We start from the raw sequence: 144,179 nt of genomic DNA, 5'->3' as shown, positions 1-144,179 counted from the left end.
ACCCTGTATGCCAGACAACAAAAGAGACACAGATGTATAGAACAGTTTTTTGGACTCTGTGGGAGAGGGCGAGGGTGGGATGATTTGGGAGAATGACACTGAAACATGTATAATATCATATATGAAATGAATAGCCAGTCCAGGTTCGATGCATGATACTGGATACTTGGAGTTCCATTTCACACCAGTAAGAATAGCTGTGATCCAAAAGTCTACAAGCAATAAATGCTGAAGAGGATGGGGAGAAAAGGGAACCCTCTTACACTGTTGGTGGGAATGCAAACTAGTACAGCCACTATGGAGAACAGTGTGGAGATTCCTTAAAAACCTGGAACTAGAACTGCCTTATGACCCAGCAATCCCACTGCTGGGCATACACACCGAGGAAACCAGAATTGAAAGAGACACGTGTACCTCAATGTTCATCACAGCACTGTTTATAATAGCCAGGACATGGAATCAACCTAGATGTCCATCAGCAGATGAATGGATAAGAAAGCTGTGGTACATATACACAATGGAGTATTACTCAGCCATTAAAAGGAATACATTTGAATCAGTTCTAATGAGGTGGATGAAACTGGAGCCGATTATACAGAGTGAAGCAAGCCAGAAAGAAAAACACCAATACAGTATACTAACACATATATGTGATTTTTTTCTATAATTTTTTTTTTTGCTATAAAATTCTGTCTATATTAGCTCAATCATGTTAACTGCATCATTTGAATTCTCTCCTGAGAATCATATTGTCCTTAATCTGGACTGATGAGAAAGGGTGGGGAGGAGAGACAGTGTGGAGATGAAACTGACGGTGATTCTACTAAATGCTTCATATTTCATGCAGTACAGACTTACTCAGGGGCAAAGAGAATTATATATCTTGTTAATAAAACACACAGAAGCAAAAAGCAAACAAATTTTATACATTTCTATTCACTTCATCTGACCATTTCTAAAAGATGCATGTGAAAATCTCTCACTGTGAGTTGCACACTTTTTTTAAAATTAATATAAATTTTTGCTGTACATGCCTTACCTATAGCATATGAGGCAAGAAAATTCATGATTATCATATATTCTTTAGGTAAGCTATTTCTTTCCTTGTTGAGTTTAGTCTCCTAATGAAATCATCAAAGGCATTCCCATTTCTGCTAGGTCTTTTAGACTTCTAGCAGTTCTTTTGATTCTTTTTTAGAAGATCCATCTGTCTGTTTATATCATCCACTTGTTTTTGCCTGTTGCTACTTTCCCCATAAGAGCCTTTATCATGTTAATCATGGTTATTTATTTAGTTTTTATTTATTTATTTACTTTTTTGGCTGTGCTATGTAGCTTGCACAATCTTAGTTCCCTGACGAGGCACTGACTGAACCTGGGCCACAGCAATGAAATCACTGAGTCCTAATCACTGGTCTGCCAGGGGATTCCCTAATCACTGTTATTTTAAGTTTCCTGTTTGAAAATTCAAATACCTGTGCCATATCTGAATCTGGAATGATGCTTGTTTTGTTTCTTCAAATGGTTTTGTCTTATTTTTTAGATTGCCTTGTCATTTTTTCATGAAATCAGAACATATTTTACTGGCTAATGGGAAGTGAGGGGAGAGGCCTTTAGTTCTGAGCTAATCTGGTTAGGATTTGGGCTTTTCTTACTGTTTTCTGTGGTTTGAGTGACAAGGCTTCAGATTCTTCTTGTGTCATATTTTTTTTCCTTCTTGGACTGTAAGTACTTCTCAGAGAGAGAGTCTGTTTGCTTACAGCTGTAATCCACTATTATTATTATTATTAATCATTTTTATTATAAGATATGGGTGAAAGCATGGAGGAGGGCATGGCAACCCACTCCAGTATTCTTGCCTGGAGATTTCCACGCACAGAGGAGCCTGGCAGGCTACAGTCCATGGGGTGGCAAAGAGTCAGATGTGACTGAGCGACTAAGCATAGCACAGCACATGGGTGAGAGAGGGCATTCTGTAAACTTCCGTTAAATCTCTTTCATGGGAACTATATCTCTGACTGTGACCTTCATGAGTGATTTCTCCTGTATAGCTTCTCCTCTTACAAGGACAGGAAGGCTGGGGGTGGTGGAGGTGGGGAGAGGAACATCCTTCCCACACAACCCTGGGACCAGGTCCTGATGAATTCCTTTCCCCTGTGGAGGAGGCTCTTGTTACAGAGAAGCCTTGGGCATCTATCACAAAGCTCACTCTTCCCTCCCGCTGTGAGAGCCACTAAAGGGACCTTTCTTCCAACTCCACTGTGACAGTCAGGGAGGTCCCTGGAGGTGAAGTCCAAGAAGCGTGGTGCTTACTAGGCCCTCAGAACCCAGGAGGGTCTCACTTTTACATTAGTCCACATTCTGTCTCCAATAGTTTGACAAAAGCACCTGTAAGTGTGCCTATCCATTTATAGCTTTGGGGGCTTCCACTCCAGGTGAAAGAAAGTGAAATTGCTACTTGTTCTGTCATGTCCAACTGTTTGCAACCTCATAGACTGTAGTCCACAAAGGCTGTTCTGTCCATGGAAATCTCCAGGCAAGAATCCTAGAGTGGGTTGCTATTTTCTTTTCCAGGGGACCTTCCTAAACCAGGGATCAAACCCCTGTCTCCTGCATTGGCAGCCAGGTTCTTAATCATCTGAGCCTCCAGGAAAGCCTAGTCCAGATCTCAGTTAGGAAGCTCTAGATTTGCCAGTCTTCCCAGAATTTCAGATGGAGCTTTCCACTAGACTCAGTACTCTGAAAGGTTTAAGGAAAATCACTGATTTTCAGTTTGTTCAGCTTTTTCTTGCCTTAAATACAGAAGTTACAACTTCTGGGCTCTTCCCAGCTCTCTGCGTCCAAAACTAGAGTTCCTTAATCTAGGCTCTCATTGTAAGTATACTTGCTTTGGGTCTCACTTACTGCTTTTCATGTTACAGTGCACCTTATTTGATTTATAATTTCTCATTTGTTTAATACACCCTTCAATGTTTTGTTACTGATAGCCTTTTAATGGGACTTTGTTTTTGTCTTATTCCTTCTGAAAGGCACATAGCTGGATTTGTTTTGTTAATCCAAACTAGTGTTTGTCTTTTAATAGGACAACTCAACATATAACTGCTGTACCATCATTGTTGCTTTGTGATGTGAGGATTCTGACCTTGATTTCCCAAATTCACGATTTGTTTTTAGCAGTCTATTTTAATTACCTTTATTAACATTTTCTTAATATACAGAAATCATTTTGTTGCTGTTTTAATTTTTTTTATTTTTGGGGTTCTCTGCTCAATTCTTTGAAGTGTCTTCTTGTATCAGGTTAAAAATTCTTTTTAAAAAATATTTTTTAATGGGGTATGGTTGATTTACAATGCTATGTTAGTTTTAGGTTTACAGCAAAGTGAATCAGTTATACATACATATATCTGTGTATATTTTAAATTTCCTTTTTAACCTTTTCTTTATATATAAATATCATTCTTTTGCTATTTTACATTAAAAATATTATATATAAATATACAGACACACACAGTATTATATATATAAAACAGATAACTAATAAGAACCTACTGTATAGCATAGGGGGGGTTCAACTCAATACTATATATCCATTCTGATTTTAGATTCTTTTCCCACATAGGTTATTACATAGCACTGAGTTGAGTTCCTGTGTTATATAGTAGGCTTTTATTAGTTGTCCATCTTTCATGTATATGCTGCTGCTGCTGCTGCTAAGTCGCTTCAGTCATGTCCAACTCTGGGCAACCCCATAGATGGAAGCCGAAAAGACTCCCTCATCCGTGGGATTCTCCAGGCAAGAACACTGGAGTGGGTTGCCATTTCCTTCTCCAATGCATGAAAGTGAAAAATGAAAGGGAAGTCGCTCAGTCATGTCTGACTCCTAGTGATCCCATGGACTGCAGCCTACCAGGCTCCTCCGTCCATGGGATTTCTCAGGCAAGAGTACTGGAGTGGGTTGCATAGTAGTGTGTATATGTCATGCCCAGTCTCCCAATTTCTTCCTCCCTCCTTCCTCCCTTGGAAACCATAGTTTGTTTTCTACGTCTGTGCCTCTATTTCTCTTTCCTAATTAAGTTCATTTGTAGCATTCTTTTTTGGATTCCACATATAAGTGATAATATATTTTTTCTTTTTTTAAATATAAATTTCTTTATTTTAATTGGAGGTTAATTACAATATTGTATTGGTTTTGCTGTACATCAACATGAATCCACCATGGGTGTACATGTGTTCCCCATCCTGAATCCCCCTCCCTCCTCCTTCCCCATACCATCCCTCTGGGTCATCCCAGTGCACCAGCCCCAAGTATCCTGTATTATGCATCAAACCTGGACTGGTGATTCATTTCATATATGATATTATACATGCTTCAATGCCATTCTTCCAAATCATCCCACCCTCGCCCTCTACCACAGAGTCCAAAAGACTGTTCCATACATCTGTGTCTCTAGAGCTAATCAATGAATATAGTAAAGTGGCCGATTTTTTGAATGGGTCATTATTTTTCTGGAATTGAGCTGCAGGAGTTGCTTGTATATTTTTTAGATTAGTTCTTTGTCAGTTGCTTCATTTGCTATTATTTTCTCCCATTCTGAAGACTGTCTTTTCACCTTACTTATATAAAATACGTAGGAATATTTGTTTTTTTTTCTATCTGCCTGCCTTTGCTTAGTATGACAATCCATGTTGCTACAAATGACATTATTTTGTTGCTGCAAATTCCAGTTGAGCTATTTCAAATTCTGAAAGATGATGCTGTGAAAGTGCTGCACTCAATGTGCCAGCAAATTTGGAAAACTCAGCACTGGCCACAGGAATGGAAAAGGTCAGTTTTCATTCCAACCCCAAAGGAAGGCAATGCCAAAGAATGCTCAAACTACCGCACAATTGCACTCATCTCACACGCTAGTAAAGTAATGCTCAAAATTCTCCAAGCCAGGCTTCAGCAATACGTGAACCGTGAACTTCCAGATGTTCAAGCTGGTTTTAGAAAAGGCAGAGGAACCAGAGATCAAATTGTCAACGTCTGCTGGATCATTGAAAAAGCAAGAGAGTTCCAGAAAAACATCTATTTTTGCTTTATTGACTAAGCCAAAGCCTTTGACTGTGTGGATCACAATAAACTGTGGAAAATTCTGAAAGAGATGGGAATACCAGACCACCTGACCTGCCTCCTGAGAAATCTGTATGCAGGTCAGGAAGCAACAGTTAGAACTGGACATGCAACAACACACTGGTTCCAAATAGGAAAAGGAGTACGTCAAGGCTATATATTGTCAACCTGCTTATTTAACTTCTATGCAGAGTACATCATGAGAAACCCTGGGCTGGAAGAAGCACAGGCTGGAATCAAGATTGCCGGGAGAAATATCAATCACCTCAGATATGCAGATGACACCACCCTAATGGCAGAAACAGAAGAGGAACTAAAAAGCCTGTTGATGAAAGTGAAAGAGGAGAGTGAACAAGTTGGCTTAAAGCTCAACATTCAGAAAACAAAGATCATGGCATCTGGTCCCATCACTTCATGGGAAATAGATGGGGAAACAGTGTCAGCCTTTATTTTGGGGGACTCCAAAATCACTGCAAATGGTGATTTCAGCCATGAAATTAAAAGACACTTACTCCTTGGAAGGAAAGTTATGATCAACCTAGATAGCATATTCAAAAGCAGAAATATTACTTTGCCAACAAAGGTCCGTCTAGTCAAGGCTATGGTTTTTCCAGTGGTCATGTATGGATGTGAGAGTTGGACTGTGAAGAAAGCTGAGCGCCAAATAATTGATGCTTTTGAACTGTGGTGCTGGAGAAGACTCTTGTGAGTCCCTTGGACTGCAAGGAGATCCAACCAGTCCATCTTAAAGGAGACCAGTCCTGGGTGTTCATTGGAAGGACTGATGCTGAAGCTGAAACTCCAGTCCTTTGGCTACCTCATGCGAAGAGTTGACTCATTGGAAAGAACCCTGATGCTGGGAGGGATTGAGGGCAGGAGGAGAAGGGGACGACAGAGAATGAGATGGCTGGATGGCATCACCGACTTGATGGACATGAGTATGAGTGAACTCTGGGAGTTGGTGATGGACAGGGAGGCCTGGCGTGCTGTGATTCATGGGGTCGCAAAGAGTCAGACACGACTGAGCGACTGAACTGAACTGAACTGAATATTTCATTGTATATATGTATCTCACAGCTTCTTTATCCACTCTTCTGCTGATGAAGTGTCAATGTAGTCTATTTTTATTTTCTTTGTTAATTTACAAATATCATTTTGTTGCTGTTTTACAGTTTAAAATATTTTGCTCTCTGCTCATTTTTTGAAGTGTTTTCTTGTATTATTTTAAGAATCCATTTTTATTTCCTTACTTAGTCATGGGGAATGTGTCACCCAGGTGGTGAGAATTTAAAAATGAATCCTATTACCAGTTGGCAACAAGCATGGGCTGGAAAGCTAACCAAAGATCGAGTGACTTTATTTGGATGCTTCCAGGCTTGTCAGCTCTTACAGAGGGAACAGTGAGAGACATTCTTCTCCTGGCTTCCTGGCCCCCTGGCCAGTTCTCCTTAGAGGAATAGGATGGGTAACAGCTTTATGCTTTTCCTAGAACCATGATCATAAAGCAGACAGGGATGTTTCTCCATGAAAACCACAGCTTGGGATGTCATCACCTGTGTCTCCCCAGTGGCCTGTCCTTTCAGACTGCAAAGCCTTGTGATGGATGCTGCTCCTCGCAGGGCCCCTTGGAAAGAGCAGCTTGTAAAAGAAACTGTGTGACCTCCTGCTTCACCCTAAGCTGTAGCCCTTGGCCCAACATCTTAGAACACACACACACTCAGATGACTAGAGGAAATTTTTCTTGTTTTAAATAAGCATTCATTAGCAGCGTAGGGAGCCATCTTTATAGAATCTTTTGCTGGTTGTTAACTTTTTTCCATCTTCTTGAATAAAAAAGTTAGACAAGCAACACTTTCATATATTGCAGTCTGCAAAATTGCAGCATTGTGTGCCTGATGATAACTAAAGAATGCTCAATATTTCATCTTCTATAAGTAAAAGAGTTCCTCACATTTGAATTAACTAAAGTAAAAAACTGTATCTGTATGTATTTGACAAACTTTTCAACTCTTATTTTGCATCTGGCCAAGTGAAATCTCTCAAATCAAGGCTGCCCTATTTATTCACAAAAAAATGTTATCCTGATAAATTGTGAAAATGAAGAGGCCTATTTCTTGAAATACATTTTGTCCTACTTGTCAATGTGGAGAACGTAAAATATATTGCTTCAGAACAACAGAAATAGCATTAAATTTGCTGAGCTTCATTCATATGTTAACATTTGAGCTTTTTCGACCTCCTTAAATCTTGGCACACTTCCTGCTTCCTGGCTTTTCTCATCTTCCAGATCAATTCCCATTTGATTTGGAGACACAAATTTGTTAAAAGCAGCATTTAAGTGTTCATAATGAAATCAGTGGGACTGCGCTAAATGCTTTCTATTATAAATCTGAAATATATTCTTCCACTAGTCAAATAAAGCCTCTTTTGCTTTTAGCTATTCCATCAGTAACACTGTACCTGGTTTGGTATTTGGAGAAGCCATTATTTGTCTTGGTTTTCAAATGGAAACAATTAATTCAATCAACTGCACGTATTTTTTTCTTGCACTTATACCAACCAAATGGAATAAAGGAAGAACTGTTTCTGGATTTTTTTTATTTCTTTGAGTAAACAAACTCAGACAAAACACAAACAAACACACAAACAAAACCCCATAATCTTCCAAGAGGTGTAGACTTATATCTCAAGTATAATATTTATCTGTTTTTGTATGTTTGTCTTTCAAAATACGTATCATTATATTCTAGGTTAGAAAAAAGGCAAATATTTTATCCTTATGAAATTCAAATGTATGATTCATCTGGAAGTTTTCCAAACTCCATGGACAGAGACTTCTATTAAATAGCTAGGAATTCTGACCGTGCTGTGTCATATATATTTCTCCAGGCCTTAGGAAGATAAAATCTTTAGCTCATAAATCTAGTGGAAGGGAGTCCCCAGGCGTGCTCCGCATTCAACCTGTTCTTCCTGTTTGAATACTCCCAGCGCGATCCTGTCTACAGCATGCACATACTCTTATTCTGTGCATCAGGCTTCCAGAAGCTCAGCAAGCGGCTGTGCTCGTGGCAGCCCAGGTGGAACTCCCTTGCGTAACACTGATTTGTGTTAGAACAACTATTTTTACCCAGTGTTTTAAAAAATTGAAGTATAGTTGATTTCTGTTGTTGTATTAGTATCAAGTATACAACAAAGTGATTCAATTATATACATACATGTATATTTTTTTAGATTACTTTCTTTTCTGCCAGTGCCATTTTTATTTATAAAGAAATTTTAGGTGCAAAATTACCTAACAAATATCATTGAAATAGAGCCAGTCAATTGTGGATAGAAATTGGTTGGCAGTCATGTTCTGGACAGAATTTGTTAATGGAGAGATTTACATGAACAAATACCATAAATAATTTCTAAGGTCTGTTTTACTGCTGTGTTAATAAAGTTACCTAAAAGAAATTAATATAGCATAAAACTGAAATAACGGTCTGTTATTTTGGAATCACAATGTTACTTTGAAAGAGATTTACTCTCAGTGCAAACTCATTACAGTGTTTGCTTAATCTGTTTTAAAGACATTCAATAAAATCAATATGTTCTTTTGCTAATCATACATCTTAAATGCAAGTCTGGACTTTTAATCTCACACTTAAAGTTCTTCAGTAGCTCTCATAGTCTTCAGAATAAAGTGAAAATAAACCCTTAGGCACACTGTTCAATGTTCTTTATTACCTGGTTTTACTCTCCTCTTGGCTTCATCCTCATTTTCCATTCCCCCATCATGTTCCCACCATGGTGTAGTTCCGAATAGCTTTGGGGCTCATATTCAATTCATATGCTCATGCACATCCTCTTTAGGAAAAAAATACCTATACTTGAGGAACTTCTATCCTGCTAACTTCCAGTTATTCCACAATGCTCATCTCCTTTGGTAAACACTCATAACTCTCCCAGTCTGTACCGTGCCCTCTGAGAGCTCTGTCTCCCTTACTTTGGATGGATGGCTTCAGTGTTAGTACAATTTCTTACTAGTTTCTATATTTCAGTTGTCCCCACAATGTTTGGCCCAGAGTAGATATTTAGAATATATTTTTATTAAAAAAAATAGAATAAAATTTAGATATGTGTCATTTCATCAGCCTTAATGAGTCATTTTCTTACTAAAAATAAATAACATCTGATGTTATTGTTCTAACCCTCTATCATTTCCACCTTCACCAGCTTTCAATAACTGGATCCTAGGTTTCAATAATTCACAAATAAAGTATAGAAAACAGTTGAATTTATCACAATCGATAAATAAAAAAAGTTGTCAAAATAATAACACAAAAATCTTTATCAAAAGTACAGCTAATTCTTTCATCTTGGGATTAACAGTGTTTACTTGGTACTATCAATTTCAACTAATGACATCTCCTGCTATTGGCACTTGGTGCCTTATATATGAGGTTGAAAAATGTCCAGAAAGTCTCAGAAGAAGGCTTTTAATAAGAATTAGCTTTCTACTAATGTTTTTGGAATCTATCTATATCTGCCTTCTGAGAAATCTGTATGTAGTTCAAGAAACAACAGTTAGAACTGGACATAGAACAACAGACTAGTTTCAAATTGGGAAAGGAGTACATCAATGCTGTATATTGTCACCTTGCTTATTTAACTTATATGCAGAAAACATCATGTGAAACGCTGGGCTTGATGAAGCACAAGCTGGAATCAAGATTGCCGAGATAAATATCAGTAACCTCAGATACACAGATGACACCACCCTTATGGCAGAAAGCGAAGAAGAACTAAAGAGCCTCTTGATGAAAGTGAAAGAGGAGAGTGAAAAAGTTGGCTTAAAGCTCAACATTCAGAAAACGAAGATCATGGCATCTGGTCCCATCACTTCATGGGAAATAGATGGGGAAACAATGGAAACAGTGAGAAACTATATTTTTGGGGGGTGGAGGCTCCAAAATCACTGCAGATGGTGACTGTAGCCATGAAATTAAGACACTTGCTCCTTGGAAGAAAAGCTATGACCAATCCAGGCAGCATATTTAAAAGCAGAGACATTACTTTGCCAACAAAGGTCCATCTAGTCAAAGCCATGGTTTTTCCAGTAGTCATGTATGGATGTGAGAGTTGGACTATAAAGAAAGCTGAGCACTGAAGAGTTGATGCTTCTGAACTGTGGTGTTGGAGAAGACTCTTGAGAGTCCCCTGGACTGCAAGGAGATCCAACCAGGCAATCCTAAAGGAAATCAGTCCTGAATATTCATTGGAAGGACTGATGCTGAAGCTGAAACTCCAATACTTTGACCACCTGATGCAAAAAACTGACTCATTGGAAAAGATCCTGATGCTGGGAAAGATTGAAGGCAGAAGGAGGAGATGGCAGAGGATGAGATGGTTGGATGGCATCACTGACTCAAAAGACATGAGTTTGAGTAAGCTCTGGGAGTTGGTGATAGACAGGGAAGCCTGGAGTGCAGCAGTCCATGGGATCGCAAAGAGTCAGACACGACTGAGCAACTGAACTGATGTGCTGCTAAGTCACATCAGTCATGTCCGACTCTGTGCGACCCCACAGACGGCAGCCCACCAGGCTCCTCTGTCCCTGGGATTCTCTAGGCAAGAAGGCTGGAGTGGGCTGCCATTTCCTAAGTATCAATCTATTTATTACCCAGTCTATCATTTATTCTTACCAATTCTATTTTCCATTCAATTCTGTATTTTGAGTTCCCTTATTTTTGATATTCCATATAGGTAATCTACTATAAATCCTTTACATGAAGCAGAGTATGAAAATGAAAACACTTAGACTTCAAGTGGCTCCAACATATAGGAGAAAGTGAAATTCAATACCTGCCTCCAGTGTTAAAGATACAGTTCATAAAGTTTCTAATGTAAAGAAACTAATCTGTGTGTGTTTTCCTGCTCCTTTTTCTTGTGAGCTGGGTCTTACTCATTGAAGATAACATATTGCAGCCCTAGTTTCTGAAGATTTTTTTTTTCTTTCAAACTCTTTCTTCACTTCCATGAATTCTATTTTCTTATCAGTTTTAACAGTTTTCCTTTCTTTCCTCCTCTAAGTGTAAGCATCCCCTCTTTCCGCAGTCTTCCTCAATGCGTTGGTTGGTATTGTGGCCGCTCTTAACTCTCCATCTTTGACTTTCTCCTAAGTGTTGGTTTGGTGTCTCAATCTCAATGCCCCTGAAACAAAATGCTCTGTATTTCTTCCCACAATTGTACTTCTTGTGTTCCATAACTGTATAAATGCCCCATTGGCCTCTTACTCATCCAAGTTCAAAACCTGTGAGTTGTGAGTTGTCTTTGAGAGCTTTTCACTATCTTACACATTTCAATCGGTTTTTGAGTAGTGTGGATCCTTCTTTTGAAATCTCTCCTCTATGCATTCTGTTCCCCCTATACACTCATATCCCCCTCCTCACTGGCTCCACATAGCTCTTCTCTCATCTGTGTCTCTATTCCTGCCCTGGAAATAACTTCATCTGTACCATTTTTCTAGATTCCACACATAGGCGTTAACATATGTTATTTGTTTTTTTCTTTCTGACTTACTTCACTCTATATGACAGACTCTAGGTCCATCCATGTCTCTACAAATATGACTCTATCTTTCTTTAATATTAAAGTTTATTGTCAATTACTTAGTTTTCAGAAGAAGGTTTTCATTTTGAAGCATTGTTTTATGATGGAGGGTAAAGATGAAAATGAAGGGAAGGGAGAGAAGAAGGCAAGTATTACTGGTCCCTGAACATATGAGAGGGCTGGGATTCAGAGCTGATGAGGGACAGCAGGAGAAAAGGAGAAGAAATGTTTTCTTTTAGCTGAAATGGAAGGAGAAAAGCAAAGTACTTCTCTTCAGTACGTTGTTGAATGAATGCAGAGTGAATGATGACTTCTGCTTTCTTATCTGTTGAAAGTGAATAAGGACAGGGGTGCTGGGGGTTTGAGAATCATGGAGAGTGTATGCAATAACCATGGAAACCAGAACAAACATCGTAAGGCCCATCTGCTATAAATGCCAGTAAAGCTATCCTGAGAAGTAATTGACAGTAATTTTCCACTCAGTTTTGGAGAAAGCAGGTGATGGGCTTCACACAGGATTGGAATTTTGTCCAGGAAAGGTAGCATTGCAGTGCAGGATATTGATAAGAAAGATATTGATAAGAAAGATATTCTTGGAAACTGCCCAACCACAGTTTGCATCACCCTGTCAGCCACTGAAAACCAACCAAATATTCAAGCCAAGAATAACTAGCCTGCCGGGCCTGTCTTGGCCCTCTGCACACTCGGTTCTGTTACCTGCATTCTCTCACGGTCTGTTGTGCACCCTGAAGGTCTGGACATCACCGACCCTGGGAATTTTGTGTCATTGGTGTCTCTCTTATTCTACTTACTGCCAACTTCCTCAATTCCCTTCTTGTTCCCTGTTTGTCTCTCCCATCATTCTCTTCAGATGATTCAAGTGCTCATTCTACAAAGCAAATCCAGTTACATGATTCCCTTCTCTTAAGTCACTTCCCTCTTCATTTCAGCCTATAAAATAAACATCCTTGTTAATGAGGCCCTTCATTGTCTGGTCCATGAACCTGTCCAGCTTCATTTTCTGTCACTGTCTTTCTTGAACTGTGAATCCTTTAGGTTCCAGAAAAATAAAACTCTACGGAAACATCTGCACACTATGTATTGTACATTTATGTTTTGACACACATCTTTCCACTTGTTAGTAATTCCCTTTGGTCAGTCTGGCACAGTGATCTATAAAACCCAACTCAGACAACATTTCAAAGAGAAATGGTAATCTTCCCCATGCCCTATCACTCCCTTCATGGGAGCTATGGGTATCTCATGTATGTCTTTTGTTGTAATGAAAAAACTCTAGTGCTGCCCTGATAGTGCCACTATTCCCTGGTTTTAGCTAATATTCTATTCTGACATGAGACATAAAAAGCATTGAGGTTGTCATACTAATTGAAGAAAGCCAGACAGAGAAAGACAGATAACGTGTGATGTCATTTATATGCAGAATCTAAAAAAATGATATCAACTTATTTACAAAATAGAAATAGATCCACAGACATAGAAAGCAAACTTGTGGTTACCAAAGAGGAAAGTGGGGAGAATGGACAAATCAGGAGATTGGGATTAACAGACATAACTGCTATATATTAAATAGATGAACAAGGGCCTACTGTATAGCACAGGGAACTATACTCAGTATGTTGTGATAACCTATAAGGGAAAAGAGTATGAAAAAATAGATACATATGCATATATAACTGAATCATTTTTCTGTACACCTGAAACTAAGACAACATTGTAAATCAATAATACTTTGATTAACTATATATATAAAGAAAAAAAGCAATGCGTTCACCATTTGTTTAACCTAACAGGAGCCTATTATATTGCTTTTGCACAGAACAGTTTTCTGAATTATATTAATTGGACTCCTAGACTCGTGTATGGAATATTTATAGACATAGCATAAACACATTTTCTGGTCAAACATGTTTTGGGGAAACTAGCTTAACAACATTGGTTAAGCAACGTTGAAATGTTTATTTAAGACAACAAAACGTTTAATCTGCTAGGGTACTTTATAAGTCTTAGAAGACAGGATAGATGAAACTATCCAAGCTTTTATGCGTTAACATTTTCTTTTTTTTTCCCATTAAGCACTCTGAGGGCTGATGTTGTACAACCTGCTTTAGGAAGTGCGAGAGAATTGCATCCAAACATTTTATCCTAACCCACTTTTTCTAACCCAACTTAAAGCTTGGCTTACTTTTCTGTTGCCTTCTCTCTGCCCGCATACCAGCTTCAGAACTAGATCTTCATCTTTGTACCCTCATTCCCTCTGCTAATGCTGCTAACCTAGAACAAATGTCCTTCTCTTCTGCACTAAGACTATACAGAAACTCTATTGATGTCTGAACGACCAGGGAAACCCAAAGTAAGTTTTAAAAATTAAATTAGAGAAGGGGATTCCCTGGTGTTTCAGTGGTTAAGAGTCTGCCTGCCAGTGCAGAGGACACAGCTTTGATCCTGGGTCTAAGAAGATCCCACACGTGTGGGGCAACTAAGCCCATGCGCCAAAGTTACTGAAACCCATCCACCTTAGAGCCCATGCTCTGCAACGAGAGAAGCCACTGCAAGGCCATGCACAGTAGTGAAGAGTAGCCCCCAACTCTGCACAACTAGAGAAAGCCTGTGTACAGCAAGGGAGACACAGGGCAGCCAATAAATAAATAAATAAAAATTTAAAAATTAGGTTAGAGAGATATGTTTAAAATGCACAGCAAGCTTATGTCTAGAATGGTGTATAATAAATGCTAATGAGAGTTATCATTGGAAAAAAAACAGTTTATGTAAATTAGTACATCGGCCATTATTGTTAGGTGATTGAATCTAATAAAACAAACATTCATCTTGATTTCTAAGGGTGGTGTCACAAAAATGAACAGATTCCGATTACTTCTCTGTAACAATTTAAGAAGACTTCTTGCCTAAATATTCATGCTTAGAATATTTAAACCTTTATGGTTGTCTTTCGTTCAAAGTAAATCTTTTCTTTTTTAAAAAAACGTATACACTGCCATGAAACTCCACTCACCATAAAAAACTAAGAAAACATTCCAGCAATATAGCTTTCTATTACCAAAATACTGTCCGTGCCCCCCTTCTTTGGAATAATTTTGGTAACTATGGTTCTAAAGTCCCTGTCTCTAAGAAGAAATGCATGATTCTGAGAAGAAAACAATGTATCCAGAGCATTTAAAATAATCTTTGGAGAAATGGCTCATGAAAATACAAAACAAACAAACAAACAAACAAACAAACAAAAAAGGCACAGAAAGCTTAAGTAGTTATTTAATGATAACATGATGAGCTTAGTTTGCTTCATGAGCCTGATTTTAAATCTCATTTTAAAACCATAATAATTCGATGAAGCTCATGGCTTGCTTTCTATAACTTACTTTTAAATATTTGTACTACCATTATACATTTACTTGCTAATTCTACTAAACAGTTGCTAAGATAGGATCTTTCTAGTCATCATCTCTCACATTAGAGACAAAAATTGTAAGTAGAATTTGCTTGTGGGCAAATAGAAAACCTTTCCAACAAAGACACAGATTTTGAATCCACAATATGCATTTGTGGAACTTCCAGCTAATCTAGCTTGATATTAGAAAACCTAGAGAAATAAATTCTTAATATCATTCATAGATAATACTTCTCCAATATTACTTACCTAGGTCTTAAAAATAAGCAGATAATAAGCACAAATAAATGAACGCTGATATTGGTTGCAAGTTTCTAAAAGAGGTTTCAGGGCTGCTTTTTAAACTGATAAGGCACATCTGGTTACCAGGAGAAGACAGCTGTTGTTATGAACTTTGAAGGTGTGAACTCCTGGCTGAGGGAGAGGAGCCTGACTTCTTCCCAGACCTGCAGCTCTGCTAACAGGCGCATCCCAAACTGGTCAAGAGGCAACTATAACTTTGCTTGCTGCTGCTGCTGCTGCTGCTAAGTCACTTCAGTCGTGTCCAACTCTGCGTGACCCCATAGACAGCAGCCCACGTAACTTTGCTTAGACTTGGTAAAAACTGAAAATGCTTTTGGCGGAGATTCTATTTTCCTGGAAGATGTGCAGACCTGAGTGACTGTTCATCTACCTCTGCCCCAGGAATTATCGTTGTTGTTTCAGAGGAGCATTTGGCTTTGAGCAGTAGGAACACACTGACCCGTCACATGCCAACTACAAGACAGAAGAATGAATAATTCAACACACAGAGAAAAGTCAGGAATGAACAAGAGAGAGTGAGTGGGTGCATGATACGAAAAAAAATCTATGCTTATATATATTTTTAAATAACTGGAAAATTTTAACTATGGGCAGAATTTGGGTGATACTAAGCAATTCTTCATTTTGCTAGGTATGAAAATGACATTGTTGTGACATGTGAAGGTGGCTATGGCTTGCAGAGCAGATTGAAATAATATGACACCTTTAGATTACATTTTAAAAGGCATACAAAAACAAATGTTCAATTACTGATAACTATTTTACATTTGTTATATGGGGGATTGGTGCATTGTTTAAATCCCAGGTCTACATCTTTCTAATAAGACCTTGTCTTTCAAACCATCACTTTATCTACACTAAAACTTCTAGATTGAAAAAATGGCTTCAGTATAAATATGCCCCCTTAGAAAAGGAATGGGTGGATGACAATTTCTTCAAAACACCTATCTGAATGAAAGTGAGTGAAAGTCACTCAGTTGTGTCTGACTCTTTGTGACCCCATAAACTGTCTATGAAATTCTCTAGGCCAGAATACCACAGTGGTTGGCCTTTCCCTACTCCAGGGAATCTTCCCAACCCAGGGATTGAACCCAGGGCTCCCACATTGTAGGCATATTCTTTACCAGCTGAGCCACAAGGGAAGCCCAAGAATACTGGAGTGGGCAGCCTATCCCTTCTCCAGCAGATCTTCCCAACCCAAGAATTGAACCGGGGTCTCCTGCATTGCAGGCAGATTCTTTACCAACTAAGCTATCAGGGAAACCCCTATTTGAATGGAAGAGATTTGGCAAAAATCAGTGATGTTGATATTGTTGATATTTGGACGAGCCTTAGTAACGAGACTGTGTACAAACCCCTGTGTCCTTGTCTTTGGAAAGAAAAGGCTGCCTCAAGAGTTAATGATTATGGACTTCCCTGGTGGTGTAGTGGATAGGGATCTGCCTGTCAATGCAGGGGACGAGTGTTCAATCCCTGGTCTGGAAAGATTCTACATGCCTTGGAACAACTAAGCCCACCAACTACAACTACTGATCCCACATGCCACAATTACTGAAGCCCATGGACGCTAGAACCTGTGCTCCACAAGAGAAACCACAGCAGTAAGAAGTCCACACACTGCAACTATGGAGAGTAGCCTTTGCTCGCCACAACTAGAGAAAATATGCACAGCAAGAAAGACCAGTACAGCCAAAAGTAAATAAATAAATAAATAAGATATTTATAAATAATATATATATCAGTTCAGTTCAGTCGCTCAGTCGTGTCCGACTCTTTGCGACCCCATGAATCGCAGCACGCCAGGCCTCCCTGTCCATCACCAACTCCAGGAGTTCACTCAGACTCATGTCCATCGAGTCAGTGATGCCATCCAGCCATCTCATCCTCTGTCGTCCCTTTTTCCTTCTGCCCCCAATCCCTCGCAGCATCAAAGTCTTTTCCAATGAGTCAACTCTTCGCATGAGGTGGCCAAAGTACTGGAGTTTCAGCTTTAGCATCATTCCTTCCAAAGAAATCCCAGGGCTGATCTCCTTCAGAATGGACTGGTTGGATCTCCTTGCATATAAATTAAATAAATAAATGAAAAAAAAAAACTCCTTTTTTAAAGGAGTTAATGATTAGGAGATGTGAAGACGTAGAAACAAATGACAGCTCTTGGACTGGAGAACTGGTAACAATTTAGACTATAAATCTGCCACACAGAACCCCCAAACTCCCAGTTTCTTTTAAGAAATAGATAATGGTTTCAAGTTATTTTTACAGAAAGCAGATCCCCATCAGCTGAAAACTGATGACCACAAGCACATAGACCCTGGACTAGTTGAAACCAGAGGGTTGATGATGCTTGAAACTTAATGCCAACCAGTCTAATACTGTGCATGATCTGGTCATGTATCCTGCAGCCCCCTCCCTCACCATCCCTAAAACCCCTTCCCTAAAGCTATCGGGAGTTCAGGACTTTTGACCATAAGCTGCCTGATTCCTTGTTGGTACCTGCAATAAACTCTGCACTTTCTACTGGTGTTAGTAGACTGACTTTTCTGTGCATGGGTAAGTGAACCCAAGTTTGGCTCAATAAAGATGACACTAAATAATCCCTAAGTTTACTTGTTTTTTTCCTAAGGTGTGTTCTTAAAGTGCGGTGATAGCATCATGTCACTTACATAGAGGTAAGTAATTCTCTCTCTTTTTTCTCTAAGGACTTAGGATATACAGTATATCTAATTTATCTAAAAATTTCATGGTATGATTTTGGTGGTTTTACACTGAATATTCTGGCAAAACATTAAAATCTGGATAACCATAAACCTCCAAGCACAGATAGTTCCTCTCTATTAGGTTAGGACTGAGGTGGACTGTCAGATATTCAGTGGCCTTTCTGAACTGTTTTCTCAGTTAGATGAAAAATACAATGTTCAAATTCATAAGTAGGAGTTTCTTACTCATATTTCTACTTTTATCTTCTCAAAATTATATCACAGTTAATGGGTTTTGGTTGTATACAAATGTTATTTTGGGTGTCATGAGCTATTATTAAATATACAATTTACAGTCACACAAAAATATTGCCCAGTTTCCAAAATCAGACACAGTTAGGTGCACAGTTCTCTCAATCATTTATTAGGAAAGTGATTAACAGACTTTGGAAAAGTCATATGATGACTCTGGATCTTTATAATTTGTTATAAGAATAGTGAGTTTGTGCTTATTAAGTCCCTTCAGTCATGTCTGACTCTTTGCAATGAACAGTAGCCTGCCAGACTCCTCTGTTCATGGGTTTCTCCAGACAAGAATACTGGAGTGAGTTCCATGCCTTGCTACAGGGGATCTTCCCAACCCATGGATCAAATTCACATCTTTATATCTACTGCATTGGCAGATGGGTTCTTTATCACTAGTTCCAGCTGGAAAGCCCTATAAGAATAGTATTAAATTCATAAAGGTGTAGAGGAGATAATAAACTTGTGCAGCATCTGGAAAACAGTATGCCGTCCATCAAAATGAGAGTTATCATTATTGCTATTATGTGGAACAAAAACAAAAATTAAATGAGAAATGATTCACATGTTAATCTTTAGGACTAATCCAAAGTTGGAGGTAAAGATTCTGAATCTATTACTGGAACAGTCTCTTTACTTCAACTGGCTATGCAGCAGTCAGAATTCTGTACAAACCAGGTCTATGTCTAAAACATAAGCTGCTTTAACACACCTACATGCAACTAGAACTGGAGTTTTAATGTTCTAATAGGACATTAAAGATAACATAATCCTATCTCTTCCCTTTCAATTCTATTATCCCAAAGAAGTAAATTCCCTTTCTGAGCCTCTGGTATTTCATAGAAAATAGGGTGTTAAAATAACTTGCAGTAAGAGTGGAAAGAAATGAAATATAGAAAAAAGAAAAAAGGAAAGAAAAGGTTGGTTAAATAAGAACTGGTGTTTTGAAAAAGATAAACAAAATTAATAAATATGTAGCCAGATTCATCAAGAAAAAAAGAGGACCTAGTAAATAAAATTAAAAAACAAGTTACAAATGATATCACTGAAATGCAATCATAGGGGAATATTATGAACAGTTATATGCCAGTAAATTGGACAACCTAGAAGAAATATATAAATTCCTAAGACTTTTAAGACTGAATCAGAAACAAAGAGAAAGTCTGAACAGACCAGTTCAGTTCAGTTCAGTTCAGTCGCTCAGTCGTGTCTGACTCTTTGCGACCCCATGAATCACAGCACGCCAGGCCTCCCTGTCTATCACCATCTCCTGGAGTTCACTCAGACTCACGTCCATCGAGTTCGTGATGCCATCCAGCCATCTCATCCTGGGTCGTCCCCTTCTCCTCCTGCTCCCAATCTTTCCCAGAATCAGAGTCTTTTCCAACGAGTCAACTCTTCGCATGAAGCGGCCAAAGTACTGGAGTTTCAGCTTTAGCATCATTCCTTCCAAAGAAATCCCAGGGCTGATCTCCTTCCGAATGGACTGGTTGGATCTCCTTGCAGTCCAAGGACCCTCAAGAGTCTTCTCCAACACCACAATTCAAACACATCAATTCTTCAGCACTCAGCCTTCTTCACAGTCCAACTCTCACACCCATACATGACCACAGGAAAAAACATAGCCTTGACTAGACCGACCTTAGTCAGCAAAGTAATGTCTCTGCTTTTGAATATACTATCTAGGTTGATCATAACTTTTCTTCCAAGGAGTAAGCGTCTTTTAATTTCATGGCTGCAGTTACCATCTGCAGTGATTTTGGAGCCCCCCAAAATAAAGTCTGACACTGTTTCCAATGCTTCCCCATCTATTTCCCATGAAGTGATGGGACTGGATGCCATGATCTTCATTTTCTGAATGTTGAGCTTTAAGCCAACTTTTTCACTCTCCTCTTTCACTTTCGTCAAGAGGCTTTTTAGCTCCTCTTCACTTTCTGCCATAAGGGTGGTGTCATCTGCGTATCTGAGGTGATTGATATTTCTCCTGGCAATCTTGATTCCAGCTTGTGTTTCTTCCAGTCCAGCGTTTCTCATGATGTACTCTGCATAGAAGTTAAATAAGCAGGGTGACAATATATAGCCTTGATGTACTCCTTTTCCTATTTGGAACCAGTCTGTTGTTCCATGTCCAGTTCTAACTGTTGCTTCCTGACCTGCATACAGATTTCTCAAGAGGCAGGTTACGTGGTCTGGTATTCTCATCTCTTTCAGAATTGTCCACAGTTTATTGTGATCCACACAGTCAAAGGCTTTGGCATAGTCAATAAAGCAGAAATAGATGTTTTTGTGGAACTCTCTTGCTTTGTCCATGATCCAGCGGATCAATTACCAGTAATGAAATTAAATATGTAATCAAAGAAATTCCAAACAAACAAAATATATGGCTTCACAGGGGAATTCTACCAAACATTTAAAGATGAGTTAAAACCTATCTTTCTCAAAATATTCCAAAAAACTAAAGAGGAAGGAACTCTTCCAAACATATACACAGAGACCGGTATTACCCTGAAACTCAAACCAGGAAAATATACTACAAAAAATAAAATTACAGACAATGTCCCTAATATACATAGATGAAAAATCTTCAACAAAATTCTATTAAACAAAATTCAACCATATACTGAAAGGATGATACATCATGATCAATTAGAATTTATTCCAGGGATGCAAGAATGGATCAATATTCACAAATCAATCAATGAAATAACACCACATTAACATAACAAATAATACAAACTACATGTTTATCTCCATAGATGTAGAAAAGCATTGGATAAAATTCGAAAATCCATTCATAATAAAAACTCTCAATAAAGTTGGTACAAAGGTAACATATCCAAAAATAATTGAAACAATCAATCACAAACTCACATTTAATGTACTCAATAATGAAAAGATGGAAGCTTTTCATCTAAGATCAGGAAGAAGACAAAGATGTCCACTTTCACCACTTCTATTTAACAAAGTATTGGAAGCCCTAGCCACAGCAATCAGAGAAGAAAAAGAAATGAAAAGCATTGACTGTGAAAAGGAAGGAAAAACAACTTACTATTTGCAGATAATATGGTACTATATATGGAAAACCCAAAAGACTCCATTGCAAAACACTTAGAACTAAGAAATGAATTGAGTAAAGTTGCAGTGGATAAAATCAGAATTCAGAAATCTATTGTATTTCTGTACAGTAATAATGAAATAGCAGAAAGAGAAATCAAGAAAACAACTGCATTTGCAGTCAATCAAAAAGAATAAAATATGTAGGAATACCTTCTTTTACTTCCCAGCTGGCAATAGTGGTAAACAGTCTGTCTGCCAACGCAGGAAACAAAAAGATGTGGGCTCAATCACTGCATTGGAAAGACCCCTTGGAGGAGGGCATGGCAACCCACTACATTATTCTTGCCTGGAGAAACTCATCTACTATTATGGACAAGAATTCCTTAAAGACATGGAGTAGCTCTCATAGTCAAGAAGTGTCCAAAATACAGAAATTAAGGCGCAGTCTCAAAAATGACAGAATGATCTCAGTTTTCTTCCAAGGCAAACCATTCAACATCACAGTAATCCAAGTCTATGCCTCAACCACTAATGTTGAAGAAGCTGAAGGCAAATGGTTCTATGAACACCTACAAGACCTTCTAGAACTAACACCAAAAACAGATGTCCTTTTCATCATAGGGGACTGGAATGGAAAAGTAGGAAGTCAAGACATACTGGAGTAACAGGAAAGTTTGGTCTTGGAGTACAAAATGAAGCAGGGCAAAGGCTAACAGGGTTTTGCCAAGAGAACGCACTGGTATAGCGAACATCCTTTTCCAACCACACAAGAGCCAACTCTACACATTGACATCACCAGATGGCCAATAAGGAAATCAGATTAATTATATTCTTTGCAGCCAAAGATGGAGAGCTCTATACAGTCAGCAAAAACAAGATGGGGAGCTAACTGTGGCTCAGATCATGATTTCCTTATTGTAAATTTCAGACTTAAATTGATAAAGTAGGGAAAACCACTAGGCCTTTCAGATATAGCCTAAATAAAATCCTTTATGATTACACAGTGGAAGTGACAAATACATTCAAGGGATTAGATTTGACAGACAGAGTGCTTGAAGAACTGTGAACAGAGGTTTGTAACATTGTACAGGAGGCGGTGACCAAAACCATCCTAAAGAAAAAGAAATGTAACAAGGAAAAATAGTTGTCTGAGGAAGCCCTACAAATAGCTGAGAAAAGCAGAGAGGTGAAAGGTGAAGGAGAAAGGGAAAGATATACTCAACTGAATACATATACTCGAGTTTCAAAGAATAGCAAGGGGAGATAATAAAGCCTTCTTAAGTCAACAATGCACAGAAAGACTAGAGATCTCGTCAAGAAAATTAGAGATACCAATGGAACATTTCATGCAAAGATGGGCACAATAAAGGACAGAAATAGCAGAACCTAACAGAAACATAAGAGATTAAGAAGCGGTGGAAATAAAATGCAGCAGAAGAACTGTACAAAATAAGTCTTTATGACCCAGATAACCATGATGGCATGGTCACTCACCTAGAGCCAGACATCCTGGAGTGTGAAGTCAAGTGGGCCGTAGGAAGCATCACTACAAACAAAGCTAGTGGAGGTGATGGAATTCCAGCTGAGTTATTTCATATCCTAAAAGATGATGTCGTGAAAGTGCTACAATCAATATGGCAGCAAATTTGGAAAACTCAGCAGTGGACACAGGACTGGGAAAGGTTAGTTTTCATTCTAGTCTCAAAGAAGGGCAATGTCAAAGAATGTTCAAACTATAGTACATTTCGCACATTATCAAGGTAATGCTCAAAATCCTTTATGCTAGGCTTCCAGAGTACATGAATCAAGAGCTTCCAGATATACAAGCTAGACTTAGAAAAGACAGAAGAATCAGAGATCAAATTGCCAACATCTGGCAGATTATAGAAAAAGCAAGAGAATTCCAGGAAAAACATCTACTTCTGCTTTATTGACTACTCTAAAGCCTTCGACTGTGTGGATTACAACAAACTGTGGAAAATTCTTAAAGAGATGGGAATACCAGACCACTTTACCTGTCTCCTGTGAAACTTGTATGTAGGACAAGAAGCAACAGTTAGAACCTTACATGGAACAACTGACTGGTTCAAAATTTGGAAAGGGGTAGGGCAAGACTGTATATTGTCATGCTGCTTGTACAACTTATATGCAGAGTCCATGATGTGAAATACCGGCTGGATGAATTAGAAGCAGTAATCAAGATTGCCAGGAAAAATATCAATGATTTCAGATAAGCAGATGAGACCACTCTAATGGCAGAAAGTAAAGAAGAACTAAAGTGCTTCTTGATGAAGGTGAAAGACGAGAGTGAAAAAAAAAACTGGCTTAAAGCTCAACATTCAAAAAACAAAGATCATAGCAACCAGTTCCATCACTTCATGGCAAATGGAAGGGGAACAATTAGAAGAAGTGACACATTTTATTTTCTTGGGCTCCAAAATCACTGCAGATGGTGACTGTAGCCATGAAATTAAAAGACAATTGCTCCTTGAAAGGAAAGATAGACAAACCTAGACAGTGTATTACAAAGCAGAGGTACCTCTTTGATGACAAAGGTCCATATACAAAGCTATAGTTTTTCTGGTAGTCATGTATGGATTTGAGATTTGGACCATAAAGAAGGCTGAGCACTGAAGAATTGATGCTTTTGAACTGTGGTGCTGGAGAAGACTATTGAGAGTCCCTTGGACAGCAAGGAGATCAAAGGATTCAATCCTAAAAGATATCAGTCCTGAAAATTCCTTGAAAGGACTGATGTTGAAGCTGAAGCTCCAATATTTTGGCCACCTGATGTGAAGAGCCAACTCTTGGAAAAGACTCTGATGCTGGGAAAGTTTGAGGGCAGGAGAAGAAGCGGGTGACAGAGGATGAAATGGTTATATAGCATCACTGACTCAATGGACATGAATTTGAGCAAACTCTGGGAGATAGTGAAGGACACGGAGGCCTGGCATGCTGCAGTCCACGGTGTTGCAAAGAGTTAGACATGACTTAGTGACTGAACAACAACAGCAACAAAAATATATTTTCTACCCATAGCAATCTACAGATTCAATGGCATTCCTTTCAAAGTACCCAAGAAATTTTCTTATAACACTAATAACAGTTTCAGTGTTTGTATGAAATCATAAAAGATCCCAAATAGCCAATCTTGTGAAAGAAGAACAAAGTTGGCGGTAGCACACTTCCAAGCTTCAAATAATATTACAAAGCTATAGTAATCAAAACAGTATGGTACTGGCAGGAAAACAGACACATAGACCAATAGAGTAGAACAGAGAACACGGAAATAAAGCCACACATGTATGAGTGAATTAATCTCTGACAAAGGAGACAAGAATACACAATAGGGAACAGACAGTCCTTTGATAATTCGTGTTGGGAAAACTGGACAACTATACGTGAAGGAATGAAACTAGAACATTTTCTCATACTACATACAAAGATAAACTGAAAATGGATTAAAGATGTAAATTTAAGACCTGAAACTATACAATTCTGAGAAGAAAAGGAAACACAGGCAGTATGCTCTTAGCAATATTTTTTGGATCTATCTCCTGTAGCAAAGGTAACAAAAGCAAAAGTAAGTAAATAAGACCTAGTCAAACTAAAAAGCTTTTGCAAAACACAGAAAACCATCAACAAAACAAAAAGGCAGTCTATTGAATGGAAGAAAATATTTGCAAATGGCATGTCCAGTAAGGAATTAACTTCTAAAACATAGAAAGAACTTCCACAACTCAATATCAAAAAACAAGCAACCCAGTCAAAAAATGAGCACAAGACTCAACAATGCATTTTCTAAGGAAGACATACCAATGGCCATCAGACTCAGGAAAAAATGCCCAATGTCACTAATCATCAGGGAAAGGCAAAACAAAACCACAAGCTGTCACCTCACACCTGTCAGAACGGCAGTTATCAAAACACACAAGAACTAAGAAGCGTTGGTGAGGACGTGTAGGAAGGGGATCCTCTGTGTACTGTTGGTGGGGATGTAAATTGGTACAGCCACTATGGAGGGTGCATAAAAATTAAAAAAAAAAAAATAGAACTGATGATACCATATGACCCAGAAATTTTACTTTTGAGTATCTATCTGAAGAAAATTCATAAAAATGCATGCACGTCAATGTTCATAGCAGCATTATTTACAATAGCCAAGATATGAATCAACTTGTGTCCAAGATTGTATGGTTTTATTAATTCTGATCAATTTCAGCATGCTTAAAAAGGTCAGGCTTAGAGAAATATTTTAAGACTGGAGAGGAAGTTAGACGCCAGGAGACCATAAAAATGATAGTCACAGAAACTGTTGTCTGCTTAGGTCTCATAAGGTCATTTGTTGTTTGCTTGTTTTTTGTTGCTAGTGGTAAAAAAATAGACCCTAAAGGATTCCTGCTTGAAAGGTTTTTCCTTTCGAAGTAACGCAGCTGTCCTCCGCGCCCTGTCCCCCACCCACCGCCCCCATCTTCTTTAGCCCCTGGTGAGGACTGCATTCCTCCCCTCAGAGGCCGGAAGGGGACACGCGCGCAGCCGGGACACCTCTGCAGTCCCGCCCGGCCCACCTCTCGCCACGCTCGGGCTGTGCCGCGGGCGCCACAGCGCCCAGACCGCACCGGCGCGGACGCCACGGCGCAGGCTCCTCGGCCGGAGCAGGCGCGTCAGCCCACCGCGGGAACGCGGGGACGGGATCGCGGGGACGCGGACGAGGCCGCTCCCCCCGCGGCCCCCCTCCCGCAGCGGCGCGTCCGGCGCAGCGCGCGTCCTCCCGGGGCTGCGGGAGGGGCGCCTCAGGTAAGTCGGCTCCGGGAGAAGGGGCGGCGCGGGGGTCCAGGGACGCGCACCTCTGCGGCAAGGCCTGGCGGGGGCACCGGGCACTGCGGCGGCGGCGCGGGGAGGAGGGAGAGGAGGCGAGAGCATCCCTGGCGGTGGCGGCGAGCGCATCCCCGCGGGTCAGCGGTGTGGGTGTGCTCGGCTGGAGGGATGCTGGCAGCGGAGGACCAGAGGCGCCGTTGGCGTCCTTTGGTCTGGAGGGGTCCTTCAGTTCCTGTAGCCAGCCCCTTCGGAAGGTGGGGGGTGGATAGAGAGAGACAGGGTGGAATTTCTCCACCCTCAGACCTCCAGGGCCTCTGGGCTCCTGGGCTCCTGGGGCTGAGTGGGCAAAGATGTGGGCACAGTACCTGCGGCCTTGGGCAAAGGTGTCTTCACCAGATGTCCCCCTAGGCTGGGGCGTGGGGGGAGGGGTAGGAAGTCTAGTGTTGCGAGTTGACTGAGGGCAGCTGGGGGCCTGATAAGTCCCCGCTGTCGTGTCTTCAGGAGAAAGACCAGGGAGGAAGCCCTCACTGCTTGCTTAGGGACTGTGAAGAATAAATGTGGGAAAATAAGAGTTCCTAGGAAGAAGATAGGCGGAAAACATGCCACAGGAGAAGCAAAAATATGAGGAGTTGGGAATCAAGTTAATGTTGGGGAACAGGCCGCTCTCTTACTCGGCAGGAAACAAGGAAGGAGAAACAATTTATGGTTTGGGAATGAAGGATGCGGAAGAGATTTAAATATTCCAGTGTTTAGAAGATGCTTTAAGTTTTTATTGTTGTTGTTGCATCAGATGGGCAAGAATGTAATTCTCTTGGAGCATGAAAAATGTTATTAAAATATGGCTAAGAAGATTATTTGGAGGAATCTGACTATAGTTGCTAATTTATTTCTTGCAGTGTTGCCTAGAATTTCTAGAGGCAGAAATCATCTATTGAATGAGAAATGTTAGTACCGTCTGAGTAGAACAGGAGAGCGCTAACTTAAAATATTATGCACCTTCCTTTTTTGGGTAAAAGGTAACTTGCAAATTTAATGTATGTAAAAAAAACCCATGAATTTAGAGGGTGAAACTTTGATACTATTTTTTTCTTTTATTTCTGTCAGTCCTTTAATAATTAGAATTAACTTTTTCCTTGAGAACAATTTATATTGTTTTTGGAAAAATATACAAAAATCAAAGAACAGAAGAAATTAAAAAAATAAAACATAAATTTAAATGTACAAGCACCATCTTAACACCTTGTAAACATCTTTCCAGTTATCTTTCTAAGCATGTATTGATACACTCTGTAATTCAGTATCAATTTATAGTTTTGTGAAACTATATAGTAGAAAATTTTACATACTTACTTTTTATTCCTCATGGTCTTATTTTCTATGAAGCAATTTTTAAACTAACTTTTACTATGAAACCATCACAGAGCGTCACAAAATATAAAGTAACATGCAGTTATTACAGAGATACAATTTACAGAGTTTTTCTTTCAAAGAAGAGAAAGAAGAATAGAAAATTTTACTGAGTATAATGTATTTAGTAAGCTTAAAATATGACAAAGCCTTCCTGTTTGTGCATGTATGGAAGACAGGTGTTTGCCAGGAGCAGTGAGAATGTGATGTACAAGCGCCCTGTCCATGGTAGTAACAGTCATAATCCTTAAAGAGTCATGTAATTGTCATTTGTCTCATGAATGTAAATATCTTCTTGTTCTTTCTTGTAGATCCATCTTCTGAAATTTAAATTTTCAAGATGAAGTTTTTATTGGCAGTGGCCTTTTTTATTTTAATTTCCTTGTGTATTGAAGAAGCCTACTCAAAAGAAAAGTCTTCAAAGAAAGGGAAGGGGAAAACGAAGCAGTACCTATGTCCATCGTATGTCCTTCATGTCTTCTATTCTTATACAGAGAGATGTTATTGCATTTTTATCAAAGTAAAGTGGTTTACTGAAACACGTCATCAGGACTATTCCAATCAGAATATGTACCCATTTGTTTCATAGGTAGAAAGTGACAGAGTGAAGAAGGCTTTAGTGTGTGAAAGCGAGTTCTCAGCTTTCAGACGAAACTAGTAGAGTTTTATCAAGTTTGTTCATGCCCTGGACTTATATAATTTTACACATCTTTTATAAAAGTAGGAAAAAAGTTATTTCTTTCTTACCATGAATTCTTTGGATACTGAGATTATGTGTTTTGAGCAAGTACCAGTTCAAAAAGTTGACTTTTTAAAAACCACTCCTAAAAATGAATATTCATTAAAAAATCAGATACCTGGAACTATAATTTTAAGGTCTATTTAATTCATATTAATGCATGGCAAGAGAGAATTCAGGTAAAAGATTTATATTAGGAAAGTAGGATATTTCTCAGAAAATGTCATTAATTTTGAAGTTACTTGTGAAAAAAAATCTAAGTCCAATTCCCACTCCCTCCCCACTCAGTAAAACACCAGCAAGGTTTTGTGGTTTGGACTCCATTTTGTAAAATAAAGAGTTAATATTATTGGTGAATAATAGTATATATATATATAAATAACCGTCACAAAATATGTGCTTTTAGGTAGTAATGTTACAATGTATGCAGTTATCTGGAATAAGCATTAATTTGCTGATACTGATTATTTTTACGTTAAGATTTCTTAAGTGCCATATTGATCTAGGGTAACGTTATTCCAGCATCATCATTATTTAAATATAGACTGTATAGTTTCATAGATGTTCCATAAAAATTTTTAAGGTACATTTTAGGAAGTGTATTTTTTAAAGAAAATATATTGGAGTTTGTATTCAGGGTGGATGTTTGTATGAATATGTGAGACAGAAGTTCTGGGGCTGGTATGGTGACCCACATAAAGCCTTATTGTGCATAAATCTCTCTGTTAAGCAGTACCTCCTGGTTTACAACTATAACAATTCTGCTTATTCCAGTTTACACAGTCTGATGTCAGGCCGGGTTCTGGGTGTGACAGGATGGCCCCAACTGCCTGGCTGAGTGTGACCTCCTGCCTCTGTCACTCAGCTTCACTGATACAGTTTTTGTGCAACAGCTGGGAGATGAGCGTTTTAGGGAACTGGACATGGTCAGGCCTTACTCTTCCCAAGCAAAAGGACACATTGTCTTGTTTTGGATCTTGTTTATATTAACCTTTTATTTGATAAATCATAGCATATTGACATGAACTGTTGCATTTGTCTTATAGTCCTGGTGATTCGGTTTATGCAGTCAAGTCATCTGTGATCACTGAGGAAGCTGATAGGAATCCTGTCTCCCTGCCCTTCTCCCACCCAGTCCCCCATCAAATGTCATGAACCAGAGTTCTGAATGTGGCAACTGCAAGCCTTATAACTATCACGTATCTTATAAGAGTCTTTTAGAGGGCATCCTGATAGCATAGCTGGTAAAGAATCTGCTTGCAGGAGACCCTGTTTGATTCCTGGGTTGGGAAGATCCCCTGGAGAAGGGAATGGCTACCCACTCCAGTATTCTGTCCTGGAGAATTCCATGGACAGAAGAACCTGGTAGGCTGCAGTCCATGGGGTCGCAAAGAGTTGGACACAACTGAACGACTTTCACACTTACCCTTTCCCACAATTATTCTATTGCCTAGGGCTTCCCTGTTGGCTCAGATGGTAAAGAATTTGCCTGCAGTTCAGGAGACCCAGGTTGGATCCCTGGGTTGGGAAGATCTCTTGGAAAAGGGAATGGCTACCCACTCCAGTATTCTTCCTAGAGAATTCCATGGACAGGGCAGCCTGGTGGGCTACAGTCCCTGGGGTTGCAAAGAGTTGGACAAGACAGAATGATTGAACACACACATATGAACTGACTTGTATATGCTTAGGGTGTCTACCATTAAGACAGATTTTTAAAGTTAAATCTGATAAAGAGTGAAACTCCAAAGGTTCTCTTTGGCACATATTGGTGATCTCTAAGTGGAAGGCCCAGTATATACCTGGTAAGCCCATATCACAGTATTTTAGATATGTTGAGAAATCTATCTCAACCACAGTAGTCAAATTTTGATTATATTACTTACTTTTGTGTAATAATAATGAGACTAAATAAAACTTATTAACAGCAGCCATAGCAAAGCTTCAAATCCAACTTATTAAAAAGTAGATGTATTTTGGAGAGTTAGACTAGTATAATTTTTCTTTGAGCATTTTATAAGGAATTTTGATTTTAAGTGATCACTAAACCTCTGAAGGGAGAAGGCAATGGCACCCCAGTCCAGTACTCTTGCCTAGAAAATCCCATGGATGGGGGAGCCTGGTAGGCCACAGTCCATGAGGTTGCTAAGAGTCAGACACGACTGAGCGACTTCACTTTGACTTTTCACTTTCATGCATTGGAGAAGGAAATGGCAACCCACTCCAGTATCCTTGCCTGGAGAATCCCAGGGACGAGGGAGCCTGGTGGGCTGCTGTCTATGGCGTTGCACAGAGTCGTACACAACTGAATTGACTTAGCAGCAGCAGCAGCAAACCTCTGAAGACTAAGGTTTTTTTCTTTGAACATCCAGATTTGGAATCTCAGTTATAACAATGGGCTGAGAAAGAATATGCAAGTTATTTGTATCTCATATGGTTCAGTTTGCCCATCTTGTGTAACTTGATTAAACATTAATCATCTTGATTAAGAGGAGTATTTGAGATCACAAAACCAAGAAGTCAGGTGGACTACTGTATACTCTTCAATGTGGTGAAATTTGCCCAGTGATATTTTCATTTATTTAAACTATTTTTGGAATAGAGTTGAATAATGGAGTTGGATGGATATACACAGTTAATGTGTTGTGTTCATGTTGCAAACATGAGCAAAAACTTCCCATTTTACTCTTTTAACTTTTCCTTCCAAAGATGAGAAATAAGGGGGAAAATGTTTTTAAATGTAGAAAAAATAAAGAATTTAGGACCCTTCATATTCTAGGTCAGCGTGAAGCTTGAATCTTATGATAAACTTTTCCTGGCTTTTTATTATTTTTTTAACCCACATTGTTTTGAGAATCTTGACACTCACAAATTTATGCCATTATTCATTTTTTATGGTCTGTAATGAAAGCAGCAGTACCAGGTTGACAAACTACCTGATAAATTTGAGTTAAAATTTTTCAGAAATTTAGTTTCTATTAATAAATATAAAATAAACTTAAAGTTAGAAAATATATTTTAGATTAAGTCCTTGGACACTGTTTAGCTTTCTCTTTTACAGGTTGAATTTTACATTGATCTTAATCTTTTGGTCTTATTTCCTATATATTCTGCTTTAGTGGTTGTGTCCAAATCACTGACTGTAACTCCATCCATTCACTATTAACTCCTCAGGCTCTGATTTTGGCTCAGACCTCTCAGCTCAAGCCATACTCATACATCCAACTTTTCTATTAGTACCTAGTTTTCCTGTCTTGATCTTAAAACTCAATTTAAAGTGATAAAAACCAAGTATTGAAACCCTCCCCATCCTTTCCCAAAGTGGTGTTTCCATTTGCATTCTTTTCCATCCAAGCTCAGATCCTGAGGATTACCTGGGACCCTCTCTCTACCTTAGCGTCTCAAATCCAGTCAGTCATCACACAGACTCCAAGGTCAGAGTCTGCACAATGTTAGGAGTGTGTCAGTCACTCCCATCCCTATCACGACCCTGCTTTCTCTCCACCTGTCACCTGTTTTGCCTGTATTAGTTCTTTGTATTAGTCTCTTTTCACTTTATTAGTATCCTTGCTTCTTGTCCTTCATCAATTCCTACCCCACATCAACCCTAGCGTGTATTTTCTTCAATCTACTCAAGTCATTCCAATGCTTAGAGCCCTTTTAGGGATCCCATGGCCTTCTAGAAAAGGTTCTCATATCTTGGCACAGAACTCCTGCTGAACTGGCCTCTGACTCTCCCAGCTCTATCTCTCCATCCAACCCACACCCTTACTCAGGTGTCATATACACTTGATGTTTCAGACCTCTGAAATGTTCTTCCATTTTACCAAAAATGCCAGAGGTTTCCTTCTTTCATTAACTTCTGACTCAGAGCTCTTATTCAAATCCACAGCTGCAAATACTACATTTTCACTGTTGACTTCTATATGTCCAGCCCAGATTTGTCTAGAGAGCACCACACCCACACAACCAACATTTAAATCTGACTGTTGTATAAGGACCTCAAACTCAATTCCACACAAACCTTTCTGTTTGCTCTGGGAGACCTTTCCTAAGCCTAACAATCTGATTTCTATAATCACACTCTGTTCCTTTGTGGTTCCCTAATTGCCTGTCCCGTTTATAAGGCTATCCGATGATATCACCTGTAATTGTCTGCTTTCCCACTAGACTGTAAGCTCCTTGAGGGCAGCATCTTACTGCCTTAGTCACCAGAGATCAACATAATGCCAGGTACTAAATGTACATGGAACAAACATTTGTTTAAAAAATGAATACAAACATCAGATCTTTGAATGACTTATGTCATTGTATCTAGATTTTGTTACAGTGCTGGAAAATAATATATAGATCTCTGTGGAATTTATTTAGACGTAGTCTGAGTACTGGGAAAATTAGTTAACAACTAGGTAGCTAGTACAGCATTTCAACCTGCATGATGTTTCCTGATGAAAGTTTGGCCTCGTCATGTTAAACATCTTTACCAATGGCTAAAATAAGACTGTACAAGGGAAACACTCAAATGAAATAGATGGTGGATACGTGAGATAGAATTAAGATCTAATATGGTCTTGAATGTGCTTCCCTGGTGGCTCAGGGGTTAGAGCGTCTGCCTGCATTGCGGGAGACCTGGGTTCGATCCCTGGGTCAGGAAAATCCCCTGGAGAAGGAAATGGCAACCCCCTCCAGTATCCTTGCCTGGAGAATCCCATGGATGGAGGAGCCTGGTGGGTTACAGTCCACAGGGTCGCAAAGAGTCAGACACGACTGAGCAACTTAACTTTCACTTTCACTTTTCATGGTCTTGAATGGCCAAAGTGAGGGGCTGAATCTAACAAAATTGAAATATAAACTGCACTTTGTTTCAGAAAACATGTGTCCAAGTATATAGAATGGGGAAAGCATAGATTGGCAGAGAGCAAATGGAAAAAATGTTTGATGCTATTAATAGTGTTCAAAAAAAAAATGAAAGTGAAAGTGGCCCTGTTGTGTCTGACTCTTTACGACCCCATGGACTGCAAGGCTCCTGTCTGTGTAATTCTAAGGCCAAAATACTGGAGTGGATAGCTGTTCCCTTCTCCAGGGGATCTTCCTGACTCTGGAATTGAACCAGGATCTCCTGCATTGCAGGCAAATTGTTTCCCTCCTGAGCTACCAGGGAAGCCCTATTTATAATATATTAATATTGTAACCAGTATATTAACAGGTAACCATGATACAGATGAAGCATTATGTAACATAATATAGTATAATAGAGAATAGTATATTAGAATATACATGATACAGATGAGTAACTATATACTTTCTTTCCATATCTTTCTCAGCTGTATATAACTATATTTAGTTACTTAAGAAAGAAAGTAGTGTTAATATTTTACTAATTCTGTGTTAAGCATATTACTTCACTTAAAATAATTCAGTTATTTAGAGCAGGTTTTACAGAGCTTTCTGTACTGTGATAGTTGGTACTTTCAGGGGAGAGAAATAAGAATAGTTGAGGTAATTACCATAATGTCATATTTGGAAGAGCTAAAAGAACTGAGGTATTTGACAGTTGTCTTCAATTTTTTGAAAAATTGTGATTTAGATGAGAAAGTCTTTGCTGCTTGACACCAATAGTTAAAACAAGGACTAATGACTAGAAGACACGAGGAGGGATATTTTTGGCTCCAAATTAGGAAGAATTTTCTGATAGCAGTCTGCCAGATATAATTGCCTAGGCAGGGAGATAGTGGAGTTCCCAGTGACTCCAAGCACTCAGCCATGGGGGATAATGGCTTGGCGGCATATTTTATAGAAAGTTTGGGTGTTGAATAGGTGGTTAGGCCAGATGGCAATATTTATGGACATTTCAGTTTGTGAGATTTTAAAGATTCCTTGATTCTAATATATTGTATATGATAATAGCCTTATGACTATCCAACAGTAGAATGATACAGAATCATCTTTTAAAAATTTTATCTCCATCCAGACTTAAATAGATCAGCTGCTATTTTTGGTGCATTGTCTTGGAAAGCTCTACCATATAAAATAAGCATATCTTGGTCTAATAATAAGAATTTAACAACTTTCAGTGATAGCATTTCTTCTTGAAATTTCATGAGTAATCAGATATTTTTTAGTATCTTTTAAAACCACACAATCTTTTTTTCTGGAATAAGCATGTTAAGCTACTATTAATTTCAAGAAATAGTTATTGACAGATGACAAATATAAATTATCTAATGAATGCCTGCCATAATTGATATGCAGGAGACATAGATTTGTATTTATATCTCTATTGTATATGAAACCAGAACTTTCTAAAATATACTTACAGAATTCTTGCAAAAGCAAAACAAAATAGAACTATCACAACCAAAACCAAAACATAATTTATCATGTTTATTTGTGCTCATGGCAGACATAATAATACTTTTTAATACTGAATTTGGCCAGATCATAACCTTTTGGTACATATTACCTTTTTCTGCATCACTGAGTTAGGGACCCTTCTACTGTTAATGAAGGACTGTTTGAATTTCACCTGCTCATTCACTGATAGGTGTTAACTAATATGCTTGCAAGCTACGTTTGAAATCTCCTTTCTCGGGCTTCCCTGATAGCTCAGTTGATAAAGAATCTGCCTGCAATGCAGGAGACCCTGGTTTGATTCCTGGGTCTGGAAGATCTGCTGGAGAAGGGATAGGCTACCCACTCCAGTTTTGTTGGGTTTCCCTTGCGTCTCAGCTGGTAAAGAATCTGCCTGCAAAAAAAAAAAAAAAAAAGAATCTGCCTGCAGTGCAGGAGACCTGGATTCAATCCCTGAGTTGGAAAGATCCCCTGGAGAAGGGAAAGGCTACTCACTCCAGTATTCTGACCTGGAGAATTCCATGGACTGTATGGTCTATGGGACCGCAAAGAGTCGGACATGACTGAGAGACTTTCACTTCTCCCATTTTGGGCCCATATTTCTATCTTAGGTGTGAAGAAGCTATATAAGAAGCCCTTACTTGATACTTGATGAGGCAATGGCACCCCACTCCAGTACTCTTGCCTGGAAAATCCCATGGACGGAGGAGCCTGGTAGGCTGTAGTCCATGGGGTCCCTAAGAGTCGGACACGACTGAGCGACTTCACTTTCACTTTTCACTTTCATGCATTGGAAGAGGAAATGGAAACCCACTCCAGTGTTCTTGCCTGGAGAATCCCAGGGATGGTGGAGCCTGATGGGCTGCCATCTATGGGGTCGCACAGAGTCGGACACTACTGAAGCGACTTAGCAGCAGCAGCAGCTGTTATTTCTGAGTGTGTGGTCATGTTTGCATGTATTTATCTTCTTAATGATCTTTCTGTCAAACTGTTGGTGCATGCATGCTCAGTCATCTCCTACTCTTTGCAAATCTATGGACTGTAGCCCACGAGGCTCCTCTGTCCCTGGGATTCTCCACGCAAGAATACTGGAGTGGGTTACCATTTCCTCCTCCAGGGGATTTTCTTGACCTAGGGATTCTATCTCCTATGTCTCCTGCATTAGCAGGCAGATTATTTACCACTGAGCCACCTGGGAAGCCCTCTTACTGTTGGCACTCTAGCTTTAAAATCATGGCATAAAGATTTGTGGTTCTCTCTGTGTGTAATGGGAAACAGTATGACTTATTTTTACCAGTTTGTTCACAGTCTGAGAAAGTTGTGTGTATAAATGTGTTTGAGAATTTTTTGTCTCCTTGAGAGAGCTGTCGTACCATTTAATGACAGCATCTGTATACAACAGTTCTGTGTAGTAAGGAGGGTTGGATTACTGTGAATGATTAAAGCCATCATGTGTTTTCTAAATAATGTTAGCCATTTTCTTCCTATTCTGATTTTTTTGCCTACTGTGAAGTAGGACTTCCCTGGTGGCTCAGATGGTAAAGTGTCTGTCTACAATGCAGGAGACCTGGGTTCCATCCCTGGGTTGGGAAGATCCCCTGGAGAAGGAAATGGCAATCCACTCCAGGACTATTGCCTGGAAAATCCCATGGACAGAGGAGCCTGGTAGGCTACAGTCCTTGGGGTCGCAAAGACTGAGCGACTTCACTTCCGCTTTTTATGCATTAATAGTAATTAATTCTATTAATATAATGGGTTGATTTTTCAACTACCTAATGGAAATGTTCAAGATAAATACATTGGCAAGAAAAATGGAATGCTGGAGAGCCTGTACAATGGATGCAATTGAAAATTGCCTATATTATTATCACTATAACAAAGTAGAGCAAATTTTTCATCGATGGGCAGTTATGTATTTTCTTACTAGCCATTGAACAGTTCTAATTTAATGACATGCTATTATTTTGCAGTCAGTTGAATTAATGATCTTCCTTTTACAAATAATTCCCTAGGTTTTAAAATAAGCTTCTTTGTTATTTCAGTTATTTGGGCATGAAGCTTAAATGCAACCTGTTTTCTCTTAAAGTGATCTCCTATATCTGTCCTATTCATTGCATCTGTGCTTACCATCATGTTCAACATATCTGCTACAATAGCTGCATACTTATTTACTGTATTTTTTGTCTGCTCATTATTATTCGCCTTATATATTTTTTCAATTTTCATCTTGTTAATCTTATGTTCAAGACCCACAATGTTGTCTTATTCTTTGATGGATCCAGGGCAGACTCTTCATTATGACTTTGAAAGGCCTCTCTGATTTACACGCAGAACTTTGCATAAAACTACTTTCTTATCTCAGAAAGGCCAGTCTGTCATTATGCCAGTCTGCCACTTATGCTTAGACAGGCTTTTGGTGAGGATGACAGTTCAGTTCAGTTCAGTCACTCAGTCTTGTTGGATTCTTTGCGACCCCGTGCATTACAGCACGCCAGGCTTCCCTGTCCATCATCAACTCCCGGAGTTCACTCAAACTCACGCCCATCGAGTCAGTGATGCCATCCAGCCATCTCATCCTCTGTCGTCCCCTTCTCCTCCTGCCCCCAATCCCTCCCAGCATCAGAGTCTTTTCCAATGAGTCAACTCTTCGCATGAGGTGGCCAGAGTACTAGAGTTTCAGCTTTAGCATCATTCCTTCCAAAGAAATCCCAGGACTGATCTTCTTCAGAATGGACTGGTTGGATCCCCTTGTAGTCCAAGGGATGACAACTTCCTGCTTAATCTATGCGGTCCTTCCAGGCACATCTCAGCTATTACCTTGCTTTATGAAATTAAAGAAATATATATTTTATTTTGGAGTATAGTTAATTAACAATGTTGTGTTAGTTTCAAGTGTACAGCAAAGTGACTTAGATATATGTATGTGTATGTGTTTTATATATATATATAATATTCCTTTTCAGATTATTTTCCCATTTAGATTACTACAGAATATTGAGTATAGTTCTCTGTGCTATACATGAGGTCCTTGTTTATTTTATATATAATAGTATTTGTTAATATCAAACTCCCAATTTATCTCTCCTCCTACCTTTTCCCTGCGTAACCATGTTTGTTTCCTATGTCTATGAGTGAGTTTCTGTTTTGTAAATAAGTTCATCATATTACCTTGCCTAATGAAACTTGTAAAATGATTAGAAATTTCCATTGAGAAAAATATTAATACAAATTAATAGCATGCTGAAGTTGTTAATAAATTGAGTTCTTAGACCTTGATGGAAATACAGTGTTTAGATAGAAAAGAATGTTAATTTCCTGGCAGGTATATCATAACTGGAACCTTGTGTGGAATTCTGGCTGCTGTTGTTTATGAGGGTTGGATTTACATGAGAATTTCTTCCAAGAATCATGATCAGGGTTTGCTGGAACATGAAAGTCTGTGGTTTGATCGATTGTACTCTGAGTTGTTTTCTTTAAGAATAGATGAGGAGTTTGTATTTAGACCTCAAGTTACAGAACCGAGACCAGAGAGAGAAACATAGACGAAGACATTTCAGTTTTATAGTTTAGGATATAACTATCCAAAGAAAAAATGAATTTCCTTGGGTGGTTCTTTGCCACCAGAGTGATCAACATGCTTGACTAGGGACAACACCCAGACCAGGCGTCACTGGGAAGCTTGATTAGACTTTATGAATATAGTATTGTAAAGTAAAATAAAGTAAAAATAAAAATAAAACTAAAATTAAACTTCTTCTTGACCTCTTAGAATCCTTTTTGTTTATCTTGTATGTTTTGACACTTGATTAGATTTAATATTATTACTCTTTATATGATAGCTTTTATTTTCTGACTGAAATGTTTATATTAACTCTAGCTAAATTACGAATACTTGAGATGAGATGTGCACTCTGTCCACTTTCATTATAGTGTATACACTTTAACTTAGTAAGCATAAATGAAGCTCTTATGCAAAGAATTTTGATGTAGGCAGAATATATATATTTAAATATATATATACTTTATGAAAGTGTATGTGTGTATATGAATAGTTTCTCTATATAGTTTCTTATATAGAATATAGATATGAATATGTAGTTTCATATGAAATTATATATATAATTTCATAAATTATATAGTTTCATATTCTGCCTACTTCAGAGTTCTTTGTATTTGAGCTCTGTTTGTATTAATACTTAATCAAATGGAATCAGACAGGTGATGGAGTATATAGAAAAATCATAAGTTAATCATAAATGAATTCAGCAGCTCTCTGGGGCCCTATTTAGAGACCAGCTTGGAACATGTGCCATTTAAATTCCCTCTGTATTTCTGTTTAATCTTGACGGAATAAACACTGTAATTGGAGAGAAGGAGCACTGCTGTATCTCAGAACTGTTGCTGATGGGCTTCATAATTTTCAGTAAGCCATTTAATTTATCTTGGTATCAATTTTCTCATTGCATGGTGAAACAGTTTATCTCAGTAGTCTCCTCATTTCACTTATTTATTCCAGTTCTATCTATTATGATACAATCCTGTTTTATTTATGATTGTTTTGGTACCTTAATATTCAGGGCTATTTTTTTTGTCACAATCTTTTTGTTTTCTGATTTAGAACCAATCAAGCCTAAAAAATGGAAAGAGAATATACAAAATTCTATTTCTTAAGCAAGTTAATTACTAAGGGATATGATTGCAGATTTGACTTAGCAAAATATAGGTATGTAACTGTCTTTCCAAATCAAAGAATGGCATGTGTCCAAGGTGAATAATCAGTGTTCTTAGCTCTATAATTCTTTTTTTAATTTTTTAAATTTTACTTTATTTTACTTTACAATACTGTATTGGTTTTGCCATACATCAACATGAATCCGCCACGGGTGTACACGTGTTCCCAATCCTGAACCCCCCTCCCACCTCCCTCCCCATACCATCTCTCTGGGTCATCCCAGTGCACCAGCCCCAAGCATCCTGTATCCTGCATCGAACCTAGACTGGTGATTCGTTTCTTATATGATATTATACATGTTTCAATGCCATTCTCCCAAATCATCCTACCCTCTCCCTCTCCCACAGAGTCCAAAAGACTGTTCTATACATCTGTGTCTCTTTTGCTGTCTCACATACAGGGTTATCGTGACCATCTTTCTAAATTCCATATATATGTGTTAATATACTGTATTGGTGTTTTTCTTTCTGGCTTACTTCACTCTGTATAATCGGCCCCAGTTTCATCTACCTCATTAGAACTGATTTAAATGTATTCTTTTTAATGGCTGAGTAATGCCAATTAGCTCTATAATTCTTTACAAGTTATAATTATCTAAATGTGGAATTTGACTCACAAACTTATGCCTTGTGTTTGCTTTTTGTTTCTTTTGGAGGTGAATGCTTTCTGTAATGCAGTACAGCGTGCAGTAGCTTTGCAGAAGTTTCCTGTATTTTCACTATGCTACTGCCTGAAAAAGGCACATCACTGCTGTCCTCCTGAGAACAGAGAACTCTTCATAAATGAGTTCTTCTGGCCCCAACATTTTTATGGAAATTTACATGTAGAATTCATAAAGCAAATTATTCAAATTTATGTACATATAAATAGCTCCTCTGAGAAATGATGTAAATAGGAAATTACATTTCTCAGAGCTCTGATTGGAATAATGGCAAAACACTGATTAAATCACTAATAGACTCTGTTAAAGAATGTGAAATATCTGACCTGTATGAGTCCTCCTGTGAGAAGACAGTGGTAGGAATTCATGATGATTCAGGATTCAGGGAAGTTTAGGACTCTGAGCCTGAGAGTAACCAAATAGAATAGGCCCACCTTTAGTGAGTGGATTTGCAGCCTTCTGTGCATCACTGTTCAGCTCTGAGTTACACCATGAACCTTGCGGCTGAGACACCCCCAAGGTCTTATTGCAACATTCTTTGATATCTCCTAGAAGTTCCAAATTTATTTGATTAGAATGTCTATAATATTTTTATTTCATTTTCCAAATGTTGCTTGGAATCTCCGTTGGTTTGTTTTGTGTGTTGATCTCGCCTTTTCTGGGTCTTCATTGCGGGGCCCCCACATTTACTTGGCTCTTAGTGGCTCCATTGTTGTCTTTTCCAACAGTGGTTTCAGTCCTTGATCAACACCCCTTTCAGTCCTTGCCTACAGTGTGAACTTCAGCTTTAAAGGAAAAGAAAAAATAGAAGCCACTGGACAGTTGCTCCCCGAACCCCTCCTTCTTCCCTCCAAAGCTTCCCATGGCATCATCCTTTCTCTTCTTGCCTCCTGACCTGGAGGAAGGGTCTTGGATTCCACCCCCCACGCCTCTGAGACTTCCCCATCACTGCACTCAGCTCTACCATGTGTCATCATCTTCTCTTCTTTGGCTCTTTTTCCCAAGGGCTTAAAAATATGCTGAAGTTTCGCCTACCTGAAAAAGTGTGTAATTTTTTTTTTTAACTTTTAATTTTTGTTTGGGTATAGCCAATTAACAACATCATGATATTTTCAGGTGAAAAGCAAAGGGACTTAATCATACATATACATGTGTCCATTCTCCCCCTAAACTCCCCTCCCGTCCAGACTACCACATAACAGTGAGCAGAGTTCCTTGTGCTATACAGTAGATCCTTATTCACTATCATCCATTTAAAATATTAAAAGTGAGTAGTTTTTATATTCCTGTTTCATCAACTTTGTTTCTTCCCCTAATATTCATTGTCATGCTTCTTAAAGTGACAGCCCACAGCAGCCTCTACTTTCTCAGCTCTGTTGTTCAGTTGCCCAGTCATATCCAACTCTTTGCAACCTCATGGATGGAAGCATGCCAGGCCTCTGTGGCCTCACCGTCTCCCAAAGTTTGCCCAAGTTCATGTCCATTGCATCGGTGATGCCGCCCAGACATGTAATGCTCTGATGCCCTCTTCTCCTCCTGCTCTCAATCTTTCCCAGCATTAGGGACTTTTCCAATCAGTCAGCTCTTTGCATTTGGTGCTCAAAATACTGGAACTTCAGCTTTAGCATCAGTCCTTCCAATGAGTGTCCAGTTAACCCTTAAGATTAACTGGTTTGATCTCCTTGCTGTCCAGGGGACTCATGACTCTTCTCCAGCACCACTTTGGCCTTCTGCCTTCTTTATGATTCAGCTCTCACAGCCGTATGTGACCGCTGGGGAGACTATAGCCTTGACTATATGGTTGGTTCATTGTTGGCAGAGTAAAGTGTCTGCTTTTCAACACACTGTCTAGCTTTGTCACAGCTTTCCTGCCAAGAAGCAATCTTCTTCTGATTTCATGGCTGCAGGCACCATCTGCAATAATTTTAGAACCAAGAAGAGGGAATCTGTCACTGCATCCACCTTTTCTCCTTCTATTTGCCGTGAAGTAATGGGGCCAGGTGCCATAACCGTAGCTTTTTTACTATTTAGTCTTAAGCTAGCTCTTTCACTCTCCTCCTTCATCTTCATCACAAGGCGCTTTTGTTCCTCTTCACCTTCTGGCATTAAAGTGGTATCATCTGCATATCTTGATCTCTTCAGCATCTACTAGGTCTTTACCATTTATGTCCTTTATTGTGCCCATCTTTGGGCAAAATGTTCCCTTGATATTTCCAGTTTTCCTGAAGAGATCTCTAGTCTTTCCCCTTCTGTTGTTTTCTTCTAATTTTATACACCGTTCATTGAAGAAGGCCTTCTTGTCTCTCCATGCTGTTCTTTAGAAATCTGCATTTAGTTGGGCATACCTTTCCCTTTCTCACTTGCTTTTCACTTTCCTTCTTTCTTTAGCTATTTGTAAGGCCTCCTCAGATAACCACTTTGCCTTCTTGCTTTTCTTTTTCTCTGGGATGGTTTTGTTTACTACTTCCCGTACAGTATTACGGAGCTCCATTCATAGTTCTTCAGGCACACTTTCTCCAAGTTCTAATCCCTTGAATCTATTCATTACCTCCACTGCATATTTATAGGGGATTTAACTTAAGTTATATCTGGCTGGCATAGTGATTTTCCCTGCTTTCTTTAGTTTAAGCCTGAATTTTGCTATGAGAAGCTGATGATCTGAGCCACAGTCAGCTCCAGGTCTTGTTTTTGCTAATTGTATACAGCTTTTCCATTTTTGGCTACAAAGAATGTAATCAATTTGATTTTGGTATTAACCATTTGGTGATGTCCACATGTAAAGTTGTCTCTTGTGTTGTTGAAAAAAGGTATTTGCTATGACCAATGGCTTCTCTTGGCAGAATTCAGTTAGCCTCTGCCCTGATTCATTTTGTTTTCCAAGGCCCAACTTGTCTGTTACTCCAGGTATCTCTTGAGTTCGTACTTTTGCGCTCCAATCTCCAATGATGAATAGAATATCTTTTTTTTTTTTTTAAAATTTGGTGTTAGTTCTAGGAGGTCTTCTAGGTCTTCGTAGAACTAATGAATTTCAGCTTCTTTGGCATCAGTGATAGGGACATAGACTTGGCTTACTGTGATGTTGAATGGCTCGCCTTGGAAACGAACTGAGATCGTTCTGTTATTTTTCAGGTTGCACACAAGTACTGTATTTTACACTCTTTTGTTGATTATGAGGGCTACTCCATTTCTTTTATGGGATTCTCGCCCACTATATATTCTATATATATGCTACTATACTATATGCTGTTTCCCTGATGGCTCAGGATAAAGCGTCTGCCTGGAATACAGGAGACTCGGGTTTGATCACTGGGTTGGGAAGATCCCCTGGAGAAGGAAATGGCAACCCACTCCAGTACTCTTGCCTGGAGAATCCCATAGACAGAGGAGCCTGGAGGGCTACAGTCCACAGGGTCGCAAAGAGTCGGACATGACTGAGTGACTTGACTTCACTTCATACTGTATACTGTACTATATAGTATACTATATAGAATATATGCTACTATATTCTATATAGTAGATATAATGGTCATCGAAATAAATTCATCCAATCCCATCCATTTTAGTTCATTGACTCCCAAGATTTTGATGTTTATTCTTACCATCTCCTGTTTGACCACATCCAATTTACCTTGATTCAGTAACCTAACATTCCAGGTTCATATGCAATACTGTTCTTTGCAGCATCAGATTTTACTTTCATCACCAGAAATCCTCAAGTGAGCATCGTTTCCGCTTTGGCCCAGCCACTTCATTCTTTCTGGGGCTATTAGTAGTTCTCCTCCATTCTTCCCCAGTAGCATATTGGACGCCTTCCAACCTGGGAAGTTGCCATATCTTTCATTGTCACATCTTCGTCCTTTCATACAGTTACGAGGTTCTCATGGTAAGTATACTGGGGTGGTTTGCCGTTCCCTCCTTCAGTGGATCACGTTTTGTCAGAACTCTCCACAATGACCCATCCATCTTGGCATGCCTCATGGCTTCATCAAATTACACAAGCCCTTAGCCACAACAAAGCAGTGATCCGTGAAGGGGGATCACTGAGATCATTCTCAGCTCTAATTCACTATTTTTTCCTTTTTTTCCTTGAATTTCTTTGAATTACAAAAGCCGGACATTACTGTGATAACAAAGGAAGCAATGCAACCTCATTAATTCTCCCATTCACGTTGACTCCTGTCACCATTCTCTTTTTCCCTTTATTTATTCATTATTTACTTATTTGTTGTTATGTGTGCACTTTCTCTAATTGCTTCCTGGTGGCTCAGAGGTTAAAGTGTCTGCCTGCAATGTGGGAGACCTGAGTTCGATCCCTGGGTGAGGAAGATCCCCTGGAAAAGGAAATGGCAACCCACTCCAGTATTCTTGACTGGAGAATCCCATGGACGGAGGAGCCTGGTGGGCTAACGTCCACAGGGTTGCAAAGAGTCGGACACGACTGAGCGACTTCACTTTCACTTTCTCTAATTGCAGGGAGCAGGGACTAATCTAGTTTCAGTGCTTAGGTTTCTTATTGGGGTGACTTGTTGCAGAACAAGGGCTCTAGGGTGAGGTCTCAGTAGCTGTGGCACACGGGCTTCATTGCCTCGTGGCAAGAGGAATCTTCCTGGACTAAGGATTGAACCCATGACCCCTACATTGGCAGGCGGATTCTCAGCCACTGGACCACCAGGGAAGTCCAGCCATTCTGTTTTTTGATGAAGATATTCATTTTGTCCCTTTAAAGAAAATATGCTAAATTTGTTTTGAGACCTTGTAATATTTGATAAGGACTAATTTTTGTCTTCTGTGTCCTGAAATGACCATGTCCCCCACCAGTCCCAGTTTGCCTTCCAGCATGTATCTGGTTAGACACCTTCCCTAGCTATTCCTTTATGTCTGTCAAGAAATAGTGGATTTTACCAGATATCCATAGCCTCAGTGCTGCTAGAGGTTCATCCTTGGTCCTTTTATTTTCTTAGCACTTTCCTCCTAAGTTCTACCTGTATCTGTGGGTTATGCATACATACTTATCTCAGGTGTAGTTATTCTTGTGAATTCCAGTTAATTATTTGTAACTTCCTCTGGATCTCAGAGTTAATGTATCAAGCTGGCTCTGCTCTCAACCTTCCTTAGCTTTGCACCTGGCCTTTCATGAGAAAGGGCTTAAATATCTTCCATTCTGTCCCAGGCATTCACCTTGATCATCTCATCTTTATTAATGTGGATATTAATGTGGACAGATATTAATGTGGAATTAACTGAATTGATACAGAAGAGGAAGAATGGGATTGAAATTCAGAAAAATGGGGTTCTAGTTCACTCTGTCACTAACTTTCTTTGTGTCCTCAGATAAGTTGCTGTGGACCTTAATAGTCTTGATCTGTAAAATGAAAGAACTGCCAAAAGAATTAATGAATTTTTCATAGTCAATGGAAGAGAAGTTTGCTCTGGAGGTTTAATAGGTGGGAACAACGTTGTCTTGAGTACAAAGGGACTATTCTGGGATGGATCACTTAATACATTTGTGACCTTTCTTTTGCCCCACCTGTGCTCAGTTCTCTTATCTATAAAATAGAAATGATGAACTGGTTTACAGTGTTTATCTGACAATATAATTTGGCATTGTGTATGAAATTATCTTTTGAACCCTAAACATTCTGTAAAGTGGACTGCCTGTGTTTGTGATATTGAGTTTCTTTGAAAGAGCTCAAAGGGGTTTTGCATATGTTACATGATTCTAGCTGTTATTCTTCTATTGTGACTTAAGCTAATTTTTAGAGACAGAAAACCTAATTTTACAGCTAAACAATACCTGTGTCACTTTATTGCACATATTCTCCTAACATTCAGGATTTTAGGACTGGGGTGAGTACAACACATGTCCCACCTTATCTGTGCCAGGCCAGCACTGTGAGCTATATGTGAGACTCAGAGCTGGGCAGATTCTCAGATGAGTTGATACAACAGGCAGTGCCACCCTTCCTTTACACATGAGCAACTTGTGGCATGTGTTTCTTAAGGTCATAAGATTAGTCAGTGATATTCCAGTGATACTCTCTGGTGGGTATTGTGGCTCATTTTTTTGATCATTGGGTACATGTCATAGTTTATCCTGTTTATCTAGGAGATAAGAATACTGGGGTCCCAGGAGGTAAGATTTTTTTTGCCAAGGGCATAGTCCTGGCCAGGAGCCAGAGGGGAACATAGACTTCTGATTTCCAGTCCAGGTCTTTCCATGAGCTTCCTTACCACCATGTTTGTGGTTTTTTAGTTGTTGCCCTCACCAGTAAGAATACTTTATCTTGATTTCACTTTGTATATTTTTAAGAAACATATATTAGGCTTATTGTAGGCTTTTCCTAAGACTTAAAACTTATTGAAGTACTTTGTAAATAACAAGGAATGCATTCTTTGTAAATAACAGAATGTGACAAAATTGTTTGTGTTTTATTGTTTTTAAACATTTTTGAAGTGTAATTTGCATATAGAAAAGTGCATTTATCTTAAGTACACAGCTTAAGTGTTCAGATGTAACTATGTAACCAGCACCTGGATTTAGAAATAGAGTATTGTCAAGTTAGAAGCCGCTTATTGTCTGCCCATTTTTGAAATATGATAAATGGAATAATCCTGTAAATATATGTAAGATTGATCCACAGTGTTAAATGTAGCAAGAGTTCAACCATTTTTCATTGCTGCATAATAGTTCATGATAGAAATCACTGTCTTTTATTTTTCTCTCCTTTTTGTAGACATTTGTGTTGTTTCCAAATAGATAGACACACGCGTGCACACACACACACACAGCCTAATGAAGACTTTTACGGAGAATATATAAGAAACGTTTAGAAATCATTAGGAAAAAGGCAGACAGCATAATTGGATATGCCCAAATGATGGCAGCCAAAAGGCCAGAGCCATATTTAAAAATGATCGACTTCATTACTCGTCAAGGAAATAGATTAAAATGACAGTGGGACACTATTCTATCCTCAACAGAGTGGCTAAAGTGGAAGTGAAAGGGAAATACTAGGTGTGCATGAGAATGTGAACAGGTACAATTTCATTCTCTGCTGGTGAAAGTCCACACAGGCAGCACCATTTGATAAGCCACTTGGCAGTATCTCCTGAAACTGAAAATCCGTACACCCTATGATTCAGGCATTCTATTCCTATATATAGATACTAAGCAGAAACATGTATACATGTTTACCAAAATACGGAACAAAATGTTTATACAAGCACTGTTTGTAATTACCAGAAGTATAATTCATCTTTTTTAGCTTTGTCTATGCTTTTTTGATTCCAGAGGATTCAAAATTTTTCAGACTAAAATAATATTTAACATCACTCACGCTAGGTGACCAGAACTTTAGTAGTACTAAAATAGATTGAGTTGGTTAGAATAAGAATTGTATGAAAAAGGCAAAATTCACCTTTGAAGCTGTAATTAAAATATCCAAGATAAAGACAAACCCCTTTAAGTTATCCCTGGAATTATCATGCATCTTTTTGCTTGGCAAAATTAGATGTGTCTAGGCAGCTCTGAATTATCAATGAAATGGTAGTAGTCTTATAGTTAACTCTAAATAAAAGGTACAGTCATTAGTACTTTGAATGCATTTATAATATTCTATTCTGGGATTTCAGAAATCTTAAGCAAACTTCCAACTTAGAGTAAATAGAAAATGATTTCTCTACGACTCATAACTGGTTTGCTGTTTCTAATTTTATTTTTTTTTAAAGGGAATTGTTTAACTTATTCAGTTACTCTTTTTTCTCTCTCTTTTTTTAAAATAGGAGTTTCTTTTCTTTCTTTTTTTTTTAAGTAGGAGTTTAGTTGCTTTACAATGCTGTGTCAGTTTCTACTGTACAGAAAAGTGGATCAACTGTATGTATACCTGTGTTCTTGTTTAGTCGCTAAGTGGTACCTGATTCTTTTGCAACTTCATGGCTGTAGCTGGCCAGACTCCTCTGCCCTTGAGATTTAATAGGCAAGAATACTGGAGTGTGTTGCCATTTCCTTCTCCAAGGATTCTTCCAACCCAGGGATCAAACCCACATCTCCTGCTTGGCAGGTGGATTCTTTACCACTGAGCCACTTGGGAAGCTCAGCGATCCCATACATATGTACGCCTATATCCTCTCTTTTTTTGGATTTCCTTCCCATTTAGGTCACCACAGAGTACTACGTAGAGTTCCCTGTGCTGTACAGTATGTTTTCACTCATAATCTATTTTATACATAGTAGTGTATATATGTCAGTCACAGTCTCCCAGTTCATTCCACCCTTTTGCCCTCACCCTTGGTATCCAAAGGTCCTCTATGTCTGTGTCCTCTATGTCCGTGTCTCTGTTTTTGCTTTGACATAAGTTCATCAGTACCGTTTTTTCTATGTTCTACATATTGAGCTTCTTCACTGTGCACCTGTTAACCTTACCGTGTATTCTGTGCTAAGACACAGATTCAAGGCAAAATACTTTACATACATATAAATTCCATACACAGCTATAAGAGTCAATATCTTCTGATGACAGAACATAGCAGTATTTCTTCTAAGCCTCTGTTATAGAAGCACACAGGATCTGTAAAACCTGTGTAGGCATTAAGTGACTGTGCTGTGCAGCGGATTATGGGTGTGGTTCATCGTTCTGTTTCCCTGAGTTCCAGAAGATTCATTTACAGCATTTCAGATTGTTTTCTCTATACATATTTGTCTGTCTGTCTTTGGAGGCCTATTTCTAAGCAATATTGCACAAATAACCTTTCAAAAGTGTGTAACATTTTACAGGAAAACCTACTTGAATGGGAATATTACAATAAGACTTCCTTGTGGATAGCAGAAAATAGCATTGATTATGACATGATTCTCTACTCTCTTTTACATGCTATTCTAAGCGCTTCACATCAGAAATGAAACGTTTTTGAAATAGTTTTTATTAGCTCTTTATGTCAAAATAATCAATGGATCATTCAATTATTAAGTATAATAAAGAATTTGTATTTAATTAAGAAAAGCCAACTTATTAAAATTCTAATTGATAATGTTCATAATTCTTAAATCCTACCTCATGTGAAAATTCTTAAATTTCTACTTTAAAGAGCCTGCATAGCTTATATCATATATTAATAATATCTGCCTATATTAATTCACAGTCACTTGTCACATTAGAAAGTCTTTTGTCCTCAGAGTGTGTCCAGCCAGAATCCAAAACAGACATGATAATTGATTGTTTGTTATTAAGGACCATATTAGTTAATTATATTTAATTATTAAGTAAATAGTACTTTTACTTATGTAACTTATATAAGTAATCTATAATTATGTTTTCTTTTGGCAATAACCAGAGGAGGGGAGTTAAAAGTTAGCTCACTATGTCCGGAATTTGAAGTAGGATTTTTTTCTGCATCAGTTTTAGTGAGGTTCCAAAGGCCAAGAACAAACATGCCTGCATCCTAGAGTTGGGAAACAGACCTCTTGTGCAGTCATGGTCGTGGGACCTCCAGCCCACCATCTGCATCCATGGCCCAGCAGAGTTAGAATAGAGAAGACCAGTGGGAGAGCCTCTTTGGAGGAGATTGTGGAGGTGTTGTGGCAGTTCTCATGGTTCCCAGCAGATGGAGAGGATGCTTTTCCTTCTCTAGGTGACTCCAGAGGCAGAGTCACCTGTGTCCCCCGAGTGGGGGGGCTCATGGCCACCTGGTCCCTGGACCCCATGGAAGTGAAGGGATGGCTGTGACTGTGGGTGGCAGACAGGAACAGACAGAAGAGGTTGCTGTGAGTGGAACTATGTTAACTATTTGTCAGGAGAAAGAAAGTTTGAGTCCTTCCTGCAACTCAGATGTGGTCCCAGGAGGGAGAGGAAGAAAGTGCAGTGTGAAATTAGCAGTAGAGGAGCTGTGCCTGGAGGCCCATGAGGGTTCTGAAACCCAGGCGTGCAGGCTACAGGATGCTTGTGCGCAGGGTTGGAATCTGATTTGCCAGGTGGAGCAAAGCCCACAGTCATCATACATGGGGAAAATAGGCAAAGCAAATTAATTGGGAATGAGGATATTTTTCGTAACATTTCAATAACCATCTTTTCATAACTGTGGCTGGATAGTGGGTATTTGAAACCATATCAAATGCAAACCTTAGCACTGACTGATATTTTTTTAGGACTGGGAACTGGGGGTTTGGGGATTCCTATCCAGTGATTATACAGTGGAAGTGAGAAATAGATTTAAAGGACTAGATTTGATAGACAGAGTGCCTGATAAACAATGGGCAGAGGTTCGTGGCATTGTACAGGAGACAGGGATCAAGACCATCCCCATGGAAAAGAAATGCAAAAAAGCAAAATGGCTGTCTGAGGAGGCCTTACAAATAGCTGTGAAAAGAAGAGAAGCGAAAAGCAAAGGAGAAAAGAAAAGATATAAGCATCTGAATGCAGAGTTCCAAAGAATAGCAAGAAGCGATAAGAAAGCCTTCCTCAGCGATCAATGCAAAGAAATAGAGGAACAGAATGGGAAAGATTAGAGATCTCTTCAAGAAAATTAGAGATACCAAGGGGACATTTCATGTAAGGATGGGCTCGATAAAGGACAGAAATGGTATGGGCCTAACAGAAGCAGAAGACATTACAAAGAGGTGGCAAGAATACACTGAAGAACTGGACAAAAAAGATCTTCATGACCCAGATAATCACGATGGTGTGATCACTCACCTAGAACCAGACATTCTGGAATGCGAAGTCAAGTGGGCCTTAGAAAACATCACTATGAACAAAGCTAGTGGAGGTGATGGAATTCCAGTTGAGTTATTTCAAATCCTGAAAGATGATGCTGTGAAAGTGCTGCACTCAATATGCCAGCAAATTTGGAAAACTCAGCAGTGGCCACAGGACTGGAAAATGTCAGTTTTCATTCCAATCCCAAAGAAAGGCAATGCCAAAGAATACTCAAACTGCCGCACAATTGCACTCACCTCACACACTAGTAAAGTAGTGCTCAAAATTCTCCAAGCCAGGCTTCAGCAATACGTGAACCGTGAACTTGCAGATGTTCAAGCTGGTTTTAGAAAAGGCAGAGGAACCAGAGATCAAATTGCAACATCCACTGGATCATGGAAAAAGCAAGAGTTCCAGAAAAGCATCTATTTCTGCTTTATTGACTATGCCAAAACCTTTGACTGTGTGGATCACAATAAACTGTGGAAAATTCTGAAAGAGATGGGAATACCAAATCACCTGACCTGCCCCTTGAGAAACCTTTATGCAGGTCAGAAAGCAACAGTTAGAACTGGATATGGAACAACAGACTGGTTCCAAATAGGAAAAGGAGTACGTCAAGGCTATATATTGTCAACCTGCTTATTTAACTTCTATGCAGAGTACATCATGAGAAACGCTGGACTGGAAGAAACACAAGCTGGAATCAAGATTTCCGGGAGAAATATCAATAACCTCACATATGCAGATGACACCACCCTTATGGCAGAAAGTGAAGAGGAACTCAAAACCCTCTTGATGAAAGTGAAAGAGGAGAGTGAAAAAGTTGGCTTAAAGCTCAACATTCAGAAAATGAAGATCATGGCATCTGGTCCCATCACTTCATGGGAAATAGATGGGGAAACAATGGAAACAGTGTCAGACTTTATTTTTTGGGGCTCCAAAATCACTGCAGATGGTGATTGCAGCCATGAAATTAAGAGACACTACTCCTTGGAAGGAAAGTTATGACCAACCTAGATAGCATATTGAAAAGCAGAGACATTACTTTGCTGACTAAGGTCGGTCTAGTCAAGGCTATGGTTTTTCCTGTGGTCATGTATGGATGTGAGAGTTGGACTGTGAACAAAGCTGAGTGGCGAAGAATTGATGCTTTTGAACTGTGGTGTTGGAGAAGACTCTTGAGAGTCCCTTGGACTGCAAGGAGATCCAACCAGTCCATCCTAAAGGAGATCAGTCCTGGGTGTTCATTGGAAGGACTGATGCTAAAGCTGAAACTCCAATACTTTGTCCACCTCATGCAAAGAGTAGACTCATTGGAAAAGTCCCTGATGCTGGGAGTGACTGGGGGCAGGAGGAGAAGGGGACGACAGAGGATGAGATAGCTGGATGGCATCATCAACTCAATGAACATGAGTTTGAGTAAACTCCAGGAGTTGGCAATAGACAGGGAGGCCTGGCGTGCTGCGATTCATGGGTCGCAAAGAATTGGACACAGCTGAGCGACTGAACTGAACTGATCCAGTGACGATTACTTCGTGAGTCAGGGATTGAGCTCTGTGAGGACCGTGTGTTTGTATGTTGTTTTGCTTGTGCATTTCCAATGTTTAGGAAAATACCTAGCTGCTGCTGGCTCATTGTGTAATGCTGTGTATGCAGAATCGAAGTTTTATTTAAGTTTGAGTTCTGTGAGGGAGAATTATTTGCAACTCTTTGAAAATTTACTTTCAAAGAACACCCCCATCCCCAAAATGTGTTAACAAATATAAGCAACTATAAACCAATTGAAAATAACCATGCTTAGTGAGTCATTTTGCAACAGTCCTAAAGAGTTAATTTCAAAATCAGTTACACTGATGTTTTGTTTACCTTTACTGTTCAAAATTGTTTTAAAATACAATTCAGTGTATTTCATTTATCTTCTAGGTGTTTGTGTGATAACTTAATTATTGGCAGGTAACAAGAAAATTGTTCTGGATTGCTATCATGAAGCTTTTGAGGACAGGACGTCTGTCTGACTCAGCTATCCCTAGGCATGTGATCCTGCCTGTGTCCTCTTCTCCCTTCATCTCTTTCAGAGAAGGGGCTCCCTTCATCCAGCCAAGGCTAATTCTCTAAACCACGATGTAGATTTCATTGACTTCTGTTTTTTGGGGGGTAATCTGAAATTGAGATTAATTTGTTCAGGTTTTTCAACTCAACTGCATCTTTCATTACATACTTGGATTTTACATCACAGACTAAGGTGAACAAAAATGTCCATGTGTCTCTGAAACCCTTACCTGTTTCTAGTCACTTGTTCTCCTTTTCCAGAATCAGTAGTCACAGTCTTCTTTGTGGGGGGAGGGTGGTTAAAAAAGGTAGATTTATTTTATTGATTTTTGAAGTTGAAGTGTTCATGAAATATATTCAATGATGTTTTGTCCTGCTAATGTTCAGTTTTTAATCTCTTCATGGGCCAGATTTTCCTTAGAAGGAAGCCAGGGCTTTAAATTTGGCTTTTAAATATTAGCTATGGAAATAGTTTTAATAATCTATTTGATTTTAAAAAAAGCAAACTAATAATTTGACTGCTTTTTTCTCTATTAAATTGAGCAGTAACTCAGTTAAAATATTATACATACATATATACATGAAGTGTGGATTTTCTTTTTGGGGAAGTTGTTACTGGAAATTTTTTTTAATTAAAAATTCATTGTGGCAAGGGCACTTAACATGAGACCTTCCCTTTTTCACCAATTCTTGTGTTCAATACAGCATGGTTGACTGTAGGTAGTTGTACAGGGGATTTCTAGGACTTATTCATCTTCCTTAACTGAAATTTTAAACTTGTTGATGAGTGACTCCAGTTCCCGCCCCCACTCCAGCCAACTCCCATTTTTTCCTTTGTTTATATTAGTGTCTTTTTTAGGTTTTTCATATAAGTGGAATCCTGCAGTTTTTGTTCTTTCCCTGGCTTATTTCACTTAGCATCACACTCTCCAAGTCCATCTGTGTTGTTGCATATGGCAGGATTTCCTTTTCAGGGCTGAGCAATATTCCATTGTATGCATAAACTGCCTTCTTAAAAAATGCATTCATCTGTCAATAGACTTTGGGTTGTTTCCACATGCTGTCCATAGTGCAGAGTGCAGCAGGATTCCAGGGGGTGCAGATATGGGGAGGATCTGGGGTTTTAGAGCCCAACACTGTGTGCTAATGGGGCAGGAAGGGTGTCACCAGTGCCCTTAGTTTCAGTCCCAGCTTTGTTCTCAGTGGTCCACAGGGAATGGAGGCTGCTAGCCCCTTCATGGTCCTGAGACTGGAGAGCTAGAAGCCTGTCCCTGCGGTGGTACCTTGAGCTGGGATGCTGGTCCCACTCTTTCCCTGTTCTCAGTGGTCTATATCTGGGAGTGGGTGGTCTTGGGGAGATGGTATCTCCCCTTTTCTTACTGGTGCCATTGGGGCTGGTTAGGTGGAGAAGCCTCTCAGCTAATTTCTGGATTTCTCGCAAAGGGAATGGATCTCTGAGATGCTCTGGAGTCAGTGTGTCCACAGGGGAAGGAGAGTACAGCAGTTCTTGCTCTGATCTCTGAAGTCTCTCCAGTCAAGCTCATCAGTCCTTATCCCTCCCTGCCTCTGACCAATCCACCCACTCCAGTGTGGCTTCTATTTCTCCCTCATCTGGAAACACCTCTCCCTTTTGCTAAATCCTTGGAAAGGTCTTTGGTTCTCATCTTACTGACCTCTCAGCAGCCTTGGTCCTGTGAACCAACCCCTCCATCAAATATTTTTTCCTGGATTTCTGTTGATACCACACCTATGGGTTTCCTCTGTTGACTTAAAAAATTCACAATCTTAATGTTGAAGATTATGTTTTATTTGGTGGACAAAACTGAGGATGTAAACCTGGGATGCAGCACCTCACATAGCTCTAAGGGATGGCTCCAAAGAGGCAAAGGGGAACCAGGCTATATAAGAGTTTCCGCAACAAAGATCACGCAGTCAAAACTTGAAAAATTACTGTTGATTAAGGAAAACCAGGTATCTCAAGTTAAGGAATTTAGTGCTTTCTGTGTATGGGAGAATACAAGAGTCTGGGCTCACTGAAGTCATTTCTTTGATGTGTATCTCAGCTCTCTGGGGCCAGCATCCTGTGAGTCTCATCCTAAATCCCCTCGGGGTACATAGCTGGGGCAGTTGCAGCAGCTGATGGCTTGATGGTTGCAGCATTCTTTGCTTACTAATGGGGCAGATGACATTCGTAGGTCACACCTCCTTCTTGGGCAGCTCATTCTTTGTTTTAATTGTTGGCTTGTGCTCTTCCATCTGCTCCTTAAATGTTGGGGTTCCTCATATTACAATCCATGTCTGCTTCTCATGGAGCTTTGTTTTCTAACAAGTGATTTGTCTAACCATTCAGATCATCTGAGAAGCCTTTAAAATCCTGATCCCATGTTGACTCAACCTGCAGGTGGGGTATGGGGCTCAGCACCTGCAGTTTGCTGAGATCCTCAGGTGGGTTCAGTGCAACCAAGCTTAGAATTACTGGACAAGTTCATTTTATGTCAGAATCATCCACATGTGTGTTTGACTCTTCTATGCATAACTGGCACATGGCATGTTGTGAATGCCAAGAGCTTTCTTAAATGAAACCTTTTTAAATTAAATTAAATTAAAGTAGAAGAGACATGTAGCATATTGGTAGTTGCATTACTGGTGAAGCTTTGGTGGTTCTTTAAGGAATCTTATTTAGTTTATATCATCAGTTGAATTTTCTCAGAAACAGCCTCTGAGATGAAGATTTCCCTGTAGAAAGAGATTGTTTCTAGAAAAAGACCTCTTGGATCTGAGAGAGGTGGATTCAAGCACAGGAACAATGCAGATGAAACTGAGCCTTTAGTTGGTGCCCCGGGAGCTCTGAGACTGGGATGGACTTTCAGAGTGGCCGCTAAAGTTAGTAGAGAGGGACTTGGTGCCTTGGGCCCCACCCGCCCCCATCAGCGTCTTCAGAGTCAGGTTGCCTCCAGGGCAAGACACGTCTGTCAGCTAAAGGCTGTTCCCGGAGCTTTGCAGCTCAGACCTCTGAGCTCTCGGCAGCCTCAGTTCTGCTGGGTGAGCCGAGGGGCACAAGGTCACAGCCTTCATCACAGGGCGATTCGGATTGTAACCTGAATGATCTTATCAGTCACCTCATTTAAACCTTCATTTAAAGTGCATGGAATACACGATGGCTCAGAGAGCCTAAGTGATTCACTGCTGTCACATCGGACTCTCACAGCCTGCCTGACACTAGAACACGTGTCCACCCTTAAGGGTTTCTTCAGTGATATTCACACTTAACTTTATTATGTGACTGTGGGGCTTCTCTTATTACCACTTATATTAAGCCAGACAGGAAATATTTTATATTAATGCTGTGTGTGGGAAAAGCTGAGTGAAGATAAGTCCTGTTCCAGTTGTAATTAGTCTCAGAGTCAGCAGTATTTCTATGGATACCGATCTGCTGGGCTAGGTGGAATACGATTTCTGCATAGTATGGAAAATAATTGCACAGGAAACATTATCTTTGGATTGAGGTTTAATTCGTTGTGTCATGAAGCTTCTATCCAAAGGACCGTAGCCTTTGATGAGTTTTGGAAATTGTCAGTATCCAGTATACAGCACCTCTCAAAGAGGTGTTTCTACTTTGTGAAATATATTTTTCAAAGAGCCATGGATAGGTAATTGCATAATTTAAGATATGAAAGATTTTAAAATGTTTCCATGGAATTCATCAGTTCCTTAAGCCTAACTGGGGTGATAAATAAAACAATTGCTGAGGAACACTGTTGGTAATTACAATTCTTAGCCAATTATAACACAACACACTTTACCACCCACATACACATATACCCATAAACACATTCTTTTCAAATACTATAAACTAATTAAACTGACCTAATGATGGCAGAGGGTATCACTCCCTGTATGTTTAAACCTTCAATTCATAATTTAATCTGGGAAAACCAAGTGGAAAATAAATACAAATGATTTCAAGAGAAATGATAATAAATTACACTATAGTTAGGCAAATAATAAGCAAACTAAAATACTCTATAATAACCCCAAGATTATCTAGATTCTTGAGATTCTTAAATAACTACTGACCAAATTTATTACCTGGATATAGAAAGTGTTTATCTATCTTTGTATGTCTATCTGGTTATTCAACTGAAAATTATTCCATGTGGATGAAAAATGGAACCTTCTGGTGAGGCGATATGCACGGACTTGTAGCAGCGATTTATCATAAGCCCCAGCCTTCACATATGATCATAGTGTCAGTTTTACACGATTTTATACAGAGTTTACAGAGTTACAAAGTAAGAGAGATTTTAGGATAAGAAAGTGTAATTGCCTCTCTTGAATCTTTTAGCTTCTTTCCTGTTCCTTTTTTTTAAACTTCGCTTTTCTAGAGCTTCTTTAGATTCATAACAAAATTGAGAGGATGGTATGAGATTTCCCCGGTACCCTGCTCAGCTTCCCACATCATCAACATCCTCCACCAGATGGTACCTTTGTTACAGTCGATGACCCTGCCTCATAATCACTCAAAGTCCATGGTTTACATGAGGATTCACTCTTGGTGTTGTCCAAGTTCTGTGGATTTTGACAAATGTATAATGATGTTATTCATCCATTACAATATCCATTATCATGACGTCATATGGAGTGTTTTCACTGCCCTAAAAATCCTCTGTGCATCATCTGGTCTTCCTTCCTCCAAACTTCCAACCTCTAGGCAACCGCTGGTCTTTCTGCTGTCTCTCATAGTTTTGCCTTTTCCAGAATGCTATATAGTTGCAAATGTACAGCCTTTTCATGTTGGCTTCTTGGAAATACGCATTTCAGTTGCTTCTTGTACTTTCATGGCTTGACAGTTTATTTTGTTTTAGTGCTGTCCCACTGTCTGGATGTTTGCCAGTTAGTTTATCCATTCACCTACTGAAGGACATCTTGGTGGCTTCCAGTTTGGGCAGTGGTGAATAAAGCTGCTGCTGTAAACCTTGTGTGCAGGTTTCTGTGTAAACATGTTTTCATCACCTTTGGGTACACACCAAGGAGTGCTATTGCTGGATCATGCTACATGAATAGGTTTCGTTTTGTAAAACTCCACCAAACTGCCTTGCAAAGTGGCTGTACCGGTTTGCTTTTTCACCAGCAATGAATATGTGTTCCTGTTGCTCCATATCCTTGCCAGCATTTGGTATTGTCAGGGCTCTGGATTTTGGCCATTCGAATAGGTGTGCTGTGGTACCTTATTATTGTTTTAATTTGCATTTCCTTGGTGATACAGGATGTGGGGCTTCTTTTCACATGCTATTTGTCATCTTGCTCACCTGTGAAGAGGTGTTTATTATTATTATTTACCCCCTCTTCTTTTTTTCTCAAATACACTTTGAAAAAGTTATAACAGCTTTAGACTTGACATTTTAAAATGTCAATTCTGGAATTGACAATTTATAGAAAAATTGTCAAAGTGATATAGAGTTCCCAATACTCTGTGCCTAGTTTTCTCTATTATTAACATGTTATATTAGTTTAGCACATTTTTTTTACAATTCAAGAATGAATATTGGTATATTGTCATTAACCAAAACTTATGCCTTATTTATATTTCCTAGTGTTTATTTAATGTCTTTTCTCTGTTCCAGGATCTCATTCAGGTTATAAATTGCATCTAGTCCTCATGTCCCCTCAGGTTCATTTTGGCTGTGACAGTTTCTCGGACTTTGTTTCTTATGACCGTGGCAGCTTTGAGGAACAGTGGTCAGGTAGTTGCAGAACATCCCTCCACGGGGACTTGTCCACTGGTTTTGTCATGGTTATATTGAGGTTATGTGTTCTGCGGAGGAAGAACACATGTTTAGAAGTAACATTCTCATCATACTATATTGAAGGTATGCAAAATCAGCATGATTTATCATGGGGTTAACAGGTTAAGTTTAATCACCTGGGTAAGGTTGTATTTGTTAGGCTTCACCAGTGTAGAAGTTGCTGTTTTTCTCCCTTTCCATCCTGTGGTCTTTCGAAGGATGTCTCTATGCACAGCTCATACCAAGGAGGGATGTGATGCTGTACCAGTTTGAGGACAGAGATCTATGCCAGTTACTTGAAATTTTGCATGGGAGATTTGTCTTTTCTCTACCACTTATTTATTTATTCAATCAGTCATTTTATTTACATCTTTATGGACTTACGGGTTTTTATTTTGTACTTTGGAGTATAACCCAACTTGATTTTATTTTGTTGCTGAAATCATCCTAGATTTGGCCATAGGAGGCTCTTTCAGTTTGTTCCTGTGTCTTTTTGACAAAGTCCCATCAGAGTCTCATTAAAAAAGAAAAAAATCTTCCTTTATCTCACTTTAGGTGAGGATAACAGCACTAGTTTCCATGAAGAAGGGTTTCTTTTCTTTCTCTCTCTCTCTCTCTTTTTTTTTTTTTTTTAGCCATGCTCTATGGCATCCCAGATCTTAGTCCCTCGACCAGGGACCAAACTTGTGTCCCCTGCAGTGGAAGCTCAGAGTCCTAATCACCGGATTGCCCGGGAGGTCCTGAACGAGGGTTTCTTAATCTGTGGGGCACAGTCTGGGAAACCTCAGAATTGCAAACTTTGTGGGCAATTTTTAAGGAAAGAACATAACTTTTATCAGATTCTCAGCATGTCTGTGGTGCTAAAAAAGAATGAAACAACCACTGCCTTGTAAAGAGGAAAAATAATAAAACCTACACATTGTGCAAACTTCACTCTTTGCTTGCTGTCCTGTGCTTGTAGGAAACTCTGCAGCTCCCATCTTAAGATGACCCAGTCTGGAGAGATCCATGCCACACCCAGGTCTGAGAAGATGTGTGATATTGTTGCTGCATTGTACCTCACCGGAAAAACGAAATGATCCTTTGTCTCAGGTTCCTAGTTTGAGGGAGGACATAGAACCAGTATGTCTGTGCACCCCAGTTTTGAAGTGCTGCTGTGCAGTGTGGCCACTAAAGGGTCACGGAAAATAAGAACATTCTGCCGTTAACAGAAAACTGAGCTTCCCCCTTTGGGAAGACATTTCTGGATTTTCCCTTTAGTTCTGGAAAACATTACATCATCCAGCTATACAGCCTGGTCCATTCCATGCATATCTTTATATATTAGTCATGACATCAGTTCAAGTTTAGGCAAGTGAACAAAAGAGGACAGACTGTAAAAAGGCTTTTGGTCCAAGACATTATTTTCTCTAGTCATCTGATCACTTTGCCAGAATAGACTCAATTATTGTCTTAAATTAATATCATATTTCCATGAAATCAATCTTGTTGTATTATAATATCAGAACTGTTGACAGATTGGTTGAAAGAAAATAAAGTGGCTTTTATATATATACTTAATGGGTAAATATAACTTTAATGTTGTTTTAGGATTGATGAAGCTGAAAAAAAAGATTTCTGTTTTTTTAGATAGGGAAAATGCCCTGGATTCATGTATGTGAAAAGAAACTACATGAGACTTCACTTAAATTTTAAAATATCTTTGAATTTCTAATATAAAGAAAGGTGAAGTGTTAATTAAAGATTCGTATCCAGTTGCTTGCAGCAAAGACATGAAAATATGTACTGACACAAATAAGAATAAAGAAAAAGATCTATAACATATTTGATATACTCTTGTTTTCATTTCAAGAGATTTTTTTTTGTCAACCAAAACTGCTTTTGTGCTTACTAGCAAGCAAGATATTTTAAAGTTTGACTGTGGAGAGAAGTCCAAGCATCTGAAGATGACTACAGGAAAGAGAGACCCTGGCAAGTTGTAGAAAGGGTAACTTCAGATTGTCAGGATAAATGATTTTGGAAATTGGTAAGATTAACGTCCTCTATCACATAAAGGAGTATATGCTGCTGCTGCTAAGTCGTGTCAGTCATGTCCGACTCTGTGTGACCCCATAGATGGCAGCCCACTAGGCTTCCCCGTCCCTGGGATTCCCCAGGCAAGAACACTGGAGTGGGTTGCCATTTCCTCCTCCAATGCATGAAAGTGAAAAGTGAAAGTGAAGTTGCTTAGTAGTGCCGAACTCTTAGCGACCCCATGGACTGCAGCCCACCAGGCTCCTCCATCCATGGGATTTTCCAGGCAAGAGTACTGGATGGACAGTAATAAAAAATAGATAATATTCTACTTTTATTATGGCAAGTTTGTGAAATGATGGGTAGTAGTGGGGGTTACCAGGGTTCAATCTTGACTCTCCCACCTCGGAAAATCTCTGAACCTTGCTGTGTCCTGGTTTTCATATATATATACCTTATGGCCCCATTTACTTTGGCCACTTCATGCAATGAGTTGACTCATTGGAAGACTCTGATGCTGGGAGGGATTGGGGGCAGGAGGAGAAGGGGACGACAGAGGATGAGATGGCTGGATGGCATCACTGACTCAATGGACGTGAGTCTGAGTGACCTCCGGGAGTTGGTGATGGACAGGGAGGCCTGGAGTGCTGCGATTCATCGGGTCGCAAAGAGTCGGACACGACTGAGCGACTGAACTGAACTGAACTGACTCATCTGTTGCTCACTCGCTACCTATCTCTTTTTTCCTCTTTCTCTGCTGAAAAACTATTCTCTGTGTGGTTCATGGCTCTCTGATGCAACCAAGTGAGTGTTTGTGATGATCAAGTGAAATCGTGTAAGGGACATGGTGGTTGGTTCTTCAGTATTTCTTCTTTACCAGACTATAGATCTGAGCCAATCATGATTGCTTTTTCCTCCTTACTAGTGATTGGTTCAGGAGTGGCCAATTCTGGGAAGCTTCTGAGGAAAAAACAAAAACAAACAAACAAACAAACAAAAAAACCTTTCTCCTAAGAGAATTTCTGAAGAGCAAATGCTCTTCATGTGGAAATGTAGAGCAAAGCTGCTGCCACTATAGTACAGCCCGGCATCCAGAGACTAAAAGTGACGTAGAGAAGCTGGCAGGTGGAGAGTGCCTGGGGTATTATATATTTATTGCCACATGAGTGTAGAGAATTACAAAACACAGAAGCTATGGTTCCCTCAAGAATCAATCAGTACATTCAATATAATTAGCAATACACACATAGATATGAAAAAAGCTATCAAAAATTCAGTCAGTTCAGTCTCTCAGTCTTGTCCTACTCTTTGAATCCCATGGACTGCAGCACGCCAGGCTTCCCTGTTCATCACCAACACCCAGAGCTTGCTCAAACTCATATCCATTGAGTCAGTGATGGCATCCAACCATCTCATCCTCTGCCATCCCCTTCTCCTCCTGCCTTCAATCTTTCCCAGCATTAGGGTCTTTTCCAATGAGTCAGTTCTTTGCATCAGGTTGCCAAAGTATTGGAGCTTCAGCTTCAGCATCAGTCCTTCCAATGAATATTCAGAACTGATTTCCTTTAGGATGGACTGGTTGGATCTCCTTGCAGTCCAAAGGACGCTCAAGAGTATTCTCCAACACCGCAGTTCAAAAGCATCAATTCTTTGGTGCTCAGCTTTCTTTATGGTCCAACTCTCACATCCATACATGACTCTGGAAAAACCATAGCTTTGACTAGACAGACCTTTGTCGGCCAAGTAATGTCTCTGCTTTTTAATGTGCTGTCTAGGTTTGTCATAGCTTTTCTTCCAAGGAGCAAGTGTCTTTTAATTTCATGGCTGCAGTCACCATCTGTAGTGATTTTGGAGCCCCAAACAATAAAGTCTGTCACTGTTTATATTTTTCCTCATTATTTGCCATGAAGTGATGGGACCAGATACCATGATCTTAGTTTTTTGAATGTTGAGTTTTAAGCCAGTGTTTTCACTCTCCTCTTTCATTTTCATCAAGAGGCTCCGAAGTTCCTCTTCACTTTCTGCCATTAGGGTGGTGTCATCTGCATATCTGAGGTTATTGATATTTCTTCTGGCAATCTGGATTCCAGCTTGTGCTTCATCCAGCCTGGCATTTTGCATGATGTACTCTGCCTTTAAGTTAAATAAGCAGGCTGACAGTATAGAGCCTTGACGTACTCCTTTCCCAATTTGGAACCAGTTCATTGTTCCATGTCCAGTTCTAAATGTTGCTTCGTGACCTGCATACAGATTTATCAGGAGGCAGGTAAGATGGTCTAGTATTCCTACCTTTTAAGAATTTTCCACAGTTTGTTGTGATCCACACAGTCAAAGGCTTTGGTGTAGTCAATAAAGCAGAAGTAGATATTTTTCTGGAACTCTGTTGCTTTCTCTATGATCCAATGGATGTTGGCCCAAGAGTATATTTTTCAGTTTGAGTTTATTAGAGTAAACCAGTATAATTGAAGCGTCATTTTAGAAGGGCAGTATTAAAGAACAGTGTAGATTAGTTCAATGATGAGTAGGAATTATGATTTTCCACTAAGGGGGGCTGACAATCGGGAGAAAAATAAAATCTGGTAGTGAGTTGGAAGGGCTAAAAGATGAGTTTGGGTAACTTGACTTACAGCTGTAAGGGAGAAAACGTTTCTTTTTCTTCCCCATCCCATCCTCAATAGCTGGGTCTGTGAAGTAGTCTGACAACAGGCATGCTAACAGAATAAAAGATATGCACATTTATTAATTTTTAATGTTATGTATATATGGGCCAGCATCAGAGAAAAACAAAATTAAATATGGGAGAGAGTGGTGAGTTTTGGGAATTTATATATCGTCTTGAAAGAGGGAGGGGAGGAGAATGTGGGGCTGCAGAGGGAGTGGGTGACTTTTAGAAAAGATGACTGGTCTGGAGAAGAAGAGGTGAAAGAGGTGTGATGTTTGTGACTCCGTTTTCTTGGGTGTGGATCAAGTGTTGGTGTCCTCTCCCGTGATGAGTCATCTTACCCAGTTGATGACACCTCTGGGAAGGGGATTGAAGACAAGAGGGTTCCTTTTGGAGAAACTCTTTCTCTGTTTTTTTTTTTTTTTGAACTTTTTATTTTTTATTGGGGGTATAGCTGATTAACAATATTGTCATAGTTTCAGGTGAACAGCGAAGGGACTCAGCCATGCATCTACCTGTATCCATTCTTCTCCAAACTCCCTTCCCATCCAGGCTGCCACATAGCATTGAAAAGAGCTCCATGTGCTCTACAGTAGGTTCTTGGTTATCGATTTTAAATATAGCAGTATGTCTGACTGTAAGCAGATAAGAAGAATTTAGAGAAATCCTGCCCCTCTGTTTGCTTTTCTTCAAGTGCTTTTGGTTCAAAATAATTTTTATGCTGAAGAGGTATAGATTGTGGGGTGTTGTATTCTGCCTCCCTTCACAGCTGGGAAAAAAAAAAAATTCAGGCTGAAAAGTTCTCTACCACAAAATTACTGTGAGACTTGGCTGATATTTAGGACTCCACACTTCCAATGCAGGGGGCATGGATTTGACCCCTGGTTGGGGAACTAATCCTCCATGGCATGGCCAAAACAATAAATGGATAAATTATTATTTATTGTCTTTATGATGTCTGGTTCTTCCATTACTTAAAAGAAACAGACTTTTGAAAGATTTTACTTTGAGAGATAATAATAACAGTTCTTAATTGATCCTATTCAAGTGTAGTTTGTAATCCATCAATTCTATCTTCCTTCCTTGAATGAGAAAACCTGTAGATGAGTTTGGACACTAATTTGCATCCTAATATCCAATTTTCTGAAATAGCCTCATTTTCTTTGAAGTTTTCTACCTTTTGCTTAGGAATGACAGTTGGCTCTAAGAAGGTTACAATTTCCCTTGCAATGAAATGGAAAAATCTCATTACCAGTCCCCCAAACCTGCAACTAGGTAGGATATGAGAGCTGATAAAGTCAAGAGATACAACTTAAACCTGCTTAATCTCCTGCACTTTGGGGAGATTTGACTAATTGGTTTTCACTTTATTTCTCCAATGTTTTGGATTCTTTCTGATAGCTACTTGAAAAGTTTGTCTGTATCAACTCATGGTATTTTTAGATTTTTTTTTTGAATGCTAGTTAATGTCATATTTCACCTATAGTGGTTATATATTATCAGCACATAGTAGCATAATTAACAAAGAACAAAATTGCCTGATACATCAGAGCTGGGATCTCAAAACAAAGCAAGTGTATTACATTATTTGCTTCCTATAAATTAATGTCAGTTATGAAATTGACACTTTTACCATCTCAGTGGGGTTTCCCAGGTGGCTCCGTGGGTAAAGAATTTGCCTGCAATACAGGAGATGTAGGTTCAGTCCTTGGGTCAGGAAGATACTCTGGAGGAGGACATGGCAACCCACTCCAGTATTCTTGCCTGGAGGATTCCATGGACAGAGGAGCCTGGCAGGCTACAATTCATGGGGTTGCAAAAGAGTCAGACAGGACTGAAGAGACTGAGCCACAGGGGCGCATCATATTGATACAGAACAGACAATGCTGGATGCTCAAGTGTAGTTTTAATCTTCCTTGTGATTTTCATGGATATTATTTTTGGACTGTGGTATTGGAGAAGACTCTTGAGAGTCCCTTGGACTGCAAGGAGATCCAACCAGTCAATCCTAAAGGAAATCAGTCCTGAATATTCATTGGAAGGACTGATGTTGAAGTTGAAATGCCAATTTGGCCACTTGATGCAAAGAACTGACTAATTTGAAAAGACCCTGATGCTGGGAAAGACTGAAGGCAGGAGAAGGGGACAACAGAGGATGAGATGGTTGGATGGCATCACCGACTCAATAGATATGAGTTTGATTAAATGGGAGTTGGCAATAGACAGTGAGGCCTGGAGTACTGCACTTTATAGAGTTGCAAAGAGTCAGACACGATTGAGCAACTGAACTGAACTGAACTGATTTTTGGATGGGGAAAATGATTATATGATAAGATTTTATAGGTGGTAATAGATCCCAAACAAACAGTAAACAACAGAACAGTTTTCAAAGACCTCCAAGGAAGAGTTTAAGTGCTCCCAAGCAACTACCAATTTAGTCAAGATTCATTGTTCAAAGTTAATTACACTAGAAAAATATGGCAATTTTTTCTCTTTTTGATAGTTGATAGCAAATATGTACATATATTGAATAAAAGAAAAAGGCAGCTGTATCTCAGACCTCTATACTTTCCTTAATTTAATTGGTCTGATAGTAAAAGAGCTGCTTTTACCAATCCAGAGTTAATGGCTTCCCTGATGGCTCAGTGGTAAAGAATCCACCTGCCAATGCACGAGACTAGGGTTTGATCGCTGGGTCCGAAAGATCCCCTGGAGTAGGAAGTAGTAACCCATTCCAGTATTGTTGACTGCAAAATCCCATGGACACAGAAGCCTGGCAGGCTGCAGTCCATGGAATCACAAAAGGGTCAAACACGACTTACCAACTAAACAACAACGAACTCCAGAGAGAGCATTCATTGCATGTTTCTTACACAGTATCATTTTATAAGTGTCAGATGACTTTTATAAATTTTATAAATTCTTGGACTGTCTCTTTGTCCATATCATCTTGTAGTCTTCACATACTTTTTTGCTTAGATAGAAGGTTAACATTATATATTATTCAAAAACTATCTCTTTTTTCTCTTAACTCCTTGTCTGCCTTTCCCTTGTGCTTGTCTAGATTTTGATTGCATACTGCTTCAGGACAAGTAAGAGGTCTGCTTAATTTTATTTAAAAGAAGGAAACATGGATTATCTGGGGCAGTGTTTTATGCATTTGTTAAAATTAAATGCTGCATTACTTTTCTGTTTTTTTTTTTTTAATGACAGATATCTTTGGGGCTTCTGATAATATCTATTACTTTTCACTTCTGTTTGAAAAAGACATGCTATATATTTGTCTCAAAAAGCAAAGTCTTTCCTCTAGTGAAAATCACCCATGCCTGTTGCTGTTTCTAAATACTTACCAGGGTTTTGTTTTTTCTCTCATAGGCAACAGTCAGCAGAGGACCTAGCCCGAGTACCCGCCAACTCCACCAGCAATATCTTGAACAGGCTGCTGGTCAGTTATGATCCCAGGATAAGACCAAATTTCAAAGGTTTGTCTCCTCCCCATCAATATCTCCATTCTTTGCAGTTTAAAACCTAATTTTATCTGTGTAAAATCATTTGTTTTGGATATTCAAAACAGTAATAACTGTTCCGTAATGTTCTTATGTCTGAGCAATTAAATGCAAAAAATGTTTAAAGATAAGCAAAACATTACTTGTAATAGTTGTATATGGTTCTAGGGTTTAAAAGAAAAAGGTATATTGTGAATCAATAGGCTAACCCAAGTGACGGGTTTTCTATTGTGAATTAATAGGCTAACCCATGTGATGGGTTTTCTAAGTACTTTGTATCCTTAACCTTAATAATTTAAATTTAGGCTCTGGCTCTCATTCAGACACCAAAGTTCTACTTTGTAGGAGAACAGCCATATACTCATTTCAGAATAGAGAAAGCTCTGATAGGCATTTAAATTATTTTTTTACTCTTTGTTAGTTTTCTACATTGATTAAAATAAAAATCCCTCTATGTTTTGGCTAAAAAAAAAGCCATATGGTTTTTAAAAACATGTTAACTTTGTGAATAAACATGACTATATTTTTACTCCAGTAAAATATTACCACCTGTCACACCATTTAAAAACCAAAACTGTACTTGCAGTAAAAGTTGTGGGAAGATTGTATACGTTTGCCTGCCTTTCTTTCTGCCTTCCCTCCTTTCTTTCTTTCTTATTTTCCATCTTACTTTCTTCCTCTTGCTGAGTTAGGAAGTTATACGAACATATCTCTGGAAAACTGCCATCTTTGTTGCTGGCTAAGGACAGGTATTAATGTAGGTCGCATTAACATTAGGAGGCTTGTTTTTTTTTTTTTTTTTTTTTCCTTTACAAGGAAAAAAAAAACAAAAACAAAAGAAAAGCCTGCAGCTGCTTCTAGTCAACTGAAGTTATACAACGATGTTGTAAAAAGAAAGTTTTTTGTTCATTACCAGAACCTACTCTGTTACTCTCAACAGCGCCATGGTCTGGGTTGTCACATGTCTACCATGTATTGATTGGACACCTGTTTTTCATCACTCAGAGGTTATGTGGCCAAAAGGCTAACTTCACATTTTCCCTTTGTTAGCCCAAGCAGCAACCCACAATGAGTGAAAAAAAAAAAAGAAAGCAAAGAAGAAATTGGCAACATTATACCTTAGTTCTCACTCTATGAACTCTAAAATTATTTTCCAACAGGTCAGGCAAAAATCTTTATAATGATTCTGTTGTATGTCTGATTAAGTTTACATTTTCATGGATTAGAAATCAAAATATAGTAATTGTTGTATTCTGCTTGCCATTTAAGGTAAAAATTTGAAAGACTATAAAATGCAAAACATAAATCATATTTTTAAGTGATGTTTAAAAAATAATTTATAATATCTTAAAGTAAATGCATCAGCTCAGTTGAAAAATTTTTAAGGTAAATGTATTTTCCCAGAGTCCCTAAAATTTAAGAGAGAAATATTTCTGAATAAAGAATGCTATGAAGAACAACATAACTCATTTTTTGTTTGTGTGTTGATCCCTATTTAGAAGAATAAGTTAATAGCAATTGTGAACATGTATCTTGAAACCATAGGTTTATACATCTGTGTAGATTGGAGAAAATATAACAATCAACTGTATAAACCATAAAAATATGAAGATTCTGACAAGGTTTTTACAGCCACTAAACTATATCCTTAATTTTTACTGACAGGCATTCCTGTTGATGTAGTAGTCAACATTTTTATCAACAGCTTTGGATCTATTCAAGAGACAACAATGGTAAGATTAAAACTCATTTCATATTTTTAGTTGTGAATAGTTTAACTGGAAAATATTAGAAGAAATTATAACTGAAAAATAAGGAGTAATTTCCAGGAAAAAGAAAATGCATGCTCTTTCCTAGTATAAATATTCAAATTTTGGGGTTTTGTTGAATTAGTGATTTCAATGCCTTTGTATTTTTGCAGTTCACATTTAGTCTTTATACTGCATTGAAACTTACAGAATTGGGAGAATTAACATTTTCACTCTGAACAACTAAGTGGATGCCACCTGGGAAAGGGATTTGTGCAATTAATATTCTGGTGCAACATTGTTTCCTAAGACGCTTATGTGTATGAGCATTAAAAAATATTCGTGTTCATGGTCTTTTTTTTGTCTTCTAGTCTCCTGAGGATAATCTTTGTTTTCTCTCTTGTACTAATTTTGTGATATGTGAAGCAGAGAATTGTAAAAAGCAAATTTGATTTTCCTGAAGTAGAGCAACAGAGCTCCCTGAAAAGATTATGTTATAGGAAGAAAGAACGAGGAAAGGCCCAGGAAGAAAAGGAAGAACAGGAAAGAGAGGCTTGGGGTGGGGCTGCTGCCTGGCATGAGTTGGGTGTTAGGGACAAAGAAGCTTGTGAAGGATGATTTGTGGATTCCCTGAGTGACGTGTGGTTCAATTACCCTTCAGCTTCTCAAAGACATTCAGGAAAGTCCACTTGCTTATTAATGTTTTAAAATACTAATATACCCTTTCTGAAAAACCACATGCTGAAATGGTATTTCAGGTGGGAGGAAGAAGGCTTAAAAGTTTTGTTTTTGGCATCATTTTTTGAGATACTTATATGTTTCTTAAGTAATAATATAAGTTGTAGATTAAAAGCTTAATAGTAATGATTAGAACACAGTGTAGCTTTTCAGGGAATATCTCAGACCAGAAAAAGAATGTATTCCTGTATTCCAAGGAGCAGCATAGTATGTTATAAAATTGTATGTTGCATTTAAATTATGACACATTTTTATATTAATTAATATCATAGTAAAATATATTGTGATGAGAATGTTATTTATTTTTCATACAAGCATGTCTTTAAATACTTAATTTTTTTTAGAGAGTGTGTAGTTTGAATAATTAGTCATTTTGAAATCAAGTCCAAAATTCACTCCAGTGACTTTTAGTTAACCTAAATGGCTGTATATCTAGTATATTATAGATCAAGAAAGTGCTTAAACAATGTAAAGACAAGTATGTATCACTGAGGAGACAAGAGTTGCATTCATCATTTGAAAATATGGCTAGTTTAAGCACTTCCCATAAGAAGAGGGAGAAACGTAATTTTCTCAAGGTGAAACTTCTAGGAAATTCATTTGGTATCTGTACTTTTCCCTGTACCCTGTTTTATCTCTCATGGCACCACTGTACTACCCCTAAAACACCGTGATTGAGGGGTTGCATCCTGTTGGAAACATCCCCAATACTATCCTGCATTTTAGGACAACTAAGACAGGGTGGTGGTTGTTTTTTTCTCTCATTTGCACAAGAGCAACACATGTGTCCTAGCTCATTAAGTACCATTAATGTATCTATTCTTTAATAAATATTGAATGCCTTCCAGTTAATAGACACTGCACTTCTTTTGGTCCCATCAGTCCATCTTTGATTGTATCAAGCTGAAAATACCTGGAGTAAAAGGCTGACAGAAAAGGGGTAGGAGCTTTCTCACAGGTTATTTGAGGATCATAATACAATAGTGCATGGTTTCTCAATATGGTCTTCTCTCATCCTTCTGCCCACTCTTCACAGTAGCGAACCCAGAGCACCAATTGCTGGGGCCGGATTCCACCGGTTTTCAGCCTGTACTCTTACCTCTGACCTCCATCTCTTGGCTGAGCAGAGCCTCTTACTCTGAGCTACACTCACTCACTCTCTGCCGCCTTTTCCATCCATGTGTTTCATCTCTATCATTTATTTGTTAACCTGTGCACTTCTTGACTGTAATTCAACTCTTTTTGTGTGTTTTAATTTTGTTCTCTGATGGAGTATTAATCTCTCAAAGTCAGAAACAGTGCATTCTGCTTCTTCATTTTCCATAAAATACAGAAGACAATAGGCCCTCGATGAGTGAGCCCATAATGCCGTATTATTAACTAATATTGATTAAATAAATTAATAAATTCTGCTTTTGCCTAGCAAAAAAGTGAACCCAGGTCACCATAAAAGTATTGGCAGAGCAAACTTTAAAAATAGACTTGTGTTGAATGTGTGCATGTGTACATGCCAAGTGCTTCAGCCGTGTCCAACTCTTTGCAACTCCATGGACTGCAGCCCACCAGGCTCCTCTGTCCATGCCCTCCTCCAGGGCATCTTCCTGACTTGGGAATTGAACCCGAGTCTCTTACATCTACTGCACTGGTAGGTGGGTTCTTTCTGCTAGCGCCACCTGGGAAGCCCATGTTGAATTTATTGATTAAATAACAGAGTAAAGAATGCTATTACAGTAGAGTGTTAGTTTTGTCAATTTAGAGACCTTTATGCAGGGGAGCCAAATTATTTATATTTGCTATTTCTTTTGAGGAAATAACCTATCTTTCTCTTTGTGTTGTGCAGATATAGCCTAAAGGTTCAGAATTGAAACCATGCTCATCAAATAGACTTAAATAATCTACTTTATTATAATGATTATTTTTTTGGTTTTGGCAATGTTTATTTCATACTTCTAAGACAGATTTTTTACAGATGTCTCTTTCAGGGCTGTGATATTTTATAGATTTGCTCACTTTTTCCAAAAAAACAAACTCTTTAATACCTTGTTGTGTAATAGTTAGGAAAGGTACAAGCTATTATCTGTATAGAGGCAACACTATATGTCTTCTAAGGGGAAAAATGTGTTGAAGACAAAGCTTGTTCTTCATGACTTGTTACAAATAACAATTGGAAATAGTAGCGATGACTCAGGAGGGTAACTAAGAAGATACACAGGTGTGGAGAGCAGTTATAAGCAAGTATTTCTTTCTTTTTCCTCCTAGTCACCAAGAGTGGGCTTATTTACTTTTCAGCTTTACTGAGGTATAACTGACAGGTGAAATTGTAAGAAAGTTAAAACGTGTGTGATGATTTGATACGCTTCTACATTGTGAAAGGATTTCCCCCATCGTGGTAATTAATACATCCATCATCTCGTGTCTATTTTTTTTCTTCTATAAGAACATTTAAGTTCTGTTCTCTTAGCAAATTTAAAGTACACAGTAGTGTTAACAACTGTGGTCCCCATGTTACACCCTAGATCCTCAAACCTTATTCATCTTATAACCGTACATTTATACCTTTTACCAACCTTTCCCTGTTTCTCATACTCCAAATTCTTGGCAATCACTTTTCAACTCTCCATTTCTATGGATTTGACTTTTTTTTTTTAATTCGACATATAAGTGATACCATGGCGTATTTGTCTTTCTCTGTCTGGTTTGTTTTACTTAGCATGATGCTCTTCAGGTTCATCCATGTTGTTGTGAATGATAGTATTTTCCTTTTCTTAAGGCTGGATAATATTCTACTTTATATGTATGCATATGTCCGTGTGTGTACCGTGTTTTCCTTGTCCATTCATTCATTGATGGGTGCCTAGGTTGTTTCCATACTCTAGCTGTTGTAAATGATACTGTAGTGAACATGCAAATGCAAGCATCTCTTCTAGATGTCTTGTTTCCTTTGGGCATATACCCAGAGATGGGATTGCTGGATCTTATGATAGTTCTATCTTTAGTTTCTTGAAGAATCTCCATACTGTTTTCAATAGTAGCTTTACTGGTTTGAATTTCTGCTAATAGTGTATAATCTCTTCACATTCTAAACAGAACTTGTTACTGCTTCTCATTAAAAAAAAAATATTATCATATAGTTGATTTACAAAGTTCTGTTAGATCTCATCTTTTTTTGGTAATAGCCAATTGCAGATGGTGACTGCAGCCATGAAATTAAAAGACGCTTACTCCTTGGAAGAAAAGTTATGACCAACCTAGATAGCATATTCAAAAGCAGAGATATTACCTTGCCAACAAAGGTCCATCTAGTCAAGGCTATGGTTTTTCCAGTGGTCATGTATGGATGTGAGAGTTGGACTGTGAAGAAAGCTGAGCACCGAAGAATTGATGCTTTTGAACTGTGGTGTTGGAGAAGACTCTTGAGAGTCCCTTGGACTGCAAGGAGATCCAGCCAGTCTGTTCTGAAGGAGATCAGCCCTGGGATTTCTTTGGAGGGAATGATGCTAAAGCTGAAACTCCAGTACTCTGGCCACCTCATGCGAAGAGTTGACTCATTGGAAAAGACTCTGATGCTGGGAGGGATTGGGGGCAGGAGGAGAAGGGGACGGCCAAGGATGAGATGGCTGGATGGCATCACTGACTTGATGTACATGAGTTTGAGTGAACTCCAGGAGTTGGTGATGGACAGGGAGGCCTGGCATGCTGCAATTCATTGGGTCGCAAAGAGTCGGACATAACTGAGCGACTGAACTGAACTGAACTGAAGGAGCATATTTCTTAAAAAACAAAAGAAAGTAAGCAAAAAGATACCTCCAGAACAAGAGGCTGGAAAAGTAGAGAGACTTAGATTTGTCTAAATACAGAATATATGTTCATGGAAATAGTATGCTGAACAGTGTTATATAGTAATAGTTCATGGTAATAGTATGCTGAACAGAGAGGCTTGTGCTTGAATCTTTTGTGTACTTGATGTGTTACACCCTAAAATGAGTGAAAAAACTACAGAAATTAAAGAACAATATTTTTTCTGGCATCGCCACCCTAAAGGACATTGACTGTAGGGTTGTGATGCATCTGCAAGTTAATGTCATATTTTACAGTAGAATCTCATCCTAAAGAAAATGAACCATTTGTTACTAACTCTGTTGTACAGTTGAGGTTATGTTTATTAATATCCCCTTAGAAATTTCCCTACAAAGGTCTGCTGAAATAAAGGAAGTCCTAAAATTTGGAAGCTTCAATATTGGCCAGAGTTTCCTCTGCAGTTCAAGCCTTTCTGCTCTAACTCCAGAGCCTGGTGGTGGATGCAGCATTAAGAGCTGCAGACAGAGGTGGAGCAACTTTTGAAGGAAGGGGGCAGCCCTTTTCCCCAGTGTATAAAGTTCATTATCTAACAAAGAATCCATTGAAGTGATGGGCATTAACACTGTAATGATATTTTAGCCAATTCTGTTTGTAAAACATTCCTTCCTGCTTATTTGTCTTTTAATTCAGATGCTAAATGTCAATGGCTAAACGGAAAGCAATTTCACATTTATTCACAATCTGTAACTGTGTAGTAGAAGAAAAATCACAGCCATATGAATACTCCTGAAACTCTCCAACCTCCAGGGCTATGTGCTCCTTCAGCTAGTTTTCGCATCGCAGTTTTTAGCTTAATGGTTCCTATTTCTCATGTCTGTGTCTTCATCTACATTCTGCTGCCTTCCATTTCTGTAAGGTCTCATGATTAATGCTGTAATTCCCTGGTGGCTCAGATGATAAAGCGTCTGCCTGCAGTGTGGGAGACCCAGGTTCAATCCCTGGGTTGGAAAGATCCAATGGAGAAGGAAATGGTAACCTACTCCAGTACTCTTGCCTGGAAAATTCCATGGACTGAGGAGCCTGGTAGGCTACAGTCCATGGGGTCGCAAAGAGTCGGACATGACTGAGCGATTTCACTTTCACTTTCACCAAAATCATCAAATATATGTAATCATCCTCTTTTGAAGTTGTTAAACAGTCATTTGTTATATCAGTTTATATGCTACTGCTGGTGACAACTGAACTAAGACCCTCAAATTAGTGAGAATATAGGTTTGTTAGAGGCAAAGTGGCATCTGCTCTATGGTTATGCTTAAAATATTTGTTGATTTCTCCATTCGATTCCTACCTTTGACTGAAATCTGTGGGTTTTTATAATAGAAAATGTAAATTTTTATACTCATGGGAGACAGTTAAGTATTATGATATATTATAACAATCTATATACATATTTTGCCTTGTCAGAAATACATAAGAACTCTTTCATGGAAATAAAGCCTGTTTATAAAATCCATTTTCTTTAGTGTAGATATGCTTTGTAATTATATCGAATTATTGTTACACTACAACCCATGATCCTGCCAAACTTTCTATGCCTTTCTGCTGCATGAGTTTTCTGTGTGTTTTAATAGTAGGCTGCCGGGGTCCAGCCCCGGTGGATCCAGGGTGATTCAAAGGTGGGGGGACGGCGTCGGCGTCTTTGGAAAAATACATATTTAATTACAGATATAGAAAGAGATTAGAAACGGATAGTGTAGTAGGAAGATTAGTGGAGAAAAGGAGGCTGAATAACTTGGATTACGTGGAATAGCATCCATGCTCCAGATGGGAATTCGGCCAGGAAAACGAGGAGCAAGAAAGAACGACATGGGGGAATCAGTCTTTCCGGAAACTGATCCGATTTCTTTATTTTGGGGTTTGCTTATATACCTTTTGTTACACATAGGGATGAATACAGAATCACGTGGGAGTCAGCAGTCCTGACCTTTATCAAAGGTGCTTCACATAAATGTATAAAAAAGGTACATCATCTTCTGGCCATGAGTGAAACCTGCTGACATTTTACGATCCTTTCTTTCTGATAACCAAAAAACTTATTTCTTCCAAGGGTGTTTTTTCTTAAACGAGGCACCACCCTCCAAATAAAGTTACATTCCTATAGGGTGAGGGTGTAGTGAGTTACAATCAAGAAAGGAATTTATTTAACCCAAGGTTAACATGATTAGTCTTAAAGGTTAATACTTATTTCTCCTATATGCTTAAATGTTAATACTTATTTCTTCCTATATGCTAGTTATATTCATTATAAGGGCAGGGAACATGGAGATTTAGCAGCAAACATCAGCCCAACAAATGAAAATCCTTTCACCAATGCTCCCCTTAAGATCTGTTTAGTCTTAAGATAGTGATAAAGTTACGTTTTTACATAGCAAGGACACAGTGATTTATAACAAAGTACAGTGATCTATTACAAAAGAGAAAATTCATTAACTCAAAAAGTCTAGTAATGCTAACATGAAAAACTACTATATTTCCTTTTCTATATTCCAAACACATTGATTAATATATTCCCAGGTGCCTAAGGATATGGAGGCCTGGCGGCAATCATTGACTCAACAAGAAGAAAAAGCCCTGTGCTAATTAAGACTCTCAAAATACTCCAAAACTCTCTGTGCTGTTTATGGTTGAGAGGTAGTAAACAATCATGTGGCAGGAGTATGGATAATCCTGTCACACAAGCTAGTCTGTCAGCAGAGAGGTTTGACCTGAGACATCCTTGTCCCACCCAGGGGAGGGAATTAGCAGCAATTATTGACACAACAAATGAAAAACCCTTCACCAACGTAATTCCTAACCAACCCACTATACTAATAATTTCTAATTCCCCAAAAGAATTTGCCTTTACTAAGTCTAAAACACCTCGTGCCTCTCAGGTTGGGAGGCTGTAAACAATCACATGTGGCCAAACGAACCTGTACAGGTGGGCTAGATAACCTTCAGAGGAGTTCGTAAGCTGAAACACTCTTGTCACGCCCAAGAATTTTTATTGCCTTGGAGCTGCATGTTTACTCTTTCTCCAAGAAAAACGGTTATGGAGGAGAGCATAAAACAGACTCTGGTTTTGGGGTTAGATGCTTGGGAACAGGGGGTTTCCTGAGGCTTGATCACACCTTTGCGTATGCCAAGCCTCCTTCCTCATGACCTTTGCCGTGGGCGGAGTTCCTCACGCTGGCTCCCAGCAGTAGGCTTCATTTCTGTTTGGGCAACACAGTTGTAACTGACAAGAAAAAACTCATATTTGGGTTCAGCTAAAACAGCAGTGGCCACAGGGCTGGTAAAGGTCAGTTTTCATTCCAATCCCACAGAAAGGCAATGCCAAAGAATGCTCAAACTACCACACAATTGCACTCATCTCACACACTAGTAAAGTAATGCTCAAAATTCTCCAAGCCAGGCTTCAGCAATACATGAACCGTGCACTTCCAGATGTTCAAGCTGGTTTTAGAAAAGGCAGAGGAACCAGAGATCAAATTGCCAACATCCACTGGATCATGGAAAAAGCAAGAGAGTTCCAGAAAAAGTTCTATTTCTGCTTTATTGACTATGCCAAAGCCTTTGACTGTGTGGATCACAATAAACTGTGGAAAATTCTGAAAGAGATGGGAATACCAGAACACCTGACCTGCCTCTTGAGAAACCTGTATGCAGGTCAGGAAGCAACAGTTAGAACTGGACATGGAACAACAAACTGGTTCCAAATAGGAAAAGGAGTATGTCAAGACTGTATATTGTCACCCTGCTTATTTAACTTCTATGCAGAGTACATCATGAGGAACGCTGGGCTGGAATAAGCACAAGCTGGAATCAAGATTGCCAGGAGAAATATCAATCACCTCGGATATGCAGATGACACCACCCTTATGGCAGAAAGTGAAGAGGAACTCAAAAGCCTCTTGATGAAAGTGAAAGAGGAGAGTGAAAAAGTTGGCTTAAAACTCAACATTCAGAAAACGAAGATCATGGCATCTGGTCCCATCACTTCATGGGAAATAGATGGGGAAACAGTGTCAGACTTTTTCTTTTTGGGCTCCAAAATCACTGCAGATGATGATTGCAGCCATGAAACTAAAAGACGCTTACTCCTTGGAAGAAAAGTTATGACCAACCTAGATAGCATATTCAAAAGCAGAGACATTACTTTGCTGACTAAGGTCCGTCTAGTCAAGGCTATGGTTTTTCCTGTGGTCATGTATGGATGTGAGAGTTGGGCTGTGAAGAAAGTTGAGCGCTGAAGAATTGATGCTTTTGAACTGTGGTGTTGGAGAAGACTCTTGAGAGTCCCTTGGACTGCAAGGAGATCCAACCAGTCCATTCTAAAGATCAGCCCTGGGTGTTCTTTGGATTGAATGATGCTAAAGCTGAAACTCCAGTACTTTGGCCACCTCATATGAAAAGTTGACTCATTGGAAAAGACTCTGATTCTGGGAGGGATTGGGGGCAGGAGGAGAAGGGGACAACAGAGGATGAGGTGGTTGGATGGCATCACCGACTTGATGTACATGAGTTTGAGTGAACTCCAGGAGATGGTGATGGACAGGGAGGCCTGGCGTGCTGTGCGATTCGTGGGGTCGCAAAGAGTCAGAGATGACTGAGTGACTGAACTGAACTGAAAAGAGCTTAATTCTGGTTCTTGGAAATTACTTACCTTTGTTGTTTTAAAACAATTTTATTTTATATATTTTCTCCTATATGTAAATTTAAATTTCTTTTCTTAAAACTTGTCTTAGCTTATTATTCTTTTTGCTTTTTGCTTTATTTTTCTCAATATGACATTTTAAAAAGTTTTATTAAATACTGTTCTGTAACACCGTATGACTATCTAAATTTTTCTTATTGCTTTTGTTATTAACTTTCCAATGTTGTTTCATTTATTATAGGATAATATTGACATGCTTGCCCCATTTTTTTTGTCTACTTTGCATCTTAGATACTCGAATCTTAAAATATTTAATCTCTTCTCTTGCTATTCATCTTCAGGGCTTGTGGCCTGTGCTAGGCTAAATAGTTGTCCCCTAAAGAGGACCTTTTCCTAATCTTTGGAACCTGTGAATATGTTATTTTACACAGTGAAAGAGACTTTGCATCTGTGATTAAATTAAAAGTCTTGCAATGCATATTATCCTGATCATCAAGTGGGCCCAGTATAATCACCAGGGTCCTTAGGAGAGGAGACAGGAAGGTAGAGTCAGTAACAGGAGATGTGATGTAACCAGTGCAGGGGAGGTGACCTGAAGAGGATCCAGGTGAAGGGATGCAGACAGCCTTGCCATGCTGGGCAAAGCAAGGGCTCAGACTGGCTGCTCAGACCTCTAGAGGGCACCAGCCTGGACCTCAGCTCAGTGACTCTGATTCTGATGTTCTGAACTCCAGACCTAGAAGGTCAAGATTGGTCTTGCTTTAAGCCACTGACTGTTGGTAATAGTTTTAGCAGCATTCAGGAACTGATACAAATGCTGGTGGACACTAGTTAATAATTTTTTTCTCTCAAATTCTCTTGGAGAATTATCTGATTACATATGACTTTCTCCCAAATGCTGCTAGAGGGCTATCTGATTACATACATTACTGTTTCCATATATGGAAATGCCAAAATAGCTAGTCATTTTTTGTGCAGTGATTATTAAAAGTCTCACTCACTCAAGTTAATTATCAAAAGGACATAACCAGAAAGAGAAGCTATGTTTTTATTAGTTAATATATACTGTATTTCTGTGTCTTTTCCTTGTCAGTTACTTTTTAGTGGATTTACCTCAAAATGGTGGTAAATCCTTTTTATTCTATTTCTTCTAGCTGTTTTGTTCCGAAGCTTTGGTGACTCAACATCATAAGTCATAGTATTATGCAGTTGGCTCTTGAACAACGCGAGTTTGAACTGTATGGGTCCGCTTTTACCGTTTTCACCATAGTACTATCTGTGTATGAGGTATGGCTGTTCGGTTGGCTTAATCCATGGATACAGAGGGCCAACAATAAAGTTACATGTGGATTTTTAGCTGCACAGCGGGTAAGCACTACTAACCCGGTGTTGTGCAAAAGTCACCTGTCTTAGACAATCAGGAAGGATGAGAAACAGCCCAGTTTTATTTTCCCTTCCTGTAATTTGTCACTATCAACTGATATAGAAAATTTGCACCATTACATAAGTGGTGTAAATAATGCTGGACCAATCTCCTAATCTGTTGAAATGTCATGGAAATTACTTCTTCACTACTGTATTTAACAAAATATATTGAGAACTTTCTGTGTATCTGATCTGGCAGATTGCAACGCTTATGGAGGTTATAGTTAAAGTGGCCGCATTGCACCACATAGCAGGTACCCCCAATCAAAATGGAATATTGGCATAGCTCTAGAAAAATTTAGATAGTCATATGGTGTTACAGAACAGTATTTAATAAAACTTTTTAAAATGTCATATTAGTGTAACCTAAGAATTTTTACTGACGTTTGGTTAGCTTGCAGTTCTTGCATGAAATGTCTAACCTCATTAAGGATTAAATTTAAATGCTTTTCAAACCAGGCTTGGTTGAAAAACAAGCTCTGTTGCCAGAACTTTAAATGTAATCCTGCCGGATACCATGAGATTTGATCTTCTTTGTTTCCATGAACACCATTTTTTTATCATAAAGAAAATAAAAGAGTAAAAATTGCATATATCAGTGTTAGGTAAAAATTACAAGTAACCATGCTAGCTATCCTAATGATAACACAAGATATAAAACAGTTCTTAAAACTAAAATATCATTAATGAAACAAACTAGTTTTAATGTCTTCTTGTGAAATTTTTATTGCCTTGAGAAGTAGCTTAATTTGGGTGTTAATTGGTACTGAAAATCTTGGAGAACATCCATTTTCCAGATCATGACTGTTAGTGTGCTATTTGTGATGAACAATGATAGTATTTGTCACCAAGTTCTTTCAAAACAATTAAGTAATTTTCCAGTGATAAAAGAAGTCTTTCCAAAGGGAATTTCTTCATTACAAAATAATATGATAGAGTTGTAAATATAGTGATTGAGTAATTGAAAATGAAAATAAATAGGTTTCCAAATTAGTTATCTTAACATAGAGCATTTGAAATGCCAGTAACTAGCAATTATTTAGAAATGCTCATAAAAAAATGAACGAAAGCATCCTAACTAATAAGCTTTTATCTTCTAATGAATGTGGAGCCAAAGCTATTAATTTAAATTGTAAAAATTTTAAACACCCTTTATATAAACTTGCAACAACTTGTATTCACTATAATAATATGTAGCTACGTAGCTAATAGAAAAGCATCTTGGAAGGACTTTCATAATGAGATAATAAATTGTAATGACCAAGAATAATACAATGAAGTAACTGATTTCCAGTTTTTCAGTGGTGCTCATTCTAAAAAAACTCTGGAGTTCTATTAAGAAATAAAATTTGATACAGGATTATAGTAGAGAGCCCAAACTAATAAGTGTTTTGAGCTTATCCCAGTGCAGCTAGAAGCAAGAATTTCAGTAGATGCTCAAGGCACAGTTTCAAGACTTGTGACCTTAGAAAGGGCTTACTATTTAGTGCAATTGTAGGTCAGTTGGCACAGTACTGAGCAAACCCAATGAATTACAGTATTGGCAGGATTTTTTTTTTTTTTTAGCAAAAAGCCTATTAACCACTATTACCAACATTATAAAAGAATAGCAACATAATGAGTATGTCCCAATAAAACAAAATGCTTGCTTAGCATATAATATAGTCAGGTGAAGTTCATGTACTTTACGTATGTTTTCCCATTTATTCCGTATGAAAACCCTGTACTGTGGGTGTGTTATTTTATCTCCATCTGATAGATAGGAATCTTTGTTCACCTCTTAACCCTCTGCCATCTTCTTTCGTTATATGCCACTCTGCTGTGGGTAGTCACTGAGTTGTGTCTGACACTTTGTGATTCCATAGACTGTAGCCCACCAGGCTCCTCTGTCCTTCCATGAGAGTTTTTGCTGAAATTGTTAGTGGCTTCCTCATTTGCTCAAGGTATTCAGTTTGATTGTATTTGACCTTTGATGGTGTTTGCTCTGTTGACCATCTTAAAGCTTTTGACTCTAGTTTGGTGAAATCACATTCCCAGGGTTTTCTACCTTTTCTCAGACTTCTAGCCAGCCCTTTAAATGCTTTTCTTCCCCAGGGTTAGCTCTGCCCTTGTATCCCTGCTCTAAGTAGTAATACTAGGCAAAACCTTCCTTAGTCCTGATTTTTAGGGGGTAATGTTTTCAAGATTCATTCATGTTGTAACATGTACCCCAATTTCTTTCCTTTTTATGGCAGAGTAATAATCCATGATGTATATGTGTATGCAACACTTGGTTTATCCATTCATCTGTTGATGACACGTGCACTGTTTCACCTTTTCACTATTATAATTAACACTGCTATGAAAAAGGGTGTACAAATATCAGTTGTAGTCTCTTCTTTTAATTTTTAGGGGCACATGCCTAAGAGTGGAATTGCTGGGTCATATGGTACTTTTGTGTTTTGCTTTTTGAGAACAAAGCACAATTTTTAAAAGGTTGAAACAACTGCATTTTGTGAGGACATGTCAGTGATTCATTTAACGCATTGAAAAGGGAACCAGCATCCTGATTTTAGCAGCTACATTGGGAAAGTTGCCTGGGAGCCATGCCTAAATAATGCTGAAAGACTCTTGTCAGTATGTGGCAATGTCTCAATAGTTACTTCATTTTTATCCAGCCCTGTTTCTAGAGGTGATTTGTGGTATCTAATAATAACAAAAATACGATGAAGTAATTGAAATAGTACTAAATGTTCAGCAGCCATACAATAATACTCATATCAGGAAGTGAGCTATGCATTAATTCAATTGGCTATAACAAGGATCCCTAAATCCCCAGGCTGGGAACCAGTACCAGTACTTGTTAGGAAATGGGCCGCACAGCAGAAGGTGAACAGCTGATGGCGGGTGGGGGGCTAGTGAAGCTTTATCTGCCACTCCCCATTGCTCACCTTACACCCGAACCACCCCACTCCCTACCACATTCATGGAAAAATTGTCTTCTAGGAAACCAGTTCCTGATGCCAGAAAGGTTGGGGACTGCTGGGCTCTATGGCTTAGCTTTTAGTTCCCTGAATGCCAGACAAAAAGGAAAACATGATGGTAGGCTTACATTGTATTTCCCAGTAATAGGAAGCATATACAAAGATCTTTTGTAAGGCACTTAAATCAAATATGCCTAGCACACAGTAAATACCTGTATAATGATATTATAGTTTTATATGGCTTAAACAAGTGAAAAATTAAATCATCTTCAAAATTTTCATGTCATGATCACTGACCGAAATAAGATAATGTGGCTTTAATAACAGGCTTATAAAAGATACATCGGCACTGTTATCTGACCCTTAAATATAAGTTTAGGACATGGTATTTTATCATAATACGACAAATGCATATTTGAGATACTGAGGATTAAAGATGCAGTTTTTGATGATTTGATAAGACACAGTAGTTATGTTGTTGTTTAAGTGGCTAAGTTGTGTCTGACTCTTTTGTGACTCCATGGACTATAGCCTGACAGGCTCCTCTGGGATTTTCCATGGGAAATTCCAGTCCATGAGATTTCCCAGGCAAGAATACTGGAGTAGGTTGCCATTTCCTTCTCCAGGGGATCTTCCTGACTCACGAGTCCAACCCATGTCTCCTGACTTGGCAGGCAGATTCTCTACTATCTGAGCCACCAAGAAAACCCTCCACAGCAGTTAGAGGAGGTAATAAAATAGCTTTTAGTGTATATACTTTTGGAATACCAATCATTTTGACGGATTATTCAGTGCAGTTCAGTTGTTCAGTCGTGTCTGACTCTGCAACCCCATGGACAGAAGCAGGCCAGGCTTCCCTGTCCATCACCAATTCCTGGAGCTTACTCAAACTAATGATAATGCTATCCAACCAACTCATCCTCTGTTTTCCCCTTGCCCTGCCTTCAATCTCTCTAAGCATCAGGGTCTTTTCAGATGAGTCATTTCTTCACATCAGGTGGCCAAAGTATTGGAGTTTCAGCTTTAGCATCAGTCCTTCCAAAGAATATTTGGGACTGATTTCATTTAAGATGCACTGGTTGGATCTCCTTGTTGTCCAAGGGATTCTCAAATAGTCTTCTCCAAGAACAGAGTTCAAAAACATCAATTCTTCTGTGCTCAGCTTTCTTTAGGAGAAGGCAATGGCACCTCACTCCAGTACTCTTGCCTGGAAAATCCCATGGACAGAGGCGCCTGGTAGGCTGTGGTCCATGGGGTTGCCAAGGGTCAGACATGACTGAGCGACTTCACTTTCACTTTTCATTTTCATGCATTGGAGAAAGAAATGGCAACCCACTCCAGTGTTCTTGCCTGGAGAATCTCAGGGATGGGAGAGCCTGGTGGGCTTTCATCTATGGGGTCTCATGGAGTCAGACACGACTGAAGTGACTTAGCAGCAGCAGCAGCAGCAGCAGCAGCAGCAGCTTTCTTTATAGTCCAACACTCACATCCATACATGACTACTGGAAAAGCTAGAGCTTTGACTAGATGGACCTTTGTTGGCAAAGTGATGTCTCTGCATTTTAACATGCTGTCTAGGTTGGTTATAACTTTCCTTCCAGGCAGCAAGTGTCTTTTAATTTTATGGCTGCAGCCACCATCTGCAGTGATTTTGGAGCCAAAAAAAAAAAAAAAAGGGTCTGTCACCATTTCCACTATTTATTTCCCCATCTGTTTGCCATGAAGTGATAGGACAGATGCCATGATCTTAGTTTTATGAATGTTGAGCTTTAAGCCAACTTTTTCCAGTCTCCTCTTTCACTATCGTCAAGACACTATTTATTTCCTCTTCGCTTTCTGCCATCCTTATGGGATGGTGTCATCTGTATATCTGAGATTATTTTGGCAGACTTGATTCCAGCTTGTGCTTCATCCAGTACAGCATTTCTCATGATGTACTCTGCATATAAGTTAAATAACTAGGGTGACAATATACAGCCTTGATGTACTCCTTTCCCAGTTTGGAAACAGTCTATTGTTCCATGTCCAGTTCTAACTGTTGCTTCTTGACCTGCATACAGATTTCTCAGGAGACAGGTCCGGTGGTCTCATAGTCCCATTTCTTGAAGAATTTTCCAGTTTGTTGTGAACCACATAGTCAAAGGCTTTGGATGTTCTGGAACTCTCTTGCTTTTCCCATGATCCTGCAGATGTTGGCAGTTTGATCTCTGGTTCTTCTGAAGTTTCTAAATCTAGCTTGAACATCTGGGAGTTCACGGTTCATGTACTGTTGAAGCCTGGCTTGGAGAATTTTGAGCATTACTTTACTAGCGTGTGAGATGAGTACAATTGTGCAGTAGTTAGCATTCTTTGGCATTGCCTTTCTTTGGAATTAGAATGAAAACTGAGCTTTTCCAGTCCTGTGGCCACTGCTGAGTTTTCCAAATTTGCTGGCATATTGAGTACAACACTTTCACAGCATCATCTTTTAGGATTTGAAATAGTTCAACTGGAATTCCATCACCTCCATTAGCTTTGTCCATAGTGATACTTCCTAAGGCCCACTTGACCTCACATTCCAGGATATCTGGCTCTAGGTGAGTGATCACACTATTGTGATTATCTGGGTCTGAAGATCTTTTTTGTATAGTTCTGTGTATTCTTGTCAACTTTTCTTAATATCTTCTGCTTCTGTTAGGTCCATACCATTTCTGCCCTTTATTCAGCCCGTGTTTGCATGAAATGTTCCCTTGGTGTTTCTGATTTTCTTGAAGAGATCTAGTCTTTCCCATTCTATTATTTTCCTCTATTTCTTTTCATTGATCACTGTGGAAGGCTTTCTTATCTCTCTTCGCTATTCTTTGAAATTCTGCATTCAAATGGGTATATCTTTCCTTTTCTCCTTTGCTTTTTGCTTCTCCTCTTTTCACAGGTATTTTGTAAGGCCTCCTCAGACAGCCATTTTCCTTTTTTGCAATTGTTTTTATTGGAGATGGTCTTGCTATTTTTCTTCCATTCCAGTCCATTTTAGTTCGCTGATTCCTAGAATGTTGACGTTCACTCTTACCATCTCCTGTTTGAGCACTTCCAATTTGTCTTTATTCATGGACCTAACTTTCCAGGTTCCTATGCAGTATTGCTGTTTACAGCATCAGACCTTGCTTCCATCACCAGTCACATCCACAACTGGGTGTTGTTTTTGCTTTGGCTCCATCCCTTCATTCTTTCCGGAGTTATTTCTCCACTGATCTCCAGTAGCATATTGGGCACCTACCGACCTGGGCAGTTCATCTTTCAGTATCCTATCTTTTTGCCTTTTCATACTGTTCATGGGGTTCTCAAGGCAGGAATGCTGAAATGGTGTGCCATTCCCTTCTCTAGTGGACCACATTTTTCAGAACTCTCCACCATGACCCGTCCATCTTGGATGGCCCTACACAGCATGGCTCATAGTTTCATTGAGTTAGACAAGGCTGTGGTCCATGTGATTAGACTGGTTAGTTTTCTGAGATTTTGATTTTCATTCTGTCTGCCCTCTGATGGAGAAGGATAGAGGCTTATGGAAGCTTCCTGATGGGAGAGACTGACTGAGGGGGAAACTAGGTCTTGTTCTGATGGGCGGGGCCATGCTCAGTAAATCTTTAACCCAAATTTCTGTTGATGGGTGGAGCTATTTCTCACTTCTAATAGTAATATTAGATCTTATTATTTAATAAAAGATAAGCTATTATCTCTTCCTGTTTAAATATTTACATTTTGATTTGAAAATGATGATCTGTTTCATTTTTATCATATCAAAAGGCTGTGGATAGGTAATATTTTATGAATTTTGAATACTTGAAAATAAGGATGCTTAAGTCAAAGTGGTTTACACCTTGGACATTTTTGTGCATATTCTCAGTTCAGCTTCTAAAATTAAAAAAGACCTGAGCATGATGCCACAATACTGAGTTTGAGTTTATATATTAACAAGCCAATGTGTGTCAGAATGCCATTTCACTGGCAAGTAAATGTATTAAGGTGTTAAATATGTTTCTAGGGTCATATCTTCTTAGAATCTCTGTGTCTTGATATAATTCAACTTTTACAAAATTGTAAAATTAAAACTCTAAAGAGAGGCAAAAAACTGAGGTAAGCAGCTATTTAGTGGATTTCCAAACCTTTTTCTACTATTGTTGAATATAGCATCACATGTACAAATTTTGTACATACTTTTGTACATACTTTCTACTCTTTTGCATAATCCAAATCTTATTTGAATACCTCTCTAATCATTTACTTATATGAGTTATTGGGGATAATTTTTCTTTTCTTTCTCAAATATATATATAATCCAGTGTTATATATAGTTTTATTTTTATTGAAATATAGTTGATTTGTACTGTTAATTTCTGCTGTACAGCAAAGTGATTCAGTTATACATAGGCATAGTCTTTTTTCATATTCTTTTCCATTATGGTTTATCACTAGATATTGAATATAGTTCCCCATGTGCTGTACAGTAGGTCCTTATTGTTTATTCATTCTATATATAATAGTTTGCGTCTGCTAATCCCAAACTCCCACTTCATGCCTCCACCACCACCCTTGTAGTTTTATATACATATAAATTATTTTCGTAATTTGCTGTTGAGTAAAAGACAAGTGAAATATTTTCTCTTGGCTTCTTATTTATTTTTAACTAAAATTTATCCTACTTTGGGGGGAAGAATAATGGTAACATTTAGCAGTCCATACACTTTTATGGCAATACCAACTAATCCCCTGGTATAATTAGTGTTTGTGTTAGGGTAAAGCAATTATTGGTAAAGTACTGTGATGGCGTTTGAACTTGCAAGTGCTAAGAGGATAGCTGTAGAGTCATTAGAAAGACACAAACGATACCCAGGCTATTGTGATCCTAGTTGATGTTAGACGAGCAAGCATGTTTGTGCTGCTAATCTTTGAACCCATTTTATTCTGGTGCTGAACGTGTTCTTAAAAATAGCAGTAAACACACACATGCACGCATATTTTTTTCCAGGATTATAGAGTCAACATCTTCCTGAGGCAAAAATGGAACGATCCCAGGTTGAAGCTCCCTAGTGATTTCCGGGGCTCAGATGCTCTGACCGTGGACCCCACAATGTACAAATGTCTATGGAAACCTGATTTATTTTTTGCAAATGAAAAAAGTGCCAATTTTCATGATGTCACCCAGGAAAACATCCTTCTCTTCATTTTTCGAGATGGAGATGTCCTTGTCAGTATGAGGTACTCTTTTTATGGTTTATATTTGTGGATTTATATTTTTCTTTAAAAATCAATGTGTCACTGAGGCATGTGTTAAATGAGTTCTAAGACCTCTGCTTCTGCTTTCAGGTTATCTATTACTCTTTCCTGCCCTTTGGACTTGACCTTGTTTCCCATGGATACACAGCGTTGCAAGATGCAACTTGAGAGCTGTATGTAAATGAGACCCTAAGTGACTATAGGAATAAAATGCTTAAAATTTCGAGACAATACGTGCTACTAATATCATAGATAACAATGCTGAAACTAATGCTTTTGATTGTAAATAGGCATTAGAATTGGAGAAGGGAAAGGCTACCCACTCCAGTATTCTGGAGAATTCCATGGACTGTATAGTCCAAGGGGTCGCAAAGAGTCAGTCACGACTGAGAGACTTTCACTTCACTTCATTTCAGGCATTAGAATGGTAGCTCAGAAGGTAAAGAATCCACCTACAATGTGGGAGACCTGGGTTTGATCTCTGGGTTTGGAAGATACCCTGGAGAAGGGAACGGCTACTCACTCCTGTTTTCTTTGCCTGGAGAATTCCATGGACAGAGGAGCCTGCCAGGCTACAGTCCATGGAGTCCCAAAGAGTTGTACATGACTGAGTGACTTTCAGATCACTTCAGGCATTAGAATAATTTATGTAGGGAAATTATAAATTTTATATTTTAAATATTTTATATTTTATTAGAATTATGTTTTACTATATAATTTGTACTAAGATAATCTTTTTGCTATTTTGTTTTGGCATTTTATTAGTTTTTTTGAAATTTCAGTTTAGGTGTAGTTGTACAGTTCTAACTTATTCCAATTGCCGTCTTCATCTGAATTAGTAATATAGACAATGTAAAGGAGAAAATGATGTCTGTCCTAATAACTTTTCTAATGTTAAAACTATATTTATCACAGCAAAAAATTTGGAAAACCCTGAAAAAATATTAACTAAATTTTACCAAGCATTCATTTTCTATGGATCTATAAAAAGATTGTTTACAAAATTGGATTTTGTATTTTCTTTGCTTCTGTGATCATGTATTTTTCAGTTTCTGAAAGATATATGTCTTCACCAAAAGGATTAGCTCTAAAATAAGGTAAATTGGTATGAATCTTGTCACGTGAAAATAAAAGTAGGTAATAGAACATGAAAAAATAACACTAGTGTAAGGAGTCTTCAGCCTGAATACCCATATTCTGTGTCTTATTTCTACAGAGAATAACCTTATAAAATGTATTGTATGTACTTGATGATACACTTTACAGTTACTTAGTGGTTATTTGTTGTTGTTGCTATTTATTTTTAATTTACTGAAGCTGGATCCTAAATTTGAGCAATATTTATTGCTTTCTGACTATAATTTGAGATTTTGCAGATGGAAGTGTATGTATGTACTTTGTGTATGTGTTGTATATGTGTGTCTGTGTATCAGTATATATTTGTATAAATTTCAAATGTGTATATATGTTCACTTCTGTTACTGTATACACTAAAGTATGGCTTTTAAAAATACAGGCATGTAAGAGTTGAATGGTAAGCTATTACATACCATAAACCCATGGGCCCTTGCATTATAGCCAGGTTACCTAAGCCCACAGTATGGGCTCCCAGAGGCACTAGTGATGGAGTGATGTCCCTCTGAGGAGCTGTTGTACTGTTTTTCTGAGGCCATGCAACTCCTTTAAGGAAGTTGGTAGTTAATTATTCCAGAAAATCTGTTTTGGTGCTTAAGTTTCTCTAAAAATTTCCAGGTAGCATATGGGCATGGTTTGTCAATGTTTACATTCAGGAAGCTACTATCACTTATTTCTTACTATTTTATGGATGACAGTTCAGAATTCTGACAAAGACAAATGTACTACCATTTTTGACACCTTGGGATTTTAACCATTTGCCATAGGCTGATTACTTTAGTTTGTCATTTCCTTAAGCCAATTATCTGTAACTTTTGTATGAATACTTGCATTAGTGGCCATAGATTTTTACCTCTTTACATTTCTAACAGAAGTTTCATGTAAGAATGGCCTATTGTTTTACCATTTCTATATTTAATATTTGGATGTTTCAATATTGAAAAAGTTAATGCTATATCCCAAGCTAGTCTTTTGTTTATTTTTGTTTATAGTTGGTTACACAACTGATGACTTAAGATTTATCTGGCAGTCGGGGGATCCTGTCCAGTTAGAAAAAATTGCCTTGCCTCAATTTGATATTAAAAAGGAAGATATTGAATATGGTAACTGCACAAAATACTATAAAGGCACTGGTAAGTAATGTCCTTTAAATTAAACAAAATGAAGTCCTGTTCCAAAGATTTATTTCAATACTGTATATGCTAAGGACAGAATAGAGAAAACTAGTTAAAAAGTTCAAAATTTATAGATGGTTCATGCTGATATATTTAAATCTTTCATAAAATTACATTGAGTAAAGTTAAACATTTTTTTTACTCAGTAGATAGTTTTGCTTTTCTTTATGTAATTACAAATAAAAGAGTTTAAAATTTTTATTTTATTTTATATTTTATTTTCCAGGCAGTGATATTCTTAGATGTTGCCAAGAAATTCTGCTTTGGCAAGGGCCAGACATTATGGATGTGAACCTTGTAACCCATTTATAGTCATCTGTTGTCATTAGGGCAGTTTTTTGATGTTAGTTGACTGCATATTCTTGATTTTCAAAAGCATTCGTCTTTATACTCTGCAGGAAATAATTAGCACATGAGGTAATTGGGCATTGGTAGATATTCACTACATAATATTCTCAGCCTAGGTTATGGAACAGCCAATTATGAAATCTCAACAAATTAATCTTATTCATTAAATTACATCAAGCTTTGCAGAAGTGAAAATGCAGTACTCACTGATCAATACTTTCATAATATGATTAGTATTCAAACCTTGTGTCTCCTATGGTAGTTATAGGTTATTGAGGATGTTAGATATTAAATATAGTGCTATTGCCCTTAGCAATGTAAATAAAAAGATGATTGATTTTGATCATCACATTCATATTAATAATCAGTCTAACTTGTAAATTACCATACAGTTCTAAATCTATATCAGGAAGTAAATCAAAGATATTTATGAATAGATGAAATTAAAGTTTAAGATTTTGCAACATTTATGTTGACTTTACAAAAATGAAAATATATAGTGTGATTGTGGAAAATTTACAGAGATCAAATGTTTCCACTAAAATTCTGCCATTGTGACATCATTAAGCAAGGACAAGATATGACTTAAAACATTCCTATCTGACACTAGAATAGAAGCGTGAACAGTTGCATATTTGCATCATTGTAATAAACATGACAGAGGCCAGGTCGGAAATAAAGTTAGTTTAACCATCTGTTATCACTGACCTTCAAATAAATTAACAGATTATATAACATTTATATATAAAGAGTCCCTTCTCTTGTAGAGTTTATGGTATTTTAGGACAAGAAGCAAAATAAGCAAATAAACTACTGAAAGAATTGCCAAGTTTTTTTACTGGAAAAAGGAGCACTCTTAAAAATCTGACCATCAGTGTACTCAATGAAGAAATCATAGATTTCAATGATTGTCGAATATGGACATGATCTTTTTGCTCATTCTGAGCCAGCTCCTGTATTGAACACATAAAATAACTAAAACACACGGCGAATGACTTACTGAATGTCAAGGACAAGTCATTGTCAGCTGTGACCTGGGCACAGTGTTCTTTCTCCTCTCTCTGCTCCTAACTCAAATTATAGAGCCTGACTACAGTTTTTGGGGATTTTTACAAGTCAACTGAAAAAATGAACTTGAAAGCCGAGAGAGGTATTTTGGGAGGATTGTTGTATAGAAACACATTTAGTAGATGGCTTTTTGAGTTCTTGCTATAAGGCATTGTTTTAAGTGCTTTGTAGGAATTCCATAATTTAATCCTCACAGGAATGTTATGAGTTCAGTGAGTGTTATTTTACTTGGAAAATAGTTACCCACATCCAGATTATATGCTTCACATTTTAAAATGAATAATCTCTAAATTGTTTTGAGAAGCTTGAAATATCTTTTATTGAAGTTTTGAACTTCATCTAGAGATGAAAATAAAATTAGTAATTTTATATCGAATTTTATGTAGTATAAATTATGTAAAAGCATTGAAAGCTCTGGTGTTATTCATTTTTTCACCTTTAAGCTCTGCATTTAAAAGTTTTCATTTGGGGATTCAGCAGAAAATTAAGGGTAGACCCCTGCTCTTTTACAGATCCAATGGCAAATGAATGAATGAAATATAATCCCTTTTATTTCGAAGAAGGAACTAGGGTGTGCTGTGGTGGAGAGTATTTGGGGAAATACTCAAGATTTATGATTAGTAAATCTTTCCTAGATTTTTGGGTATGGTATTTTTTGATGTATCATAAATGAGTCAATTATATCTCATTATTTACAGAAAATAACAAAAACTCATGGCTAAGAGAGTAATAATGGAAAGTATATTTCAGTAAACATGCTTTATCAACATTTATATGAATCATTGTATGTATATAAGAAACATTTTAGTGTTTGGACAATACTTAGAAATGTATGTAGAAAAATAGAACATTCAAAATATATGGAATGCTTAACAGTGTAGAATAGTAGATAAGACAGAGGGCAGCATGTACAAAAAGGATGGCCAGTATTTTCTTTAATTTGTATAAAATCATCCAAAAATCATGATTTGGCTTTACCTTTATTAAAAATTGCTGTTTTGTAATTATAGAAATTACACAGGTGGAGAAAAATACAGGTATGCAAGTATAATTCCAACTTCAATTTCTATACTTACATTGGAAGCCTGAGTGAATAATAATCAAATAAAGCCTCATTGGAAATAGTAAATTGAATTCGCCAATGAACATTTATATCAATTAGCTGCCCACCTGCCTCTAATAAATTTAACAGTACCACGAAAACATCAAAAAAGATCAAGAAATGTTTCTGATAAAAGCTTATGGAGCAGTTCACTCAAACTCACGTCCATCGAGTCAGTGATGCCATCCAGGCTTGTCATCCTCTGTTGTCCCCTTTTCCTCCTGCCTCCAACGCCTCCCAGCATCAGAGACTATTCCAATAAGTCAACTTTTCACATGAGGTGGCCAAAGTACTGGAGTTTCAGCTTTAGCATCATTCAATCCAAAGAACACCCAGGGCTGATCTTTAGAAAGGACTAGTTGGATCTCCTTGCAGTCCAAGGGACTCTCAAGAGTCTTCTCCAACACCACAGTTCAAAAGCATCAATTCTTCGGTGCTCAGCTTTCTTCACAGTCCAACTCTCACATTCATACATGACCACAGGAAAAACCATAGCCTTGACTAGACGGACCTTTGTTGGCAAAGTAATGTCTCTGCTTTTCAATATGCTGTATAGGTTGGTCATAACTTTTCTTCCAAGGAGTAAGCGTCTTTTAATTTCATGGCTGCAGTCATCATCTGCAGTGATTTTGGAGCTCCCCAAAATAAAGTCTGACACTGTTTCCACTGTTTCCCCATCTATTTCCCATGAAGTGATGGGACCAGATGCCATGATCTTCGTTTTCTGAATGTTGAGCTTTAATCGAACTTTTTCACTCTCCTCTTTCACTTTCATCAAGAGGCTTTTTAGTTCCTCTTCACTTTCTGCCATAAGGGTGGTGTCATCTGCATATCTGAGGTGATTGATATTTCTCCCGGCAATCTTGATTCCAGCTTGTGTTTCTTCCAGCCCAGCATTTCTCATGATGTTCTCTGCATATAAGTTAAATAAGCAGGGTGACAATATACAGCCTTGACATACTCCTTTTCCTATTTGGAACCAGGCTCCTAAAGATACATAATAAACACATATGTGTCCTTCCCTACTTCATAGGCACTAGGTGGATGTGAAATTACCTTGGAAAAGTGATGCTCTTACAAAGCAAGGTACTTCAGAACCACTCATAGAAAAACACTGTGGGCCTTCTTGATCACAGCAAATAGACTTGTAAAAGATGACCTTTTGGAAGTTTTGGACATGATTGTTAGTTGGAAGCTTTTGTTCTTATTTGTCCAGGAAAGAGGTTGAAATAAGAGATGGGCATTGAAAAAGGAGAGGAAGTTTCCATCGGTTTGCCTTTCATGTCTTTTTAGAACCTGTGCACGATTTTCACAAATTGCTTAGTTTTAATGAAATTAAAGGGAATGGCAACCCACTCCAGTATTTTTGCCTGGATGATTGCATGGACAGAGGAGCTTGGCAGGCTACAGTCCATGGGGTCGCAAAGAGTTGAACACACTGAGCAGCCAACACTTTCACTTTCAGTGAAATTAAAATTTAAAAAAGACAAACACTGTGCATTGCTTTTTTTGATATAATATGGAAACATTTGGCATAATTAGAATTTACTTCAGTTCAAATCAGCTCTTTATATTTGTTATGTATTAGCCCTAATATCTTTCTAATCTCTCCAAGGTATCAATCATTATAATTCACATTAGGAAAAGGATAGATTTCTAATCTAAGCTATTTGATAAAAGGATAAGAATAGCCATTATTTTATTCAACAGTTTTTAAGATGTGGATTGTGTGCCATTACTAATCTAGATACTACTAACGAATAAAAATGACATGACAACTATTCTAGCATCTGAAGTATATGTCTTCTTCCCAACTAGCAAAAAGAGATAAATGCAACTTTTTAAACTAAGGAATAGTAAAAAGTAATATTGCCTTTTGCCCCATAATTATTTTATTTATTCTCTGTTCATTCATTTGTTTTTGACATTTGAAAATAATTTTGTACAGTTTAAGCTAAGCACAGCTGAGAATATTTTAACTTTTTGAAGTTCATAGATAACCTTCCTTTTGTTGAATAGGAAATGACATTTTTATCTAAAGTAAGCATTAAAAGAAATCATCTCAGACATCTGGAAATGTCTCTTCTATGCCAGTGCTGCGAGAATATTTGTGTCACTTATTTTCTTTCTCCAGTCAGCAAAGGTTGTTATGAGGCTGGCCATAATTTGTGATTAATTTGGGAGACTAGTTGATATCATGGTAGCTCTAGAATGATGTTGTAAAGTGGTATCTGCTTTAGTCTATGTCTGTGAAAGTGAAATCCTTTCCCTCAATTAGGGAACATTCCAGGTCCTGGAGTGGAGCCAGGGGAGGCTGGGGAGAGATATCAGATGTCTGCTGTCTGTCACCTTTCATCTCCATGGACTGGGGACATTCATTTCTTATCCTTGCTAATGTTTACCTCTAACACTGTCTTCAGGGTTAAGGTATAAATATGCATATGAGCAAAGGAAAGATGTAAGCATCTGAATGCAGAGTTCCAAAGAAGTGCAAGAAGAGATAAGAAAGCCTTCTTCAGCGATCAATGCAAATAGAGGAAAACAACAGAATGGGAAAGACTAGAGATCTCTTTAAGAAAATTAGAGATACCAAGGGAACATTTCATGCAAAGATGGGCTCGATAAAGGACAGAAATGGTCTGGACCTAACAGAAGCAGAAGATATTAAGAAGAGGTGGCAAGAATACACAGAAGAACTGTACAAAAAAAGATCTTCATGATCCAGATAATCATGATGATGTGATCACTAATCTAGAGCCAGACATCCTGGAATGTGAAGTCAAGTGGGCCTTAGAAATCATCACTACGAACAAAGCTAGTGGAGGTGATGGAATTCCAGTGGAGCTGTTTCAAATCCTGAAAGATGATGCTGTGAAAGTGCTGCACTCAATATGCCAGCAAATTTGGAAGACTCAGCAGTGGCCACAGGACTGGAAAATGTCAGTTTTCATTCCAGTTCCAAAGAAAAGCAATGCCAAAGAATGCTCAAACTACCGCACAATTGCACTCATCTCACATGCTAGTAAAGTAATGCTCAAAATTCTCCAAGCCAGGCTTCAGCAGTACATGAACCATGAACTCCCTGATGTTCAACCTGGTTTTAGAAAAGGCAGAGGAACCAGAGATCAAATTGCCAACATCCGCTGGATCATGGAGAAAGCAAGAGAGTTCCAGAAAAACATCTATTTCTGCTTTATTGACTATGCCAAAGCCTTTGACTGTGTGGATCACAATAAACTGTGGACAATTCTGAAAGAGGTGGGAATACCAGACCACCTGACCAGCCTCTTGAGAAACCTATATGCAGGTCAGGAAGCAACAGTTAGAACTAGACATGGACCAACAGAGTGGTTCCAAATAGGAAAAGGAGTACGTCAAGGCTGTATATTGTCACCCTGCTTATTTAACTTCTATGCAGAGTACATCATGAGAAATGCTGGGCTGGAAGAAACACAAGCTGGAATCAAGATTGCCGGGAGAAATATCAATCACCTCAGATATGCAGATGACACCACCCTTATGGCAGAAAGTGAAGAGGAGCTAAAAAGCCTCTTGATGAAAGTGAAAGGGGAGAGCAAAAAAGTTGGCTTAAAGCTCAACATTCAGAAAACGAAGATCATGACATCTGGTCCCATCACTTCATGGGAAATAGATGGGGAAACAATGGAAACAGGGTCAGACTTTATTTTGGGGGGCTCCAAAATCACTGCAGATGGTGACTGCAGCCATGAAATTAAAAGACGCTTACTCCTTGGAAGAAAAGTTATGACCAACCTAAATAGTATATTCAAAAGCAGAGACATTACTTTGCCGACTAAGGTCCGTCTAGTCAAGGCTATGGTCATGTATGAATGTGAGTGCTGGACTGTGAAGAAGGCTGAGCACCGAAGAATTGATGCTTTTGAACTGTGGTGTTGGAGAAGACTCTTGAGAGTCCCTTGGACTGCAAGGAGATCCAACCAGTCCATTCTGAAGGAGATCCACCCTGGGATTTCTTTGGAAGGAATAATGCTAAAGCTGAAACTCCAGTACTTTGGCCACCTCATGCAAAGAGTTGGCTCATTGGAAAAGACTCTGATGCTGGGAGGGATTGGGGGCAGGAGGAGAAGGGGACGACAGAGGATGAGATGGCTGGATGGCATCATGGACTCTATGGACGTGAGTCCTAGTGAACTCCGGGAGATGGTGATGGACAGGGAGCCCTGGCGTGCTGCGATTCATGGGGTTGCAAAGATTTGGACATGACTGAGCGACTGAACTGAACTGATGCATATGAGCTACTATAGTTGGCCAGTCCTCCCAGATAAGAAGTGGTTCACAGGGCTGAAAGTTACGTTGACAATGCATAATCCAGGAGTGTTTCTTTGTAGACTTGCGCTGCTTTGATTTGCTAATCCCAGTGGCTCTCAGAGTACCCAAGGATAATAAAAAGTTTAAGTCATTGAAAAATCTCTGAACAAAGACTTAAAATTTGAGACTGGTATCACAGAGCAGCATGGATGTCTGCTTCTCAATCTCACAATGGAGTTGCGAAAGATTGGGTGAAACAGGTCCCATAATTCCATCCTCTTAGATCACATAAGTGATGTATATCTACAGAAAAAAATACTCCATTTTTGGTGGAGGTCACTTTGTGAAATTGCCTCAAGCAGAAATGACTCCTAAATTATGTGCACACTCATTTTGCAGTCGGATGTGTCAGGAACCTCACTCCTATCTGCCTCTGTGTCTGGCAGGGTACTACACGTGCGTGGAAGTCATCTTCACCCTGAGGAGGCAGGTGGGCTTCTACATGATGGGCGTCTATGCTCCGACCCTGCTCATCGTGGTTCTTTCCTGGCTTTCCTTCTGGATCAACCCCGATGCAAGTGCTGCCAGAGTGCCCCTGGGTAAAGTGTCTCTCTCGGGGGGTCAGGAGCGTGCTTGCATCTTTATAGAAGTGACTGCATAACTTTGAATTCATACTAAATCATTTAGAAACAATGAGTCTTGGAATGGTTTGTAACTTCCTCAGAATTTCTCCAATCCTTGACATTGAACTAGATTTTCACTCTGTTTATGCATTCCATAATTAAACCAAGTTTTCTATTTTTGTGTCCTTGGGGTATTTTAAGCAGTTAATCCATCCTAAATTGATGCTCATGAAATAATTATTAATAAGTGATTTTCATGGATAATGGAAGCCTAAAATCCCCAGTAGTGCCAAGCTTGAAAATGAATGACTATTTGGGTCGAAATCTTTCTAAATCATTTTATATACTATCTCATACTTTTCATCAGGAAATGTGTAATAACATTTATCATTTTAAAAATGACTTGGCATCATTTTCCTGAACACTAAGTATTGTGTGGGTACCATCAGGAGAGCTAGAGAAAATAGAATCTGGTGATCCTATAGATATATATCAAGCCTGTTTATTATTTTTAATGTTCTGTGACATAGAAACACCAATTGCCAGAGTTGGAAATTATATCTGTATTAAGGCTTAAATAGTCTCTGGTTGGGAAAATAATTGAGAGTCTTTATTCTGGGTAAAGTGAATAAACTTCAAAGTAAGAGCATCGTAACAACACATTTTGATTGCGTGGAGAGTTTTAAAATTTTTCGCTCATGTGTATGTGTGTGTGTTTTCTGAACATCACATGGAACTTATATAGGTAAGTCTATGAAATATCTGACCTCTCAGCAACCTGATTAGTTTCAGCATTTTTTTTTCTATCATCAAAAAGGTCTTGTGCAAGCCTTCCTCCTGACTTACTGGAAGAATTAAATGAAATACAGATATTAAAGAATAAGAAATCAGGAAAGAGCCAATGAAAATGACAATTTTATCCAGATAAGAAATTTGGTGATTTTTCTCTAATAAAAACCACAGAGACCAGATCTATATCTTAATAAGCAAAAAAAGTGAGAAATTTCATCCTAAGAGTTGTGTATCTCTAATGAAGACAATACAATTGATAGATTAATCCTGTAGGAAAGTAGAATTAACTTTGTAGATATTGTACTGGAACTAAAACACCTCAAAACTTGATTTAAAGTCTTGTGCTTGTCAAAAATATCATGCTTTTCCCTTAAATTGCTAAGAGTTATCTTACTCTCATGCAGTGATATAAATGGAAATATCAGCCTTCCAAGGATGCTGTGGAGACATCCCAATCTCTGACTTCTTTTTGGAGGAAACTCTCTGTAAACCCTCATCTCTTGTAGGACTTTTGATTATAAAATTCTTGAGCTATCACTTAGCATCCAGCAGACCCACTATTCAGAAAGAAGTTAATGGTTAAATATCAATCTCTAGAATCAAACCAGGCCTGAATTCCAGCTCTGTGCCTACCAGTTGTAACAACTAGCCATCAGATCCAGCCTCTATGAACATACTCTTGGACATCAACAGGGATGGAAAAGTACTGCAGGGACTTTTGGAAGTTTGGGGAAAAAAGTGAGTGTTAAGCCCATCTATGAGTTCATAATGTGCCTCATTTACATATTACTTCGCAAAGCACTTAGACACATTCTGGTTTATTCAGAAGATACCTATGGAGTACTGACTATGGGCTAGGTACTATGCAAAATGATGGGGATGTGGTTAAAGAGTAAGTAGTGAATAAATAGTTTATAAAATAGATTTTAAAAAGCACAACTCAGCCTCAGTTAATTTATGCTCTCTTGGGAAGAAAGAGACACCAAATAAGTACAACATATAATATGTAAGATGGAGACACAGAATGGAAAGTTGAGGGCAGCAGCCTGCTTGTGGAGAGTTGCCTCAATGCGAAAGTGATGTTGAGAAGAGCAGGAAGGAGGGGAGTGAGTGGACCACTGTGGATTTCTAAGAAGGGAGTGTGACTGGTTAGTGATCAGGGCAGCATCCTTGAGGCAGAAGCCTCCCTAGGACACTAAGGAGCCCAGTGAGAGAAGGGGGAATCAGTAGATGAGATCAGAAAATTAACAGTGGTGAGAGATGGGCTATGGAACACTTGATGAGGAATTCTGGTGACTTTGGCTTTTATTCAGAGTGAAATGTGAAGGCCCTGAGGGCTTTTGAGTATGGTCTGACTGAAACTGTTACTGTTTCTCTTTACTCCTTTGTTTAGAATAGGCTGAAAGGCAGCAAGGGGCAAAAATAGAAGCAAGGACAGCAGGTAGGAAGCCTGAAATAATCTCTGCTGTGAGCCAGGAAGTGTTAGTGGAGGTATTTATGAATATTCGTTGATGGATGTGGTAGAGAGAGATTTGTAGATGTGTTGCATGTGGGATTAAGAAAGTAGAATAAACTTAAGAGATGAAATTGCCATTAACAGAGGTGAGTAAAGCTTCAGGGAGAGTAGTTTTGAGAATGTGGGGAGGTTCTGGATGCACTGACTTTGAGATATCTGTTAGGTGGAGATAGCAGGTAGGCAGTAGGCTGTACAAGTCTAGGGTGTCTTGGAGAAACCAAAATTGGAGATATGAATGAGATTTCTCAGGATTTAGGTGGTATTTAGAGGGATGAGTGGAATGGAGGTAGCGGAGTCTCAGGGCTAAATCCTTGAGATTGAGAAGATGAGGAACAAGCCATGTGATGTGGTTTCCTAGAATCCTGCCAAGTGGATAATTATGTGTTTTCAGGGAAGGAGAGTGACCAGTCCGTGCCTGTAGGTCAAGGCCAGGGCTAAAGATTGCCCTTGGCTTTAGCAGCCTGGGGAGTTGCTGGCATGCAGGACAAAGAGTGTCCATGGAGTGAGAAGGAGAAAGCCTGGTGGGAGTGACTTCAGGAGAGCATAGGAGGGGCACCTGGCGATGGGCAGTGTGAACAACTCGTTGGACACTGTTAGGTGCCAAAAGTAAAAGAAGATGGGTAAATGGTAGGGGTGGGAATGGGAGTCAAGAAGGTTTCTTGGTATTGTTTTTTTTTAAGGCAGACTATCAGTGCATGGTTATTTTTTGGTGGAAAATAATCAGTAGGAAAGGAAAAACTTAGCAATGGAAGAAATGCAGCAGGAGTGAGGGAGGATGAGTGGTGGGGAAGGGAGAGACTGGCCTTTGTTAGATCAAAGTCAGTTTTTCCCTGGGGTCGGCAAACTCTTTCTGTAACAGACTGGAGAGTAAACATTTTAGGTTTCTGTTGAGACCCCCCAAATCTTCTGTGACAGTGCTAAAGCAGCCTTAGACAATACATAGCTGAAGAAATGAGGATGTATCCCAGTAAAACTTGATTTCTAGAAATAAGTGGTGAGTTACATTTGCCCTGTGCACTGAGATGACTGACCCTGGTCTGTAGGATCAGGAGAGAGGGCAGAGCAAGTGGGCACAGAGAACGTGGACAAATGTGGTCTTGGGGCCTGTCATTGAGTTTGATTTCTTAATAAAGTAGTAAGAAAAATCATGAGTTGCAGGTGTGGTATGAGAGAGTGTTGTGGGTTTGAAGGGAGAGAGAAAGTAGTAAAGGAACAGAGGAAATACACCCTGACTACCTGGTAGGATCCTGGACTTCTTGAGGTCAATGATCATAAATTTAAACTGGGATCAGTCAATATGTTGGCAGTGTATGTCATAGCTGGGCTTCCCTGGTGACTCAGACGATAAAGAATCCACCTGCAATGCAGGAGACCTGGGTTCGATCCCTGGGTCAGGAAGATCCCCTGGAGAAGGAAATGGCTACCCACTCCAGTATTCTTGCCTGGAAAATCCTATGGATAGAGGAGCTGGCGGGCTGCAGTCCATGGAGTCGTGTCACAAAGAGTCAGACAGGACTAAGCTAAGTGCACATGTCACGGCTACAGTCTGGTAATCGTGCAGTTAACTTCTCCACCTGGTGGAGGTTTCAACATCTCCATGACGGCTCACAAAATATGACTCAGAATATTATCTCTAGCTTCTGAGAAGGAACTAAAGATTCTTGTGCATGCATGCACACATGCTTAGTCATGTCTGACTCTTTGTGACCACATGGACTGTAGCCCACCAGGCTCCTCTGTTTACGGGATTTTTCCAGCAAAAGTACTGGAACGGGTTACCATTTCCTCCTCCAGGGGATCTCCCCAACTCAGGGATAGAACCTGAATCTCCTGAGTCTCTTGTATTGCAGGAGGTTTCTTTACCACTGAGCCACTAGGGAAGCCAAAGGTTTTTGACTATGCTTAACGACTAAACTGTTATTATTTGGTGTCCTTTGTTTTCTTTTGTTTCTGCATTTTCTCACTTCTCTGATTAAACTCATTCCTTGGCTTAAGTTTTTCCACAGACAGAAGGCAGACAGAAGACATGAGGGACAAAGACCATAGGGTCCTGCTCCACTTCAACAGTAGGCTTTCCTGTTAAACAGTTGTTGGAGATTTGGGTTGTTTCCAGTTTTGGAGTATTACAAATGATGCTAGGAATAATTATGTGCAAGCCTCTGTGTGGGCATATGTTTTCATTACTTTTGGATAAACACCTAGAAATGAGATTTCTTCATTTTATGGGGAAAGTATGTCTGACTTTTCTAAAATAGTGTTTATCAATGTAATGATACCCTTTTGCTTGTTTTATATACTCCTCTGTCACATGCTCCCCGAACACTTAACTTTTGTGTCTTCTTGTGGTGCCTCTAGCACAATGTTGAATAGAATTGTGAGAGATGTTTATTCCTGACCCTGGGTAGCAATAGTTGAAGCATTCACTGTTGCATATAATACCGGCTCTCTATTCCGACTTGCAAAGAGTCAGACACAACTGAGCGACTGAACTGAACTGAACTGATCATGACTGTTAAATTTTGCCAGTTGCTTTCTCTGTGTATGTGTAAATGTTTATGTTGTTTCCCTTTATTTGATGAATTTTACCAATTGATTCCTAGATGATAGATGAGTTGGAAAAAATTATTAGCACAAACATGTTCATAATATGGATTTTTCCTTTTAATGTCTAGCTGTAGCAATATGTTCATTCCTATATATTTCTGATATTGTTAACTGGTGAGTTTTTTGTTGTTTTTTTTTTAACCGCTCTAGCTAAAGTCTTATTCCATTTTCTTGGTATTTTCAAAACATCAGCTTTGATTTCATTCATTTTTTCTATTTATTTTTCTTTTTCATTGATTTTAGCTCTTTATTCTTTCTTTTCACTTAGTTTAGATTTTTAATTTTTTTAAATTAATTTGTTAGGAGCAATAATTTTTATTGGAGCATAGTTGATTCATAACATGTTAGTTTCTGCTGCACAGCAAAGTGAACAGCCATACAGAAATATACAGCTACTCTCTTTTAGGTTCTAACAGATTTTATTTGATCTTTTTTTTGATGCTTAAAGTAGAAACTAAGTTCATTTTAGGTCTTTCTTCTATTTTAATTTTAGCACTTAAAGTTACAAATTTCCTTTATAAGCCCTCCTTTAGCTGAAGTGCACAAATGTTGATATATTTTTACCTTCTTTCATTAAATTTTTTTTCTTATGTACATTATGATTTCTTATTGGGCCCATGGATTTTTTAGATATGTGTAGTTTGGTTTCCAAATATTTAGGATTTTCATAAGTACTTGAATACAATTTGTTTTTAATTTTATCAGGGAACAAACTTTATGGTTTCAATACTTTTATGTTTACTGAGCCTTTTTAATGGCCCAGCCTAGCATATGTTTCCTAGCATCATCCCAGGTACACTTGCAATGCTTGTTTGTCATTGTTGGTGTGGTATTCATAAATAAGAATGCAGTCAAGTTAGTTGATAGTACTTTTGAAATCTTTCCTGTCTTTTGTCTAGGTCATAGTTATTGATGAGGGTATTGTTAAAATCTCCAACTCTAATTATGGAATTATGCTTCAGGTATTTTGAAGCTCTGATGTTAGACTTACACATATTTATAATTTTACCCAAAAAGAAAAATGAAATCATGTTACTGACTTAGATTAAATTTCAGGATATTCTGTCAATATGGCTATTTTGCCCCAGTGTATATTTCCTTTCTCTATTTTTTCCCTACATTGTTTCAAAAGATTACAAAATTAATTTTCCAATCTTTTCCTAGGATGGCTTATATTATTTTTCAAAATTTAGGAGAAAAACATGTATCATTTACCCTAGATTCATTTTGCTTTTTCAAAAAAGGATCAGTTTTGTATTCTAGCTTTATTTTTCTTCCTGTCTTTTTGATTTACATTCTTCACTGTTAACAAAAATCAGAGCTTCTGTGAATTTTACATAGGCTTTGTCTTCAGCTATTTCTTTAACTATAAAAGTGATTGTCGCAGGAATGTCTTATACTTCTTACTCTGAGTAAGCTTTAACATTTTTTCCCCTGGTAGATAAAATGCTTTCATTGCTGCTAAAAAAGGATTTTTAAAAACAAATAATTTTCAATCATAAATGTAAAAAGATGAGTAACTCAGGTCACAATTCAGATCTCTAGCAGGCCACATATAGTACCCTTCTTGATTCTTACAGTCTTTTCTTATCATCTGGAGCATGGTTCAAGATCTTTTTGATTGTAAGAAACTCCTTCAAAAATTTCAAAAGTATTTTTGGATTTGCACATGGTAGCAACTGTAGTTTTGCTTTTAACTGTCCTTTGGTTAGAGTGATGTGAAATGATAACATGCTGATATAATAATTTAGCAGTATTTCTAAATGAATTTTCATGTTATTAATAACAACTACATACATAGGAATTTAGAGAGTATTGTAGTTCATTTCAGTGTGGGATAAAAAGGATTTTAGGTTTAGATAGTAGCTGCTATGCACAATTTCTCCTAAACTCGCTCTGTTGGTTCTGTTTGTTGTGAGTAGAACTCCCTTTCTTTTCCTTTCCATTCTTCACACTTTTCCTTATTTTCTTCTTTTCCTTTTTTGGTCTTCTAGTTTTGGGTATTTCTCTTTAATTAAGTGCATTCCTAGCATACATGCTATTAAAGAATCATCCTACAGATGTTTCCTCTGAGATTGGCCAAATGAGAACTCTCTGGACATCCCGCAGTCAATCAGAGTTCACTAAAAAATAGTGGTCCTGTAAGGATTTTATCACTGTAGTATTTTCTTTATACTGATGAGCTAAACAACTTTCTCTTCACTCTGAATTCTTTATAAATGTTTTTGTCCAAGTCAATTCTTTATGTAATTTATTATTGCTTCAATTTATATTATTTGTCAGCCATAACATTTAATATATGTAGACCTCCACATCTATTTATCAGAATTGATATAAATATTCCCTGACTTGATTTGTTTTCGCACTGCTGCTGCTGTCGCTTCAGTCGTGTCCGACTCTGTGCGACCCCATAGAAGGCAGCCCAGTCCCTGGGATTCCCATCCCTGGGATTCTCCAGGCAATAACACTGGAGTGGGTTGCCATTTCGCACTAGGGAGAGAAAATTAACAAATGACAAATAAGGACTATGTATTTTAAACATTTTTAGAAATATTAAACCAAGAAGTCCTGACATTTGTTAGAGAGGTGCTCCATTAAATAGGGGTATTTTATTAAGAATGCAATATTAAAATTATAAAAATCCACATTTGTATGAATGATGGGCTTCACGTTTCTTTTTATTGGTTCATAATATAGTAAAATTCAGGCAAAATTTCACTATGGGTTAGTTAGAAGTGAAGTAATCCCATCTGACAGCTGTCTTAAGAAAATACTGAATTATTTGTCTAGAGAAATTTATTTTCTCAAATTTCTTATTTTAGGATAAAAGAGCAAATGGACGTTTCCTATTTTAATGATTTCCTGTAAACAAGGTACACAGTCATGTCCCTCAATTCATCTCCATTTCCATTCCTGCTTCTTCAAAATGATACAAATCTTAGTGGAACTGGCCACCATGGTTTTTATTCACTTAACACCCGGGACTTTAAATACCTCTCAAATGTCCATTAATATTCTATTCCTCCTAATTCTTCTCTGCTCCTTTGATCCCCTGTTTCTGACGCCCGAGCATCCCTTCCTGAGTCCCTCCCCTTTTCACCATGACGCCCCTGAATGATACTGACTGCCCAGTTTGTCCTTTAACAAGTTCCCAGGTGCCCGGTGCTGAGTGGTGGTTACGAGTTTTTTGTTTCTAGACCCTTATCTGACCTAACTAGGTATTTTCCTTTCAAAGTCACATCTTTTCTATGGCCTCCTAGTCCTATTATGTATTTCATGCTTCCCCAGTTGTTCTGTCCAGAGATTTGCCTCAGTCTACCTTCTTTCTTTAATCAGTAACCAAGTTTTAAAAAATGTTTTCTCCAAAATCCCTCTTTCTACATCAGTGCTATCATTCATTTTGTTATTCTTTGTTTCTGCATCTCCTGTTTTCTCTTTCTTAGTCTATTTCTATATCCCTACTAGAGGGGCATTGCTGAAACATTCTTTTGATAATATCATTTCTCTACCAAATACAATTAGAGATCCACACTAGGACTTTCAAGACCTATAATCTGGCACTATTCTCCATTTCATTCATAAGGTCGCTAATATGTCAAGATAAAGGTTAAGGTATGCTATGAAACTTGCTACAATGTGATACATTCTGTTATTGATAAGAATGAAATGCTATGAAAACACAGAATGGTCAGTATAGTCTATCTCAAGGCCCCTTTTTACTTAAGTTGACATAACATTTGATTAAAAATTAAGAAAAAATGATTTGGAAAAATGACTTACCAAATGAGTGCCCATAAGTATAATTAACTGAGGTTAGGGCAATGATTGAGAAGACCTTGGATTTTTATGCTACTTTTCACTTCCAGGTTAGAAAACATTAAAACTTATGTTAACTTTTAAAATATAGTGCTGTTACATAATTAGTTTTCATCAGGATGAAGGATAGTTAGTATAATAGCAAATGAGATGTTTAGCAAGCCTAAATATATATGTAATATTATTATATACATGTATATATGTAATATTGTTATATATGTATATGTATATACTTAATATTGTTTCTATCTGCAGAAGTTATATTTTACAAAAAGTCTCTCTTTCTGGGAGAGTCTCTTAGCTCTTCTTCAATATAAAAAATCTCTACACCTCTCAGAAGCCTCTGAAATGATGCAACTGATGGAATATATATATTTTTCAATATTTTAGCTGATTATTGATCCTAGTATAGTACTTACTTATTCCCAGTGCAAGAGCAAAGACAGCCAAGTACATCTTTCTCATTAGGGTAATATATTCACTGGCTCTCAGAAGTGGTCACATCTAGAAAGAGAAAGGTGCACATAGCCCCATAATTGAAATTCACTCTCAGAGCCGAGGTAAAACCCGCTCCTGCTTGACTTAGAGTGAGGCTTCCTTGATTTTCCCTGAGGCTTCAGCCCAGTATGTGGTGGTGATTTTCCCAACAAGTCAGGCTTCCCAGCCCCTCTTCTGAAAATACCGAGGAAGGAAGACCCGGGGAAAGCTTAGGAGTGTGGCAGGAGGGGAGAGAAAGAGGGAGGTGAATTATTGCTATTCTCCTTTGAGATTTTATACTTATTTGTCTTAAATTGATACACAAATAGTTAGCATCCCACAAAAGTTAATAAAACATATAGGAAGATTTCATTCTTTCCTTAAAAAACTAGAATCATTTGTTTTCCCTGAAATAATCCAGGATGTTCTTTGCTCTGTCTTTTCTATTAGATTTTTAAAAATTTTGAATCTTATCAGAAAATTGCTTTATATGTTCTGTTCTTGTTCTGACTTAGTAGTTCAGGGAGCAAAACTCAGCACTATAAATGTTTAGAGTAAAGCTAAGAAGTGAAATAACTCCTCTAATCAGAGAGCTCTGTGGCTTCCTTAGAGATACTATGGAATAGTTTTGGATATCTTTAATATTTAGATAAGATCCAAATGGTGGGTTTTATACCTTGGTTTACATTTATATTTATTTTTTAAAACATGTTAGGTGTTTACATGCATCCTCACTCACATTAAATAATTCGTTCATAAAAATTATATACATAGTATTTCTTCTACTCTTTTTGCTTTAAAGGAACTTGAGTGACAGTGGGTTATTGGAGAGGTGGTGGTGGTTTAGTCTCTAAGTCATGTCTGACTCTTGTGACCTGAATGGATTGTAGCCCACCAGACTTCTCCATCCATGGGATTTCCCAGGCAAGAATACCAGAGTGGGTTGCCATTTCCTTCTCCAGTTACTGGAGACAGATTGCATCAAAGAGCAGTGATTGTAGAACATTTCATGGGAGTAAGAAGCATCTTGGAGAAGGAAATGGCAACCCACTCCAGTATTCTTGCCTGGAGAATCTCGTGGAGAGAGGAGCCTGGTGGGCTGCTGTCCATGGAGTCGCACAGAGTCAGACACGACTGAAGCAACTTAGCATGCATGCATGCATTGGAGAAGGAAATGGCAACCCACTCCAGTATTCATGCCTGGCAAATCCCAGGGATAGAGGTGCCTGGTGGGCTGCCATCTGACTCTTGCACAGAGTCAGACACGACTGAAGCGACTTAGCAGCAGCAGCAGCAACAAGAAGCATCTTGAATTCTGGTCTCTGTCCTGCAGGAATCTTCTCAGTACTGAGCTTGGCCTCTGAGTGCACAACCCTGGCTGCAGAACTTCCCAAGGTGTCCTACGTGAAGGCGCTGGACGTGTGGCTCATCGCATGTCTCCTCTTCGGCTTTGCATCCCTGGTGGAGTATGCAGTCGTCCAGGTGATGCTCAATAACCCCAAGCGAGTTGAAGCAGAAAAAGCCAGAATTGCCAAGGCTGAGCAAGCAGATGGGAAGGGGGGAAATGTGGCTAAAAAGAGCACTGTGAATGGCGCAGGCACACCTGTTCACATCAGCACCTTGCAGGTAAGGATGGCGTCTGACGTTGGCCAGTGAAATGCGTTCTGTGGGTGTAAAGGTTTGTAGAATTGATTCACACTCATTTCTTGCTCACAGATGAGAAGGGATTAAGCTCAATCTACTTTTTTGGAAAAGAACAGAACACTTAGCGAATCAACCATCAAATTGCTAGATGACTTCCGTGGAATTCAAGGATGCTTAAATTCCTTCAGTATCATGTTCACAATCAAATGTGGAGGTCTTGCCCAAACTCCAGACCCCAAACTCCAGTCTTTCCTACAGTTTCTCATGTGCCAATCCTTCATGAACAGCCAGGGGGCTGTCAGGGGAGCGCTGAAAGCATAGGGAGTCCATGTTCTTGATTCAATCTCCCACCTCTTCCTCATCAAGTTGGAGGGCTTCATAAAGCACATGTCAGGCAGGCTACTTCTTTATTGGATGCCTGGCCCATAGGGAAACTATGCCCGTGGTTTGGTATATGTCCAGTGCAGGGTGAGTAGCTGGAGAAGAACTGAAAAAACATAACCTTGCCTTGTCGCTTGGTGATCGGGCTAAGAATAGTGAACAATGCCTCCAGATTCAGGAAATGATAAGTCCTTGAGCCACAGGCAATGTCATGGGTTAAGGACACCTGTCCACTTACGCCATTATGCCTACTTGATATCCTCAAGTCGAGAAGACCCTCATCCAGGGGACCAATTCCATGGAACGTAGCATGGGAAGTTCCACAAGAGACTAACAGGTCCGGACCATTCTGCAGCTGGGAAAGCTTGCCTGCCTGCCTACCCTGGCCCGGGACCATGTCCATTTGCTCATCACCACCACCACCAGTGAACCCTAGAGTATTAGGCACACTTTTAGATACAGAGGCCAGTAAACTGTTCTCAGGTGGTTCTGCCTGCAGCTCTTTTTTTTGTTTTTCTGTTAAGTCATCAACTCATTTTCTGAGCCTTCAGTCAAGTCTGCTTGCAAATTCTTCATTGCTACCTTGTAGGGAGGTTCCTCAGGCCCTAGAGCTCTTTATACCCTATTCCTCTTCATGAAGAATAAGTATAAAATATCCATTAATGTGGAGTTATCGTGGCCTTAACGAAATTGTGTCTTTAACATATCTCTTTCCATCCTTTTCCATGCATCATGTCTATATCATTCTATGTGAAGTGAGTTTCTTGTGGGCAACATATGGTTGGCTGATGGCTTTTAATCTTCTCTGCTGTGATCATGTTTTAATTTTTATGTTTAGATCATTTAAATTTAATGAATTTATTGATTTGTTAGGGCTGCAGTTGATTTTATATTTTATTTCCTGTGTATTCTATATTTTTTAAATTTTTCTTTTTTCCCCGGTTGTGTGGATTGCTTGTACAGTTTCTAGCATGACATTTTGAGTTTCCTGTATTGTTTGTAAGTGTATCACTACCTTGCTTGATCATTGTTCTAGGTGTTGCATTATATATATACATGACTTTTTCACACTCTTAATGTCATTATGTTACAAATTTGTGTGATGTTACCTCTCTTAATACCTTTTATTTTCCTCTCTATATGACAGAATTATTGAAAATATTCCTTAGAACCTAATTAGAAAGTGTTATAATTTTTGCTGTGCCATCAAAAATAATTTGGAAAACTCAAAGGAAGAAGGAAACTTTTTTGTATTTGTGGATACTTTTCATTTCTTTGATCTTTCTTTTATTGTAATTTTACAAGTTCTTTTATTATTTTCTTTCCTTTTAGAGAATTTCCTTTATCCATTATTTTAGATAGCTCTTCTGGTGACAGGTCCTTCTAGTTTTCCTTCATCTGGGAATGTCTTGGTTTCCCTTCATTCCCAAAGGATGCTTCCACTGGGAATAGGATTCCTGGTTGATGATTCTTTTATTTCAGCAGCTAAAAAATACTGTGTTCCTTCCTCTGGCCTCCGTGACTTCTGAGAACTCTGTTTCATTTTCATTGTTTTTCTTCTTTAGGTAAAGTCATTTTTCTCTGTATGCTTTTAAGACTTTTTTTTTTGTCTTTACTGTTGAGAAGTTTAATTATATATTTTGATGCAGTTTTCTTAGGGTTCATCCTGTTTGGGGTTTGTTCAGCTTGTTAAAAATGCAGGCTTTACTGTATAGCACATGGAACTCTGTTTAATGTTATGTGGCAGCCTGGATGGGAGGGAAGTTTGATGGACAATGGGTACATGCATATGTATAGCTGGGTCCCTTCGCTGTTCACCTGAAACTATTAAATCTTTAATTGGCTATGCTGCTGCTGCTGCTAAGTCGCTTCAGTCATGTCCGATTCTGTGCAACCCCTAGATGGCAGCCCACCAGGCTCCCCCATCCCTGGGATTCTCCAGGCAAGAACACTGGAGTGGGTTGCCATTTCCTTCTCCAATGCATGAAAGTGAAAAGTGAAAGTGAAGTCACTCAGTCGTGTCCGACTCTTCGAGACCTCATGGACTGCAGCCTACCAGGCTCCTCTGTCCATGGGATTTTCCAGGCCCCAATATAAAATAAAAAAGTTTAAAATAAAAAGATGCAGGCTGTACATAAGTTCCTGTGGTGGATTCATGTTGATGTATGGCAAAACCAATACAGTATTGTAAAGTAGAAATAAAAAAAATAAAAAAAATAAAAACTGTATAGGTAAAAAGAAAAAAAAAACCCACTACAATATTGTAAAGTAATTAGCCTCCAATTAAATTAATTTTTAAAAAAAGACAAAAAAGATGCAGGCTTAGGCTTCTTGCCAAATGGGAACATTTTTCAGTGATTATTTCTTTGAGTACCTTTACCTAGTCCTTTCAGGACTGTGATGCCAGAAATGTTAGATGCTCTGTTATGGGACCATATGTCACCAATGCTCAGCTCATCATCCTAGGCAGTTCTTTGCCTTTTGTTCAGACCCAGTAATTTCTCCTGTTATATCTTTAGTTTATGGATTCTTTGCTCCACCCTTCATCTTCCTGTTGAGCCTATCCACTGATATTGATATTTTGGTTTAACATGTTTTTCAGTTATAAAATTTCCATTTGGTTTTTCTTTGTTTCTTTCTTTCTTTTCATTCCTTCCTTTCTTTTCTGTCTGTCTTTTCAGGGATTTTGTACTTCTTTTCTCAGGCTTCCCATTTCTCATTTGTTCCAAGCATGTTCATAATTGCTGATTGATGCATTTTTGTCATGCATGCTTTAAAACCTTTCTCAGATAATTCTAACATGTTTCACCTTGGTGTTAATCTCTACTGATTGTATTTTTTTTATTTCAATTTTATATCTTCTCCTGCTCTTTGTATGATGAGTGATTTTTCTGTTGCAACCTGGACATTTCATATTATGTGATAAGGTTCTGCATCTTTGTACACTTTCTGTTGTTGCTGCCTTCCCCTGAGTGTTCTTCCAGGAGAAGGAAGACTGCTTTTCCTTGCTGCTAGATGGGCCCCTCACAGTTAGGTGACGGGTCCCATTGCTGCCTGGTGGCATTGGGCATCTTTTCTTCCTGGTGTCGCCTCCTGACACTGGGGTACCTCCGTATGCCTGGCCATGGGGAGAGCCCTTCCTCCTAGGACCATGACCCAGGGGAAGGGGAGAAGCAATGTGGTGCTTGCTGCTGGGTGGGGAGGCAGCCCTGCCTCCACCTTCCCCTCCAACACCCACCGCTCCCCAGGGAGCAGGGCCTTGTTACTGGTCCAGGTGGAATGAGGGCCAGCTCCCTGCTTGGCCTACTGCAGTACCCTCCAGGGAGGGCTGGGCACCTGTCACAGCATCTGGAAGGCAGGGTGCTGCTACCTGCCTGGTCCTTGCTGGTGTGAGTAGGGGTGGGGCCACAACTGTTTCTGTGACGCTGGGCTCCAGTAGAGAGGTTATTGTATCAAAGATTTCTGTCTCCCTAAGCTGCCCCTTTCTTTGTCCTCTGTCTAGAAGGAGGGGCTGTTATTGGGGCTATTTCTGTCTATACCCATTGGCATTTTCAGTTCCTAATCTAGGACATCTGAAGCAAAAAAGAAATGCAAGAACTCACCACCGTGTCCTTCCTTGGCCCCCAAGGTCTCCAGTTGACCTGCTTCCTTTTCTCCACCTCCACAGCCTTATGTTAGCTTTTTATAATATCCAGGGTGTGCTCCCTCAACCTTCCTGGGAGCAGAAGGGCCCCATGTTCTTTTGAGGGCCCTCAGCATTCCTTGTAACTGTACCTTGCCTCCTTCATTCTCATGAATAGAGATGTATCAGTGGGCTGCTCTTAAGCATCTGTTCATGTTGCAACCCTCCTATCTACTAATCCAGTTCAGACCTACTGCCTTCATGCATCAGGAACACACCTTCTCAAAGAAATCACGGTTCTCTTTCCCAGGATTTTACTTTTTTCTCTGTTACCACCAGTGCCACCCAGTGGTACCTAAAAGAGCCAATGACTGATGAAAGGCTCGTGTTGGCACATCAAAGAACTGGCATTTCTTTGTGAGAAGCTTAGGATTTCCTTCTGAAACATACACGTGTTTCTCCAGGGCACTAACAGAAGGAGGGATCCCTGAGGCCCTTACACCCCAGGGTGATGTTCACTCTTTGAGTTTTTGACTCTGTCAACCACTCCATTCATGTCTCCCTGTCTTTTCCCACTTCCTCATGTTTCCAGCCCACTGATCCCCCAATGCACTGACCTGAACCCTGGTCAAGAGATCTGGATTCACACAGTGAAGCTGTGCTAAAGAATAGGTGTCCGATCTCCAGCAGTGTCAGGGTCAGCTGCGTTGACTGAAATGTCCTGGGACCTGACTAACTGCAGAAATTCCCAATCACAGAGAATGTCCCATGAACTTGGAATCTTAACATATTCTGCTGACTGGAGAAAAATGCACAAACTAAAAGTTGAGATTTATGTTCTATTTGGGGGGTATTCTTAGGACTTCAGTCCTGGGAGGCTGCATCTCAGAGAACCCTGAGAGAACTGCTCCAAAGAGGAAGAGGGGAGCCAGCTTACACAAGAGTCTTTACAAAAAAGACTGGGTGGGTGGAACAAAAGGTTATTGTTAATCTTTTAACAGATTAAAAACCAGACTTCTCAAGGTAATGAATTTCGCTCTTTTCTCTGTAAGGGAAGATGCGAGAGTCTGGGCTTAGTGAAGTCATTTCTCTGATGTGCACCTGTGTTTTCTCATCCTGAGTCTCCTTCGGATGCATCATTGCGGGTGGCTGCAGGACTGACTGCCAAATGAGGAGCATCCCGTTTCTGTCCTGAGTTCCCTCAGGGCTCACTAGAGAGGGGGGTGGTGGCGGTTACGTGATTGGTTAATGACTGCAACATTCTTTGTTTACAGACATGCCAGCAGAATTTTAGGTCTTAATTCCACAAACCAGTGCCTTGGTGGAAGCAGATTCTTTACACTCAGATTTTCAGAGTAATAGAGAACATGCCAGCATGATCTGTGAACATAGATAGAAAAGATAAGTAGGATCCAGGATATTAGACTGAATTATCCTAAATTTGGCTTTCAGGCTTTAAAATAACTACCCAATGAATAAAACAACATATTTAAATAATTTAAATAAACACACACTTAAATAAATCAACATATTTTAAAACTCCTATGTTTTTATTCTCTATGTTTTCAGCAACGAGTAATAGCATACATGCCTGGATTCTGGAACTACTAGAACATTTTGATACTAAAGCCATAGAATAATGCTTTAGAGTTGAAAAGTTGACCAGAGGTTTTCATCTCCATGGTTTTCCTGGTAGCTCAGCTGGTGAAGAATCCAAATGCTGTGCAGGAGACCCCAGTTCGACCCCAGTCAGGAAGATCCGCTGGAAAAGGGATAGACTACCCACTCCAGTATTCCTGGGCTTTCTTGGTCTCTCAGCGGGTAAAGAATTCACCTGCAACGCGGGAGACCTAGGTTTGATCCCTGGGTTGGGAAGATCCCCTGGAGAAAGAAAAGGCTACCCACTCCAGTATTCTGGCCTGGAGAATTCCATGGACTGTATAGTCCATGAGATCGCAAAAAGTCAGACACAACTGACTGACTTTCACTTTTCATCTTCAGAAATCAATTTAAGATACTCTTATTTCTTACAAAATGAACATCCGAAGATGCACAGGAACCTATGTGAAATTTGTATCCTGAGAAAATCTTCAAAATGAAAATGAGTCCAAAAATAACTCAACTTTAATAGGCACATCCAACTTACAGCAAATGTGTAAGATGGACAAATTCAGAAGATTGTTATACATTGACACATGAAAGAAAATATGAAAAAGGAAGTTTAAAAACCATTGCCCTTTTAATTTATTGAATTTGCTGATGTAAAATATAATTATGACTTTAGTTTCAAAATACTTTGTTCTAGTATATTTTGCTTTTCAAAATACAAATTTTTGCTCAGTAACTTCAATCAGGGAATATATCACTTATTTTCAGACAGAATAACAATAGTGATTAATGAAAACACAGTGAAACTTGAATTGTAGAAATATTTTGACACTGATTTTTAAGATCACTTGCCATCAGGCATATATAATTGTTTAGGTTTCTCCCTTCCCCAAATCTGGTACTTCCTCCACAAATCCTAATATTTTGTTTATTGATTTGTTTCATTCATATATTTCTACTTTTATTCAGTCAAAACAGTTGAGGACCTATTGCTGTTCACATGAACCTATTTCCAACCCCTAGTATCCTTCATAGGCTTCCTTCATAGCTCAGTCAATAAAGAATTTACCTGCAATGCAGGAAACCGAGGTTTGATTCCTGGGTCAGGAAGATCCTCTGGAGAAGGAAATGGCAACCCACTCCAGTATTCTTGCCTGGAGAATCCCATGGACAGGGAAGCTTGGCCGGGGTCCATGGGGTCGCAAGAGTCAGACATGACTTAGTGACTAAACCACCACTAGCATCCACCAGATTAGTCAGAGCTGCATTTCATGTAGCACGAATATGATTGCTATTTCTTTATGATAATGATATGTACTTTAAAATGAGAATTGATTTAAATATGGTAAAGTATATAGGAGTTATTCCCTTCTGAGAATCTTTATCATCTGTAGAGGATAACTTTATCACCATGAAATCACACCTAAGTCTTCTGGCCAAGAAATATCATCATTGAAAAAAAGAGAAAAAGAGTTTATTTTTTGTTCCAGCCAACATCTCCCTAAAATTAAAAACAAAAACAAAAACAAAAAACATTGTTTACTGTGATTTGCTTTTGCATGTGTAAAGATTCAAGCTGGGAAGGACCACAAAGACAATCTTAGAGGCTACAGTTGGGAGCCTTTGGAAGTTCTTATGTGCCTCATTTTTCATCCTCAACAGTCTCGTTATCGTAACATTAATACCTCATTTTTGCTACCAGTAATTTTCAGAAATGGCAACTTTATATGATGAAAGTAAATGAGTCACATGTTCATAAGAGGTGCAATGGGGGAATTATAAATTAGAGAATCATAGTACCAAGATCACATTTAAGAATGTGTTAACTAGGGTTACTGTCTTACTTTAAGTAGTTCATTTAGTCCCTATGCATATGATATTATGATGCTTAAAATAGTATTTATTTTGTCAATAATAGTATTTACTAAATAATATTTAAGTATTTATTTTGTAAGTACAAAATAGTATTTATTTTATCTTTGTACTCTTGTGTAAAGATTTGATTTGATATCGATGTGCAGAGTAATAACTAAAGAAAGTTGTGTTTGTATAAAGTCTTTGATGAGCAGAAGAAGACGAGACCAGTTAACTAGATAAAGAATTATGAGTGGTAGTGAACCTAATTTTATTCCTTACTCAATTCTGTCACATCATTGAAAATTACTTCATTGTAGACAATCCCCCCTCCAACGCACACACACACATACTCACACTCCTCATTTCAAATATCAAAATCTCCAAATGCATTTATAGAAGAGGGTTTAATAAATTAAATGATTAAAAATTTAGTATAACCAAACTGAAGCTTTTAGGGGTGCTTTTTCATGTTATCACTTTAACATTGAAGTAATTATTCTTCTTTTAGGTATTTACTATATTTAAACAATCTTTCAGAATAAATAACATGCATTGTCTACATTTTTAATAAACTGTATAGATATTAATACAATTTTATAATGATTAACATTGCTGGCTGCTAAGTCACTTCAGTCGTGTCTGACTCTGTGCGACCCCATAGACGGCAGCCCACCAGGCTCCCCCGTCCCTGGGATTCTCCAGGCAAGAACACTGGAGTGGGTTGCCAGTTCCTTCTCCAGTGCATGAAAGTGAAAAGTGAAAGTGAAGTCGCTCAGTCGTGTCCGACCCTCAGCGACCCCATGGACTGCAGCCCTCCAGGCTCCTCCGTCCATGGGATTTTCCAGGCAAGAGTACTGGAGTGCCAGCAGAATCTATTAATAAGAATAAATTATGTTTAAAAACTAGAAAATTTGAGGTGTTTAAATGTATGACTTCGATTATAGTATCATATAAGTTTGGCTACTTGTCTGGTTACTTACAGATAATGAAACCATTCGTGAAGTCATGAATAAAATACAGCTCAGAGTAAATGCATTTCTGTAGTAAACGTGTACAGCCTTCTTTGTGAAAAAGTGAGAAAAAGAAACTGATAAGTATCATGCTTCCTGATTTACTTTCAGAAGCTTAAGTCCTCCTTTCTTTTGATATGTGGATTCCAAAGCATCATTAGTGCTTTTGGAGTGGAGGATTCTAAAGGGAGGAAGAGTCTGAAGTACCCACAGAAGGCTGCTCTGGGAGTGAGAATAATGCAAAGGTTTGTTACATAGAGGCTGTTCCCAATTTCTGTTCCAGTGCAGGTTGTGATTCAATTTTTATGCAGTTCACTTACACATCCTTCAAACTACACTGAAAAACTGGAGCTTCAAATTGTGTCTTCTGTTTGTGACACTTACTGGGAGGGTGTGTGAGTGGAAACGTGTGTGTGTGTGTGTGTGTGTGTGTGTGTGTGTGTGTGTGATGATGGACTGCTTGCTGAAAGTGACCTTTTAAAATTTCAAATTGGAGAATTTCAATAGATGACATGGGAGTAAATTTTAAATATATGTATTCATGCATATATATGAATGATTCCCCAAAGTTGCATTTAAATTACTTCGATTCTAGTTGCTAGCGTTGTTCTGTCTCATTATATTGATGAGTCTTTATTTTCTCCAGACATTTTCCTAGATGCTGTGTAAAACTGATCTGGATCAGACTCTGGATCAGTAGTGACTCCATCAAGACATAATTCCCCTTTAAGCCCCATTGAGCTCTCACACTGGGGTGACTGAAATTGCACATTAAAAAATGGGGATCAGGAATCCCCTTTTTTCAGGTTTGCTTCCTTTAGCTCAAAGTCCAGTCAAACCAGGATGAAGCTAAATAGGCATTTTCTAAATATTTTAATATGTTGATGATTCCCCCTTTTTTTTTTAACATATAAGACGTTCAAGAAGGATGAACTTCCAGAGCCTCCATCCCATTCCCACTTTTAATTCTCTTGTATACTCCCTGTTTATTATTTGTTTCTTTGGTTGCGCTGGGTCTTAGTTGAGACACATGGCATCTTCTGCTGCTGTGCGTGGGCTTCTCTAGTTGAGTCGCGTGAGTTCAGTAGCTGTGGGTGTACAGGCTTAGCTTGTGTGCAGTATGTGAGATCTTAGCTCCCCACCCAGCAGTCGAACCCATGTTCCCTGCAATGGAGGGCAGATTCATAACCACTGGACCAGCAGGGAAGTCCACTTCTTGTGTGCTTTTGTCCTGTGATACTACCTAAACTATTTATTTACCTAAACATCTTTTTCAAAAGTTCTTACCCAACAGGACTGTACAAATATCTATGTGGTCTAATATAATGGTAAAGCCAACATTTGTAAACCAGCTTTAAGAAGCATTACTAGTGCTTGTTCAAGATTGAAAAATATAGAAATAACTTAAATGCACAAAGCCAGGATGATGTGTAAACATGTTTTCACTTGTTTTTTGACTCAGTGTATGTTTCTTGTCTTTGCTATCCACCTCTAAACACTGCCACTTGACTTGGCCCAGAAAACATGCCTCAGTGTCTGTTCAGATAAAGGACAGTGTCCTGGTACCTGGAAGACTGCTGGAGAATAATTTGTTTATGTCTTACATTGAGCGTCATTTTTACCCAGGCGTAATCTAGTAAATATAAATAGAATTCAAAAAATTACTCAACATATTATAATAATAAGGCAAAAACTAGTGTAACTCTAGTATACTGAGAGTTATGGTAACATGGGTTCCTTTTTTGGTAAAAGTACTAAATATTTTAGTGAAGACTCCAAAGGTGAATCACAAAGGTTGAAAGTAAAAACAGTGGAAGATTAAGCAGTGGAGGTACTTCTTAAACCACTGGTCAGCACTATACATCTGTCTTTTCCAGGAACTTTTCTGATAGCCAGAGAGAGTTCAGTGTGAAATAATGATTTTGTATATTATAGGAAATTGAGTCAAATTTAGAAATTCAGAGATGATCAACTGAATATTTTCTGTAGGATATAATCTGGTTGAAATATACCCAATTTCTTTGGATTCTCTAGCTATTTTATCTTTAGTCAACAAGTGGTGAGTGCCTTTCATTCATCAGTCTTTGGTTCATGATCATTGTGACCATTTTTAGTTCTTCGTGAGTGTGGTTTATAGATGCAGTCTGTCTCACTGAAGGGATACATGCTTCAGTCATTTATAAACCACTCAATTTGGAAATAGAATCCCTAGGAAAGTCAAAGGTTAGAAGCACCAGATGTTTGTATTCTGTATCGTCTACTAATGATATGTGTCATAGTTCAATGTTGGATTTTTATTATTAATCAGTCTTTCAGCTGAGAACTCTCACAAGCCTGGGAGCACCTAAGATAAATGACAATAGATACCTTGATCCCTTAACATAAAACAACCTCCTGAAAGTTTATGTCCATGACTTAAGCCTTGTTACATAGGCAACATTTTAGAGCCCTGCATGTTCAGGTAATTATGTGGTTTAATCAGTGGACTATTATTTCTGTTAGTGGATTAAATGAGACACTAGCCAACTGAATAAACCATCAAATTTTTAAAAATACATTTTTGAAGATTCTTTATCAATAGAAAAATTCTCAATACCCTCTGTCTTTAATTGTTATTCTCAGGTTGGTGAGACCAGATGCAAAAAGGTTTGTACGTCCAAGTCTGATCTGAGATCTAACGACTTCAGCATCGTGGGAAGCTTACCGAGAGATTTTGAATTGTCCAATTATGACTGCTATGGAAAACCCATTGAGGTCAACAACGGACTTGGGAAGTCTCAGGCCAAGAACAACAAGAAGCCGCCTCCTGCCAAACCCATTATTCCGACAGCAGCAAAGAGAATCGACCTTTACGCGAGAGCCTTGTTTCCTTTCTGCTTCTTATTCTTCAACGTTATCTACTGGTCTATATATTTATGATAAACCCTTTCCATTCATATGAAGTAAAATCCCATTGCATTGTGACCAACCTCTTTCATAAATGCCAATCTGTGAACAATCTTTGCATTTTCATAGCAGTGTATTGCATTTTGGATGCCATGGGATTGTAACACAAATATGGCACCCTCATGTGGAATGGCAGCATGACTGTGTTACGTCTGTGCTCTAATCATGATGTACTTAGGTAAAGCAAACATAATTGCTTCAGGAATAAATGAAGGATAAGCATACTACATAAAATAAAACCCAAACATTTCTCTCCAGTTAGTGTAAATTGCAAACACTTCTGATAATTCTGATAATAAAATGGTATGCACGCTGAACCCTGTTAAGATCAGCATTCCAATGTATGTAGCATTTCAAATCTTCCTTGTAACTTTCAGAGAAAGCCATCTTATTCTTGTATAATTTTAGATGGTATTATTACAGATAAAGCAAAATTATATTACATATGGTATAAGTTTATAAGTAGAAATATATCAGCTATAATTATGTGGGGGCTGTGGAGAAATAAAGTTCAAAAAGATTCCTAATTTGTAAAGTCAGCTAATTTTAAAGTGTGCCCGTATTGGCAATGCCAGAAAATAAAATCCAGTAAGCATTTTTGAAACAAAGGGAAATCTAGATTTACCTACATTCATGCTGAATTCTGGTTTCTGATAAGAAAGTAGATATATTGATTAAATATTTCTGATAAAAGAAACTCTATTTAGTCCACTTTAAAACCTAAATATATTTTCATGGATTTTATTTTGTTGATACAGAGTATACAGAATCATTGTGCCTTAAAGAGTCATAAATATTTTAAATTGGAATATAGTAATGAATATTGTGATTTCATACCATTTTTAAGAAACCAAGAAGAAAATACCTTATTACTAGAAGTAACTTGAGTTAGGAAGAAAAATCCATAATCATTAAATTAAAATCATTAAAAGATTTTAGCTTCTTTATTTTATTAAAATGCTAGCATATTTTAAAGTAAAATTCATTTGTTTCATTTCCTTTTTTCTTATTTGAATAATGGTTGACTTGTTACAAAACATTTAACAATTAAGTAAATGATTACTTCATTAGGCCTCACCTCTAGTTGGATTTTCTTTCTTGCTAAAAGTCTGGACTACTTAAATTTACTTGCTTTGATCTTGTTCCAACTTGAAAATAAATACTTTCTGGTCTATAAGACTTGAATTTCCTAGTAATATCAGAGCCAAAGTACCTTTTTATTTCTCCATAGCTGATACTAGGACTATCAGTAAGCCACGTAACATAAACATGAGGCCAAATAAGTATATTTACATTATGTGAAGAATTTCATAGCAGCTGAGATCTTGGATGGTTAATTCAATAATAAAGTGTGTTTACATACAGTTTATGCAAACTGCAACCTATATTTCAAGGCTATTTTATTGAAGACTTTAATTTGTAAAAGAGTCACTGATTACTAAATCTTTACAAAATGAGATGTATCTAATCCTCTGTGGTCTTTCAGCACCCTCTAGTTGCAAAAGCTTAGCCATCTGAATCATTTTAAAATTGCCACAAGTCACCCTATTGGTAGACTTAACATCCTGCTAGGACCCAGGGCAGTAGTATCTTAATGGTACTGTGATAGGAAAAAAGTGTCTTGAAAAAGACTTAGACCATTTAAATTTGTATTAATAATTATACTTCCTTATAGTCTCTTTTCTTTCTCCGTGCAAATTTCATTCATATTAGGGAGTTTGATTTCCATACAGTTTTAAGTGGGATATGTACCCAATGGAAAATAGCTCTCATTTTGTAAGAATTTATTTCTTGAAAATAATGTGAATGAATTTCTTTCTGTAATATAATATTGCAGCCTCCTAAGATCCATTTTACTACCCAAATATATACAAATAGCTACCCCAGGATTAAGTGTGTACATATAACTACAAATAGAACATTACACAATGACCATAATGCAGTACAATCAGTGTCCACTAACAGTTGCTTTCTATCGTTACGTTGAGAATTTAGCCAGTTAACCCCAGGGTAGTTCTGATCTGTGTACTTTAAGTATTATGTCTTTCTAGGAAACTTGCAGTATTTACCTGGATATCAGTGTTGCAAATTTGATCTTTCCAAAATAAAAATGATCTTCTGCTTACAAATCAGTGGCTTCTCTTATTTTTCTGTTCCTGATTTTTTAAAAAAAACAAACCTCACTATTTCAGTCCTCTGAGGTCCATCCACCTTCCTTTCTCACATGGTACCCGATGTCAAGTTCCAAGCCCTAAACTTCTCTCCCTTACGCTGACCACCTGGTCTCCATTTCTGCAAACACCACCCAATTTGTTTCCCTTTTATGTTCATCAGACTGTTACAGCAGTCTGAAGGCTCCCTCCTTCATAACTCTGTTTTTGAATTTACTTTGTGATGTTTATTTTTTAATTGCATAAGTAATACATAGATATCTTGTTGCATTAGAAAAACAGATGTGTTTAAAGTAAGCACTTAATGCTGGTGTTATCGCCTTCTTTCTACAAACTCTCCTCTCTTCCCAGAGGTTACCACTGTCTTTGAGCATCTAGACCTTAATCTAGGCATCTACAACCTGTATCTACTTTTTAAATATAAAGAACAATTTAGCATCAATGGAATTTTATAATATGTACAGTTTTTCAGTTTATTAATTTTTCATCTATTGGGGATCTTTCTATTTGGAGTCATATCAGATGTCCATACCCCTACATTTGAGTGAGTGAAGTTGCTCAGTCATGTCCGACTCTTTGCGATCCCGTGGACTGTAGCCTACCAGGCTCCTCCATCCATAGGATTCTCCAGGCAAGAATACTGGAGTGGGTTGCCATTTCCTTCTTCACATCTATATTTGGCCTTCTATTATTCTTCAGTGTGAATATACCTGAATTTAGCTACTTTTTAAACACAAATTTTTATTGTTTTGCTTTCTTTTAAAAAAATTATCTTTTTCAAAAAAAATATTTATTTGGCTGCACCAGATCTTAGTGGCACATGGCATCTTTAGTTGCAGCAACTGGAATCTAGGGATCAGTCATTTACCTGGAACCCCTGCTTTGGGATAGACTTTTAGCCACTGGACCATCAGGGGCGTTCTGTTTATCCCTTCTAATGCAAAATAGCATTGCACTAAATGTTTTTGCTCACATATGGATATATTTCCACAAGGTAGATATCAGAAGAGGAGTTACTGAGTTGAAAATTGTGTTTTAATTTCTGGTGTGTGTGCTCAGTCGTGACCAACTCGTGGCCCCATGGATGGTATGTAGCCTGCCAGGCTCTTCTGCTCCTGGAAGATCCCAGGCCAGAATACTGGAGTGGGGTGCCATTTCCTACTCCAACCCACATCTCTTGCCTCTCCTACATCGGCAGATAGATTCTTTACCACTAGTGCCACTTGGAAAGCCCATTAAATTCTGGTAGTTTCTACTAAAAGTCCTTCCAAAACTCCTCTAAAGTAGATTGTCAGGATGCTGTGTGCAAATGTTCACAGCCTAGCCATCTCTTAACCTGTTGTATGCTGTGGACCTACTACTTTTCTTTTTTAAACACTTTTTTGAGATTATTTCAAACTTTCAAAAAAAGTGCAAAAATATTACAAAGAATTCCTGTGCACCATTCATCCAGGTGCCCAAAGGTTAGTATTTCATGACAGTTGCTTTATTTTCTTTCTTTCACTTTGTGTGTGCTAAGGAGACACTTTTTTTCTGAAACATTTAAAAGAAAATTGCAGTTATGATGATGTTCCTTTACACTTACACCCTTCAATGTGTGTTTCCTAAACAAGAAACTCCTTTCATAATCACAGTGGTACTAGGTACCCAGTGGAGAAGGAAATGACAACCCACTCCAATACTCTTGTCTGGAGAATTCCACAAATGAAGGAGCCTGGTAGGCTGCAGTCCGTGGGGTTGCAACGAGTCGGACACGACTGAGCAGCTTCACTTCACTCACTTCATACTTTATCGCTGGAGAAGGAAATGGCAGCCCACTCCAGTATTCTCACCTGAAGAATCCCATGAACAAAGGAGCCTGGCAGGCCATGGTCCATAGGGTGGCAGAGAGTCTGACACGACTGAAGTGACCAAGTGCGCACGCATTAGGTACCCAGATCAAGAAATTGACATTGATGAGTTAGTATAATCTAGTGACTTTATTCAAATTTTCCCATTGTCCCACCTTTTTTTTTTTTCTTTTTTTGATCAGGATGCAATCCAATATCACATTTACTTGTTTGCCATGATGTTAATTCCTTTAAAATGAAGGTGAAAGTCAGTTTCACTGGCGACTCCGTGGTAAAGAATCTGCCTGCCAATTCTGGAGACATGGGTTCAGTCCCTTTTCTGAGAGGATTCTACATGTTCCAGACCAGCTAAGCCTGTGGGCCGTAATTGTTAAACCTACGCTCCAGAACCTGGGAGCCTCAACTGCTGAGCCCACGTGCAGCAGCTGCTGGAGCCCGCACGCCCTAGAGCCCGTGCTCTGTAACAAGAGAGGCCACCGCAATGAGGAGCCTACACACCGCACCTACAGAGTAGTTTCTGCTCGCCACCTCTAGAGAAGAGCTGGCATGGCAAAGAACCAGGACAGCCATTAAAAAAAAAAAAAAAAAAAGACAGGAAAGTCAATTCCAGAATGAAAATCCTCACTTGAATTTAGAACAAGGAAAAGTTAGAGATGACACACCCACCCATCACCCCCCACACACACAAAGCTGAGATCATGGCATTCTGTTCAGGTATCTTTAGAGCTTCGTGTTGCCCAATGAACTAAGTAAAAAATCCACTCTCTGACATATAGAATTCAGATTGTTAAATGTTTAACTTATTTTGTAGCCATTTCATACTGCTCACGTCTTAAATGCTAACCAAACTGAAGCTGACCTTTATGTTCACACTTAGCACTGACAGGAATGCTAAGTTCAGCCAGGTTCCTTTCCTTTTAGGCTAGTGGTTAATTTTACGTCTCATTATTTCTCTAAAGTGGGTCATTCTTGGATGGTGTGTCTTCAAATACTTATTTTAACTGAAGTGTTTTTATTCAACATTAAGCATTTTTCAGTTATGAAGTTTCCTCTCTATTAAATAATGAAATTAAAATATTTACCATTACATATGCAGTATAAAGATTAAGCTGCTCTAAAAACCACTCAATTTATCATCATCCATATAATGGAAAATTTCAGTTTCAATAAACAGTTGGGTATAAAATTTTAAAGTACCAAGCCTAAGATGAGAAATAGTTTGAAACAATTTTTATAACCTTTAATAAGGATTTATTGTCAGAATATCATTACATTGCTTTAGAAAAGCAGAATTTGCCACCTATATTTTCAAATTAAATTCATATGCTTATACAACGTATCAGTGATCTAGCATTCACTCACTCCCCTCTAACTTTATTTTTTATGAAGCTAGTCTTAACTTTTTAAGAGGTTAGTGTCCAGTTCTTTCTTTACATCAATGGAGCATATATCTATACTTTACAAACTTGTGATTGATTTAATGGGTAATAGAGATGCCATATTCAAAGGTGATTATAATGTCAGTGTGTGTAATATGCATAAACTTGATATTTTTAATTTTGATACAGACACATGCATTTTCTCTACACACACACACACACACACACACACACACACACGTATTATTAAATTTTGTCCTTACCCAGTAAGAGCAATGAGAAAATTCATGAATTCTGTTCTAGTTGGAATTTCTATACTCCAAAAAATAAGTGCATTTTGACTCCCATAAGTATTTTTTTAATTTCTCAAACCAGAAGTCAAGGGATACCTCTGTGTGTGTGTGTGTGTGTGTGTGTGTGTGTGTGTGTTAGTCACTCAGTCATGTCCGACTCTTTGCAACCCTATGGACTGTAGTGCCCCAGGCTTCTCTGTCCATGGGATTTCCCAGGGAAGAATACTGGAGTAGGTTACCATGCCCTTCTCCTCAAGAGATACCTGGGTAACAGGCAAGTTTGGCCTTGGAGAACAAAGTGAAACAGGGCAAAAACTGAGAAGACACTGGTCATAGAAAACACCATCTTCCAACAATCCAAGAGATAACTTTACACATGGACATCACCAGATGGTTAATACCGAAATCAGGTTGGTTATAGTCATTGCAGCAAAAATAAGACTGGGAACTGACTGTGGCTCAGATGATGAACCCCTTACTGCAAAATTCAGACTTAAATTAAAGAAACTTGGGAAAATCGTTAAGCTATTCAGGTATAAACTAACTCAAATCCCTTACGATTATACAGTGGAAGTGACAAATAGACTCAAGGGATCAGATCTGATAGACAGAGTGCCTGAGAACTATGGATGGAGGTTTGTGACATTGTACAGGAGGCAGTAATCAAGACCATACCCAAGAAAAAGAAAGGCAAAAAGGCAAAATGGTTGTCTGAGGAGGCCTTATAAATAGCTGAGAAAAATAGATGGAGAAACAGTAGAAACAGTGTCAGACTTTACTTTTTTGGGCTCCAAAATCACTGCAGATGGTGATTGCAGCCATGAAATTAAAAGATGCTTACTCCTTGGAAGAAAAGTTATGACCAACCTAGATAGCATATTCAAAAGCAGGGAGATTACTTTGCTGACTAAGGTCCGTCTAGTCAAGGCTGTGGTTTTTCCAGTGGTCATGTATGGATATGAGAGTTGGACTGTGAAGAAGGCTGAGCACCGAAGAATTGATGCTTTTGAACTGTGGTGTTGGAGAAGACTCTTGAGAGTCCCTTGGATTGCAAGGAGATCCAACCAGTCCATTCTGAAGGAGATCCACCCTGGGATTACTTTGGAAGGAATGATGCTGAAGTTGAAACTCCAGTACTTTGGCCACCTCATGCGAAGACTAGACTCATTGGAAAAGACTCTGATGCTGGGAGGGATTGGGGGCAGGAGGAGAAGGGGATGACTGAGGATGAGATGGCTGGATGGCATCACGGACTCGATGTACGCGAGTCTGAGTGAACTCCGGGAGTTGGTGATGGACAGGGAGGCCTGGCATGCTGCGATTCACGGTGTTGCAAAGAGTTGGACACGACTGAGCGACTGAAGTGAACTGAACTGAACTGAAAGGCAAAGGAGAAAAAGAAAGATATATCCCTCTAAATGCAGAATTCCAGAGAATATCAAGGAGAGATGAGAAAGCCTTCCTCAGTGATCAATGCAAAGAAATAGAGGGAAATAATAGAAAGGGAAAGACTAGAGATCTCTACAAAAAAATTAGAGATACCAAGGGAATATTTCATGCAAAGATGGGCACAATAAAGGAGAGAAACAGTATGGACCTAACAGAAGCAGAAGATATTAAGAAGAGGTGGCAAGAGTGCAAAGAGGAACTGTACAAAAAAGATCTTCACGACCCAGATAACCACAATGGTGTGATCACTCACCTAGAGCCAGACATCCTGGAGTGCAAAGTCAAGTAGCGACTTAAGAAGCATCACAACAAACAAAGCTAGTGGAGGTGATGGAATTCTAGTTGAGCTCTTTCAAATCCTAAAAGAGGATGTTGTGAAAATGTTGTACTCAATATGCCAGCAAATTTGGAAAACTCAGCAGTAGCCACATGACTGGAAAAGGTCAGTTTCCTTCCCAATACCAAAGAAAGGAAATGCCAAAGAATATTCAAACTACTGTACAGTTGCATTCATTTCACACACTAGCAAATTAATGCTCAAAATTCTTCAAGCCAGGCTTCAACAGTACATGGACCAAGAAATTCCAAATGTTCAAGCTGGATTTAGAAAAGGCAGAGGAACCAGAGATCAAATTGTCAACATCTGTTGAATCATAGAAAAAGCAAGAGAATTCCAGAAAAAGGTCTTCTTGCTAAAGCCTTTGACTATGTGGATCACAACAAACTGTGGAAAATTCTAAAGAGATGGGAACACCAGACCACATTACCTGCCTTCTGAAAAACCTATGTGTAGGTTAAAAAGCAACAGTTAGAATCAGACATGAAACAATGGACTGGTTCCAAATTGGGAAAGGAGTATGTCAAGGCTGTATATTATCACCCTGGTTATTTAGCTTATATGCAGAATACATCAGGCTAAATGCCGGGCAGGATGAAGCACAAGCTGGAATCAAGATTGCCGGGAGAAATACGAACAACTTCAGATATGCAGATAACACCACACTTATGGCAGAAAGCAAAGAGGAACTAAAGAGCCTCTTGATGAAAATGAAAGAGTAAAGTGAAAAAGCTGGCTTAAAATTGAATATCAAAAAACTAAGATCATGGCATCCAGTCCCACAGCTTTATGGCAAATAGACGGGGAAACAATGGAAACACTGAGAGACTTTATTTTCTTGGGCTCCAAAATCACTGCAGGTGGTCACTGCAGCCATGAAGTTAAAAGATGCTTACTCCTTGGAAGAAAAGCTATGACCAAACTAGACAGCATATTAAAAAGCAGAAACATTACTTTACCAACAAATGTCCATCTAGTCAAAGCTGTGGTTTTTCCAGTAGTCATGTATGGGTGTGAGAGTTGGACCATGAAGAAAGCTTGGTGCTGATGAATTGATGCTTTTGAAATATAGTGTTGGAGAAGACTCTTGAGAGTCCTTTGGCCTGCAGGGAGATCAAATCAGTCAATCCTAAAGGAAATCAACCCTGAATATTCATTGGAAGGATGATGCTGAAGCTGAAGCTCCAATACTTTGGTCACCTGATGCAAAGGAGTGACTCATTGGAAAAGACCCTGATTCTGGGAATGACTGAAGGCAGGAAGAGAAGAGGATGACATAGGATGAGATAGTTGGGTGGCATCACCGACTTGTTGGACATGAGTTTGAGCAAGCCCAGGAAGTTGGTGATGAACAGGGAAGTCTGATGTGCTGCAGTCCATGGGGTGCAGACAGTTGGACCCGAATCAGTTACTGAACTGAAATGAACATGTATCATGCTCAAAACAGTCTTTCTAAATCTTCTCAGTGTAGAATAGTAAATAAAAAATTGTAAATACATAAATGCTTACTGGGTACTTAAAAATATTCAAGGTCTTGTGTTAGCTGAAAATGAAGAAAAATTTAATGGTGGAATCACTCCTTACTGATAGTCAACAGTATGAGAGAGATAAGTATGTTAATTGCAGAAATCACTATAATACAAATCAGAATGCATAATGCATATCATTTAAAAACATAAGAGAAGAAAATCATTAAAATTAAATACCTTGTCTTAAAGAAAAATAAGTAAAAATTGCTTCAGCCAAATAAAGGTCATTTTACTACAGATCACAGAATTTTGAAGCTGGACATTAACTAAAAGAAAAAGTCCTAACTGTAAAGTGTAGAAACATTGCCATTAAAAGTTAAAGTGCCATTTGAATTTTATTTCCTAGTTAATGTGACGGAGCAAATAATGAACAGGAAAGCAAACTTTCCATAGCTGATGATGTAAAACATTTACCTAGTGTTTGTTTCTTAACCAAAATCCCCATCTGATCTTAATCCTATAACTTGAAACAATTTTCAGAAAAAAAAAAAAAAAGTCCCATTCGTAGCCTGAGGCAATGGCAGTTCAGTTAATATGATTCACAGTGAGGCAAGCAGGAGTCAGAGTACTCTGTGATGCAGTGAGAATGCAGTCAATTACCTCATCAAATAGGGATTTTATTAGTCAATTAGCATTACCTTGCCCCCATGCCTTGGCTGACACATAACAGAAAACCTACTTTGTTAGATGGTAAACAAGATGAAGAGGCAAGTGATTTTAGCTTTTGAAAGTCTCAGCTGAGTTTATTGTATGTTCTCAAGGGATGTGCTTTTAAGTGTTTATAGGAGTTGCAAATGTAGCCGAAGGAACATGGCATTTCAAAATAGTAAATGCTCTGGCTGCTTTTCTTGCAGGACCACAACCTAGTTCCATAAAGCTTTTAGAAACCTCCTGAGGACATGAACTTGATACACAAGAGCAGCAGCATCTCTGCTGCTTACTAACAAAAGTTAAGCATTTTTTCATAAATCTAAGTCAGAATCTGCTGGCTTGTCAGCTACAAAGATGATATTTCACTCACTGAGAAAATATAACATGGAACTCATTAGCAGGAATACCTAATAAATTTTGCCTTGGACTATTATAAAGCCTGTTTCTAAGCACAGCTGCCTGTCTCTGGTTAATTCCTTTGTATACACAAAAGCCCTTTCATTCAAAAATCACTAGAGTCTCCTATCAGTCCACTGGCATCTCGGAAGCATTCAAATTTCCAAGGAATTAACTTAAATGTCCAAATAAAAATGTGAAATTTCCCAAGAAATATACATGGGACATGCATCCTACAGAAATAATCCGAGGCTATGCTATGTCAGAAGCCTATCCAGTATGTAGTCACAGAGGGAGCAGGAGAGAGTAGAAAGATTGGGCTAAAAGAAATAATAGTGTGTGGTTATAGCTTTGGGTTTGTCATTTACAACCCTGCTGACCTTGTTAAAGAATCTTCTTCTCAATTACCCTATTTTCAAAGAGGGATTAAAAACAACCTAAAAATTACCAACTACAGCATATAATTCTATCTTTTACAGTGTTTTACAACAAAAGACTTTGAAGCAGGTAGTCTGAGGTAGCGTCCCATTCACTAGAGTAAATGTTGGCAATTTTTTTAACATCCTGAGCCTCACTTTTCCCAAGGAAAAGAATATAGTAACATTAGTGTGAGGATGTAATGTATTATTATATGTAGACTCAGCAGAGTTCCCAGTGCAGAGTAAGTGTGCAGGAAATCATGGTTGTTATTATCTCCTTTTATCTATTTTTACTACTACACTATTTCTAGCACTACACTACTTTTAATGAGTTTCAATCTTTCAAAATTTCTTCATTAGTGCAAAATCTCTCTATTAGCTAATAATATGCACTGACATCCATAATCATTGAGCTCGATTTTGAATATAAAACAATTTAAAGAGAGTAGCAATAGCAGGAAATATCAATGTACATTAAAATGTTCTTGGAATATTTTAAGGAGTGTTTGGATTATTTAATTGGAGATCCATAATTTAGGAATTAGGCTGTGGGCAATGGAATGTCCAAAATTCAGAATCTACATAGTTAAGGGTAATATTTTACATTTATCCTATAAAAAGAAAAATAAATAAATGAGAATGTTTCAGAATTAAAAAAAAAGAATAAGGAAAAGAATTTCCAAGATGCATTAAACAGGCTGTACAAATGAAGGCTATAATAACTCATGCATGTATGGAAGTGATTCATGTATTACATGATCTCTTATAACTCATGCATGTATGGTACTAATAAAAGATAATTAATGCCCATAATGATCATCCTGGAAAACTACATCTTTGCAAAATTCTTTCAGAAACAAAGAGAGAACACTAAATTATGTCAATAGTATTATTGTGTAAATATTTTATTGTATTCTCCTTCTTTGAAGATTTGTAATTCAACTACTGAACAATGGTTATTCTCAATTAAAAAATATCCAATTAACCAGTTCCATATAGATGGTAATGTGCTGCATTCAGAATTCACATTAAAAATGTGTGAGACCAACCTCTAGGTAATAAAACCATGTTTAACTCTCCTTAAGGTAATATGTTTGATATTATAGTCACAGTATTTATCCATTTATTGAAGAAGGCTTGTTAAATACCTAAAACATAAGTATAATGCCGAGAAGATACTAAATTTTAAAACTACTTGCATACATACATATGAATGTATATTATATAGATGTATGTATATATGTGTGTTTGTGTGAAGAGGTTTATGCAAACATATGTATATATTTGTATATGTATATTTGTTAAAAAATGTTATTTACTCAGTCATTTCTAACTCTCTGCAACCTCATGGACTGTAACCCCAGGTTCCTTGTCCATGGGATTCTCCAGGCAAGTATGCTGGAGTGGGTAGTCATTCCCTTCTCCAGAAGATCTTCCCAACCCAGGGATCAAACCTCAGTCTCTTGTATTGCAAGTAGATTCTTTACTGTCTGAGCCACCAGACCAACCGTATGTATATATACATACATATAGTATGTAACATTAATTGGTATTTTATTTGCAACTAAGAGATACTCCATTTTTGCTCGTTAGGAACTCCTACAGTGTACCTATTTCATGTATATCTGAAACAATTTCACATGAATGTTACATTAGGTGCTCTTTAAGGGAATGCCTATTTAAAGATCAAATAAAATAAGTGTGCGCTAATTAATATGAACCAGATGGCCCACAGAAAGAAGACTTAGTCTCAACAGATTGTTCCACTTATTTATTTATATGCAGTACACTGAAATACACTCCCACTCTTGAATGTATCTCAGTTCCATTCTGTCCCAACTCATAAAATGCACAGTCCGTTCCCCTACCCCATCATTCCAGACATCAAGAGCAGCTCTTCTTTTCTACCTACCAAAAGGTTCTGGCAGGAAAAATGCCCAGTTGCATCCATACTCACTTTGTCTTATTCTTTTGGACTCACATGCTCTTTAGGGTGAATCTAAATCCTTCCACATGCACCAAGTCCTCCAGGGCATTTCGACACTTGCAGAATGTCCCATTTTGTTGGGATGTGCATCTTGATACCCCACTCTTCTATCTTATTTCCTTTGTGCCTGCTAGAGTGTCTGTGCCATTATAAATAAAACCCACACATCCTGAAGCTTTCTGTGTTTTACTTCTATCTCTGCCATGCATGCACCTAACCAGAACTGTCCAGAGAACTGTTTAAGTTAGATATCAAACCATGAAACAGATCTCAAGCTCTGTGTGTTACAAGTAGCACCTGTTTATTTTCCTTCACCATCTAGGGATATGGGACTCTAATTAGCATTTTTCTTGTTCTCTAATGCTCTCAAATAATCTCTCCTAGATTATTTATCTACCTATGTGTAGAGACGGAGAAGGCACTGGCGACCCACGCCAGTACACTTGCCTGGAAAATCCCATGGACAAAGAAGCCTGGTAGGCTGCGGTCCATGGGGTCGCTAAGAGCCGGACATGACTGAGCGACTTCACTTTCACTTTTCACTTTCATGCACTGGAGAAGGAACTGGCAACCCACTCCAGTGTTCTTGCCTGGAGAACCCCAGGGATGGAGGGGCCTGGTGGGCTGCCACTATGGGATAGCATAGAGTTGGACACAACTGACGCTACTTAGCAGCAGCAGCAGCATGTGTAGAGAAATACCCATAGGTACAGAGCTTAAGCCTTAACAAATCACCATAGACTGGGTGGCTTAAACCACAGACATCTATTATTGCTCATGATTATGGAGGATTTGGGCCCAAAATCAGGGTGCTGGCGTGGTCAGGTTCTTGGAGATGGCTCCTTCCTGGTTACAGAGGAGTGTCTTCCTGTCTCTTTCACCCTCACATGGCAGAAAGAGAGCTGGCCAGCTCTCTGTCCACTTGTATAACAGCACTAATCCCCTTCAAGAGAGCTCCACCCTCATGACCTAATGACCTCCTTAAATCTCAATTTCCAAATACCATTACATGGGGGTCAGGGTATCAACATTTCAACATATGAATTTGGGGATAGCAGATATTTACAACATTGCACTATGTAAAATTCCTTTCTTTTTTTTAAACAAATGGTGTGGCTGTATGCCAATAAAACTTTATTTATGAACATTGAAGTTTGAATTCCATGTAATTTTTGCATGTCATGAAATCTTTTCTGATTTTTTAAAAAAACTACTGTAAAATGTAAAAACCATTCTTTTTAAAATGTTTTTTGATTGTGCTAAAAGTCATATAAAACGTACTATTTTAACCCTATTTAACTGTATAGTTCAGTGGCACTAAGTACATTCACATTGTCATATAACTTTCACCATCATCCATCCCCCCAAATTTTTATCTTCCTAAACTGAAATGCCATCCTCATTAAACACTAACTCTCCATCCTTCTCTTCACCTCTCCCAACCTCCTCAATCCTCTACTCCTACTTGTATTATCTCCCTGTTTTATGCTTTTATTTTGTGTATATGAGAGATAGATTGAGAAAGAGAGACACACAGATAGGGGTGTGAATCCATAAAAGTCAGAAAAATAGTAAAGGAAATATAATAATTACCTATATTCCAACATAGAATTAAATCACCTTAACTTCCCTGAATATTTGATTGAAATTTTATTTTACTCTTTTTATTGATAAATAATACATGAATACTTTGTCTTAAAAAAAAAAAAAAACCTTTAAGATAAACTTGAAATCATCATGACCTCCAAGTCTTTATCTTGATTCTCTGTATTTACTTCTAGAGAGAACCATGATTATCAGTTTGTTTGTATTTTTCCAAACAAATTTGATACTATTTTAAAGAAAAAAGTATACAAGTATTAATGTTTTTAAATTTACATTAATGCTAACTGTATGCATCACTCACAACATTAGGTTTTTTGAGAACTATTCACAAAGATGCACAGATTATTTGATCATATGAATGTATCATATTTTACTTAATTAAGTAATTATATTGTTTCAAAATTTTAATTTCAAACAATGCTGAAACAAACATTTTTTGTTTTTGTGCTCTATTATTTATCAGAGAATGACTTGGTGTCACAGATAACTACAGATAGACCCTCTGTGCAATTAAAAAATTAATTGGTAACAAAATTTTTCTACAGTAATGGTATCAAATGACCCTTCTGTCAAGATTGTAAGAAAGAACTTATTTCACACCCTCAATTCAACAAGTGGTGTAATCAGAATTTAACCTGTAGAAATTTCACCAAGCTGATATGCATAGTTCAGTTCAGTCATTAGCTGTGTCTGACGCTTTGCAACCCCATGGACTGCAGCACTCCAGGCCTTCTTGTCCATCTTCCCTGTCCATCACCAAATCCTGTAGCTTACTCAAATTCATGTCCATAGAGTTGGTGATGCCATCCAACCATCTCATCCTCTGTCATCCCCTTCTCCTCCCACCTTCAATCTTTCCCAGCATCAGGGTCTTTTCCAATGAATCAGTTCTTTGCATCAGATGGCCAAGATATTCATGTTTCAGCTTCAGTATCAGTCCTTCCAATGAACACCCAGGACTGATCTCCTTTAGGATTGACTGGTTGGATTTTTTTTGCAGTCCAAGGGACTCTCAAGAGTCTTCACAACACTGTAGTTCAAAAACATCAATTCTTCGGCACTCAGCTTCCTTTATAGTCCAACTGTCACATCCATACGTGACTACTGGAAAAACCATAGCTTTGACTAGATGGACATTTGTCAGCAAAGTAATATCTCTGCTTTTTAATGTGCTGTCTAGGTTTGTCATAGCTTTTCTTCCAAGGAGCAAGCGTCTTTTAATTTTATGGCTGCAGTCACCATCTGCAGTGCTTTTGGAGCCCAAAATGATATGCTAAATAAACTCATTGTCTCAGTTTGCAGCTACTGACATGATTATATTGCTTTTCTCTCATGAACTGTAACATACTGTTTTAAAAGACTTTCTAACTTGAAATAATACCTGGGATAAACTGTTTTTTTTTTTGTCTGTGACATATTTTTAGCACATTCATTTTACATTTAGTACAGTCTTTTAAGAGTTATGTGAACTGTTTTATATGTATATAAGTGACATTGGCTAATAATATCATTTTCTTATAGCATCCATATTCTATTTATGCTTCAAGATTACACTCATTTCATAAAATGTACCTTCTTATTTCTTCCTAGACTGGAAGAAATTAAATAAGCCTGGAGTTTTCACTCCCATAAAACACATCTAGCGTTCTGCTACTGAAGGTAAATTGAAAGACATTTATTATTCTAAGTACATTTTTTTAAAAGTGCATATTGGTCTATGCAGATTCTTTTCTTCTTAGATGAATTTTGATATGCATTTTTCTCCAGGAAATTATCCATTATATTTGGTTTTTAAATTACTGACAATCGAAGAAGGCGATGGCACCCCACTCCAGTACTCTTGCCTGGAAAATCCCATGGACGGAGGAGCCTGGTAGGCTGCAGTCCATGGGGTCGGACACAGCTGAGCGATTTCACTTTCACTTTTCAATCTCATGCAATGGAGAAGGAAATGCCAACCCACTCCAGTGTTCTTGCTTGCGGAACCCCAGGGACAGGCGAGCCTGGTGGGCTGCCGTCTATGGGGTCACACAGAATCGGACACGACTGAAGCGACTTAGCAGCAGCAGCATCCATGAAATAATGCTTTGGAGCATCTATACTCTAATATGATTTGCATTACTTTCTATCTTTGTGATATTACTCATAATTTCTCTTTTCTTAATCATAGAAATGTTTTCAATTTTGCTAGTCTTATGAGAGAATTGGTTTAGCTTTTTATTGACCAACTCTGATTTGACGCATATTCTACTTCATTAATTTATCTTTTCTCTTCAGTATTTTCTTTCTTCTATTTTCTTTGGATTTATTTTAATGTTCTTTCCTAAACTTTTTGATTCAAATGCTTAGCTTGTTTTTCCAATCATTCATATTTCCTGAATGCATTTACTGCTATAAATTCCTCTTTAATTACTGTTGCATGCCACAAATTTTATATGCATTTTTGTTGAAGCTGAGTTACAAAAGATTTTATTTTTAGTTTATTCTGTAACTAAAATTACTTAGAAGTGTGACTTCTAGAAGCCAATATCATGGTATGTTTGGCTATCATTAGGGGTAAATTTTGGGGGACCTACTATTTTATTATTGATATCTTTATTTACTAGATGTGATTGGTGAATATAGTCTGAAAAATGACTTCTCTGATGGTCTCGTGGTTAAGAACCTGCCTGCCAATCCAGGGGACACAGGTTCGATCCCTCCTTTGGGATGATCCCACATGCTGCAAGGCAACTAAGCTCATGTTTCACAACTCCTGAGCCTGTGCTCTAAAGCCTAGGAACCATACGTACCGAACCCATGCACCTAGAACCTTAGCTCCACAAGAGAAGTCACAGCAACGAGGAGCCTGAGCACCACAGAGTGGCCCCCACTCACCACAACTAGGAAAAAGCCCACATGTAGCATCGAAGACCCAGTGCAGCCAAAAATAAAGAAAGAAATAAATCATTTTTTTAAATCTGTGAAAAAAATGCTTAAAATTTGTCATTTTCTTGTGGTGTTGGAGAAGACTCTTGAGAGTCCCTTGGACTGCATGCAAGGAGATCCAACCAGTCCATTCTAAAGGAGATCAGCCCTGGGTGTTCTTTAGAAGGACTGATGCTAAAGCTGAAACTCCAGTACTCTGGCCACTTCATAAGAAGGGTTGACTCATTGGAAAAGACTCTGATGCTGGGAGGGATTAGGGGCAGGAGGAGAAGGAGACGACAGAGGATGAGATGGCTGGACGGCATCACCGACTCGATGGACGTGAGTCTGAGTGAACTCCAGGAGATGGTGCTGGACAGGGAGGCCTGGAGTGCTGCGATTCATGGGGTTGCAAAGAGTTGGACATGACTGAGCGACTGAACTGAATTGAACTGAACTGAACTCCATTAGATTTGGCTTCATAAATATTTTTCTCTATATATATTACACACACACACACATATATAATTTGCACACGTTTGAATTCAAGACTGACATTTTGTGTTGCATTACTGCATTTGGTTGCATTTTTTCCTAAGAATGGTGCTGTTTAGCCTCATTTCACACCTTTTCACTTTAATTATACATTTTATTTTGCCTGATGTTAGTTTCATCATGTAACTTTCTCTTTGTTGATCTTTCCATCTTTTTGGTGTTCCTTGGCCTTAGTCGTGCTCTTTACAAACTTTGTATACTATGTTATGTGGGTTATTTTAAAATCTAACTTGAACGCTGGCTTCATCATAATAAAATGTTAGAGAAAGTCAAACTGAGGGACATTCTGTGGCGACTTGACTAGTCCTCTTTGAAAGTGTTAAAGTTAAAATAAAATACGGAAACACTCATGGTTTGGAGGAAGCTGGGAAGACGTGAGAACTAAAGGCAACATGGAGAGATCATGGAACATTGACAAAAATCTTGGGGATACAAGAAGGGAGTCTGTAACTCAGTTACAACACTAATGTTAATATCCTAGCATTTGACATGCATACCATGTTTATTTATTATGTCAATATGAAAGAAACCTGGGAGAAAGGTATAAGGAACTCTGTATTTTCTTTGTTACTCTTCGGTAAATATAACTTGAGGCAATCCTCTAGTGTGGGGGGGCCCCCGCTCAATACCCCCATCCTCCTGCCATTCTTAAATTCATCACTTCTATTTTATTTATTTTTGTAATTTTTATTTTTAAATTTTATTGGCATATAGTTGATTTGCAGTGTTGTATTAATTTCTGCTGTACAACAGGGTAACTCAGTTATATATATATATATAAGCATTCTTCTCAGATTCTTTTCCATTGTGATTTATCACAGGATATTGAAGAGTTCTCTGTGCTATACAGTAAGACCTTGCTTATCCATCCATATATAATAGCCTACATCTATTCATCCTACTTCTATTTTATGAATGAACTTTGCTGTGTGGCTCTCTTCCAGTGAGGATGCTTCTAAGACATCACCTCAGTGGTCATCAGCATTTCTGGCCTTAGATTTATTTAACCCCTTCTGTGGTGGGAAAGATTGAAGGCAGGAGGAGAAGGGGACGACGGAGGATGAGATGTTTGGTTGGCATCATCATCTAAATGGACATGAATTTGAGTAAGCTCAGGGAGTTGGTGATGGACAGGGAGGCCTGGGGGTGCTGCAGTCCATGGGGTTGCAAAGAGTCGGACATGACTGAGCAACTGAACTGAACGGAACTGAACTGTGGTGGGTGAAGTTTCCATTAACCCAATTACAAGACAACACTTTCCTTTCAAGTAGTCTAGAATGAATAGCAGTCTTAAGAAGTTCTCAGATCTGAAAACTTTGAGGTCTCATCTGGGGAGCCTATTTCAAATTTTTCCCAAAGATTTATTCTGTGTCTATTTGGCTTGCACCTTGGTCCTAGGGGCTTATGGTGGCTGCTGGAGACACCACTCTGTAACTATTTAGTGCTAGCTTCTACTCAGAGCCCAATTCTAATTCAGATTCCTTTAAAATAAGTAACAAATGAGGACCTAGTATATATACAGTATACATATTGGGAACTATATATATACACATATATATTCCTGTATATACATACTGGGAATTATACTCAATATATTGCAATAAACTATATTCCTGGATTAGGAAAATGATTTTGACAACAAATCAAATAAATTGAATGAGTCTGAAGATTCACCCCCATTGAACCCTTAATCGTCTATTGTTCATCTTTTGCTCCTGCCTGACATACTGGCTGAATAGAATTGTGACAAAGGGAATTACCCTTTAACCATTTCCTTTATCAGTATAGTGATTGCTTATTGTCTTTCTGGATTTTTATCTCTTTGACCTGGATAACCAAGATGGTCACTCACCTAGAGCCAGACATCCTGGAGTGTGAAGTCAAGTGGGCCTTAGAAAGCATAACTACCAACAAAGTTAGTAGAAGTGATGGAATTCCAGCTGAGCTACTTAAAATTCTAAAAGATGATGCTGTGTAAGTTCTATGTCAATATGTCAGCAAATTTGGAAAACTCAGCAGTGACCATAGGACTAGAAAAGGTCAGTTTTCATTCCAATTCCAAGGAAGGCAAAGCCAAAGAAAGTTCAAACTACTGTACAATTTCACTCATTTCACATGGCTTGCAAGGTTATTCTGAAAATCTTTCAAGCTAGACTTCAGAAATACGGGAACTGAGAACTTTCATATGTACAAGCTAGATTTAGAAAAGGTAGAGGAACCAGAGATCAAATTGCCAACATCTGTTGGATCACAGAAAAATCAAGGGAATTCCAGGAAAACATCTACTTCTGCTCACTGACTATGCTAAAGACTTTGACTGTGTGGATCATAACAAACTGTGGAAAATTCTTAAACAGATGGGAATACCAGACCACCTTACCTATCTCCTTGGGTATCCTTACTCAGCATCTTTGTTGCCTCTGGGATTCAGTCCTGGGCCTTTCTTGCACAATACCTGCCTCCATGGGGATGACCATGCTTTGAGCCCTGAGCAGGGAGGCATGTCCTTGGCGTCTTAGTCCAGAAGCTCAGTTCATTCTCACCCGCTTCCTCTTTGCCCTATATTGTTCTCCTGGTCACTTGTACTTATTGAGAATTTGACAAGTGCTATTGCAGATCCTTCTGCATTTCCCAGATCCTCTCAGATCTGTTTCTAGCATCCCTCTTTCAGTTCAGATGTGTCTTTATGTGGAAAGACCATGGCTAAACCTGCTTCAGAGGATGCTCTGGACACAGACGTGGCCTGGTCAGTGGAAAGGGTCCCCAGCTCATGTGTTTTCTGGTCAGGACAGCCTGAACCTAGAACTGATTGTGTGCATGAAAGAAGTCCAGATCCTTCACTCTGAGGTGGGATTTACATTTCTAACTCCTCAAGGATTCCCTGAAGGGTCAGATTGAACCTGGGGCTCCCTGGGGAAGTTGCACTCTCCTCAGCACTTTTCCCTTTTGGCTCTGGCTTTTCTTTCTCTTCTTGGTTTCTCCTGAGGGCAGCTTCATGCATCACTTGCATTTGGATCTGTCGTTCAGGTTCTGCTTCTAGGGAATCTGACTGGAGATATTGAATAACACCTAACTCTTGCCCAACCTTCTTTTCCTGGTGAATCTCATTGGGTCTTGCTTTGTCTCGAAAGAACTCAGAGATGAAGTGGTAGGTAAGAAGTGGATCTATTTAGAAAGAAACACACTCCACACACAGGGGGTGGACCAGCTCAGAAGACAAGAGAGAGCCTTGAAATGTGGTGTAGCTAAGTTTTATGGGCTGGGCGATTTCATAAGCTAATGAGTGGGAGGATCATTCCAATTATTTTGGGAAGGTGGGGGGGGAGATTTCCAGAAATGGAGCCACTGCTCACTTTTTGACCTTTTATGGTCAGCCTTGGAACTGTCATGTCACCTGTGGGCATATCATATAGGTGAAGTGTGAGATGAGTATATAATGAGGCTGAAGGTCTAGTGGAAGTTGACTCCCTCGCCATTCAGTTCAATCGCTCAGTTGTGTCTGACTCTTTGCAACCCCATGAACTGCAGCATGCCAGGCCTCCCTGTCCATCACCAACTCCCGGAGTTTACTTAAACTCATGTCCACTGAGCCAGTGATGCCATCCAACCATCTCATCTTCTGTCATTCCTTTCTCCTCCTACCTTCAACCTTTCCCAGCATCAGGGTATTTTCCAATGAGTCAGTTCTTCACACCAGGTGGCCAAAGTATTGTAGTTTCAGCTTCAGCATCAATCCTTTCAATAAATATTCAGGACTGATTTCCTTTAGGATAGACTGGTTGGATCTCCTTGCACCTCAAGGGACTCTCAAGAGTCTTCTCCAACACCACAGTTTAAAAGCAACTGTGATTCTTTTGACTCCCCCGCCATCTCGGATCTATTTTGTTCTAATCAGTTTACGTCATGTCCTCAGGCTATGTCTTTCTTTCAGAGATTTTGCCCTGACCCCTTCACACTTGTTTCACTTCTGGTTAAGGCTTCTGTCTTAGAGAATGGGTTGCACTTTGGCCCCAGGCTCTCCTCTGACCTCCTATCCTGTCCCTTAACACAGCCATGGTACACATCCTGCATCTTCCCTGCTAACCTCAGATGCCACCTTGGAATTCTGTCCATCAAGCTTCCAAAACCCCTTAACTGTTTTCACCTCAATAGAAAACAATAGCAATACATAATAACACATCTGTCCCTTTAACCACTCACTCTCCCAGCCCCGCTATCTGGAGAATTTCCAATGTAAATATGACTAAATCTGTGCCATATTCTGAGCTGCTTAGGCTACTTATAGGTAACTGTACACTGATGTTTTCTTCTCTTTTCACGAAGGAATTTTAAAGGGATTCTGCAACTACGTGGTCAGGGAGAAAGAGCACAGTATTATTTTTTTCTTAATTTATTTATTTTTAATTAAGGGATAATTACAATATTGTGTTGGTTTTTTGCCATATATCAATTTGGATCAACCATAGGCATACATATGTCTCTTGCCTCTTGAGCCTCCCTCTCACCTCCCACCCCATCCTACATCTCTAGGTTGTCACAGATCCCTGATTTGAGTTCCCTGAGTCATACAGCAAATTCTCACTGGCTATCTATTTTACATATCTTAGAGAATATGTTTCCTTGCTACTTGCTCCAATCATCCCACCTTCTCCTTCCTACTCCCCCCTCATTGTGTCCATAAGTCTGTCCTCAATGACTCTCAGCATCTCCGTTGCTGCCCTGCCAATAGATTCATCAGTATCATCTTCCTAGATTCCATATATATGTGTTAATAGACAATATATGTTTTTCTCTTTCCAACTTATTTCACTCTGTATAATAGGCTCTGAGTTCATCCACCTTACTAGCACTGACTCAAATGCATTCCTTTTATGGCTGAGTAATATCCCATGGTATATATATACAGAAACTTCTTTATCTATTCATCTGTCAATGGACATCTAGGTGAACACATTAATTTATTGTTGATCACTGGGGTATCTTGGGGCAATCATCAGTTTCCCTGGGGTGTGCCTCTGGCTCCTTTGAATGACATGAACCCCAAAGCTGAACTTGGTAAATGTGTTGAAAGATGTGGTTCTTTCTTCTATTCCTTTAGATAACAGCTTTAAATTGACTTTTCAGATGACTCTACATTAAAAGACAGTGCTGTCTGTCTACTTCTTCCCATTACTTATGTAGACTTGATAATGTTTGACTTTCCATCATAAAACATTAAACAAAAATTTCATAAGAACAGGAACATCTGACATGTTTGTCTTTGTATACCCAACACCACATTGCCTGGCACAGAGGGCTTCAAGAATTATGTGGTGAACAAGTTAATGATGATTGAAATAGTAGGAAGAAGCATGCATATATCTAGACAATGGAATATTATTCAGCATCAATATAGATGGGTCTTCAGGGCATTATGATAAGTTAAATAAACAAGGCAATGAAAGAAAGATACTGCATGGTAGCACTACTATGATTTTAGTATGCATTTAAAATGTAGAATCGTGGGTCACATATGGTTTTAGAGATGAGACACAATCTATATTTACATCCTTTGTCTGCCATTTACTACTACGTCAGGGTGACGTAAATTTCAGGACTGTTCCCCTTTAAAATAATATTATGCAGAATAGGGTTACAATGAAGATAGAATGAGGCAGTATCTGGCATATAGTAAGTACTCAATAAAGATAGCTGTTTAGAACTTCCTGCATACAACACTATTCCTTTTTATGCACTTTGAGGGTAAATGGAATAAAGCAATACTACTCAACATGAAAGATAACAATACATACTAGTGTGAACACAATTTTATTTACCTGAACAATGATATCTTGGTTCTAAATTGTAGCATAAAGGCTGGAGATCATCCCACCCACCATTCCACTAATCAATTTCAAGGTTAATAACCAAGACTTGCTGTTCATATTCCTTTGGCAATATAAAATAATTTTGAAACACTGTTGGATTTTAAAAGCTGCTTTGAAATTTCTACACCAAATATAACAAATAGTAAATAGAGAAACACCATTTAAAGAATGCCATGGATATGGGTGGTTCTTTTAGGCTCCAATTTCCTTGCTTATCTATGGAGAAATTTGAGGTGTATGAATTTTATTCTACTTAACCTTAGCCTTCTTCCTGTACCTTGTTTTTATCATAACTGGAAAGCAAAGTAGTTCGGCTAGTTTCTGTATATGTTTGCATTTGCAGAAAATGTTACTTGAAAAGGTCCAATGTTTCTGTGCTCTGGTGACTCTTCCCTACCGGTTTGTTCTCTTATTAACTCTAAAAGCTGCTTGATAGCAAGTGTTCTAAAGATGCCTCTACCCGAGTCTGTGGCTGTTGTCATCCTAATACAATAAATTCTGTCTTCATCTCATTCTATTTCCGCTTTAAAAGGGGCTTTAATGTCGACTGAAGCATTTTAAGGAATTCTTTCTATCTTCTGTTTAGAAGTTGAAGAAGGAAATTTTTTTGATATTTGGAAATGGAAACTCAAAGAGAATTTTGATGGTTGGTGTCAGCTGGACAGCAGTGCTGAACAAAGGTTAAAATAACAAACAGAGAGTGTGATTTCCACTTGTACTTGTAAGGAAGTGTCAACTACAAATTGGCACTTGCCACGGGCACTTGCCATCTGCCTCTACAAGGATTAAATCATGTGCTGCTGCAGCTGCTGACCATTAACACCTGAACTCCTTAAAGAGCGGAAATGCAAAGAGCAGTTTTGGAGAGCAGAAATGAGACACTCTTTGCTCAGGGAAAAATGACAGAATAAGTCCTTAGATAGCTACATATTTTCAGGAGTCAATTTTATGAGCCCAATTCTTATATCTCCTCATACCTAGGAAAGCACTAAAATCTTTCATGGTGATGACTGTTGGTGATGACTGTTGGTGATGATAAAATCTTTCATGGTGATGACACTCATGGCTAGCACTGTGGTTTGGGTGCGGGTTGGAAAAGAATTTCCAGACATGAGACAGAATGAGAGGGAAATAAAGTTTATTAGAGTGGGAGATGCTGTTAGAACAGTGGACCAGCTCAAGGGAGAACTGACCTTGAATGGGGGGTCTTAGTTTACTTTTATACCCGGGGTACAGGGAGTGGGATAG

The 144,179-nt window shown here is 38.5% G+C and overlaps 1 protein-coding gene across 1 annotated transcript; it reads left to right on the top strand.

The window, feature by feature from the left end:
- Positions 1–28,055: 28,055 nt before the first annotated feature.
- On the top strand, positions 28,056–119,509 carry GLRB (glycine receptor beta). The gene is made up of 9 exons (XM_068989956.1): positions 28,056–28,177; positions 66,775–66,881; positions 68,571–68,638; positions 87,276–87,505; positions 87,614–87,696; positions 89,650–89,790; positions 97,087–97,239; positions 107,802–108,094; positions 119,213–119,509. The coding sequence occupies exons 1-9, from the start codon at positions 28,056–28,058 to the stop codon at positions 119,507–119,509; spliced, it is 1,494 nt and encodes a 497-aa protein (XP_068846057.1).
- Positions 119,510–144,179: the final 24,670 nt, after the last annotated feature.

The sequence above is a fragment of the Capricornis sumatraensis genome, chromosome 17 (assembly GCF_032405125.1).
Source record: "Capricornis sumatraensis isolate serow.1 chromosome 17, serow.2, whole genome shotgun sequence".
NCBI lineage: Eukaryota > Metazoa > Chordata > Mammalia > Artiodactyla > Bovidae > Capricornis > Capricornis sumatraensis.
Note: the sequence above shows the minus strand (reverse complement) of the source record. Positions and strands in the feature narration are given on the sequence as shown.

Excerpts from the sequence above, each read along its gene's own strand:
- GLRB (XM_068989956.1), top strand. The coding sequence starts at position 28,056 with ATGAAGTTTTTATTGGCAGTGGCCTTTTTTATTTTAATTTCCTTGTGT. Across the intron at positions 66,882-68,570 it reads GATAAGACCAAATTTCAAAG|GCATTCCTGTTGATGTAGTA; the intron begins GTTTGTCTCCTC and ends TTTTACTGACAG. Across the intron at positions 87,506-87,613 it reads GATGTCCTTGTCAGTATGAG|GTTATCTATTACTCTTTCCT; the intron begins GTACTCTTTTTA and ends TTCTGCTTTCAG.